Consider the following 106705-nt stretch of genomic DNA (forward strand, 5'->3'; position numbering starts at 1 on the left):
TATTATAGATTATTATACAGCACAGAACAGCACATGAGGCCTTTTGGAGGCATTTTCCAAGTAAGTAGTATTGCATTTCATCTGTACAAAACCTTTCAAGACATATTTTTCTCATATAAAATTATTCTGGCACAAAAATGCATACAAACAGCAAAGAGCCAATAATATTAATACCAAACATGCTAAACTGTATTTCAGTGAAAACCATGTGTATTTCTGCAGGGAATGTAAAATTGAATTTTAAGTACAGGAAGTGCTCTATTACTGCTCTGGCATTACAATGCAGAGTTGCTTTATTGTTTGCGCTAAAATAGTAAGCTAAGCCTGTCCAGCCAAGTAGAGCATCAGGAAGGAGTCTTCTGATCTGTGGCACCAAAATGTATCTTGCTGGTCTCTTGTCAGCTTTCCCAAACAAGCACTTTTTCTAATTATTCACACCAAACACATTACCAGTATTAAGACTCCCAGCAGAGTCTCAGATGCAATTTCTAACCTCCCCACAACCCTTGTCCTCCATCCAACTCTCCTCATGGATTTCTGCAAGAGTGCAAAAGCATGGATTAGCTTCACCCCACGAGCCTCAAAGCCCTACTTGCCAGCCCACTATAGCAATATGCAAAGCAGCAGGACACCATAAAACCTCACAGAGAGCCATCTACTACAGCCAATCATGGCAAACATCTTAAGATTAGATACTGAGGTCTGAGGAACCTTGGGTGTGGCACTATCCTAGTATTAGGAACTAAGAAAACGTAATAAGCACATTTCCCCACCCCCCCAAAAAAAAAACCAACCCACAACCAAAACAAAAAACCTCAAAACAAAACAAAAGAGGGAAAGAATTACAAGCCTGCTGTTACAAGATCCTCAAAGCCTCCTCATATTGGGAATAGCAGTTTCTCTCAAAGACCGCCTAATCAGCCGTTCTACCTACAGGCTATAGAAAACAAGCGCTAGCAGCTGACTTCTGATCCCTCCAGCTGTAAAGCTGCATGGCTTTCAGTCTCCTACCACTCAACAAAGTAGAACTAGGACTAGAAAGAAAAGGCCACAGCAAAGAGTTTTATGCACTGAGAACTTCACAGTATCTGCCTTCCATGGTTAGCACTAATTTGAAATCACTCGGTTTTGTACCACTCATCTCACTTCATTTCCTGTCTTTGTTTTCTATAGTAGTAAGTTGGTAGAAATATATATATTTTTATATATATTTCTATCTAAATAGCCTGCTTGTTCACACCTTTGTAAAGAGTGTCTAGAACTTTTACACACTTGAAATACTTAGGAAGTCTTAAGGTTAAAAAAGCTTAAGACATACATTGGGTAAAATAAGTCCTATTAAATGACAGCAGAGCTCCCAGCTTTGAGTTCTACTGTGAGGTAATCAACAATACAGTCACAAAATAACCCACAAAGTTCTACACAGCATCACTTGATAGTGAACATTCTATACAAGCATAGTTTCCAAGTTGTGTTTGTTTTTTTTTTAAATTGTAACATTAAAGCACAAGTAAAAATCCCATATCCTGAATACATATTCCACAAATTTAAACTACATAATAAATAACTCATGGTGCTTTCACAAAAATCAACTGTGAAAAGTTACACAAAGCTTAATGAAAACCACGCATGCACTGGAATTCAACACTCAGTCTGTCCTCCAAGTAGGAACACGAGCAGCCTTGCTTATGCTACCATCATTTAGTCTGTTTATAAATTGTGAAAGGCTCCACTCTTCATCTCCCAACTCTGCTTTATTGTCCCTTCCTGTTCTCACACAACTGGTTTGTCATTTGCATTCATATATTTGGGGAAATACTGCTCAGCAGCTCCTAGCCACATACAACACAGCCTCATCTCTCCCCCTGTTCCAAATGGAGCCTCTGGTATAAGCCTGATTAGATGGCACCTTAGCAGACAAAAGGAAATACTGGAATAAGAGTGAAGTAGCAACACCATTATTCTTCACAGTGCTGTCTATGGTGGCAAATCTTTTCCACCGATGCTAGAATCAAATTGTTCCCCTCACCTGCCTTTGTTTGTGGTGGCTAATGTTGGCTCACAGGTAAACCTTGCCAGGGTAGAGTAACAGTGTAGCTTTTTTCTACTTACAAATTGAGATGCCTAACATTAAAGGTGGGAAGAAAAGTAGAAATAGGAACACTGGTTCCATTGACTGTCTTAAGGAAGTGGGGAGCCCCTTAAAAACCTTATTGACCAGTGCCCAAACCTGCAAGCTTTTGGGAGGCCAATTGCAACAGTGATGAGAGCAAATGTGCTGTGATGAGTTTGTAATTAATGAGCTTTGCCCACATTTCCAGAAATGTCAGCTTGACTCTGTTGTGTAACCCTGAACTTCCATGTTGTTTAATCACAATGGTGAGCTTCCACAGCTAGAACATTAATCATAGGCATGGAATCTCTTCTACACCTGGAAGATAGTTAACACACACTAGCAAATGTGATGAAGTTGTGCTCTCCAGCATATGTAATATGTATAAGTCTTCTAATATCTGACCATCTACAAGTTCTATACAGCTGAACACTATGAAACAGGGCAGACTATGTTCTGTACAAAACACTGCCATCTGTATCGCCACTGAAATATTACTCGCTTCTGTATCCAATTGATTTTTCTGTTTCAGAAGTATAAAGCAGTTTCTGTGAAGGACTCTAACGCATTGTCTTTTTTGTTTTTCCTGGCTTTTATAATCAACAATACAATGTGATTAGCCAAAGTTCTTGGGCGCAACTGAAACATGGATAATAAAAATCAGAAACGCAAATTCTACTTAGATTCTTCCAAAGAGCCCCCAGAACCAGCGCTTTTGTCTGTACAGTACTAAATGCTTTCTTGAAAGCCAAGCCTTGTGGTAAGACTAAATGATTCAAACTCATGTCCCTAACCATTGCCTGTGAGATTCCTCCTTGCGCTACTGCAGACTATGAAACTCCAAGGCTGGGCAGCCTTTAGTTCTATTCTAGATTCACTCTCCATATATCCTCAGGTAACATTCATTAATCCTGATATTGAGTAGCCTTTTTTAAGGGAAGTTCTTAAAAAAAAATAATTAAAGTGCATATTTCCTAAAGTGTTAAAAAACAAAGAGAAAATGAAACTAGCTGGTATGTAATAGAAGTCTTTCTGGTAGCTTGCATGACACTTGGCTGAAGATGTTAGAGATTCAAAAGAGGGATCTGGGACTTGTATAGACCATTTCACAACATCAGAAACAGCCAAGATCTTTCCCAAAATTCCATATACAATTTCTAAGGCTGCAATTTTTTTTTAAACTATTATTATCAAGGACTTGTGACAGTCATGTTCCCTGACCTTTTCCACGCTTATTCTACAATAAGAAAAATGCCCTAGCATCTGGCAATTTATTCCTGCATTCTTTAGATTAGAACAGGAGACAGAGTGAAAGTTAAATCAATTTAGATCAATTTATCTTCTCTTAAGGCAATTATGAGCATAAATTTTTTAATTAAGCAAAAAATCAAAACCGGTGTCATGCTTCTGTCAACTTTGAAGGAGTTTAAGCGTTACTGTGTTGTCAGTAAGGTCAACAGTGCAGACTATGACCAATCCTAAGGCTGTATTAGTAACTAATTTAGTACAAGAAAATAAAATCAGTAGACACTGATGAGGATACCACGTATACAGTTCAGGAGTTTTAGCTAAAAGTCATTTTAGGCTGATCCCCCTGAACCAGCTCACACATAGTTCAAAGCTGGCCCAAGAACTAGCTATTGTTTTGTAACTTTTTAGATAGTGATGGGTATTTGGTGCTCAACTGTGACAAGCCTTCTGGCAGATTAAACCAAATCAACATGCAGTAAGTGGACAGCCTGGAAATTCACTTCAAAACTGCAGTAATGCTCCAAACCCAAATACTTACATAGATTAGACTGTATAAAAGACATCTTAATGTGCATCATACAAAACTGACAGACATGAGAGTAAAACTGTAAAAAGTGTGTATTTTCCCTATCTGGGAAAAAAAAAAAAAAAAAAACAACAAACATTTGCACCACCTAAAGAGTTCTGGCACAGTCTGTCACTGAGCTTGTAGCCTCCATTACATACTCACTTTCTGCTCTAATCTACTTCTAGTTGCAGAGCAGCAATACACAGCTCACTTCACAAAATACATGAATGATGTCTATTTTCAACATAGAATAAAGCCTGAAAGCCCTTGTACAGTATATTTGGCTTGTAAGTGTAAAGCCATTCTAAATATTTCATAAGGAATAATGCTGTGTTTGTGAGGTACCATATTTGTGAAAGGCTTTCATGATACCAATGAGCAAAGGTTGCAGTAGGCTTGTTTAGATTTTTACTTTAGACACATCTAAAATATAAAGAGCAGCAGCAGGGCTACTCCAGAGGAGTCAGGGGCAATAACACCACAAGGAGGGATACAGACCTTACCGACCAAGGTACAGTCCTGCAGCAGCCAAGCAGGGTGGAGCTGGCGATAGTAACAGGTACTGTCACCCAAAAAAAGCTTCAGACAAGGCAGAATAACAAGTAGAACCAGAAAGTCCATCAAGCACCTCAGAAGCAGCAAGAGACTAGACAGAGCACAAACCTATCCACAACTCAAAACCCAGGGGCTGATACCTGAGCAAGCTCAAATAGGGAACCTGGGCCAATGAGCTGGGGTGGGGGGGGGGGGGGGGGGGGGGGGAGGCTCAGGTGAGGCTAGAAAGGGTCATTAAGATACACCCAGGGCCCTGGCAATAGGGACAAATCAGCTGAAATCAATTTTATCTACTGTGAAATACATTTAACTCTAGAAGTTGTTTGACAGCTTCTAAATACAAAATTAGAATGTGTGCTACATATTCTCATGATGCTGGGTAAATAAAAAATAACACATCCTGAGAAAGTAATAATCTAGAACATCTTAGATTTTGTCATCATAATACTGCATTGGTCAAATGACGAATTTGGTTTCTGACTTCAAACAACAATTTTAGTCTGAAAAACATGTTAAAATATGTTTTAGTATGTTTTCTTCAGACTGCTTCAGTTAGGGTTATATATATGTTTGCTATATGCTAAACTAGATAGTTCTCTAATGTCAAAATTAGTTAATCATCAGAATTTGACAAAGTAAATGAGTTATATTGAATCATCATACTGTGCAATATCCAGAGACCTTTGGTCTGTATGGTGATCTTCAGATAAGATAACCTCCCAAAACTGAGTCAAATACTCAACTCTGGTGGAGAAATGGTGCCATGAATAAATCTTATCAAGAAAATGTACAGTTGCTGTGTGAACTTAGGATTCTTATTTTAATTTTTATTAAAAACGGCAAAGTAGTTTGACTTTCCTGGGACAGTATCATCCTGCTTCCACTAGATTTGGGATGGACCTGTGATTTTTCAGGGTCTGAATTCCCACATGCGGTAACTCTTACTGTCTCTTTGTCCTGGCAGTCTGTGGCAGCTTTTTCTTTGGTAGCTAAAAGCAAATTCTCTGTCTCAGTCCAATTCTTGCTGAAAGAAATAGCACCTTGTGAAGAAAACCATCCTATTTTGAACTTAAAATGTTTAAAAAAACCTCCACAAATAGTATGTGTGCTCAGGATTTATGTTCAAATTTAAAAGGAAAATAGCAAAACTTTAGTCAGAGCTATCTTCAGAGCCCTTGACTGTAACCCATTACACAATAATCAATCCTAATCTGATTATACTGATTACATGAAATTGCTGGTGAGACTGAAATACAGTATTATCTCATAGAGAAGTTCTACACTATTTACAGTGCTGTTTTACAGCAGCTGTAATCATGGAGTGAAATACTACTAATAAATGTCATAAATTCCTTTAAGACCACTAGATACCTTGCTGCATGCTACAAACTTTTACTGACTGTAGTAGTGTGGACACAGAAGTTGCTTCTGCTTGTGTAATACCAATGCTCGGACCAGGTCATGAGGCTTTTTTTTATTCGCAACAGATACAACACTTCGTGGCGTCAGCAATGATGTGCTCACAGCCTTCCTGGTTATGGCAGGACAGTGGAAGACACTTCTGAACTCCAGAACGGCAGGGAAACTCTTCCACGTGTAGTCTAATTAAGGGTCATGTCTTAATTTGTAATTAAGATTGAAGAGCCACAAGAGAACATTTCCCAGTTTTGTAAATGCCTGAGATCACTTACTGGCTGACAATGAGACCAAGTGTAGCCCTTTCAAGAAAGAGGTGCTGCTCATGAGAAGAATAAAACTCTTCAAAATGCTTAGAACTGTTACAACAGCAGTCACCTTCAACTCAATGTATTTCTGGAATTAAGATTTAGACTGTGCCATGACTACACACATTTTTAAACTTTTAGACTGGAATATGGCAATAGTATAAAGCAGTGAAAGCATTAACCCTGGAAATTTTGCCTGCTTTATAGAACAGTGAAGCGTCACAACTGCAGGGTGAACTACTCTTTTGTTCTGTTCTTTGCCTCTGGCTGTAATTTCACATGTGCCAGCTTTCACCCCTTTCTCCCTCCACTCTCATGGCTGCCAGCATCAGCCAGAAGAACTCTTTGACAATTCAGAGGAACCATTTCTTAATTTTCCATTGAAACACCTAGAAGATACTAATTTGTTTAATTGCTATCTTCAATTTAGATTAAACTTGAGCAAAGTTTTCTCTGCTTTAAGATGCAGTTTCTTATCAGGTTCTTCTCCTCTTATGGGAAATCCAATCTCAGTGGTAACAATCTATTCCAAAGCTGTAGGAAAATGGTTTTCCTGATTTAGTCCAGGGACTTTAAGCAGCTGCATCTCAGATCTTTTGTGTGACCTAACTGTGAGCTATTGACTATATTTGGCTGGGTGTTTCCTGCTGACCTATCTTATGTTGTATAAACAAGTATCAGCTGAAAGTGAGGACTGGACCCTTGTAACTGTGGTCTAAAGACTGCTGCTTTAAAGGTCTTTCAGTTCTTCTGAACATGTGAAATAAATAGTTTTACAGTGGTAGTCTAGAGCAATATTTTTAATTGTTATAATTATTAAATCTTCCACCACTGATGCATGTCAGAATTTTGTATATTTTGTGTATGTCAGCCTTTGTCACTTGCACAGTTTCCCAAAACAGTAGTGTGGCTGTTTTGCCTTCACAATATTGTCTATAGGGAGGAAGGGGGAATGGAGAGGGGAGAGGTAGCCAGAGAAATGGCTTATTTTGAGCTATAATTCTCTGAGTTGCTTTTTATTTGTATAGTTTCCTATTAAATAATTTCATGTATTCAGACGTTAAAGACTGCAATAACCGTAATAACAAAATTCATTAGTTATTTCAGAGGATTTCCATTTCTGTCATGCACAGGGAGCAACTGGGAGAATAAATAACATGCTTATGTTCTGCAGTGGCAAATTAATTTCAGCATTTCACTCAGGGTCTGTAACCATCTCATACTCTTATTGATGCTGTTTCATACTCCACAGTTAGGGCTTGCCATGCTACCTTTCCTGGTTCAATGAAGTTGTCTAATTCAGAGTGAAGGAGGCAGGGCTTTTTCTTGTTGGTTTTGGTTTTGGTTTTAGTGGGTTTTTCCAACTTGCTCATGGCTGCAGAACTCGGTGCCAGAAGAGATTAGAATAACAAAGCTCACAGGCTTCAAATCAAACCACAGAATTCACCTTGCCCTAATTTGTCTTCCTTCAATAACAATCAACTGAAATTGGACACAAAAAACTAAAGCATTACAAGGGGTTTTAGAATTCAAGATGTGCAGACACTACAGAAGAATTAATGGTAAAAGCACTAGAGCAATTACTAAAATACTTAATCAATGTGTGGAGAAAATTCCTATTAAAAGTATACATGTATATAAGTGAATAAATCTTGGTTTAGGTAAATGAAGAACAAAATTTGCTTAGGGAAAATACATGAAATCAAATGTAGGGACAGACTTTTGGATAAATGTGTGGGTAAAATGTGCATGGTTTACAGTTTGGGGCAAGTATCTAAATGAAAAAAACTAAAAGAGGGAAGAAATAAGTAATCTTGTACATTTTAGTACCTCTTATTTCCACAAATTATAAGGTGAAAGCATTAGATGTTGGACACTTTAGATGCTTTTAAGATTAGATAATTTAGCTAAGAAGCATTATTATCATTATCTGAAAAGTTAGGCAGTTAAAAACAGAATTGGGGGGGTTGGCGTCAGCAAGGTCAGGTACTTTCTTAGTAATAAATCAGTCTGCTAATTTTTAATAAAAATAGTTGTCTTTTTTCATGGAGAAGGCAGTTGAAAAATATGTCAGGATAAAAGAGAACAGGGACCGTGTTAAGAATATTTTTGTGTCTCTATTAAATCCTTCTTCTGGACTTATGCACAGATTTAGTAGGAAGTAAGTAAGGAGCCAAGTTGCTACTCCAAAGCCCATGCTAATGGTGGAAAACAGTTTTGGTTCCCCCTTCAGCTTCCCAGCAATGGGAAGGTGTGGATAAGGGAGCACCAAAGGAGAACTTGTTCCTGTAACAGGGCTCTCATGTTGGCTTGCTCTGCCCCAGGGCAAAAAGGGTTTGCTGGAGGGTCCCATTCTGCTTGGTACCCACCCTACTCTCGGAAGAGCAGAGCTAGGAATAGCATCTGATGCAGGATGAGTTCTAGTGAAACAGCCTTACATTTATGTACAATGTTCAAGGCACAAGAGAAAAAACAAGCTTTATAAAATGAAAGAAAATGACCTGAATAGGAAGATTTCTAAAAGTTCCTGCAGGAGTTCAATATCCCTAAGGGGAGGAAAATTAAGATAACTCTTGATTCCTTATTTGACTTTAAGCACTTCTTCAATGTGTTTGCATTCCTTAGAACCAATTTCACTTCTATTTTAGCTTTGACTAAAGTACAATGAAGTCACTGAGGTATACCATATTTGACAAAACCCCTCATCAATAAGTAACTGCAAATAAAACGAGACTGATTAGTATTTTAACTTTTGACCTTTTATGCAAAAGTCTCATTTAACTCTGCCTATTAGATGGAAGAATATTACTGGGGAAAAAATGAGAATGTTCATGTGTTAAATTAGGTGCCGGAGGCACATTGTGTTGTACAAACTTACTGATATTGGCAACCAGCTTAATTAAACATTTTATGTAAGGACTGCTGAGTACAAAGCACTTTCCTAAGTGTGTGTTAAATTGTGCACGTAAAACCCCCCACACTTGCTACAACATACTCAATTTTCTCCTGGTGAAAAATAAAGAAGCATAAAAATATGATCTTAGATTTTTAGTATATTTTTTCATGTGTTGGAAAAGAAAAAAGAGAATGAAAAATACATGCAAGGAATTGCCAGGGAGTATGTATGTTGACATTCATGTGAGACCTATGTATGATAAACAGGATACTGAGCTTTAGGTCTGTCCATAATGTTTGCCCTGTGAATCAAAACACATGTGAGAAGATAGTGTTTGGTAGATGTTTTTTCTGCTGTTTTATATAAATATAGATTCTTTTGGAAGAGCAGTCTTGCTGCCATAAAGCAGACTCTGATTATTTTTTTCTTCTCATAGTAAATATTTTGCAGCTGGGTAGTCAGGAAACAAATCTTGACTGAGTTCCCAGACAAAAAAATGTGCTACTCTCTAATTGCCTGGCTACTGACTTCAGGCTGCTTTTCTCTGGAGAGGTCAGATAGAAGATGCAGACAAAGTGCGCACACGTAAGTGCGTCAATCTGAGCAAGCAAGCTTGTAGTCCTAAGGCTTAACCTTGCAAACAAATACTCAAGGGAGCTACCCTCCTGACGATAGAAGCTCTGCCCATTTTCCCGTGACATATGAATAAACTTTCTGGCCTGCAATTTGCAGAACTGTTCGTGTTTTGCTGGAGTAAAAACAACAGCTTAAAAATTTATGAACCGCACAAATTTAGAGGCCTTAACAAGTTATAATTTGAGCTTGAAACCTATTTACATTTTTTTTAAAGTAACACAGGAGAACATGACAGTACTTTATACATTTTAAATACAGTGTATGATGTACCTTCCCCCCCATTGTTAAATATATAATTACACCGTGTTTCCATAGCCTTTCCATTAAATTTAATAACCCTGTATTTGTGGGTCTAGTAGGAAAAAGTGAATACAAGGATGGTTATAGAATCTCTTTTATTAGAAGTTTTGAAGAACAAGTTAGTTAAAAATATGTCAAGGACAGTCTAAGTATACCTTCACTACACAGAAAAAGTGGAGTGCACTAGAGCTTCTCAGGGTCCGCTCCCGCCCTGCAGACCCATAGTTTCCATGAAGAAAAGGCCTTTGCATTACAGCTTTCCAGAAAATAGCTTGAGATCAAGGTTCTCTTTGAGGTCAGATTTATAAAACAAGACTGAAATTTCCTTTCAGAGATATAATTATTCCCTAAAAACATCCCTCACAAACAAAAATTTATAGAAACAAATTAGAAAACTTATATCCAGTTTACTAAGGTGAAAATATTTATAGTTGTTACAGTTGTAAGGCTATTTAGTAGATATTACAAATTAGGTGGATGGAAGAATTAAAGCCTAAATAAAAGAGTAATTATAAGACTGTTTACTATAACTGTAAATCTAGGTATTGTACCTTCGCCAATATCCTCAAAATTGCTGAAACATCAGTATAATTATCCACATTGAAAAGACTAAAAGAAAGAAATTAAAGGTGATGTAAAAACTAGCTTTGCTTTGCCAACAGCTAAAAGCTCATCTGCTTCACTTTTTGCCTCTTTTTTATTTTAATTTTCAAATTCATTAGTTTTGACTATCTGCAATAAACTAAAAATTAGGGGCATGGATATACTTATAACTTTTTCAAATACCAAAACTAGAACAGATAACCCCCAGACTGCCTATCTTATAAATATCCTTAGGGCCTGAATATATACAGTAGTGAAACACATACTGTGAAATAATGCCTAATAAAAGAAGGGAGATTGATTTTTTTTTTTTTACCCAAAGATAAATAAATTTTAAAATGCAGTAACAGATCAAAAGTGGCATTCACCAATAAAAAGTCAGATATTCTCAAGATTTTGGAATTTCAGACTTCCTTATTATTGTGCTGTAGGTCTAAGTGCAGACAGAAAGACAGACAGCATTAGACACATCAAGATTCAATCAGAACAGATAACAGAACTGCATTCGTTTCCTTTGATCTTATGTGCTTTTTTAAAAGCCATTTTCTTCAGAGGAAAACATTCACAAGTTGTACTGTTACTCTAATTTTGTATTTTGATGCCAGAGAGGAGTTAGGCTAGCCCCTTAATGCAGGCTTCAGTTATACTGATGAGATGCAACCCAGTATTCATGGACAAGCTATGACATGACAAGCTATGTTCAGCTATAGGGCTATACTTGGACTGTAACTGTTCAATATTTCTGTTCTAAAGACACACACAAAATGAATTGTTTATAATTGTATACTGAATGCATTAGGATAAGAAATAACTTTTAGGAGGCATTAATGAAGTAATTATATACTAGCATATTTTCCCAGATACTTGCGGGAAAAGGGAGACTGAAGAAAAGATACTTTGGGCTTTGTGATTTGCTGCTTTATGCATACGAGCGGAACCCACTGGAGGTGAAGAGAATTGGGTACTGACATAAAGAATTCAGTGGTACGCAGACTGGAAAGGCTTGACAAAATTTGCTTGTCAGTATATATATAACGCAATGAACAAAGAGTATGTCAAAATGTCTGATATAGTAACCTGTAAAGAGAAGATGGAAAATTAAGCAATAATTGTTCTTTTGTGAGTCAGACAGCATTTCCTGCTCCAACATTTGTGTTATTAACAAAAAAAATACTAACTTAGATGTTCCCCCTGACATCTAAGAACAGAATATAGTAATATTGGGCAGTTTCATATGAGGTGACAAAATGCTTTTGATTATAGTGGACAGAATGCCCTCATATTCATTACTCTAGCAATTTTTCCTGTAACTATGATGAAATGCTTTAAATTTTATGCAACAAATAAAAAGTTAAAAATAAGATTACCCATGCTGAAAGAAGCAGCAGATTTTTCTCAGTGTCAGAGCTCTGTGTTAGAGATGCCTCAGCTGACCTCAGTAGAGACAAGCACATTGCTAGCAGAAGCAAGGAAAGACAGATGGCTTTGGCATGTCCTGTAATGCAGCTATGCACACTGATACGTTAAGTGTGTGAGGCAAAGAACAAAACTGGTTTTATGTTATGACCTCTTTATCACAATTAATCTCAGGATCAATAGTGATTAGAGAAATTATGAGACTCTTAAAATTTCAAATGAATTCTGCTAAGCGAGGTACACATTGTGAGCTCTCTGATATGATGTACAGAACACCCTGTCTCTTGAAATACACACTACCCTTTTTGAGAAGTATGTTAGATGCTCTTTAGTTTCCATGCACACGTTTCTGATACAGGTTTTTACCTACTTCACTCAAAAGAGGGGAAACATAAACCAGCAGGATTTTCTGGTCTGAGACCTGCCCGATTCCTTTCTCAGGCTTTCCAGTTTGATTTCACGTTGAGTGTTCATGGCCCTTGTCTTGCAAAGTTGTCATCAGGTGGGATGCCAACAAGGATTGCAGGGGTGTGGTGGCATTGAGGGGCTGCGCCCCCTCGTCCTCACGCTTACCTGACACTTCTGATGTCCCTGAGACCAGTGGGAAGGGACCCCTCCCTCGTGGGCATGGCGCGCGGTGGGATGCTGGGGAAGGAGAGATTACTGCGGTGCGGAGACTTACGGTGCAAAACTCTACTCACAAAGCAACTTATTTTCTAAAGCTGTTAATTGTGCAACATTATAAGAAGCGGGCTTTAGAGAATGCAGAACAGATTCTGAAAAAAAAAAAAAAAACCAAGATATAAGCATTGGTTTTTGCCAGTGGAAGTAGAGGCAGCATAACCTGACATAGCACAGTGACTGCTGGCAGCCACTGAGTGGGCTTGAAATGATGCCGCTGCTGTATCATAATTTACAGCTGATTGCGGATGCATGAGGTGACCATACTTTACAATCATGTGAGCCTGAATTAGTAATTACATTACACGAACTATCAAATCTGAGGTAGCTGTTCTACAGTAGACAATACCTTCATACTACTAATAGTCTCAGGGCACAAAACTGGCTGGAGAAATGGAAGCACTGATGTTGTAAAGGCAGTTAAAGTGACCTGCAAAAGGAAAAACCAAAGGTTTTCCAGTGCAGTATCTGATTAAAATTATGAAGTTAAGCACTGCCGATCAGTTATTTTTCTGCAGTGAAGAGACCATTGGTACCTTTGAGATGAAAATAAGTGAGTCTACACACTTGCGCACCGAGTCTTTATGCAGGTAAAATCTCATTAGTGTCTATGAGAGTTTTTCTTGAGCAAGAACAGGAGCAGAGCCTGAGGTGACTAACTGGAACAACCACTCTACCACTGTTCCGCAATTGCACGACAAGCCCTCTAACGAGGATAGAGTTGGAAGAGGATGAATAGTTAAGAGAGTTTTGTTTTGGTTTTCCTTTTAACTTACCAGTAACACACACAAGTAAGGCACGCATTTTTCCATCATCCGCCACATCTTCGCAATCACAACTGTGATTGACGGGACGGGACGGGACGGGACGGGACGAGGCGCGCGCGGGCGGCGCGGGGCCCACGTGAGGCGGCCGCCCGCCCCGTGACGCCGGTTGCTATAGCGACGGGCGGGCGCCCTAGCCGCCGCCGCCGCTGCCGCGTTCGCGCGCCGCTGGAACGTCCCTCCCGCGGCGGCCCCGGCGATGGCGGCAGAGGAGGAGGGCGACGTGGAGTGGGTGGTGGACACCATCGCCGGATTCCTGCGGGGGCCCGCCTGGTCCATCCCCATCCTGGAGTTCATGGAGCAGAAATGCGAGGGTGAGCGGCGGGGCCGGGCCGGGCCGGGCCGGGCCGACCTCCCCTGAGGCCTCAGCCCACCGCCGCCCGGCCCGGGGGACGGGACGGGGCTGCGGGCACACGTGAGGGGCCGAGAGGCTGTACGGCGCCGGGAGGCTCCCGGGGCGGGGGGACACGCCAGGCCCCGCCACGTCCGCGGCCCTGGCCCTGGCCCCGGCCCCGGTCCCGCACCGCGGGGGTTTTGTGCGGGCAGCGGGCGTTTGGCACATCAGGTCGGTGTTCGCGGCGGTCCCCGCAGGCGCCGTTCGAGGGTGGTCCACGCTGAAGGCTCGGCAGGGTTTTCATAGCCATAGTCTGCGCTCTCCCACCCCTTTTAGGGAGGGGGTGCCTGGCTCTCGGAAAGTCGGTCTTCCCTGAGCAAGCCATTTTTCACGATGTGGCACTTTGCCTTCATTAGCTCGTACAGGGGATTACGGCATGAGCTTACAGTATGACACCCAAGCGTGTTCTTCATTCTGCTGCGTGTAATACCCTGACGTGGCTAGAAAGCAGTTAGAGGCCTTTAATACTTTTTAACAGCTAGATGTTTTTCCTTAGGAAACTGGACGGTACAATTAAAATCGCTGTCTGGCCGGAGGAACAGAAGAGTAGAAGGCCCAAAGTTAAATTCCTGCAACTTTGTGAACATGGGCAGTTAGAAGATGAGAAACCATAAGTTATTACCTCTCAAAAAATGATAGCACTAAAATGTCAATGGTTATCAGTTATGTTTTGTAGGCGGCCCTGTGCATGAGTTTAGCTTGGAAGCAACTCTAGTTAAACTTCCTTTTCTTCCTCAAGAAAGAGCTGAGGGAATCATGGAATAATTTGGGGAACAGCCTGGATAAACTGGAAGTACAATCAGTGGGGGTGACATGACTGGGATAGACCTGTAGCTCTATGTAAAGGTGCTTGAGGAGACCCATATAGGTGTATGTATGTAGTGAGGAAAGAAGGAAATACACTTTCTGCAGTAGAGATCTGGTTAAATTAGTTTTGCTACTTACAAACAGAACAAACTTGCTGCTGCAAAAGAACACCTGGATACTTACGGTAGCAAAATAATTACAGTTTGGGCAAGTCTGAAAGCATTGCCTAAGTCCTTTAGAAAAACAAATTTTTTGTGATTATTGGGGAAAAAAGTGTGTTTGAGAACATGATGGCCTGTGATCCTACACAGCCTGCAGACATTCACGCGTGAGAAGTATTAAAGCATGTTGCCATAGATTATTTTAGGATAACTTTCTATGGCTACTGTGAATAAAATCTGTTGCTTTAGTATCACCTGGCAGGATGTAGGATGCGTTAATAATTATAACTTTAAAATAATGAAGTCATGGAACTAAGGCTTCCAAATACATTTTATTTCTAGGGACTTATTAATATCAAGCTCAGAGTAGAATGGTTTTTACTATTAAAGTATTCTACCTGCTTGTGCTTACTCCTTCCTCCTCTCCATCCTGCTGTGGGCTCCAGAACAGCTTCTGTAATGGTTGGCCTCAGAGGGGCCTGCTGTGTCTTTTGCTGTGCAATCATTCTTGTTAGGGTCCATTAAGAATTCTTATTCACATTCAATGAAATGGATGCACCTCTGATTCAGATCATAGCTTCTAAACAAGGTGCTTCTCACTTATCCTGAATCATTTCTACCCTTCCCAAGCTTTGCATGAGGCAAGATCACCGTGAGTCCGTGCGCATTTTCCTAGTATACTGGGAAATGAGAAAGGCAAAGCTGCTAGGCTCTTTACAGCTAGAAAGTAATAGAGAAATCTAGGCTAGAACTTTTCTCTTGAGAAGTCTGCCTAAACTCGAGGTCGGTCAAGCATTTTGATTATCATGCAAGGGGTCTAGGTTTAGGGATCGGGGGAACCGATTATCCCTCTCTGGAGCAATGATCTGTCTTTAGAAGGTTGAGGGGAATTTACTGGCAGTAAGAAGATTTATAGAACCGCTGTAAATTTCCATGTAGTGTGAGGCAGCCTTGTTTAATGGTTGGTTCCTGCTGATTTGTTTCTACATAAGAAATTGGAGGCACAAAGTAGAGAAATCACTTATGGTAAATGATATTCCAAGGCATCATTTGTGCTACAGAGTGCTGTTGGACAACTCTCAGAAGCTATTGAGAAAAAAGAAAAGGCTAAGGAAGTGTTACTGCAATGCTGGGGTTGCTAAGAAGCACAGTTAAAGAAATGTGAAGTTTTATTTGCAGATATCTGTGCTATTCACTTTTCCTTTCTATAAATGTACTGTGCTGATTCCACTGCTGTGTTTTTGATTATTTTTTTTTTTTAACTGAGATATTTTGTCAGGACAGAATTCTTTTTTGTTCCCAAAACATTTAGTCTTCGGGCTGAACAAGCAAATTAACAACACTTTGATTAACTGACAATAATTCGTGATACCTCAAAAGTAGAATTTGGGTTTTGGTAATTGGTTTGTAAGGAATTTATTTTGGAACTTACTTAGGCAAAGTCCTTGCACTTCAACTTATAAATGATCCTAATGATTTTCTATCTGTTGATAATTGTTTGCTTTCTCTCTCTCTCTCTCTCTCTCTCTGTTTTCTTGGGGACTTGATTAATTTCTCATGGCTTAGCTAATTTCCTTTTATGTGGCTGTGAAACTGAAGTTAAATCCGTGGGTATGTATTTAAAGCAAGAGGGCTTTTCAGTTTTATTCAAATGTTCCCAGGTATTAATTGAAACATAATTTGGACATGGATAAGCCTGATAATAGTTCTGAGCAGCAGAAGATAAAGACAAGGTACAAAAGAAGTAAACAGATATTGCTGCCTGTGACTCCCTTCCCTCCCAGTACAGAGCTGCCTCACCAGTCAGTGAGGACTGGGGAGGGAAAGAAGAATTCCCTCAGATTTGCTTCTGGCTCTTATCCACAAGGTGAAATGAGTCAGTGGCCCAGTCTAGCAGGGAAAACTCAAACTTGACTTAACTCTCATCCCGTTTGAGGCGTCCTAGTAAAGATTTTCAATTCTAACAGGAAAATGATGAGTTTGTCTCCCAGGATATCTGAGTCCCCTGGCTTATCTTGGTACGGTGGTTCTTCAGATCTTTGTTCCTGTCAGAAGACCAAAGACTCTGTGCCAAAATATTAAGGAAAATAACGACTACATTATTTAGGAGCCCTGACTCAAGAAAATCCAAGGTCTCCATTCAAAGTACTCCTTAATGCCACTTAACTGGGAGGAGATGCTGAGTTGCAGCTTGCTTTACTTGGCATTTAACTTCATCCCCTTTTCATTCAGAGCCTCAGAACAGATAGCAGCTTGTGCGGGCTTTGTGCACTCTGCTTTCACTGTCGTCCTGCAGCTGTGGAAGGAAGAGGAAGAGGACTTGGAAGCATCCCCTTTGTAGTGTGAGGCTAGCTGTTGGTATGGACACTGACTGAGGAGTGACATCCCTGTGTCACCCCCTCCTTCAGGTGCCCAGGGCAGGATGGAACAGTAGGAGGTAGAAGGGAACAGATAAGACTAAGTTTGGGGTCTGCAAGAGCTATAAGGGAGGTGGGAGATCCCCTAGGAGATGCAGAAGACAATAGAGGAAGTTAAATGTCTTCACACTCTTGGGTTTGGTAATATGGTGGTTGCCATAGGAGCTGAATTTTTTTAGAGTAAGATTTGTAGTACTTTTCCTACCATTTTAATTTATTCCTAGATATTTAAAAGCTTTTCTGTTGTTTGTTGTTTTTTTTTTTTTTTTAAATCCCTTTCTTAAAAAAAAATTCCCCTGTGCAAAAATGAAACAAAAGCAAATGTTGGTTTTCCAGATTGTCATTTAAAAGTTTCCCTTGCTGATTTAGGGGCCCTGAACGGTTTGATTAGATTTCTATCATTGCATTGCTGTAAATTGTTAGAAAGTGATGCTCGTACTTTGTTTTGCATCTTGCATCACACCTTATCAAGGTTCAGAGCGATGACATTGCCTTGGGGCTGTTACAGCTGGGAAATGATGCTTTCTAAAAGTCGCTCTAAGTTTGTGTGAAGGATATACAAATTCAATGTGCACCAGTACCATCTTCCACCAGAGATCTCATATATATATATATATATGAAGAATAAATCACACTCATTCATCAATTTAAGCAGAATTCCCATTCTTGAAGTGACTTCAAAGGATGTACATGGGAAGTGACTTGTCCAACATGGACTGGCTAAACTTGAAGGGGGTTAAGGAAGTCTTATTTCTAAGTCTCTGCGTTTATTGTTAGGTTTTACATTACCTGTGTTCATTGTTGACAAGATAAAAATGTAAATTAACAAAACCCGATCACCAGTTTTCAGTTTCTCTTTTTGTTTCTGCTTCTTCCATCTGTTCTGCAGTGTAGAGATCATTAGCTTGATATTTCCAGTCAGGAGTTCTTCATGTGAACTTATATGAATGTGATTAATGTGGCCTATACTATACAAATGCCCATTATTGTCTAAATCAGGATAGTTATAATTAAAAAATAACTTACCTACACCAGATTTCCTCTTTGGGTTTATCTGTTTTTATGCAGGCAAGGTCTCCTTTTCCTGCATCACCTTGGCTTCTTGCTAAATGAATGGAATTTTTAAAAATTTGATTTAAGTCATTAATACATCCTCCACGTAAAATCCAGGGAGAGAAATTTCCTGCTTTATGTATGTGATCTGCTGTCTTAGAACAACCTTACACAAGTTCATGTGGTAGTTCTTATATTAAATCTTACTTTTTAGCATACGTATCTGCCGAATCCTCAACTTGCTTAGAAATCTGTGTTATTATGAAGATATGTTTTCCCAGTATTTTGAAATTTAATTACATCAAATTACCAAAAGTACATGCTTAGCCTGAACGTGTGGAAAAATACTTTATTATTATTAATAATCATGGCCTATGTTTTCATGTGATTAAATATATTACCTTGTAAAGTTTAATCTTTCTCTTTAAGGCATAAGTTAATTTGTGGTATGTATTTAATGTCCTAGTCCTTAAACACTAACTCCAAAATGTGTGTGTGTTTTGGTTTGGTTTTTTACAGTTTTTGACGATGAAGAAGAAAGCAAGTTGTCTTATACAGAAATTTATCAGGAGTACCAAGCTCTGGTGAGCATTATTCACTATTTGTGGTAGATTTCTAAGAAATATAATGTAAATTGTTAAAGTAATATTTATAGGAACTTCTAATTGTGTTATCTTTGTTATTTAGAATTTTCTAATATTGTCAGTTTTGAATCATAGTTGTCATATGCATTTTCAGGCTTAAACAGCAGATACATAGAAAATAAACTTTAACACATAGTAATATCTCTTATGCTGTGTTACATACTCCTCATTAAAATTAATATATCTGCTAATAATTTTAATTTCATTAAAATTGATATATCTGTACTTATAAGATTGATAATATTCAAGTTAAAATGACAAACAGCACAATGTCTGAGAACGTGTATAACGTATTTTGTTCACTAATAAATGTGGTAAATTTTTTTAATTAACTTTCAATTATCAGAAAAAACTACAGATTTTTGGGGCATGCTTAAAATACCTATAAACCAATGTATGCAGATTTCTAAAATATTTTTTTTGTAACAAGGTTTGGTAATACTTAATGTTAAAAAGCATCAGTTGAATAAATAGACCAACATCCAGTTTTGCTCTGACCCTGAAGGGTTTCAGTCACACAGACTGGCAAAAAGCCTTTTACCTACAGGGCAAAAAATGATGAGGAATACTAGCCAGGAGTCTGGGGAAGAGGTAGATAAGTGAGATTCTTGGAAAATGCAGAAGGTAAGTTAAGTAGTAATCAGATTTAGCAATAAAAATGCTTATTTTGAACAGTTAATGAAAGTAAATAAAGCCTGACATATGATAAAAATCAGTTATGCTATTGCAATGATTTTCCTTTGAGTTTAAAAATTACAATGTCAGCAGAATTATGAAAAAAGATCATATAATTCTTAGGGATAAACCTCTTAGGCTTATACTTTCTTACAGGTTGAAAAATTATTAGAAGACTATCTTAAAGAAGTTGGAATTAATGAAGAGAAATTTCAAGAAGCTTTTTCATCTCCTCTTGCAAGGACACACACTTCACAGGTAAGTTTTCCTTTGTTTAGGGATATATAGATTTAATTTTTAGCGTTATATTTTCACCAATATAGCAGGGTGAAGATGAAACTTTGAAAAGTTTTCTTGTTAAAACTGTAATTGTCTAAAACATAATGTGTTTGTTTGTGTTATGAACATTGGCCGGAAAAATGTCCATCTTGAAAATACTGACAGGTGTTTGCGTGGTGTCAGACACCTTTTGAGATTCATTTTCTATGCTTTGTATTTTCTAAAACAAGCCACTAAGCCTGGGGTGTTTCTGCCACCTTTATTTGCATATCTGTCAGCTCTATGGTAGTCTTCAGTCCGTTTACACTAGCAGACAAACTTGAAGATTAAAACAATAGACATATTCCATAAAATATATTTTCCTCTGATTTTGTAATAAAAATCTGTAAGATCACTTGTCTTGAGAACAGAATGCATTGTTACCCAGCCCTTCACCAGCTCAAAGACATCTTTTAGAATTGACTCGGGTATATTGGGCAGAGGAGTGGGAGCTTCTGCTGCCAGTTTAAATTGGGCTTTGTTGACATATCTCCTACTAGATGTGTAACAAGCTTCTTCAGGGTGCACATTCCTCACGCAAGCTTACACATTTGTTCAGGAAGTCAAATGAATTGCAGTTGTAAACTTACACTGGGAAACCCTCCAGCTTTTGTGATAATATTATTGTAGACATGTTGATCTAAAGATGTAAACCATTGAATTCTTTTCTTGACTATTCGCTCAACTTGTATATCTGGAAAAATAGACAGATAGGAGAATTAAATATAATTATTAAAAACGTGCTCCACAGAATTTAAATCTTAATATAATTTCAAGCATACTGAGAGGGTTATGATTTCTCTAGGGTTTTTAATTTTGTGCGTATCTTCCCTCCCATAGGCCATTTTGCAAACAGTGTTGGCAGCAGAAGATTTTAGACTATTTAAAAACATGATGGTCCAGAAAAATATTGAAATGCAATTGCAAGCTATTAGAATCATTAAAGAAAGAAATGGTAAGAAGTGGTAAATATGGGGTTTCACTTCTCTTCATCTTTTTAGCGTTCTTTTGATGACTATGTATAGACTACTGGTTCAGTTCCAGTTCAAGTTAATGGAAAACATTCAGTTGATTTTACTGGGACCGGGATTTCAATACTTAGTTCTTGGCTTGTATTCTCAGTGACATCTGTCTATGTTCCTTTCTAGATTAACAGATTTTTCAGTGCTGTTTGTCTAATTTTTTCTGTGAAATTTGATTTAGTTTTTTGTTAGAAAATTTCAGTGGTAATTTTGAGTGTTAAGCAATTATATCAGTTCATCAACAGTGACAATATTGATAGTTTGAATTATGCTACTTGCATAGCAATGATGCTGTACTATCTGCCGTGCTTACTTTGCAATTCACACTGTAGAGCTGTGTATGAAAAACCCATATAGAAAGCAGCATGATGAAAGCTATGACTTCTAATACATGCATGCTTTTAAGGAAGAGAGAATAATTTACACCTAACTCTGCTGCTCTGTTGATATTTCTGAAAGGATTTTCATCTACCCACTCCTTTCTTCCATGTCTTTAGTCTTACCATTTTGGTTTCTCTTCTTAATGCATGCATGCTTTTTCGGAGAATAATTTTTAAATTTCAACTTTCATATAACAGCTAAATTTGCAAACGGTTCATTAGCCATGGCTGAATTGCAGTCTCTAGGAAATGCCATATAATGGTCAATTCAGAGTGTGGCTTATGCTTTACCCTTAGGTGTCAAAACTTTCATAGTTCGGGAACCTTTGCCTTTTTGCTACTAGCAGCTCGACACCCAGGATCTAGAATCTTTTTGGAAACAGTTACAGAGAGGAAGAATCAGATGGTTTGCACTTTCTTTTTTTCTCCTCTCTGCCTTGAAGAATGATGCCAAGTGGAGTAGAAAATAACTTTCTTTAGAGTAATGCATAAATTTTGCCATTTTTTTAATAGGTGTGTTGCCTGACTGTTTGACAGAGGGTTCAGATGTATTCAGTGAAATTGAACAAGAAGAAATGAAAATACTGAGAGAGGTTCTAAGGTAAAAAAATGAATCAGTCCTACTCTGTACATTATTTTAAAATAAAAAATAAAGGTATATAGGACCTAACTCTTTCAGCCTTTTCCAGGAAACCACCTTCATCTTGCAGATGACATGAATGTTCTTGTCAAAATCCTACCTAAGAGAAAATGAATGCTGCTAGACAGTGGGTATGATCAGGAATATTTAAAGACTGCAAGATAATGGCTCTGCCATGATGAACTGTTTTGGTGATGCATGGAATGATGTGCAACTTTAAGAGCCCCATCATTTCCATTCTCCCTGAATCTCCAGGTAGACCTAAACTCAGACTTGGGTTAGATGTCTCTGGACAATAGGAGCACACTAGCTGTAATCCATTTGGGGAACACCCTAAACGTTAAAGCCTTGGAAAGGCAAACTCTGCTTTTGCAGTAGGCTTTATTCCTTTCTACAACTTCCTTCTTAGTTGTGGTCAATGACTGTTGCTATGATCTAAGAAGATAAGTGAGGACTGATACAACTTCTATTAGATTCTCCTCCACTCCCAGTTCACATATATATAAACATAATCTTAAACAAATTGTAGCAGATTAATCCATACATGTTATGTTAAATTATGCTATTTTCCCTCTGTATTCCGGAAATACTTCCCTTCCTGTCTTTAAATGAGCAAATGAAACAAGGGATAGATAGGCTGTGGCAATTGAAAAGGCACGGGCTCCGATATGCAGGATTGAAATCAGCTTTATTAAGCAAGCGTGCTCTTTATATAGTTTTCTACCAAGGCCAGTAATTTTCTACTTTACTTGTTTACACCATCGCGTACTCTAAAAGATCACGTTCCCACTGAAAAGGGAATCTCTCTTCCCTGTGAGCATCACCCTCCTTATCTAAGGAGTAGCTTCACACAACTTCATCATCTGCCAAAACAGTGCTGCAGCTGCTTATTCCTCCCTATTAGTTCTACCACACTTTAACCCTTCTTTTGCCTCAGTCCCCACAATAGGCCCTGGAAATTCTTACGCAATAATTTTTGCACAGGGAAAGACAGACTGAGGGTGGTGGGTTCTCTGTGTTTATCATAATTATTTATTTCTATTAGGAGTGCATTTTCATTTAAGTCATGGAAGTATTTGGGGTACTAACAAATTCATATTATCTTGTAATTGTTTTGATAGTCCTCAAATATTTAAGCAGTGCTAAATTTGCCTAGAAGTCACTAATACTAAAGAAGTTTTGAGTATTTACTTGTATTTTGTGTTACAGAAAATCTAAGGAAGAATATGAAATAGAGCAAGAAAAAAAGAGGACTGAAGAAGTGAGTATCTTACCTTTCCAGATGAGTTGTGTTGGTGATTAAGAAATACTCTGATATTCCTATCCTGGGTGTCAATTTAAGGCAAAATTTACCATCCTAAGCAAACAAAAGGTCTGTCAGGAAGGTCTTAAGACAATTCTTTTTGAAACGTCTTTTCTGTTGTTTGTTTTTCTTGATGGTATGGTTGACACTAGTGCTATACATGATACCATTAACCATCAGTCATTTGGTGGAGGTCATATGATAAGCATATTCCCTCTTCAGTATCTGAATTCTAAAATCCTGGTAACGGATGTCAACCTTTCAGATCCAGAGAACGTTTGAATTACTAATATTGTCAAGATCAAAGAAACTTCAAAGTATAAGCTTCTTAGAGATTACAGCAGTCATCATCCTTCAGGAATTTTAAGGATCACTTCATAGACAGTATAGTTATTCATTAAGTCTGCACAATACTGCTAGAAGCTAATCACCAGGAACCAGAAATCCTCTCCAAGTTAGACCATCGCTTGGTCTCCATCAGAGTAAACGATGTAGGAAGGGAACTGAATGTAAACAGGGACTGGCTAAATTGCCATTCATTCAGCAACTGAGAAACAAATTAAAATTGAAATCAACTACAATGGAAGCATGGCATTAAACCTCCTCTTCACTGGGAAAACATTTAAAAAATGATGGAGTTGTAGTTTGTTTCAAACGGGAGCAGATTTGTTCTTCTATTCTTTTCTGTCATTTGAAAATTAAGCATACTGAATTTGAAAAAGCACTGTTTCTTCAACCTGAACTGACAAAGGAAACTGCCTGGAGACCAAATGTAGCTACTACAAGAGGCTGACACTATTTCCAGTCCTGCTCCCCAGTTCAAACCCATGATAGGTGCAGATGACAGCTATGCTGCCGAGTGCAAGTCTTGAACAGTTGGGATACTCTACCAAATTAAACCTCTCTCCCAGTGTCTGACACTGTAGAAAAGTGGTGACAAAACTTTTCTTTCCCATATTACAATGATAGATTCCAGGAAATTCTGGATTTCTACTGGATTTCTTACAAAACAACTGGGAAAATCAAGCTTTGGCTCATTTTAAGAATTCAAGTTGTATTAAGATGCAGGTTTATTCAAATTTTATAGACCAGCCAAGAATATCTATATTGTTGATAAACAAGCCAGATTGCAGAGGCCCCAGTCCAATTCATCTGGACAGAGATGATGGTTATTGTTCAATAATATGTTTTTGTTAGAGAATGTTTTAATACAAAAACATTTAATATTTTGAATGCTGGGGAGTTCTGACATGAATTAGATGGTTGATGAACAGTGTAGACGTTTTCTGGACAAATCCCAGCTGGCTTTACTGTTTTGAGAGGTGGCTTGCATTGTCAAGATTTCCCAGACAAGCGTAAAAATGAAACAGTACTGTCAGAGATTATCCAGACCTGTTGCTTCCATTCAACCGATTATTCCTCTATTTCTGGTATATGGTCCTGGTTCTCTTATCGTATTGTATTTCGCTGGTAGACAGAGGTCTGCTTGAAAGTCACAGGTGAAATATGGCAAAAAAAAAAAAAAAAAAACCAAACTCAAAACACAACAACCCTGCGTTATCTATTTGTAGCTGGGAAACAAAATACCAGTTTACCTAATATTCTAAATTCTGATTGTTGATTAGGTAACAGGTTTTGAACTAAAAAAAAAATGCTGACTTATGACTATAAGCCACTAAGAACCTTCCTATTAGTAAAACAGAACAAGTAGTTTGCTTTTGTTGACTTTTAACAGTGCAGTATGTAGTGTAAACAACATAATTTTAACTGAAAGTTCTTTTGGGAGCTCTCTTTGTGTTGACAGTTTAATGCCTGAAGTACAGTGCTAGGAAATGTAACGCTTGGTTTTGTTTGTTTGCTTTTCAATTTAAGGCACATGATAAACTTAAATCACCGGATGTTACCTGCAGTCTTCCAGGAGATTCAAAAGAAGCGGTAAAAGTTAAGAAATCCACTGAGGGAGCTGAAGATTCTGAAGAAATTCCAAAATTTCCATTAGGTAATTCTATGGGAAAGCGCAATGCGGAGTGTGCAATGTGATGCTATTTTCAAATTATTGAAGAGTCCACTCGTATGAAGATTTTAAGGACTTGGCTGGATAAGGCTGCAAATAAACCATCCTAGCTTTGAAGTTAGCCCTGCTTTGAGCAGAGTATTTGCCCTAGGCGGCCTGCAGAAGTGCCTTCCAACCTGAGTTCCTTTATTATTCAGTAGTGTTATAAGTCATCTCCAACTGGAGGAGAAATACAGGAGTCTAACAGCAGGTTTTATCTTTCAATTTACTGTGCCTGTGCTGCCATTACTGTTAAGAACAGTATGTTCCCTATAAGTAATTAGGAATTATTTACTTAAATTGTCATTTGTCTCCCTGTATGTGGCCATTATAGATTTAATTTACAATTGTACAACATTTCTTGACAGCAGTCAAATATTTCTGAAGGAACCAACCTGAAACTGTTAAGATTCATTCATGCTGAATTGTCAGACTACCAAACTGAATCTTTCTGCCTTTGGTTCAGATTTTTGTTACTTGTTTTAATCTTTCAATTTTATTTCTTTGTTTTTGAGTGGGATTTTGGCACTTACCAATGTACAATGCCACGGAGAGCTCTTTCAAGTAGTCTTGAACTTTACCTAAGTTTTGTAGTGAAAATGGTCTGAATTGTTTTGTAGGTGATTATTTACTGGGAATCAGTGGTTGTGATGGAGGTACTCTTGGTATGTTTGTGTTGCAGCTAAAGCACAAGGGTGCTGATCTGGTCAGGAAAGCAGGAAAATTCTTAGGTGAAAAGAAGCATATATATGTGTGTATACATGCACACACGTATATAGGTAGGTATGTATATACACACACATATCTATGTATATCTTCAAAACCAGCTTGCATCTTAGTGGGATTTGCTCTCTTAGAGTTTGTGAAAAATTTGCAACTTAATATTCTAAGGTCACTTCCAAGAATATAACTCTGACTTCGGGAAATAATAGTCTGTGCTGTCTTTAGTTACATTTTTCCTGTGTCTCGTACTTGACTTTGTATGCATTCACACTGGAATTTTCATATCACAAACACTTGAGCTGGATACTTTTAGCCTTGGTAGTACCTTTGGGGACTTACTTGCTCCTTGCTTTTTCATTTGATGGCCATTAACAGATGAGGTGGTTGTAGGACCCTCTGTTCTTTTAAACTCTTTCACATTAGGAAACTTAAAGAATTAATTGTGTCACTGACCTTTTAAATATCTTATTTAAATATTTAAAAGAAGAGGGGGGAAGATATCTTTTTTAAATATCCCCCCCTTATCCCTTCTGTCCTTCTGCTGAGGTTTTCTTACATTTATTTGAACTGTTCTTCTTTCCCTTCCACCCTCGGAAGTATGCAGAAGGCCTGTAGGTATACTCATATTCTTCTCTTCTCCCAGCCCGCTTTTACTCCTCTTTTTTTTTTTTTTTTTGCATAGTTGTGCCACCTTGCAATGGCACCACTAAACTATGTCTATGCTGCAGTGGTTGTTTTCCCGTGTCAGGAGGAAGGTGCATGCCTAGCAAGTGTTCTGTCTGCAGAACTTAATCCTGTGCTTGAGAGACAGGAGATCTTTGAGCTCAGGGGTCAAGACTTCTTAGCACTGAGTGCAGCCCTTCTTCTGTGATGTCCAAATGCCTGCTTAGCTGGTGCTGAGCATTCCCGTGCTCTTTAAATGCCAAAGAAGAGACATGCCTACAAAAGGTTTCAGCTCCTTGGAAACTGCCTTCATCCTTGTAGAACTGGAATCTTATGGCAGCATAGCTGTCCAAAGAGGCTACTGAGAAAGTTTGTGACAGCTTATCCTCCAGTATCACCTTTTGGAAGAGTGATTTTGGGTAGTGGTGGCAAAAATCAAGAAGAATCTGTACTGGGGAATCTTCTTCCAGACCCCTTTCTCACACAGAACCACGGACTGGCCTCCAGACCAGGCTGTTACTACCTGCTTCCAATACATGTGCTCCCAACTAAAGGTTTGTCTTGGAAAATGGGATCATATCCTCTGCTTGTTTCCTTTCAGTTCCAGCTACAACTCGGAATGGAAACAGCAAGAACCTTTCACTAACAGTTTGTGCCTCTGTAGGGTGGCAGAAGAGCTGCTCTCCTCTCACCTCAGTCAGTCCTTGACCCTCACAGCCCACCAGACCTTTGCTGGCATCCTGGCTCCATGTTCTCACTCACAGGGCCGCATTACCGAGGAAAAGGACAGCTGGTCTTTCTCGACGCAAGCACAGGGAGGAATCCCAAACCTAGGGAGTATCGGCTGCCTTGGCAACATGGCCCTTGCGTGAACCAGTTCTTGCAGTCAGGAAAAGGAAGAACTCTTTTCCTTTGTTTTTCATTCCCTCCAGTCTGCCCTACGTTTCTCTTCCTTCAGATACACAGTGGTTTTATTATCTTTTGCTACTTCCCTTTCACCTTGAGACCCAAGATTGCAGTTTGTGGGATCCTTCAAGTTTTCCACTGTATAATGAATTGTAATTTAATGGTGGTCGCCTTAATTTTCTTAATTTCACTTTGGTGAGGCCCTTACAAATAGTTTACAGATTAGAGCTTGCAAAACCATTCCTCCAGTACTTTGACCACTCAACTTGTTTTCCTACAGAGAGATCAGAAGGGTGAATTTCATAATAAAGGTCATGCTCAACACCTTGGAGTGCAAGTGACCTTCCATCATTCTTAGAGGACATTTTCCTTTCTGGGTATCTGCTGCTTCAAAAGTTGTACCCGTGTTTGCACTGAGCTGCATGTATCACACAGATAAAAAGGATGCAGCATCTGCTGGAGTGGTCCTGGGTGCTTGTACTTTGAGAAGATTCTGAAGTAATTGTCCACATGGAAAAGAGTGCTGCTTAGTCACCCACAGCGTGAATGTACATATAGACAAGTTCTCAAAGGAAAAAAACATGTTACATACCAGTAACTCCTTGAGATGTGCTGTCTATTTGTACATTCACTATCCACCCTCCTTTTCTTCTCTTCTCAGTACCTTTTCAGGTTCTCAGGTTAAGTGACATTGAGGGTCCTATGATCACATCCTACAGGTACTGCTAAGACACAAACATCTCCAGCTTGAGTGTTTGCGATACAGGCAGCAACAGTGTAAATTTACATATGCACAACACATTTGAAAGAACTGCTTTCTGGTAAGTAGCTTTCCTTAACCATGAAGTTGGTTATGGTGTAGGTATTTGGCATGCAGTATGTGGATTTTTGGGGCTTTTTTTCTTCTGCTTTTCAATCGGAGAGCTATAGTGGGAGGATTTTTTTCTAGCAATTGTAACTCTGACCTCTCACAGTGCCTCTAAGAACTTTTATCCATCACAAGACATTATTTGGAGCATTGAGACTTTCAGCAGACATATTTCAGTGAAATGCAAATTCTTCAACTTGATCTTTTTTACATTTCTGCCCCAGTTTGTTTTCTGTACTTTGAATAACAACTCGGATATTATGGATAGACTCAAACTGACTGAATGCAGTAAAACTGGTATTTCCCTACCTGTATTCTCGCATCTATATTGATATTTTCAGGCATATTTTAAAGCAGTCAAAAGCCTCTTAATTTTTAATAGAAGAATAGTAGGAGCAGCAACTTACCTCACTTATGAGTAGTTGTAGGTCAAGTCAAGAGAAGTCTCAGTAAAGTTCTGAAAACATACCCTGCTGTTATAGTTTGAGAAACCCACAATAATTTCTTGTCATTTAGACAATTATTCTACCACCCGATGACCCCTCCCCAATTAGAAAGGGGAATCGAGGAAAAGACAAGGAAACCTGAGGGTTGAAATATAAACAGACTTAGTAGAGTGAGACTAGATAATTAACATTAATAACACCAAAGAACCAATATTGATCCCAATACCAATATAAAATATACAAGGATTATACCCAGCCAATTCCATCAGTAGGAAGCTGTGCACTCCCAGCAGTGGACAACAAATGTTGGACACTTGAAGCGCTGTGGCTTCGGGAGGAGGGGAAGGCCTCAGGGATCCAGCACCAGGGAAAGAAGTTCTCAGGATGGCAGCCATCAAGGGAGAGAGAACTTTGCAGCAAACTTTCTAATTTATATTGAATGTGATGTTCATGGTATGAAATAATCCTGTTGGCCATCTTGGGTCAAGTGCCCGGGTCTTGTTCCTCCTCATCCCTGCACTTGGCTAGCTCAAAAACACTGAGACCTTGAAACCCACATACCATAGCTGGCTATAAAGTAAGTATTTTCACAAATTCAGACACTAGTTCAGTCTTCTAAAAGTGTGGTTTTCCCAAGCATTAGAAGAGAAATTACTCCTGTGTCACTCAAACCAGGGCACCTGCTCTATAGTCCAGTGACTGGAGAGGCTTTGACTCAGACGTCAGTAATCATGGTGCCATCTCAGACACCATGCAGTTCAGTGGGATGCAAGGCAAACCTGTCCTTGGTACCTGCAGAGATATGAAAGGCACAGCTGGAGTCAGTACAGGAGTACTTGTCTTTGTCGGCACAGGCAGCATTTGTCCAAGAAAAAATCAAGAGGTGAACAGGGTATTGTGCAGGACTGCTGTCTTGCACAAGGTGAGGGACTAGATGGGGAGTGGAAGACACCAGACGTTGCCCAAGCCTTGTTTGCACATGGCTGCCCAGAGCTCCCCTGGCACCCACCAGCCACCCTGTCTGGGGCTCCAAGCCCTGCCAGTGCTTCCACTACGTCCTCACGCTGGGGCAAGGTTAGTTCTGAAGTGGAGTAACTGAGCTGTGTCAGTGTAATGCTTTGTACCTCTTGAGCTTCACTTCCACCCTCTCCTGTACAAGTTCACTTAAATACATTCTTTTCTGATTCCTTTCTCTGAAGCTGAAAGGTGTGAACCAGTACACTTGTACTTAGCTAAAGGGAACCTTACAAGCCGCTGACTACTGGCTCAGCTTGCCAAGACAGAAATTGAAAGTACAATCTCAATATGAACTGACTTTTGGAATACTGAGTATGAAATTGCATTCCAAGCATTTGACAATAATTTAAAATACCTCTACTGCAATGAATTAATGATATAAAGTGCTATTTTAAGATCTAAAGCAGCCTGGAGAAGAGGAGGCTCTGGGGAGACCTTATAGCAACTTTGCAGTGTCTGAAGGGCACCTACAAGAAAGCTGGAGAGGGACTTTTTACAAGGGCATGTAGTGATAGGATGAGGAGTGATGGCTTCAAAGTGGAAGAGGGTAGATTTAAATTAGAGATCAGGAAGAAATTTTTCACTCTGAGGGTGGTAAGGCACTGGAACAGGTTGCCCAGAGAAATTGTGGATGCCCCATCCCTGGAGGTGTTCAAGGCCAGGCTGGATGGGGCTTTGGGCAACCTGGTCTAGTGGGAGGTGTCCCTGCCCATGGCAGGGGGTTGGAACTGGATGATCTTTAAGGTCCCTTCCAACCTAAACCATGCCATGCTTTTATGACTTAATTGCTCTCACAGTGCAAATACAATATCTATGTTTCTCGAAAGAACGTTTTATTGATAAGAAGTGGATAAATGTGATTTTTTTTTTGATGGTTCCTTTTTCATCAGAAGAAACATCTGTATATTGGAAGAAACATCAATTTATATTTTTATTTGAGATATTTTTATTCTTTCTAACTGTTTTCTGTGTAAAATTGCTGTTTAGAGGAATCTCGGAAATCTGCGAGGGAAGACTTAAAACCTGTACGCCCATTAAAAAAAGGAACAGAAAACTTACCTCAGCCGTCTTCTACCAAAGGGAAAGAAGACATTAAGAAAAAGTCAGCTGGAAAATGTTCAGAAAATGCAGCACAAAAAGCTGGGGTGAAAGGACCTGTAAGTTTAAAACAAAAAAGACCCCCCCAAACATAGAACTAGAATGCAAAAAGACAGAATTACATTTAGAATATATATTTAAGATAGTATTACATTTAAATATATTTTTTTCTTGGATTGTGATCAGGTGGTTTTGGTTTGGGTGGGGTTTTTTAAACCAGCATGCAAATACTGTTTTATGGTATTCACCAGTTTAATTTGCATAAAGTTCAGATCATCATTCTAGTTTTAGAACAGAATTCAGCTTTCAGCCTTTGTGCCATGATAATTTCTTAGTGGACAGCGCTGGCTTGAAACTTCAAACTTGGATTTTCTTCAGCTAGTAATTTTGGAGGCAAATATGATCTAAATGCTTTTATCTCACAAATACCTAACTAAAAATTAACTTCAAAATGTATTCTAAAAAAAATATTCCAGAATTTATCAGAACTTGAAGAACAGCAGCTGAAGCAACGGGAGGACTACCTAAAGAAAAAACGAGATATGCTGATGGCTACAAAGAAGGAGTCAAGAAATAACATACTGTTACCAACAAACACTGACCAGAAAAAGGAGGAATCACCTCCTAAAGAGGTGAAGGATTCGAACATTTTAGTCATCCTGACCACTTTATAAAAAGCACAGATGATTTCAGTGAAGAAGTAAATGTTGTTGATTAATAATGTAGCACGATAAAAAAAAAAAGTGGTGGAAGTAGGAAGTATTTTCAAGTTACTGTTTTTTGCGGACACCTATAGGCTAGAAGCTTTAGTGGTTAAGTTAGCATTATTTCTCTGCAGTATCATCAAATCCACATTATTAATTTAAGTTTATGCATGGCTAAAATGCTGGCTCTCTCCTAATCTGTGACTTACTGTTTGGGCTGCCTTAAATCCCTGGGATGGTGTTTGGTTTTGGTTTTTTTTTGTGCATCTGAAGCGGGAAAAACATTTTTCTTTTGCAAAGTCTTATTTTACAGGGGTAGCAAATCTGCTCTGTTCTTTTGCTCTCTTTTGAGAGTTTTGTGCCTATTTCAAATGAAGCAATCCTTAACTTCTATCCATCCGCTGCTGGAATAGAAGTGACATGATGAGGATACAGGTTAGCAAGAGAAGGCACTCTGAAGGGTGGATGCTGCTGTCTACCCAGTTGCCTCCAACAGAAAAAGCCAAGTCTGGGGGAGGGTTGGAGAATGGTGCACTGTTGGAAGAGGTACAGCTGGCACTGAGCCCATTCTTCAAGGTCTTTTTTTTATACAAAAGTGTTCTCTGTTCAGAGATATGTGTGAAGTTACATAGTGAATTAACTGATACGTTCCCCGACTTAAAGCAAGCGCTAAAATCACCAAAATCCTTGCACTATGGGGATGATAGAAAACCTAATTGGGGAAAAAAGTAGTAGTTTCTTTCCCTATTAGAGGAAAGTACAGCCATAAAAAAACAAACATAATCCTATGAAAGGATAAAAGACCTCTATATTGGTAGAGCTTATAAAAAAAAAAAAAAAAAGGCAGCCCAATTCTTTTTTGTTAATCATTGTTATGGTTAAATAACGCATTTGCCACAAATAGGTCTGATCTACATTTATATGAAAAGAAGTGCTTGAAAACACTCAACACAAATGTGGAAACTACTGTAAGACCTTAAAACCCCCACAAAACAATGTGGTAACAGTTATGTTTAAAAAAAAAAAAAATTAAAATAGGTGCTCTGTAAAGAAGAGTAGTGATTTTTTTTAAGAGCAGAGATCTTCTGTTGCCCCAGGAATTTTTCAGAGTTGCTGAGTGTTTTACTATGCTCAGAACATGCCGAAAATACTGTTGATTGGGCAACTTCCAGAGCAACTAAGCAGCACCAGTTGAATTTGAGGATAGTCCTCTCAAAAAGATCTGTACAGTGCAGTGGAAAAAAGGCAAATTGCTGTAAAGAGCCAGTCATCCACATTAAATAATTTTTTTCTTTACAGTCTGGAGAGCAAGTGAGTTTGAAGGACTGCTGCTGCAGCCGCAGGTTTGCAAGTGATGTCACTTGGCTGCTGCCGTTAGAGAAATGGTGTGAGCTACCTGATGTGGCTCACGTGTTCTGTTAGCGGTCGGAGTACCTACCAGGAAAGCCATGCAGTTTCTTGCAGTGTTTTTTCATTCTGTTTTTAGGAAATGTCAGAAGAGAAGCAAAGACTTCTACAGAAGAGGAAAATGCTTGCAGAAAAACTAAAAGAAGAAGTTATTAATAAGCGGTAATTTTAAGAAGCTCATTGCAGAACCCCAAAACATAAGTACGTTTTTAGAATAAATTATATAAATAATAACTGAATGGATTTGTTTTCCAACATGATACTTAGTTTTATAGACCTTTCAGACAAGCAACTCGGCACTTATATAAATATTTAACATTACACTGAAATACACTAAGAACACCTATTTTCCAGAATGCTCAACAGTGAGGCCATTTAACATCACTACAGCATACAGATTTTCTAAAGTACTGGCCTCAGCCACTTGCTATTATGTAGAACAAAAGCAGATATTGCGATCTGTCAAAATAATTCCTATGTGAATAGTTCTGAACAAGTTAAAATTTCTAACTTTTTTATTTCTAAAATTATAGAACTTTATTCCTTTTACTAGATTATAAACAAAGTACTATTTTTTCAGCTGTACAGTGTAATAAAGTCTTAATTTCACAAGGAAGTGCAACTATGACCATCTTATTTTTCAGAAAGGTAATGCAGCTCAGAGCAGAGATATTTACATACTAATTCTGGATTACATTGTTTTACATACTTTTGTGGCAGTTTCCCAGTCCTTAGGTCCAATTTTGCTCTTGCGTCCAACTTTAAGTAAAAATAATTGCTTTAGTTAAAAAGTAAAAGCTAGGGATGTCACCAGCAATTTCAAGTTTCAAAGTAGCAGTCTTTAAAATCTTGTTTACTGCTTTGGCTCTGGCAGACTTAAAGGAGGCAGGTAAGAGAGGCTGTCCTGTGCACAACATCATTCCATAGCTGCCTGCAACACTAACTCACATTAAAAGAAACAACCCAACCAAGTCCAGTTTCATGTAACTTTTTATTAAAATAGCATTTATAACTGATACATGTTGGCAGATGTTCTTTTCTTTTCCAAAAAGAGTGGTAGTGGAAGGACCCCAGACACGGGAACAGGCAGAACCCACCAGGTCAGACGGGCAAACGGGGCGACAGCCCCAGACAAAAGCCAGTTAAAAAGAATGCTGTGTGTCACCTTCTACAGGGATTTTATTTTATTTTTTTTTAAATGGGACATCTAATGCCACTTTACACAGTCTTTTTCTAGTAACTATAAAAATTCATTACATTCTTGGTTTTGCTGTAAAAAAAAAACCCTCACGTTGGTCTGAATGTATTTTTTAAAGCTCCTGACAGTACTTCAGGGACGAGTTGGGCTGGTGGGGAACGGAGTAAGGATTAACACGCTTCAGTCACAGACTCTCAGAGAACTTGTTTTGGGTAGCTGTTAAAAAGAATCAGGACAACTCAGGTCCACAGACCAGGCGACGCAATTTCTCAGCCTCAGGTTAGTAAAGGCACATACTGCGTAACTCTGCTGCTTGAGTAGCACGTATAGCGCTGGAGGAAGTTAATCATCATTACCGATGGAGAGAAAAGGCTCATCAAGAAGAAAACCAGATGATCATCAGCAGGAGAGCAAGCACACGGCGATGGCGCTGCAGCTACGCTTTACCAGCAAACAATTCCTCGGATCCTCTGTGTTCGGAGCTGACAGGGTGTTTCATCGCACAGGTGAGAAATCAGGAGTCCCATTCTTGGCTGCCTGGAGCCCGCAGAGGGCAAACACCATTGTCCCCAGGTCCACGCACAGGAACTGTCATCCATCAGAATGCTTGTGTCTAGCTCACCTGTCGGTAAGAACTCACACGTTCCCTTTGGGATTTCATCTAGTGGTATAGAGTTACTTTGAAAACTGCATGGATAACTAATCTTAAAAAATACTCTAAAACGGCCACATTTAAAATTCTGAGTTAACTTACCATGTACAACAAACCAAACAAAAGCAATAGTTATGGAATTACAGGGTCACATTTTAATTCCTGAATTTTACAGTTCAGCATTAATATCACCACATGTATACAAATGGTGTAAAACAAGTACAGTGGTATTTTTAATACAAAATAAACTTCTGTTTTATGGAAAAAAACTATACTTCATATCTACACAGACAGCCCATCTTTTTCCAAACAATAGCTAAAATTAAAATTAACTACAAAAATCTCCAAAACAGAGAAACTGCTTCAGTTTAAACTATTCCAGGAGAAATGGACCCATAACACATATTACAAGAGTGATCTATGTGGTGGATTGCAGCTGGTTTCATATTTTAATGTTTCTGACGCATTAATTGTTGTTGGGAAATTTCCTCTCGCTTTGTCATGATCTCAGATCACATACGGGCAAACTAACATTAAAATATTTACAGTTCACTTGCTGCTCTTGAAAATAAAACCTGGACTGTTTGCCTCTATCACCTCGCCATCAACTCACCTACTTTTGTCACAGTTTGCTTACCTACTACGTGGAATGTGCTTTTATTTTTTAAAAAAGCAGCTTTCATATTACACCCAGGTTCAGGTGCTGCTTGTTGATTCTGCCTCAAAGACCGGTGTTCTGTTTGTAACAATTCTGTCTTGGTCCAAAGTGACTTTGGTGTTAAAACGCTGCTGAAGTCCATCACTATGACAAACCTGTTAGTGTTTCTTATTACCACCTCAACTGAGCAATTTAAACTCGCCAAGAGGAAAAGGGCTTGCTGCTCTGAGAAGAGGCAGCTCATTTGACAACATGGAAAGTGATTCAAATTCGGTATCTTCCACGCCCTGAAGCCGACAGAAATTCTGGTGTGTGCTTTGTACAGCACTGCTTTGACACAAGCAGCTCCTGGAGATATTTTGGAAGCGATCATTCCTTGGCATAAGTATTACTGGATGTCTAATCGGAAAAAATAGGCAAAACCATCCATTTTGAATCCAGCTTCCATTTTCTCCTCTTGGAAAATACAAATTAAAACTCATTTTTAACTGTTTTAAACAACTCAACATGCACTATAACTGCAGTGTCCCTTCCTCCAACCATGAGAAATGCGATTTAATTGGTGATAAATGGTCCCAAAATCTGGATTGTTCTTATGCCAACAGTTAGTTTTCCCTTAAAATTTTTTTAAAAGAGGCATTGCTAAAAGAACACAACTGACAGCACCATTACAAAATTAAGATTACTGGGTTCAAAATTTAAGCTTGATTTTTTTCCTAGTTCTTTTAAACACTGGGGAAACCCTGCAATATTTTTAAAAAAAAGTGTTTACCATACTTTTCCCTCCCCCTACCCTCCCAACACCTGAGACTTTCCTTGCTGAGAAGCCATCATCCAGGTTCTGTGAATACTAGCCCACTTTTTTTTTTTTTTTTAATTTTTATTTTTTTGACAGCCTGAATGGCAGACTCCTTACTTACTAGAAAGATATTAAGTTCCTGGGAAGCTTTGTGTTTACAGAACTAACCCTTTCTAGCTGATACACTGAGTTTCTTTTGCTACTCCTTGTATTATCTTTATATACTCATGGGAGAAAGCTTTCTGAATCAGATTCTTTTTAGCTCTTAAAACGGTTGCAGCATTTGAAACCCCATAATACAAGTTCTTATTCCAACGTTTTGGTTTCATTTATGAACCCAGACGAGGTCTTTTCCTTGGAGATGTCTCCTCCTCTTCATCGTCATCTTCATCATCGGGATAATCCACTAGGCCAACTAGACTTCCCTGACAATTAAAAAGAAAAAAAGAAAATCTCACATTAAAAAAAAAAATACGCAGGAATGTGCAATTTTAGTATATAACCCCCAGCCAACCTGCCCAGGACACAGACAGCTGCAGAAGGTTTCTCAGAAATGCCTTTTTCATTCAAAGATCCACTTCTCTTAAGAATGGTTTTGAACCTCAAGGTTAAAAAAGTACTGGAACTTCCTTGCTTCTCTGGATCCGGCCTCAGAATTATTTAAAAATCACTTTTTAAGCTCCCAACTGGACAGTCACAAAATCTAATGTGTACACTGCACATCCATTTTGCTGGTAAGTCTTAGGTGTGTACAATAAAATTTTTGCCACCCTTTTCTGTAGCCTCTCGGCAGCTTGCAGGCTAAAGAATAAAATAATGCAGAACTGTGTAAGACATAACAGAGGTATCACTTACTGCATTTTGTCTGCTTAAAAACACTTAATTCCCCAACAGGGGGGGCCACTAACATAATTCAGAAAAAAAGCCCTGACTTGTACGTATATCCCCGCCTCCCCCCAGCAGCAGCTGGACAGTAAAAAAAGCTGAGGAGTGGCAACAGTTAAATTATGCAGAAGATGCGAGATCAGACTGTGCCCACCAGATTACCAACAGACTCCAGTCCCACCTAAAACTTTCTTAGTCCTTCCCCCAAACTAGTAAGGCCTTAACTGGACAGGGCATTGGATGAATTTATACGTAAGATCCCCTGCCTAGAGGCTAATGCTGACCTTACCACACTACAACTGGAAAAGTCTCATGATACCGTTCTGCTGTCCTGAGTGAGGACAGCAGCTTTTGTACAAACAAGTTCTCCCACCTTCGTGGCTGTCACCGCTGTGGTCAGGGTTGCGTTCTTTGAAGAGGAGCCATTGGAGCTTGCTGGTGACGTCTGAGCTGCCACGGATTTACTGTTTGCACCGTTTGCACCATTGGCTGCACTGGCTGAGTGGGAAAAAGTGAATTTGAATCCCCCAGCTGAAGTCCTTTTTGGAAGATTCTCTTTGTCTTCACTCTCCTTAGCTGAGGGACAAACATTTTCACATACTTAAATATCAGCTGCACAGCATGGAGCACAATCCACATCACAGCGTAATCATAGGGCAAAAGCCGCCTTACTTTTTTTTTTTAATTCAGTTTAAACCAATGGCTCACGTACTGACCTCATCCAAGCACGCGCCAGCATTCAAACTGAGAATGGTGCAGACACTGTGGACATGGGGACATTACTCACTCAGCGCACGCACATACATGTAAAGTTTTGCTTTTGAACTGCATTTAAACTAGATGCACGCTTGGAGCAATTTAACTCCTAAAGTAGCTTGCAAAGACACATTAGGAATTCATTACTTAATTACACGGCATACCCTTACTCCTGCTTACGATACAGAGCACAAGCAACTGGTTTGTTTACATGATTCTCCACGTATCTGCCACGGAGCACTGTCAGTGCTGACAAGATGAAATTGAGTAAATACCTTTCTTAGTTTCCATAAATTTTTCATAGCTATCTGGAAAATCATCCTCCTGTTTTGACTTCTCAACTGGAGGTACAACAGCTTCACCTTCTTCCTCTTCATCTTCATTGAACCACATTTCTTCATCCTCCTCTAAGGCTCTTGCATCTCTGCGAAATCTATTGCTACGCAATATAGATGGAACACTGTAAGAGACACATGACAAGTGATTCAAATTTTGCCTGCTGTTTCAGACTCAGTCAGAATCAGAAATGGCTTCTGACGCTTCAGAGTGAATTTGGTGCGTTTGAGAAGGCAGTCCAGCTCTGTCCCCGCTTCTACCGTCAACGTAAGCCTCACCAAAAGCCCAGCTGACAATAAGGGAGACTGAACCCACACTCTGAATGACAGAGGAAGATTCTGCTCTTCATAATCTGAGGGACTTCTGCATGTAACATTTAACATACTGACAAATATGAAATTGTACTACAGTAGGGCACAAAGAAAGCCAGGTGGGGCTTTACTCTAATTGAAGAAGATTTCATCAAGAATGAAAAAACAAACCCAGCCTTCTGCTTTTTCTGCCTTCTAGGAAAGAAAAAAAAAAAACAACCAGCAGTAAGAAGATACTACATAATGACATTCAATAAAAGTCTCAGAATACATAAGCTGGGTCGCACCTGTTCAGTTTCTGGTTTTGTCGATCTTTTTCTTGCTCGTATTTTGTCTTCAATCCCTTGAATGTCTGAACATATTCGATAGATTCAAGTGCATTATAAAAGTTTTCAACTATATGTGCAATAAGGGACTTAATATCTTCCTGCATAAGAACAAAATGAGTTTCAGTCTCAAATATAACATGCAGAAGTTCAGAAATCTTTGGAGAGTTTAGTTTTAAAAATAACTGATTCATTGTCCAAAGTAAAAACATTATTAAGAACAAATGTGAAGTCATGAGATTTTTCCTTAATAAAAAAGCTGAAATCTATAAATAATTATTATTACACTTCCCATATAAACAGACAACATACTCAGTACTGTCCCAATTCTATTTGTGGTAGTTTGATTAATCCACGATGCTCGCTGACTAGGATTAAACCTTCTCGAGAAAAAGAGGAGTTTAGCTGTGCCCTGCTCTCCCCCTAAGTTTTAGCTCTTTCTAGTTCTCCGTAACTCCAGCAGCACACATGGGATGAGGCACCTTTTGGTCCGTCACCCTCTAACGAGCCTCACCATATCAGGCAAATCTTAACTCTCATACCACACTGGCAAAAGCCACCTGGAGACACAATGCATTCTCTTCTTGCTGGAAAATTCAGCAGCTACGATATCCTACAAGTAAAAACTGCCCTTCGTTTTTGCAGACTACAAAGATTCTCTGAGAAGGCTCCCAAACATCAAGGCATTCGCAGCGTGTAGCTCAGGAGCTGTTGCAAGTCCTTGTTTTCTACTCCAGCAGTACTACAAACTGGGTGCTCCCGCTTGTCCCGTCTGTCCTGACCGCATACACGTCGTTCCCAAACGCTGCCAGTGAAAAAGCTACTGATTCAAAGCCGACACTGGCTAAGAAAGCACATGTGTAGGATTTTAAAGGACAACGATTGTTTAAATTTATAGCCAAATTACTCTCATTTAGACCCAATAATACCCAGATTTACTCACATATAGCCTATTTCACTTCATTCCTCACTTCAAAGCTTGGTCTAGTAACAACGCAGCCAAATACTTAGAAGAGTTTAATCTACAGGACGTTTACACAGACTTACATGTAAATAGGGCCAACACATACTCTGTGATGGGACAATCCAGTAAAACAAGCACCAAGCAGCTCACTGCCTCCTTTCTCTTTGGATATTTATCAATAGGATTTTTAGTTTATGATTTTAAGTAGTAATACACTACTTCAAGGGAAAGATTTGCATTTTGTATTTCTACCTGAGATGCCACATACGCGTAGGAGCCGAACCAGCTGCTTAACTTACCACTCTGATGAATTCAAACAGCTCAATCACAGCAGAGTTGAGCAGGTTGTACCTAGTTCCATTATCCAACAGAGCATTTATAACTGGTTCAAACAGGTTTCCCTTGGTGATATAACGGTTATAAAATTCATCTTTTAGGCCAATTATCCTCCTCATAAAGCGAAGAGCACCTATATGAAGAAAGAAATTCCAGAATTTAGTAACTACACGCCAGGGTTGCAATCTGCTTCTCTTGGAAACAACTGATGTTACTGAGAGGAAGATGCGCCCCCAAACCAAGAGCATTAAAAAGCACCTTCTGGAAGTTCAGAAGAAACATTTGCTGACAGGTAACCTTTCTTTCATTCTTTGACTTTCCTGGGTATTTGAATGCGATCAGAGTCCATTAAGATCTTTTTGAAATACAGCAGCAATAAACTTTAGCACATGAGAAGTTAAATTATGAGCTCATTCCTGTGCTTCTCTGTGTTCACCTCCCATAACCAGCCCCTATTCTTTCAATACCACGTTTTACAAAATTTCATTCACTCTCCACAAGGAGCACTAGATTTACGACATTATTTAAGCGGGAATACTGTCATTTCTTAATAAGACAGCTGATCACAAATCATCCTCACTGTCATAAAGACAGAAAAGGATCACTGTGGATTTCAAAAGATACAATTCCCCTTCCACCATAAACTGCATTGGTCTACATTAACAGACAACTGCTACCTGTTTTTCAAAAGTACTTAACAATTAGTCAGTAATAAATAGGAAATTAACACGAATTTTGAATTTAAGTATATACACTTTTACTCCTATACATTCCGCGCAGTACATACAAAGCCCAGAAGAATGAAATCACAACAGCTCCATACTCACACAAGGCCAGAAACGTGTGTTTTGAATTCATCAAGACCAGTACTCTTCTTAGCAAATCTTTGTTCATAATGTAATTCTTGATGTGATACGTGTGATGTTCCACACAAAAAGTCAGCAGCTCCAAAATTAAGGCAAGTAGTTGTGCCGTTTGATAATTATCTGCAAGAAAAATTAATGCCTTAAGTTATACTAAAAAAAAGTAGTCATGCACCAAATCACCACCAAGCTCGGTGGCTATTACAGTTCCTGACATGTTTTTAGTGGCACACTGGATTGCTTTAGGAAGCGGGATGTTGGGTCAGAACAAAGCAATGCACACAAATTTGGCTTTATTTCTTTTTTTTCAGTCAAAAAATTGCCCCAAATTGGTAGTGGGACTTCTTCCAGGATCAGCGAGTCACTGGTTACGGCGATCCAGACTAATGGTATGTAGTTAAAGCCAGTCAGATCTGTATTCGTGTGAACCTAATTAGCAATGTCTTTTCATAGTGCTCAAAAAAGAAGCCTGCACAGATAAAAATCCAAAATGTAAAAGTTTAGCTATGTCTCTTTAGTACATATTCTAATAACATTGATTGAAATGTTCAGTAGCAAGGTAGACTGGGGGAAAAAAAAGTGAAACCCAGTAACTAACAAGCAGATGAAAATGTTCCTTCAGCTTCCTGTCGTCTCAAATGAAGCAAAGCACCTACATCTATTTCAATAAAATGTATTTAAAAAAATAAAGTATGGACATACCTAACTTTTTTTTTTTTAAAATAAAAACACCACACAGAAGACAACTTTCAAAACTCAAGGTCAATTAAAACTCACCAGGACAAATTGTGTTACTCTTAGTGGACCCAACTACTGCATCTGATAAATAGAAAATAAAAACAAAAATCAGAAAAAGGTTTTCAAAGCACTGTAAATATTTAAACTATCAGGATAAACAATGGATAAACAATCAATTCTACCAGCTGTTCAAACTTTTTGCAAAATCAAAAGTTTCTGTAAGCTGTATGTAAATAAACATACAGCAAGAATGCATGCCAGATGAGATTTATATATTCAATTTACGTTACAAAAGTTTCAAATTCAACTAGGTGAAAACACATAATCTAATACTTAGGAATAGTATTCCTACCCAGACTAAAAGAAAGTGCCTACTCTAAATTTTTCAAATAATGTTATAAAACAAGAACCAAACAGATTTCGAATCCTTGTACTGTTACCAGGAAAAATAAAAGAAGAAACAAGATAAAGGAGTTCCAAGTTGTATTTCTTTGCATAGATTTCTTTCAGCATTTCTATACTACGGCCAAGTGAAAACTAGTTTCTGGAGTTAATCATCTGAGCACTCCCGACGCCTGGGTCACAGCATTTTTGTAAACTTTTAGAAAAAAGTACTTGTGAACTAAAGACACTCCCTGCTTTAAAATTATACTAGTGAAACATATACAACTAACAATACACATCAAGCAAATACATATTTTACAAAGCCCAGCATAAAGGTAGGTTATTATTCAAAGCTGGAATAAAGGGCTATTAAAACTTCTGCCTACAGAACCCTTATCCCTGGGGGAACAACAGTTTGCAGCAAGCGTATTCCCAGCCTGGACCACAGGCTTATCCCTGTTACCAGGACTGCAAGTCACTAGAAAACAGGGTAATATTCAAAGCAAGGTGGGGGGAAGTAACATTACCTTTTTCACATTTATCTTCTGATGTATTAGCCAGAAGTGGTGCAGTAAGAACATGCATACAATGGTTGTAGAAGAAATTGAGAAATTCACTTTTTTCCGTTTTCTGAAACAAATATAACTTTATTAAATACTCGCATTTGCATACTTCCTTTTAAATAAGAAAGAGTAACAACATGACACAATTATTTGTAAGCTGTCTTTTAACTCCCCCAGGTTTGCCTGTATCTTATGGGTTGGTTCTGCAACATTACCTTCACTCAAATAAGATACATTCTTAATTTTGGGAAAAGATCTGAGACACAGCAAACCAACCTAGCCATCACCAAAAGCACCCCGCCATGGATGCAAATGTGCTACTTCACTGAAGCACGGGACTGCTTAGTTTATTAAACACTTGCACAATACCACATACACATACCTTTTATCAAAAGTTAATGGGAATTTTAGCCTATTTTTTACCTTGTTTAAATTCAGTATCAGACCACACACAAGACTGTCAAAAAAGAATAAAAATCTCTTTTTTTTTTTATCTTCCACCACACTAAGAGCAATATCAGGCTTTTCATTTTGCTGAGACAGTAAAGGTCTTTACCCCTTTGTGTTTTCTTACATTAGCTGTGGCCAACATATTCTCTGGATCTATCAGAGTGCGCAAGAGCCCCATTAGCTGAACAGCTCCCCCAAGTTCAGGATCAGTATCGCAGATCATCTGCTCAATGACCACATTGATGAGGAGGATATCCTGAAAAAAAAAAAAAAAAAAAAAAAAAAAACCAAACCAAATAAACCACAAAATAATTAGACACAGTTTCAGGAGTGGAATGACTTCCCCAGTAAAACTTAAGTTAAACTGAAAGAGTTGCATTTAGACACCAGAGTTCTGTGAAGCACAACCCTCCTCACCTAAAATCACTGGTAGGCAGAGCTACGATTTTATTACTGTAATCACATGGAACACCAACATGCTCAGAAATTTTTATATCTTAAATCTACTTTTTCCTGTTTCTACTACCTACATTTTTGGGCTAACTGTACTCCAATTGCTGGAGAGGTTTGTTTTCCTTTTTTTTTTCTTTTTTTTTTTTTTTTTCCCGTTTGCTCTAAAACTAGTACGTTCAACAAACTCCAAAAGCTTTTACTTACATCATCACTCTGCTGGGCCTCTTGCATTACAAATTCTCGGACCATGGATGGACTAAATTCTACTAGATAAGAAAATATATCTGTAGCAGCAGATCTAACTTGCAGATCATCCATTCCCTAACAAAAAAAAAAAAAAAAAAAAAAAAATCAATCTATTAGTGTAAATCAAGTTTGGTATTTATTGTCAAGTGAAGTGGCAAAGAATAAGGAGTTAAAAGTTTTGAGAACATTTTATTACAAAAGTTTCTGAGAGACACAGTAATAGTTACAGGAAAAAAAAAAACACAAAAAAAAAAACCACAGCAAAACATTTTTCCCCACTATTTCCCTCATTTAGAAAGAATGCAAGGATTTCTGTGAATTTGACAACCCTAACTTAGGCAGGAAACATTTATATCGTGCTACTTGCTAGAATATCCAAGAGACTAATATTCTGTACCTGTTATCCACGGTTTATTTATTTTGTACAAAAGGAGTGACTACACAAATCAGTTTGTTCATAGACAACAAGAATTAATAATTTTCCTTAAGGTATGCAACTTTCTCTGATAACTGTACAATTCCTAAATCTAAAATATTAACGTATCAGGAAACATTTGGACTGTTCTAGCCCAGGAAAAGAATAAGATGATTATGGTTCATCCAATCACTGAACATCTATATGACCTTTATGTTTTCATAACAGTCAATGTCCTTTGGTAACTTCACAGGTTGTTACTCTAGAATATAAAAATCAAATTTATAGTTTTTGAGCAACAACAGCACCGACACGTGTATTGCAATGGTCAGGCAGCAATAGTTGCTTCAGCCAAAGGAGTGAAAAAAAAATTGTTTTCACATCGCTGATTAAGACAGATTAATCTGCTTTATACCTCTGAAAAGACAGGATTACATGATCTTTCGGATAGCAACAAGCTAACAGTTCAAGATTATCTAAAAATACTTCTTTGGCACTGTTCCAACAACAACAGAAAAAAAAAATAATCAAGCTGCCACATGAAAAAGTGTATCTTTCCATTTTCCCACTACATTGTCAAAAGGACTGTATTTACCACAGACTTCTCCACCATGCAAAGTAAAAACAGTAATAGCAATAAAGTTAGGCTACTTCAAAAGATGTCCACATCTTTTGGATTCTGAACATTACATTAAACTTAAACTTTCAGCAGAGCAAAGCTGTCCATCAAACCTACATAGAGGAACTCAGCAGATCTGAAAAACTGCTTAAATGGCTGTGGGGTTTTTTAATTTTATTAAAATCAGCTTTAAGTTTCACTTACCATTACAATTTCAAGAGCTGGAAGAATTCCCAATTTTGCCAATGTTTTGAAAAATGCATCTCTGTTCTGAGGTTGTAACGTCTGAGAAAATGCGCAGAATTCCTTGAAAAAATTAACCTATTGCATAGGAAAAAAATAAAGTGCATTTGATTCAGAAAACTTTCTGAATGTAGGAAACTGTTACAATTTGTATCAGAGTTTGTGTACTGGCTGGTATGTGCCTTCCTAGCAAATACTATTATTCCAGTCCTTTCTCCTCCAACCTTTAACAACATCAACAAATGGAAAGAAAAAGAAAGTAAAACCAAAGAAATTTAAGAGGTTGAAATTTACACAGAAAAATATACAGTCACTTTGTAGCTATTTTATCACACCTAGCAAGAATGATTTATACTTCTGTCTGGCCTGCCTTTTGTTTGAAAGAACAAAGATGCCTCCCCTGCTGAAAGCAAGATTTTAACAAGGCAATTTAAGCTGATAAACATACTCAAGGATAAATAATGTTTGTAATATATATATATATCTTAAGGGACTACTGGTAATCCTCAGTCATAGGGCTTAAAAGATCTTTTTGAATGAGTAAAGTACAGTGATTAAATGACAAATAGAAGCAATATGGTATATTGAAGAGTACTTGGAAGAAAGTATACCTTTAAGTCTAGGACGTCAGCTCAGTGCTAGCACTTTCTCAACAATAAAATCATTAATTAGAAGAAATAAATCAGAGTTTACCGCACAAGAAATATTTTTCTAGTGAGTCCCAGCCCATGGCAGGGGGGTGGGAAGTAGATGATCTTTAAGGTCCCTTCCAACCTAAACCATTCTATGATTTTATAAGTACATAAATGAAGATTAAGCTACATTAGAAATTATTCTGTGGTTACAGAAATGCCTCAGTGATCACAGAACTAGAACAGTTTCAATATTTCTACTTCTCTGTGGTTTAAAGCATTCAAAGAATTGCAAAGACTACTGACTTACCAATTCACATCGTTTGTCATCATCTGTAGCTTCATCTGTTAATTGTGCAAAAACTTCAGACAAAAATTTCTCATCTTCCTGTGTAACACAAGAAGAATATGACTTACATAATGCCTCTTCCAAGTTAAAACACTGATCTTTATCGGATCCCACACTGTAGAAAGTCAAACTTAATTTAAGCTTAACTACGATGCTTAGTTACAAACAAAAAAAAACATATTAGTAGATTTGGTAGGTAAGTTGGTTTTTTTTTTTTTTTCTTTGCTCCCCACACCTTCATTTTACCACAAAAAAGGGAAATGCAAGAGTACACATTTGGGAGGATCATTTCCAGTGCTTATTCTGTGCAGCAGAGGGAGTGCAGGTCCAGGAGACCAGAACCATAAATTAAGCTGAGCATAGGTGATGATTACTAGAACTGCCTTCTCAACAATTCGGCTCCAAAGAAAGTGTCATTTCCTTTCCTTCTCTGCCATGCCACCCCCTGGGGTTCACAGCTCTGCTCTACGCCACACACTCACTGTATGATTTGCCACACTTCCCCAGGCATCAAAATCACCGAAAATGAGAGTCTTTGTTCCAGGCTCCCTCCCTGCACCTTGCGTGTCACCTTCCAGGGAGGCAGCCTAGACACTTCTACACTTGAAACTGACACTCGAGATACAATTTTTACCATGTTGCATCTATGCAGTTCACACTACACCGTCAACCCACGTGTATCCGTTACCCTATTTCTGATCTGCAGCATTGCAAACATTTTTTCAGTCCACCTATGCAAGGGTGACTAGATCGACACATTACGAGTTTGCCGCAGCCGTGTCCCCATTAACTTTGTTCTCAAAATGAGCTCCCTGCTTGCAGGAAGTTCAGCTTTTCCAATCTGGAAAACTTTTTTGAGAATTACTTGCTTTTCACATTCAGATCCTCTACTACCAAGATATATTTATTTTCAAGTATATATAGGACAACATTTCACTTCTTGTAAAGTGTTTTCAGTTACACCATTGCTTAAAACTCAAGCAGTACAAGAAAACCAGGGTGAACATCAGCATCTCTCAACTGTTTGGGCACTTCCTGCCCTCTCTGTACATCGACAGCTCTGCACTTCTTCACGTGGAAAGTAGCATTGGCATTCTCTCAAATCAAATGTCTCCATTACCTTTTAAATACAATATAAATCTTAAAGCAAATAGTAACGTTATGCTACAGCATTGAAAATTATGCATCACTGTACTGATTCAACTCTATAAACTTTACTTATGCATTGAACAAACATGAACGGAACAGCAGGATTCCAATAAATATATATAAACATTACATTGCACAATGTAGAGGGTGCTCGCTTTTCTATTTTTCTGTGTGCTGTTGCTAAAATCTGTGTGCTTTATTAGGCTAACATAATACAGAATTTTGACAATTACAGGAATGCCAGCCAAAGGCTCACAATTTTTTGCCTGAAAATTTTAGGATGTGGGAAGAGAAGTACTTTACAAACAAATGATACCTGGAATCAACATCAGAGATAGTGCAACATACACAGACTTAGTAGCTTATTCTAAGCTTTGCTGCCTTTAACACCTTAATTAAGCCTGTTAAAGAAAAAAACCACACAAACGTACCACAATCAACAACAGATAGGCGAGAAAATCCCTACTACAGAACACTTGGCAACAGAAAGAACTCTTGCTTGTATAAGGCTGCCACACAGTGTAGTCCTGATGTCCTAAAGCACAGGATGGATCTAGGCTTGTTTTCCAAGCTCGCTCAGTTCCCCATGTGACCGCCCTTCACCACCAGCAGCACTGGGATCTACTGCTTCACGGCACGTAGAAAGGAGCTTTACTGCCGTAGCAAACACAATCTGTTACTCCTATAAACTGCATTCTCCTAGGGAGCTTTGCCGGTGTATTTAGGGTAACGAGACTTGTAATGTGTTCACCAAACCCAAAGGAGCTTTAGAGTTCTTGTGCCACAACAAAAAGCTGATTTACACCAGTGGACTGGTGCAAACACAGTCCTGAACCTGAAATCCATTCTACCATGTAATTTTCCTTAGGCGTGCTATCAATAACATCTTTTCCACAGGTGCTTTCTTCGTAGTTTGTAACTCTCAAGGCAGCTCAAGTGATGTATGACATCAACATTATTTGTAAGTCAACATGCATGTCTCAATTACAGTATTTAAAACAGATAGGCAAACCCATACATGCCACGTCCTCTCTCTACTGCAGCAAAGACGGCAGTGACTGAGAGTAGCAAAAGAGTACTAGAGGTAACAGCAAATCAGAAGTTTTCTGTTAAGGCACAATTAAACATTCAGTACAGTAAAACTTAAATGAAAAAATCAAGACGTTTACAAAATTAAAAACCTCTAAATGGAAGCAGGACTGTGGCCTCAGGAGAATGGTACTGAATTTATTTTAGTTTTAGAAAAGTAATATATGGAAAAGAATAAAAAAGGGAAAGATTTATTTAATGTAAAGCCATTAACTTTGCAAATGGGATTTACTTTTTAGTTTCTTCTTGCTATTTAATCAAACTAGAAAGAAGTCCAAAAGCTTATCCATGCAATTCTGTAGTTCTGATTTTTCCCACTTATCTATTGCACTCTTTAGAAGTCTTCCTTATGGCAATGTTATCTCCCCAGTGCCTCTCTCCTCCCACAATTTTACTCCTCTCCTCTTCAACTTGGCACATCTTCCTATTTCAGAGACTATCCATGCTCAAAACAAAAACAACAGGTTTCTGATGTTCTAGTCTACACAAACGTACCATTTTTCTAAGGACATAGATCAGAAACAGTGTAAAAACACTTTGGTATCCATTCATTTGCACAACAAGATATGAACTGAAAATACTCCAAACGTCATGAAGTTCACACACAGCTCTTCACCAAGGCTCCTTCCACAGTCCAGCTAGAGTGTCACACTCTACTTTTAAGCCTGCTTCTGACTACAAAGTATTCGCTAAGTTTTTTGACACAGTAACGTGTTGGTCAATTATTACTTTTGTGTATCAGTATGAAGAAAAAAAAAAGAATTACTTTATACTACAACATGAACATTTGAAATTAGTACCATAAAGTAACATTAGTATAACAGGAACTGTTCTGAACATGCTCTTTTGAACCATCGATTCAGAATTTACGAAGATGTCACAAATGTCCCTGATGTATAATACAAGAAGTTGCTTGTTCCCTAAATATCTATACAAAATCAGCTCAAAACATTTATGTTGCTTGTGAATCAAGAAGAACCTTTAACTGTTCACAACCCATTAAGAAAATACTAAAATACGCACCTGAAATCTATCATTTTAAAAATAAGAAACAAAAGGTATCAGAAACAAGGGGAAGCATTCAAAACATTATGTAAATGAAAGCACGTATGATTAACTTACATAGTCTTAAAGAGCTGGAATCAATTTCGAAACTACAGCTAGAGGTATCTATACATAGTCCATCTATGCCATATTAAAAACCACTTACCTGCAACATACTGACAATCTCAACTTTGTTGAAGAAAATAAAGGAAGTGAGGGTAGAAAGAAAATTCTCTTCAAAAACAGATGGTGTCGGCAAGATGATGTCCTGAATATACTGTACCCTGTAAGTCTGGTGGATTTTTTGCCTGAGTTCAGAGTCTGTTATAGGAATAACCTCCTTAAATTTTGCTGTTTTGGTCAAGAACTCCCTGTGCCGTTTTGGCTGAGCCAAAGAAGGATCATACTCAAGGCATCCAACAACATCCATAATACACTCATCAGAAAACATCACCTCAAACAGAGTTGCTTTGTTGAGGAACAAAATTCCTCTAATAATTTCATACAAATGATGTAAGCCTTCAGTGTTCTCCAAATTCTCACAGACTTGGAAAAGCTGTAGTAGTTTTTTAATATAGCCTTCATTCTCCAAGGCCAGCGCTAGCTTTTCTCTACGGATGGGTGAGGAGAGAACAGAGGTAACTAGGTCAGCAATCTCTTCAAGTTTGTTGAGTTCACAAGTAGGAAGGTCAATCAAAGGACTAGTTTCAGGCATTTCTTCTATGTGTTCCTCTTCCGACTCAATAAGGTCCTGTGTGACTTCCACTGAAGGATCCTTACCTTGAACCTAAGAACAGAGCACACACAATTACTGTCTCATGCCGAAACGCACACAAAAATAATCAAGTCAATAACTTAAATAACATGTGCGTAGTAAACACTTTTATACCTTCAGTTGCTTGGAAAATGTCCAGCCCTGCAGAGGCGTAAGTTTGCTGCCTCTAAATTCTACAGTCACTACCACTATCCTCCATAGTACATCTGCCAAAAAATCAAATCAAACAAGCCCTAAGAGCATCACAAAGGATCACGTTATGCAGGAAGAGTTCTGGAATCTGATGAAAGAGCCTAAGGCTAAAGGTTTATGTTGTCTGATGACATGAAGACCTCCCTCTCAGACTGGTCGTCAGCTCAGCCCCAATTTAGAACCAATCTAAAACCCGGGCTATTTATTAGATGCATATACTCGCAGTTACTAGGATTGGTTCCTTTCAACAACAGTACTTCAGAACTGGCTGAGAAGACATTATACCTCTAACGGTGTTAAGATTAGGAATGCATCTAAATTGCCTAGTTAGTTCAAAGAAAACTGCTAGGAAATCCGAGTTCTCTGTTTCTTTAGTTAACAGCTTTACGTTGCATCATTTCAAAATCCGAGAAGGTTGTGATAAATTCCAAATATGAAACGCCAGGTTTCTTTTTAAGTACACACAGGTGCAAGTCAATTGTCTTGTAACTTCCACAGTTGAAAGTATAAAATCTAAACTGGTTTGTAATAAAACAATGAGGATCAAAATAGCCTTAAGACACAGATATTAAAAAAGACTCAGGTCTTGATGACAAAAATATCACTGACATTTTGGAGCTCATATAGCAATGCCACCTCTTTCGTCTCTCACAGCAAAATATCTAGCTCCTTATGCATTACAACACATCTTCAGTCCCACCACACACCAACAAGCCAGCTTCCTAAGGCTGCCTGGGAGAAGGACAATTAAAACGTGGTACTCTGCTATTCCCCTTTTGAATACAAACAATCAATCCCCTAAAATGCCTAACACCCGAGTTTCATCATTACATTGATTTTCCAAAAGTGTGGAATTCAATTATGAAAACAACCAGTTTTCTAAATAGTGGCAATTAAGATCTTACATAGAAAAGCCACAGAAAATAATCACACATATGTATTTATTCTACAAGTAGGTTTAAAGATTACAGCACAAATACATGAAGTCACAGAAGACACTAAAACATATGGAAGAAAATTAGTTAACTGTACCTGGCATATTTTTTCCCAAATTTCATCACAGCCAGCTTTTTCTTGAAAACTCAGTGCTAAATCGTAGTTTTCTGCTTCTGACCAAACAATCAGGGTGTCCTGTTTAAGACAAAACCAAAACAACGTTGTTTCTGAAACAGGTCTACACCGCATAGTAATGTGTATTCCATTAAGTCACATGTCTAAAGAACAAATAATTTTAATTAAAGTTACACTTGTTGAAAAAGAACATGAGATACTAAAATATTAACTCACCTGTTCTGCCGTAAGGGACATCACCTTTCTTTTTTGCTATTTTATGACCACCACCTTACATATTATATATTTAAATATACTGTTTTTCATCTGCAAAACACTTATAACAGGATTTTTCTGCAACATACTTCTGAGCAAACAGTCTTGAAAAGGGAATGCATGCATTTTAGAAGATTAAGAAAACCTACAATATAAGTATTTTCATGTTTAATGAAATAGAAACAAAACAACCAAGATTACAGTGTTTCCTCCTCAGAAACGGCTTAATACAGCCTTAGCAATGTGAAAAATTATGCTTAACTAATGTTAAAATATTCCTTTCTGAATTAAAAGACATAACAGCCTGAATAATAGAAAACTCCTGAGTCCTTACTAAAGTTACAAACGTCTTGTCAACACATATTTTCATTTGAGCAGGTTTTTTTTTTCCTGTTACTATTGCCTCTATCAATTCAATTTGTGCACTTGCATGATGTATCTGGAAGATTCACTGGAATTCCCAAATAGACTAAAAAGGTGTTTTTATGAGGTTTTATTATGACACTTTCCTTACACTACAGCAGCAAGTAAGCCTGTGCCTCAACATTCAAATATATAGTTCAGCATACATTAACCTCATCTTTATGTAACATGTTCAAACTGAACAGCTCTCTCTTAACTTTGCAGTACCTTTGATGAGCTCCAGCAAGAGTTCAACATTCTGCCAAGCTCACTGACCTCCTGGAACTGTTACCTCACCTTGCCTTGCCTTGTTGTTTGGTTTTTTTTTTTTTTTTTTTTTTAAACACGACCAAGCCCTTGCTTAATGGTCAATAAGGTAATTTACTTCCTGCATTTACAAAGGTCAATAATCACTGCACAACTTATCAAGGCTTGTATGTCTTTACCTTATGCATCACTTTCATGGTTCACAAAACATTCCAAGTGGTATCTTTAAGCTTAGCAACTGAACTCAAACAAGTATCTGACTGCCTTACAGGTGCCCAACATACTTAACGAAACTTCAAGGCACCAAGAAACAGATGCTGCTATTGCCCCCTCACATCTTTACACCACAAGTACTTCTTGGTTCCCTTTGGGCACCGAGCAACAGGAAACGATGAAGCTGATTGATTACTATCTGTAAGGTGTTCACTATGCTAAAAAGCCAAGACATGACATGGTATCATACAACTATTCGGGCACCACCCTTCATATATCCGCCAAAGACAGAGGGACAAAACCGAGTGATCATCGCTACTCTTGAACCTACTGTAGGTCAGCACTCCTTGATCATTTTTGATCAAAATCAGGTTAGTTTAGATGATTTAAACAGACCTTTGTTAACACAAAGGGAGCACTCATAAGTATTTCCACTGGTAGATGTGAGGGGACTAGTGTTTGGGACAGGACTGCCGACAAGCAGCTGGCACGGGACAGTAGGTAAACTCTTCCATCAGCACAGCTGTCTGAAAAACACACGTCTGTCTGAACAAACACAACTTACCAGCTGCTACAATTATCACTCTGGCACATGAATGAAAATCAGCATCGCTGATATGGCATTAATTCTTCAGTTCATTTCTACAGTAATCTTAATCGTTCAATATTCATACGTAGTTGCATGTTTTAAGGGGTTTGCCTTTGCAATTTTTCTTTTTTTTAAAAAAAGCTTAGCTTAACATCTTTTTCTTGCAGCAACACTGTTGACAAATGCTGACCAATAGATCAGCTTCCTTCTCCCAAAACAGTCACAAGCCACACAAAAAAACAGCAGCACTCACACAAGCTCAATTTTTCTTTTCTTTCTCATTTTTACACGTTCCTTAAAGAAACAAAAGTTCTCCCATTCTGGAAAGAACTGAGCTCATTGCACTATGGTTTTAATGCTGTTTCTGAGAGTTGTTTGTTTATACTACAGTGCCCTATACTACACTTGCAGTATTGTCCCACTGTCACAAATATTAATAGGTAGTCTCCCTGCTTTTAGGCTCTGATTCACGTGCGCAAATGGTACAGCGTCATACAGTTGACAGGGTTTTTGCTTACAGCTGTCCACCCTCATCTCCAGCTCACAGACAGCTGAATCTCTGTTTACAGTGTACCATTTTAGAGTGAACAGTTGAACTGGGCTTCAAGAGAAAAATAATAAGTGCCAACTGCAGACACTGAAAAGTCTGATTGGCTCCCTGATCTGGTTCTCTTTTAAAAATTAATAAAAAAGTAAGAATTCTTAAGTACAATTTTATGGCTGTTACAGAACTCAAAATCTGAAATGTTTGTGTTGAGATGTTCTGTGAACTCACAGACGCCCTGACACTCAAAATCAACACACCTCCAGGTGAGCTGAGACTCAGAGGTGCCTCAATGAACAAAGAAGGATACATACATAAAGAAGTCCTATTCATAGTCCAGAATGATTCAAGCGAGAGATATAGTGCAGTAACATGAATGACCGCATGCATCCATAGAGACAGCACTCAAAAATTCTGTGAGAATTCTCAAGTTACTGAATGGTACTCGTTTCAATCTGTACTGCCCACACAAAGCAGAAGTTATATAAGCTTCTCCAAAAATACTTCTGAAAGACTAAAAGATAGCTTCACCAGAAAATAACTGTCCAATACCAATATCAAGTCTACTCATCTGGCGTACACTTCCTGCACAACCTAAGACAACCTGTGAAGGCCACAGAGAGACATCTTCCAGGCCTAGCTGCTGCACGAGACTACTGCTCTCACCCGCAACGCTGCTCCTTCGACGAGCAACGGCATTGATCCTTAATTCACTCAAACACAATATAAAGACAAACAAAAGAAGAGATTAATTCAGAACAACTAAGAGGATAGTTCAAACCCCTCTTCAGTGCCGGTACTGGTTTGTACAATGTCTGCTGCTCCACCTGCACTGGACCCTCAACCCCCATATGCCAGCAGAAGCGTGCTGTACAGCAAACCAGACAGGGGAACACATGCTGATAAAAATTAATCCAGCAAAAAGAGGTATTTCAACTGAATTGGTTCCTACATCTAACCTGTCACACAGTAACGTGAACACTCATGCTGGCATGAAAGAGGAGTGAAGAAGCCCCCTGGCAACTGCTCAGGTTGGCTTTAACATCACCCCGGAAACGTGTTAAATCCCAGCCTCAACTAACTCCGATTCTGCCTGAAGCAAATTGCTCTGTTGTCACACGAGTGATGGCAACTCTGCGCAAAAGACAGTATTTGCACACATTCTTCAGCTCAGATCTGAAAATGGATAGAGCACATCTAAAGCAGAGTTAACACCAGAAGGCAGTGTTCACAGTGAGGATTTCTGTAGCAGTTTGAGGTTGTACAGCCACCCAACTGAAAATCACCGCCCTTGTAACTGGGCTGAAGGAACAAATCCATCGGATTTCTCACTGAAGACATGCTCTTCTGCCAGTTTTCCTAGGGAACAGTAACCTCAAGCAGAGGGTGGAACAACAAATGGGTGCGGTAACAACTTTTTAAACTGCTCCTGCTAGAGCCTCCACAACACACCTGACCCTGCCCTTTGGCCAATATGAGGTGTCCAGTGGAGGTACGTAACTCTCAAGGCCTATGCCCCAAAATCCAGGGGGATCTAAAGCTCTTCAGGCTCTCATGTTCTTTTCATAGAAAGAATTAGAGATTCTTTTATGTTGTATGCTGAGCAGCCTGGCACCTATGTCCCATTTCTCTTGAGAAAGAGCTCATGATTATAGTATGCCTAACACCTTCACAGAATTCAGTTCTGCACGAAAGGTTGTGACCACAAACACGATTTGAGAAGGCAGACAGCAGGCCTGCCGTGTTTATGGTTAGTCAATAGTTATAGTACTACTTAGCACAAACAGTGTAATACTGGGTATCATAGACTGATGCACAGCAACTAAAAATCAGGATGGAATTTTTCTGCAGAATGATGGTATGCAAGCCACAATCTCACTGACTGCTATTCTGTAAGTCCGTTCAAGTAATTTCTATGAAGACAGACGTGTAGGCAGGGCATGCTTCCTTTCCATCAAGCTACACCACCTTGCGGCTTTCCCCAAACCCAAGGTGAGCAGCACCTTAATGAACACCTGCAACTGAACTCTGGCAAGTGGAAAAGAGCACTCTTCTCCACGCTGCCATCCACCTACCAGCATCTGCCCTGGGCAGATCAGCACAGCATCCGAGTCTTCAGGCTACCTACGTAATAGACTTCAACACTCGAGTAGGGACACTGAGGAAAGCCCACCTCTCTTCACCTCTGGTTAACCAAAAAATATTTTGCCTAAATCTTTCCACCATTTTTAAAAAGGATCTGCTCCTGAGACACCCAGGTTTGAATACTACAATCTTTTAGAGGTGAGACTGAAATCTCACAAATTGAAAAGCGTGGAAATGCTACATTAAGGTCTGCTTTTTGCTCTGCTACTCAGAAGGAAACACGTAAAACAACAAAAGGACAAAAGCTCTATCAACTAAAAGCTGTATACTTTCAGAGGTTAGACAAACCTAGAACGTGTCTCTGGTAATCAATCATTACTCTCCTAAAACAAACAAACAAACAAAAACAAACAAACAAAAAACACAAAACCAAAAAAACACAACACAAAAAAGAACCAAACCCAAACTTCTTTGAAAGAGTGAACAGTGAAGCAAACATTTTCAGCCACAAGGACACAAAAGCATTAGAATCAGTAATAAAAGCCAACCAAAATAAACCTCAGCCCAAGTTTTCAAAACTACAACAACCTACAAATACTTCCACAAGAAAAGTGACATCAAAAGCTACTTAAGTCACTTGAAATTTTGCTACCAATTAAAGGCGGCTTTTAAATAATCAGTTGTTTGAAGTTTCAGAAAACAGGCTGCAAAAGGAAGCAATTTAAAAATTTGCCACAATGTAATCTGCATTTGTATTTCATTATTAATTTCCTCTGCTAAACAGGAAGCAGTTCAAGGCTCTTTACTTTCAGAACCCTGCAGAGCTCCAGAAAGACCGTCCTCCTTCCTCAGTATGGCCCGCCCAAGGAAAGCCTACCATCATCCACCTGACTAAAACCACCCATACCTAATGAGCCTTCTGAAAAGCTGGGCCCAAGACTCTGCCTCACTCCTAAGCTAAAGTCAGCCAACCTGGGCTCAAAAGTGTCTTTCCTCAAATTCAACTTGCCACCTTTCCATTGGGGGGGGGGCATCAAAACAAACAAAACCCTTGAAGATTTGTCTCTTCATGATTTAGGAAGAACATAATTACTGAAACACTTCTTGATACCATAACGATGAAGAGCAGTATAAAACACTGAACAAAAGGAACCGAGAATCTACTGTAGAACAAAGGAACAGACATAAAAAACCCAGTAATAACCATTAGAACAATGTAGGCAGAGACACCAAAAATTAATGCAGAAAACGGAAAAAGCAATAAAAGCAAAAGAGACTTAGTAAGCTATTTTTTTTAGTAGATTAAACAAAAACGACCTATTAACACAGCTCCCAACTGTTTTACTTCTTTGTTTTGCAGAAGGCTTACCCCCAGGAAACGCAACCGTGCAAGTCTGTCTCACCACAGCTAGTCCCTTTACTTAGGGGAGCAGAAGCTTTCAAGGCTTAAAACAAAACAAAACAAAAAACTAAACAGCAACAATGAAAGAAGTCCCACAAAGACAAGTTTCTTTGTGTTATTTCCAGAGAAAGAACTCAAGAAGTAAATAAGCTGTAATAGAGCCGGACAAAGTTTTTCCTTCCTAATTCAGTAATTATTTCATACAGCCTAGGATGGGAGACAGAAGTTACACATATATATTTTTCTAACTATTTTTTCCTGTTATGAATCCAATATTTATCCAAATTGCATATATTCTCTTCGAAGCCTGAAGTTCAAAAGGGTTTTTTAGGAGACCCACGTTTTAATTTTTAGAATGTGAAGTACTATAGCACCTACAGGCTTCTAAGAAAGTTTTTTCCCCCCTCTGAAAAACACCATTGACAATTCCATGCCATGCTGCTTTGCTTCTTTTCTGAAAAATGCAATTAGTTTGAGCACAAAACAATTCCTCAGCATCAATAATCAGAAAAAAAAAAAGCGCCTAGCAATAGTACTTGCCTGCTGTTTTTGATATGCAGTATTTGGATTTATCTTCGATTCTAACAGTAGTGAACCTGAAAAAGGCAGGAAGACATATTTACTGAGTTTAACAAAACAAACATCTCCATCATCTCTTACAATCAACCACCCATGTGCCAGCCAACCTATCCTCAACTTAATTTGCATCTTACAGAAAGTCCAGAAGAACCATCTTCTTTAAACATAATTCCCTAAAATAAGCCAGTTAAGACGAAATTCAACATAAATATCCATATTAAAATATATTTTTCTCTTCCGATTTAGACCAAAATTCTCTGTAGCACCGTTTTTTCTCCTGAAACCTAGTGTGACAATTAGTTTGTTTAGAGGCCCTTTAGCAAACCTATATAAGTTTGCATCAGGTAACATGCTGCCCAGCATAAAAATGTTTTTGCCCACAGAAGCCACGTGGGCTGTGTGCTGTTATTTCCTTCAACTGTCCTTCAGAAGTGAATCATCTAGATACTACAAACCCAGGGACTTTATCTTGTGTATGCAAGTAGTGTATGTATCCTGGCAACAGCTCCAGAGTAATTTATACCAGTCTTAGGTGGTTTATTTAGCACATTAGCACCTGTCGGCTGACAAAGTGGTGAGCGCGTACCCTCCCCCTTCTGGGAGAGACCCTTAAGGTGACTTTAAAGTGCAATAAAACACGAGGAACACCACACAACTCGATCACTTCAGAATACGATCAGTGAAATTCTAGGGGGGAAAAAAAAAAACCAACAACCAAACACAACAAAACAACTTTTTACAGTAGCAAGAAGGCGAGGGAAAGAGCACTTCAAAAGCGAACAAAATCATTCTGAAAGCGAACAAGATGTCGTCACACGTTAACAACTTCATCTCCATTCAGTCAAAAGAGATGCAGCGGACCAGGCTGACTGGAAGGGGAAAAGTCTAGGGCCACGGCGGCCTCCTTATCGCAGGAAGGAAACTTTGAACGGAGCCACAAGCTAAGGGAAAAGGGGGGGAGGAGGAATCATAATAATCCTCTGGGGTCTTCCCTGATAAACCTGGGGGGGGGGGGGGGGAGGGGGAAGGCGGGGAGAGACACCAGCAGCCGGGCCCGGCGGCGGCGGGTGTCAGCGCTGGCGAGCGGCGCCGGTGCCGCGGGGAGCGAGGGGAGGAGGCCCGGGCCCGGGCGGCGGCGGGCGGCCTAGGCCTCCGCGCAGCCCCGGCCACGCTCTCACCGTCCGACTCGGCGCGCACCAGCAGCGACATCCCCTTCAGCCGCTCCACGTAGGTGGAGGAGACGTGCCCGGTGCCCCTGTCGTCCCATTGCCGATCCTCGTTGAGGGTGTAGACCTTCACCCGCCGACGGGTGTCCGACATGGTGCAGCCCCGGGCCTCGGGCCTCCGCGCCGGCCCCGGGCCCGCTCCGCCTCCGGGGGGCGATGGAGCGAGGGCGGCGGGAGGGGGAGAAGGAAGCGGGGCCGCCGGGCCGCTCAGGGGCACGGCGGGGCCTTTAACGCGCCGCTTTTCATGGCTCCCCGACGGCGAGAGAGCGACGCCGCGCCCCGGCTCGGGCCCTCGCTGGCGCCGCTCCGCCGCCTCAGCAGCTACCGCAGCGCCGCCGCCATCTTGTAACCCGACTCTCGCCGCCTTTCTCTTCCTCCCAGCCCGGCCACGGGCTCCCCTCGCAGGGGCTACGGCGGCCGGCAGCTGCCGCCGCGCCGCCGAGGGGACGGCGGCGGAGAGCGGGGCGGGCCGAAGCGAGGTGAGGCGGGCGAGGGGAGGGGAGGGGAGGAGAGGGCAGGGCCGGCCCGCACCCCCCCACTGCCCGCGGGGAGTGTTCCGGCGGGGGGGGGGGGGAAGAGGGAGCGCCTGCCTTCAGTCACATGAGTGCATTGGCGTTTCAGGAAAAAAAAAAAAAAAAAAAAAAGAAAAAAAGCCTAAAAAATGTATTTTAAGTCTATGTTAAAAGCTGGTACCGGCACAGACAAAGCATCCCCCTTCGCACGCGTGGAAAGGGCCACCGCCATGACACAAGGGGTGGGTGAGACCCACACCCACAGCGGGACCCGTTTTCAGAGCAGCCCGCGCCGTGGTAACACGGCTTGCAGCAACACGCAGGGCCTAGAATTGAAGTTTTGGCAGAAAAAGGGTTCCCTCGCATCACAAAATAGCAGCCAGGTTATTCTGTGGCATCTCTTTTAGCCGCGCAAACCCTTTACCACAGCAGTGCACACAGTAACACCTATACCATAACGTGCATTCTGTTGCACGTTCTCATGCTTTCCACAGCTGTACAGAAGGCTCGCAAGCTAAACTAAAGTCAAAGCTGTTTTGCGAAGCTTCTCAGTGCGAGAAACATGCTTAATTAGTCCTTACAAACACTGTACAATGTAAGACAGACCACTTGCCAGGCATTGTGGAGCCTGTAAATCTTCCTATTCCATACTAAATACCAGCTACACATTTCCTCTGTACGAAGAATAATAATAAAAAAAAAAAAAACAATTACATTTCAGTGCTTGCATGGGAATAGGGGAAAAGGACACAAAAGCGTGCAAGAAGTCAAGCTGTGTGAAGCAGCGGGGATTTTGGGGAGGAGGGGAAGCTTGAAAGTGTCTCAGAACCAAATCCTTCAGGCCCGGGAAGGGAAGGGAAGGGAGATGGGAGGGCAAGTGCTCCCCAGGCCAGGGTGTGTCTCATTCCCAGACAAAGCAAGACTTTTCTAAGCTCTTGCCTAATGGCAAAAGCAGTTACACCGGTATAGCTCTTACTTACAAGGCTGGCATTTCTTTGGTCTAAGTTCAATCTTGTTCCAGACGAAGGGAAAGAAAAAATTTACTAGGGAATACAGCACTATAAGTATGCGCAACTTTTCCATATGTTAGAAAAACATTCTCTAGGCAGATTTAGAAAATTTACATCTATGTAACGCTTAAGGCTCAGCTTTTGCTCTGACATTGATTGTAACAGGCCTCCTTAAGATTTACTGCCATTCAGCACACTGAGTATGTGACAGCCACTGATCATTACTTGGTGCAGCTTTCAGTCAGCTGCACTGGTGTAGCTGAAGAGCTGAAAAGTCTTTTACATTCTTTAAGAGGCAGCCTCATGCATCTGAGGACTGGCCAGTCTGCTTATTCAACATCTGCAAAACAACTCACCTCTAAGAAAGATTTGCAAAACCCCATTAAGGGTGCTTTGCTTAAACTAGGGTTCAACCCCAATCAAGCCCTTATTTTAAACAGGGGCCACTGAAGACGCACAATCACGAGTTTTCTTTGCAGAAGATGGCAACTGTAAGATACACCTCAGAGAGCTACCGTATACACTTATCTTTAGCTGTATACAATACAGGAACATACCTCAGGATATATGCATCATATCATTATGGATAAATAAGTCCGTATCTGTACAAAAGGCCCTGTTACATTAGTGGTTTCACCAACCATGGTTTGAGAGCCACATTAAGCAGTTTAGAGTTGGGTTCCACGTAAGCCTTCCCAGCTACGTGTTAGTGGCTTTTCTGCATTACATGGCCTGATCCCCTCAAGGTTTTATGCATCGGGCATATTTTTGCCTCGGAGAAAGCTCAGTAAAAAGAAAACGCACAAAGAGGTACACAAAACCCCAGATATTGCTGCTTCAGGACACCTGCCACTTACAAACTCTCCCCTCTGCAAGACTTATATGCATGCTCTTTAGCTCTTCAAACCAAGGGCTTAAAATGAAATATGACCTCTCCTACTCAAGATTAAATGGAGTACTTCTCCAGATATGCAGAACAGCAAGAAACCACAGCAGAATATTGTGGAACAAGTTCTTATCTATCATGCTGAACAGCTACAGAAGGTATAGGAGATACACAAGCCAGAACTGCCATGAAAAACTATTCTCTGCTTAAACTATGAAACAAATCTGTGACCTCTCCAGGCATAAAATCAATGACCTCGGTGGAAAAATGCCACTACAGAACACACTAGGATTGCGTTCCCTCAGATGCAGGGCTCCTTTTTGCACAGAACAGCATCCAGGATGGACTCCACAGCCTGGGGTGTTAGAAACAGCAGCATGATTTGTAATCTATACCAATAAAAAACAAGTCAATTTGGGGGGGCTTTGCCTGAAGAAGATATGCAAGACTTGCCCCAACAGCTCTTACATATCTGATTTAAAACAAGACCAGGAAAGCAACACATCTGAATCTCTGCATTGTAAGATTCAGAGAAAGCAAAACAGCACTTTTTCATTGTGGCATTGCACCTGCCAGTAGCTCATCTCTCCCCATTACCACAAAGTGACAAACTATAGCTGTTACAGTTCTCTGTTCTTCATCAAAACAAAGAATTTTGTTAGGGTAGGTTGCAGACAGAGCAAGTCATCAAGTGTCACAACATGGAGCAGCAGGAAGCTCTGATTTTTTGTTGGTTTCAGAACCAAAGACAGACAAGTCATTCCTAAATCACTTAAAATTTCTTGGAGTGAAATTAAGAGACTGTATCATTCCCTCTGGCATGTAGTCCCAGAAGTACAATTAAAAGATACCACAGCTCCTGATGCTTTGTACCTGTGTGAAAACGTCAGCTTTGTCAGATAAACACATTTCTGGCCCTCTTGACTTGGTGTAATGCTGCAACTGCCCAGCTTCACTTTCCAAATTCTTTTCAGTGGCTCCATTTAAGATGGGTCATCACAGAAGCTAATTATCTAGGGCAGTAGAGACAAAAATCACTATTTCAAACATGAAAAAACAGCTACTGCAATAGGGCCGAGCTCACTCTCTCAAGCACTATTAACCTACCTGCTCTCTGAGCATAGCTGATATCACCTGAGAGTCAAGTATCTCCTGCTATAGTCCGACCCACATATTGATGGCTCTCAGGTGAACCTGGAATGTCTGAAGCCAGCCTGCCTTCCCTCCAGGAAGGTTCAGACTAGCACATGCTTACTCAATTCTTGGCTCCCATCAAGCTTCTCTCCTCAGGTAAGAGCAGCTGGTTTGTGCTCCTCCCAGACAGTTCTCAAGCATATTTTTTTTTTTCCCCACCCCTTCCCATAGGGCCTAAAACTTGTTACCAGTGCAGAAAGTCAGGCTGACTGTACAGGTTGTGCCACAGGAACATAAAAGTCTTTTTCCCCACTTAAACATCTGACAAACTGAAAATCCCCCAGCACTCCAATACTTGATTTACTAAGACCACCACCTATGACACAAATCATTAATACTCCTGTTACTGCAGGCAAGAAAATACCTTTACAGGAAAGAATGGGATTCTTTTGGCTCCTAAATAATTGATTTTCACAGATTCAAATGCAAGCATCCTACTGGTAATGTGCTAGCAAAAAAAACAAAAAAGCTTCTAAAGCTAGTATTTTAGTAAGTAGAGCATCCATCTGTTCTACTACAAAAAGGAGCCTTACACAAACTGTTCTACAATAGAAAGCTAAACCTTGGAAAACCATTTAGATTGGGGAGGTCATTTTCTGAGAACATTTATGAGAAATGGAAACATCTGAGTTTCTCTTTAGGGACTTCAACACTTGCCTAAATAATTTCATTATATATGCAGGATATGTAATGAATGAGCTATCAGTTGACTAAGTTAAGTCATAGTAAGCAAGGACATCAGAATTCTTACTAAGAAATAACAGAATACAGTCCTCAAAGAAGAGGAAAACTTTTTCAATCTTACATGATCAAAGACAGAAAAGACGACTAGTCCGTTTCTTTGTAGTTATTTCTTTCTTCTTTAATATTTTAACTTAGAATAAAAAAAGAGCAAGCAACTTTTACTGTACATTCACATTTCTCCTCTTCCCAGTGCTTTGTTTTTTCTTACAGGAGGTTCAGAGCCCATTTGCCATCAGGCGAGAAGTTGATTTTCTTCAAGTCTACATACAAATTGGTGAACATCAGAATGGACACCACTTTGATTTTCCAAGTCTGTACCTCACAGCAGAAAAACAAGCAGGTCTTGTGAGTCCCTGGGAAATGTTTTAAAGTCTGAAAAGGACCAGTGAACCCACTTATGTAACATAATCAATAGAGGAATTCTGACATTCTTAATGAAGGTGTTTTAGGGGGAAGATTTATCACATCAATTGTTTATTCTAATACAACTATTTTAATCTGCATGTTTTCATTATCTGTTTCAGAATTCAGTGTTAACAAACCCAGATAATAAACAATGATGTTATCAGGTTGTTTTGTCCCCCTTCTGCTCAGATATTTTAGCAAGCTTGAACCCTATGACAGATATTGATATACTTATCTGAAACAGTGCCAATCATGTTAAAGGTGATACTTCTAAATCCTTATGTTTTGCTCAACATAAACCAGTGTGCCTCTCAACCAAGTATACAGGATAATTTGTTCTCCCAGGAAATAATTGTTAAATACTTGCTTCTCGATCTTATATTTTTATTTTGAGATGACAGTGAGAAGAATCTTAAGCACTGAAGTGTAATCTGTTCTTCACTCTATACAATTCCATGTTCTTAGATTCTCATCTCACCTTTGCTACACAAGGTAAGAGCACTGTTTATTTCTGGTTTTATTTAAAAAGACTTTTTAATCATTTTGAAGACTTCAATTTGAAGTTCTACATCACCTTTAAGCATAAATAGTATCTGTTTTAAAAATCTGGTTCACTAACATCCACCTGCAGATTCTTTCGAAGACATCTACAGATTCTAGCAAAGGTCACTTGTATTTCCACGAACTATCAAGCCTTTTTTCCTGAAAGAGATGGAAAAAAACTCTGTAACCAACTGATCATATCAAGGTATGAATTTCAAGAACATTTCTTAAAAAAAAAAAAAATTCATCAGTGAATCTTAATTTCTTCTAGTGCTGTGAATCATTCCTAGAAGATTGCCACCGATTGCATTACGTTATCATTGGTGCACTGTATTTCCATTTGCCAATCCCACTGTGTAACTGCTTTTGATTTTATGATCAGACACCTTCCTGTTCTAGTAGCTTCCTAAGAAAAAAACGTACACAACGGTTTTATGAAAAGTTTAGGCTTAAGTCTATTGACGGACAAGTACATGCTGAGAAACCAGTTCTAGAGAAGAGCTTTGAACATTCCATTGATTGACTGAGAACTCTCCACTAATTGTCTCCAAACTTTCAAGAGAGCAGCTTATTTTTTTTTTTCTTCCCTTCCCCTACCCTGCCTTTTTTTTCTTCCTTTCCCCCTTTAAAAAAAAATGGTGGCAAGGTAGAGAAGAGGGAACGCTCACATAGATGGTGTAGATTAAAAAATAAGTTTGTTTTGGAGAAAGTAGGTTGTCCAGGATGCCTGAAACTGTCAAAGCATTTGAACCAGTTTTACAATATTAAGCTCTTTACAACTACAGCACATGAAAGGGCAGTTGCTAACTCACAACACGCTGCAACATAACTGGCAAGCGGTATTTGTACACAACTGAAGGGTTAACCATACAATATAAAAACCCGATTTATACAATTCTTTACGACAGTTGTAAAGAAAGTGCTGTACTGAGTCATCTTAAGTTGTTCCTATGGCCTTACCTGTCACTGGGATGAAGTAGATGACTGTGGAACGGTACCTCCCACAACAATACTGTTTTTGTCCGTTAGGGTTTTAAGGACAGTTGTGGCTGGTGACTGTAGAATTTTACGTGAAAGCCTCATTCTACCATCAGTTGGATCACGTCCAAAGTATTTCACCTGTTAAAAACAAACCAAACCAAACCACTTTAAGACTGACCAACTTAAAGATCTGGAAATAGCATTTTCCTTAAAAGGTGTGTTTGTTTTTTTTCCAATTTGATGCTAGAAAGACCATAAACAATAGGCACTGTTTAGCCTATATTGTTCTGTCAAATTAATGTAGTGCCTAGATAGCAAGAATATGAAACTAAATAAATCTAATTTGAAACAATCAGACCTTTAACCAGCACAGAAAGGATATCTGATACGGCAAAATACTTTCTTCATAAACACAAAATAAGAAATTCACTCAAATTCTAAAATATGAACCGCAGTTTGTTAGCATTTTAAAGTTAAAAAAAATTACCTGAATTTCTTGTCCAACTTCTAATCCGAGGGCACTAGGATGTTTAATCTAGAATACAGTGTTCCAGAAAAATTTATTTCAGTGAGATTAATTTTGTAAGGTTAGTTATAAAAGTCCCTTCTTTTAGGGATTCTTCATGCTACACTTCAGACAATTGTAGTGGCTCAACACTACCTTAGGAACAACAGGTTTCTAAGTAGAAAAGGGTATTGCAGACCTAAGGACTTGGTGATGTGCATAAAAGTATAAACAGCAGGACTGTAGCAGTCAGATTGTTTGCAGCTTTAGGAACAGGGCAAGCAGAAGTTACACAAAGAGGTGTTGCTAATCTAACACAGCTTTTAACATGAAAATGGACTTTAGAACAACAGTATCTGTGTTACAGTTAATGCAGACTATGTTTAGTGAGAATCAATTAAAAGCAAATACAAGTGCCTAGTTCAAACTTGTTTAAGCATGTATTACCTTTCTTTGATCAAGTTGTGAATTATGAAGTAACACTGGTGTCATGTTTGGATACAATTTTACCATCACTCCAGCATCTCTGCAACAGAAAACGGCACAAATACATTGATAGAAGTCTGTATGTATTTTAGTCTGTGTATTGATCTCAAAGCAAGCATTGGTGAACTTTTCATAAGCAAGATTCTACTCCTCCCTTTTTAAAAATCTTATATCAACCATAGCATGTCCAGTCATTTTTCCTTAATTGAAAGTGGATGGCAATTACTCCATTCAGGATAGTGTCTTTCAGTAATAAATACATCCAAAAAGTCCATGCAATTTCAATCCAATATTTATCTGGCAAAAAAGTAAAAAGCAAATTCCTACCATCTTTCTCAGATACAAAGATGAAAAAAGGTCTTCAGTTTTATAATTTATAGATACATTCTAATAACTAAACAAGCAGCAAAAATCAGCAGCCTTATTAAGAAACAATATTTTCAACAGAAAATATCAGGAACAATGCAGGTGACAATGTCACCAGCGTAAGTTTAGCATCCTTTAAAAATGAATTCTTTTACATAATATTTAGGTATCAGGAATATAGCTATGTAACATTACTTTCTGCTTCAACTCCAGAGCACTTTTCATACCTTATTTCAGTTATCGTGGCTGTATAAACTGCACCAAATTCCAAATTAATTTCCTGCTGTAGAGGGGGAAAAAGAAAACAGTAAAACACAAATTCACAAAATGCAAATTGAAAAAGCTAACAACAAAAGTCTGTCCTTACATCATCTTTGCAGATTTCACTGATAAATTCTCTTGCTTCATGCATAGCACTAGGTGTGGGGGCAAACACCGAATACGTTTCTTCATCCAACTGACTTACAGTTACACCTGGGAAATAGAATTTAGTGAGACAATTTAGATGAACATTGCTACTGTTTCAGCAAGCAGAAAACTTACACTCAATAAAGACTTGCATAGAGCTAATTGATTTTGCACAGACTCATTAAGAACTCAGAGTCCTAATAATTTCTAGTATTCTTCAGATTAGGCACTCGACAGCTTTACATGCAACTGAATGGAAACCAAGTTACAGGTACGCTTCCCAAATACCTGGACAAACTCGTGTTCCATATAGGAACATGAAATTATTATTATAATCTTTTTATGACAGGAAAAAATTCTTGAAAGAATTTTATGAATGAATATCAGCTTCTATGAATTTCATAGATTTTCCAATAAAACTATAGCTATCATCAATAGCTGATGGAAATTGAAGTGTTTCAGAGACAGCACGTAGTAAAGATTGCATGGTAAAATTCTTTGCACCTCTAGGCTAGTTTTCTGGCCAACAGACTGCATAGGCTTGCAACCAAAGGGAAGTATGATTTCTTTCCTCCTTTTCTCCAGCCCAGTCCCCTGAGAAGCACTAATCAAGCTAGCCAGAACATTAAAAGAGTTTCAGGTCCAAAGCAGCTGAAGCAGAACATCTATTTGATACACTATAAACATTGGCTTTTTTTTTTTTTTTTTTAAATTTTAAGCTTTCTAAAAGTAGGGAACAACTGAAAAAGTTTTACTGTATTAAGCAATAAAGGAAAGAATTTGCATTTGCAAAGAAGTGCTCATAAAAGGAATCTGATTTATTTAACAATATCACAGCAGAGACTCACCTTTGCCACCATGGCTGACTACTGGTTGAACATTACCTTCATCATGTTGGAGAGATGGTAAGGGTGGGGCTATATCTAGTTTCACTGCTTTGAGTAATTTGAACAAATGCTTTTAATAGCAAAACCTCTCAGAAATACTTAACACTGCAAATTCCGTTCATTCATTTCCAAGGGCAACCACAATATCAAGCTATAAGCCTAATTCTAAGTGACCCGTCAGTCTACATTTTACCTCAACCAAAGCATCAATTGCCCTATTTAGGAAATGGCAGTGAAAAAGGCATCAACTTTGAATTTGGCATTTAAGGCCATGCAGGACAAACCACTGTGTAAACAAAATTAATTTATTCCAGAAAATATAACAATGTCAGGAAACTTTTGTCATACTACTCAGTACCAGTTTAAGCCCCAGTACAGGTCACTCCTACAATATGATAGTGAGTTGGATTTCTAACATATACCAGCATGTTAACAGTGTATACAAGCTCTTTGCAGAATCCTAGAAGAAAAGTCTATAGGCACTGTAGGAAAGAGCTCAATGTCCCCTCTTAACAGCAGCAAAAAAGCTTTTGCTTATAGGAAGAGAAGCTGCATAGATTTGATCAACGCTTCAGCATATTCATGATCAGACTTGCTTGACTTCACATCTTTCGTTCAACACTATCTGCAATACTGTACCTAGAGGAACCTTTAGTTGCCTCTTCTGTAAGCCCTGAAAAACACCATCACATGCACCAAGTTTCTGGTAATTCCTGCTGCAAGACAAACTGCAAGCACTTTTACAGAGATAACCTACACAACTAAGTGTAGCTGAAGTGAGCTTCACCTGGCTCCTCAAAACACATGCATCTCTTATAAAGATGTAGTACAGATTCAGTTTGTCCTGAGCATTGGAACATACAAGTCTGAAAACAAAGGCAAATACTGTTTTTCAGTCTGCAGCATAAAAAAAAGTATCCTATTCTCTTAATAGCTCTTTGTATATACTTACTAGGTTGTTGCTGCTGAAGCACAAATGCCAATTCTATGGAGGTGGTCTACAGAACAATTTAGGAAGTTTAAGTTTAGCTACTTAATCGTTTTTGAAAGGGCATAAAGATAGCATTAATATTCAGCAATAGCTGTGCTAGTAATACCTGTGCTACCAAGATCCACTAATAACACATTAGGATAATTTAATCACAGGAAGCAAGAATGTCTTACCAGTCTGTGCTTGAAGTTTTTTCAAATTATAGGCCCCAGGACCAATGAATCTTAACCTTTTTGATAATGGAACGTGGATAGTTTCTGAAAGAACATTTAAAAATACTTTGAAATACTAAATATAATAACCTTGAAAACTATCACAAAAATAAGTCACTTTCATTTAGGTTTTAATCTTCTATAGCTACTTGTATTATTTGCTAAACATTGATGTAATTACATTTAAGAATTGAAATAAATTAAAACAGAATATAAATACTTTGATGAGTGTAGATTACCTTAACCCATACCAATACTGACATCTACATCTGTTCTGATTTTGCGAGAGTTTCACCTAACTTCAGTATAATTCTGTTTTCTGGTGTACAGTGAAATAGTGCTGCCCTACATGGCAGTAAAACAACAAAAATTCACCTCAAAAACCCAAAGAAAAAATAACCCCAAGGGGCAGAAACATATAACAAACATTCATTAACAGAAGCTGGTTTAAGCAGTAGTTTGTTGTTAAACAAGTAATTTTAAAAGATGAATTCATATCAACAGACAACTAACATTACCTACAACTGGTCCACTTTCTTTTCTGTTAGGTCTGGGTTTTGCCAGTGTTTGGTTCATAATCTGTAAGATCTCCCTCTTTGCAGCTGTGGAGGTTGGAGGGGGAAGGAGGAAGAAGAAAAAAGTAAGAGAGTTTTGTATAGGATTAAAATAAATCTATGCAGTTGTTGTTATAAAGTAGATAAACATCCATTCATAAAATCTGCCTCCTGCCTAACTTGAGAATTTACCATGGTAACTTAACACACTTCAGGTAGTACATGTTTGTTGCGGTATAACATTCTACTCTGTGTATACAAAAGCTACGCCTTTGGCACATTTATTGATTTTATGCAGCCTAGAACATTGCATACAGTTCTGTTTCAGTGTATTATTTAAATAAATCAGAGTGCTGTTAAGAGCAACAGGCTGCAGCTTTGACTAGGTAAGTTATAATACTTTGGCCTGGAACTTCAGCTGAGCTGCTTGAAGTGATACACCACTGAATGGGAATTACTGGCTCTTACATTTTAATAAGAGTTTTCTTACTAAAATCTTGCTTTTACAATCAAGTTGAAAATCTTCTAACTAGTTAAATCCTTATTAAAGCTTGTAGCTTCAGTTTTTCATATGGCTTAAGAATATTTTAGCTGTACACGTCAGAATACAGACAGCAGTAAATTTCAGATAGTAAATGTAGTTGAAGTTTTATGGTGAGAAATAGTTCGCTGTTCTTTTTATAACATTACTCTGTTAGATTTAAAAAGAGTCGTTAGTAGGATGTTTGTGTGTTAGTCCAAATCCATTTTGGTGTTATGGTAATATTTTACATATTTAACTAGCAATAGATGCCTCTTCCCTCTCCCAACTTTCACCAATCAAAAGCAATCCCGAGTTTCAGTGCACAAAGCTGCGCTTCAGCCTTTACTACCTGTGTTCTTCACAGGGTATCAAGCTGCTTAGATCTTAACCATGAACTCCTTGAGATTATATGGACTTTTACGTAAGTTCTAAGAACTCACTGCTCAAGAGACATTTAAAAATCAGTCTGAAGTTAAAGTTAGCTTGGAGTTTATTTTTAACAACCCTTTTTACTGATTTGTTGCAGAGCAAAGAGGAAACCTCCCCCCCCCCCCAACTCACCATGTGTGGTTTGAATACTGTACGACAAAGGTTTTATAAACTGGCATGGCTTAGCAATATTGTACTTGTATCAGTCAGATCCAAAATACCATGTGTAAATATTTCATAATATATTCCTCTACCCTGATGTTGCTCTTTTGCGTAAGTTTCCGCTCCCCCCCCCCCCATTTGCTATGCCACTAACTTTATTGCATTTTTCAAAATAAGTTACCCATTGTACTAACTGGCAACCATTAGTATCACACCCTTTGCAGGGAATAATATTTTGTTCTCTTTTTATTAAAAGTAACTTCCAAGAGTAGCAGACAATTTCACCAACGCTACGTACAGTCACACGAAACTTAAGTGTGGTGGGAAGGGCCTGGCTTTCTGGAGACTGAATGCTCTCCTCTGACACAAAAAGCTATTTATTTTGTATGAAGTGCCTATATTGAAGCATAACAGACAACACCCAAACCAGACCAGTTTTTGAAGATAGCATCTTTTTTTCACAACGAGAACAAAAAAATTAATAATTTATTATTTGGTTTCATAAAACTTAGAATACAACTTCTAATTTAATATGATAAAGTGGGTGCAAATACAGATATGGACCTACCTGTAGCTTGCTGAATAGCTTCCATTACAATTTTCATTGGTATTCCTGGCAGTTTTAGGTCAACCTGATACGAAAAGAGTCCAAGTTACATCAATATGTAAGGAAAGCTTTTGTTGATATCTTCTCAGAGTTCCATTTTAGGTAAATATAGTGTTACCATACCTGCAAGGCAGTTATTCCTTTATTAGTACCCGCCATCTTGAAATCCATATCACCATAGTAATCTTCAATTCCCTACCAGCACAGACAGAAAGAGTAACAAATTGGAGTAACTTTATCCCAGCGTCAAGTCTCATTATATTAAAAGTACATTTTGTGTTTCAATACGCCACAAAGTAGTTCTGCAGACTTGGAATTACTTCTGAGACTCGCAAGTTTTTCCTTCAGCCTTATTTTGCTGTTCATGATTAACACTGTTCCTTTCTCTCCTTATAAATTAAGGGCTTTTGTGGACCATTTTGAACAACAGACCCACAAGTTGATTTTGCACTAGCAGTGGCTGCCACAGGAAGAGGCAGCAGCAGCACAACAATAAGCATTTTTCCCTCCTCACAGCAACTTTGCCAAGTGCTCATTCTCCATCCAATATATTGTGTTTTTCAGTAAATTAAAGCACTCTAGAATTATTCTTCTGTTTCTCCCAAAAGAAAAGACAAAATTCATTGGAAAGAGAGGGCTTATGAATGCTTAAAGGAAATAACCGAGTAACTACAAAAAACTAAGAAATATGACTGGACATTTCACAGAGATTTTCTGAAATAAGGGAGCAGTTTGGGAGACAAATCAAAGATAAAACTATCCAATATTTCCAGTAGCGTATGTACCAGAATTAATTAGGTAAATCATTACAAAAGAAGGCCATAGAGGGCATTTTAAAGAACTGAGCAGCAATAAAGACAACAGTGCTAGAAACACTCACTAGGATGTCTGTCAGCAAGCGATAGTCTTCAATATCTCCTTTTTCCAGGCTGCATTTGGTAATAAGACCCACCGCTACACCTGCCACTGCACTTGATACTGGAACTCCTAATAGTGGTAAATAAAAATATATTTTTATAACCTTTGGTCATTTCCAAATCCTGTAACACATTATCATATGTAGTTAATCCTTTTAAGTGCCGTATTTTGTACCTGCATCCATTAATGCCAAACTTCCACCACATGCAGAAGCCATTGAAGATGACCCTACAGAGTTAAAGTACAAGGGGAGAAAAAAATAAAAAAAAATAAACATTGGTCAGAAGTATCTGAAACAAAACTTGCCACTGATATTCTTCAATGCCAGTTTGACAGTTAACTTCCTCCTAGCTAGAAAATACTGTGCAGCAACACACATACTACAATAAGTAATTGCAATTAGAAATTTCATGTAGCAGAAGTATTTTTAACAAGAAATGTGTAATATGTTTTCGATCTTTCATGATACTAATACCGAAAAAGCTCAACCAAGATCACGATTAACATTAAATATTCTAAACACAGAATCTATGGGTTTCACAGCACGCTGTAAATGGGACTCCTTCCCTTTCTCCATTAACCCCTTCTCCCACCAACCTGACCTCACTACAGGAAATAGGTGAACCTCAGGGAGCTTTTTGCCACATAGGAGAATCTGCAGAAAGGTGAAATAGATCTCTCCCAAACTGGGGAGACAGGAAAGAACAAATACAGACAGGCAGGAGAAGTTACCTCTAAGCCAGTGAGGGTACCAGCTGTGATTAAACTCTGAAGAATGGGTCTCAATACGTGCTGATTTGTTTTCCTCACTCTGTAGCATGAAAATGCCCCCAAATACCATTTTATTAAACCTAGAATTTATGTTTACATCTCATACTGATACTGTGCTGTTATACAAATAGAAAGAAAGGTCCATTGTTCAAGACCATATACATCTTTTTCATTTTAAGTACTTCAGGTAATAGAGCTATCAAGATTAAGAAGGTTAAAAATTAAATCTATTACCTACAATGCCTACAACTCAAGTCTATGAAATTCAAGCTTTTTTTTGAAGAACCAAATTTAGTCTCTAAAAGAAAATAAGGAAATAAGTTAAAAATAAGAAAGTCATAATACCATTTGACTCTAAGACTTCAGAAGTAACTCTTATTGTGAATGGGAAATCCTGGGGAATAATTGGTTTCAAAGCTCTTTCTGCCAGTGCACCTGTTTAAAAATAACAAAACACCAAGCAATCCATAAATAAAAACAATCAGACAAAATATTAAAACCTACAGTGTGAGACTCCTCTAGTCCAAACTTACCATGTCCAAGTTCTCTTCTGTTCATACCAGTAACTTTGCCAATCTCATTAGTTGCATAAGGAGGAAACTACGAAGTAAAAAAAATGTATACAGAAAATTCACCAATATTTTTTCTCCATTTTAAAACATGCACTTAGAAAAAAAATTCTTTGAAGTTTTGGTGCATCTCAAGGTAAAAAAAAAACTTTTAAAAACATAAAAATCAAACCACCACATGACTTCTATCAGTCACTTAGCTTGCAAACCAGGACCAGTTTAGGTAGTGTTCAGTAAATGTTTTACTTCCACAGAACAAAAGAGAATAAAGCAGTTGCAAGGCAGTTGCAAACAACACAACAAGCTCACTCCAATTAAACTTGTCAAACAACATATCAGAAATCTGCCATACAGATAATGGAACAAGATATGCCTGTTGCTTGTACGAAATACTTTGGGCAAGTTCCAAAGGCTGAGTGAGATCCAAGATGTAACAGCATTTATTTACTATTGGTGTAGCATGTCAGCTGAACATATTAATAGAGTTTACTAAAAATAATAGAGCAGGTTACTCCTGCTTTCAGTAATAACCCATTCTTAAGGAGCTAACCTAATGTTAAGATATTAAAAAGGATGTATAAAGTGGCAGTTTACAACTTATCGAGTGGTTTTTAGGAAACCAGCACTTTTGTTCGTAAACTGCAGTATAAATTCATGAATTAGAATTTTTAGCAATTTATAGATAATTTATATCCTTGGAAGTGATCAATTTCACCTTTAAAAGCCAGACATGAAGCCCCCTGTGAATCATGCAGAAAGCTGTGACACAGTAAAACTCTCACCTCATAATGCAGCATGAAGTTTTTGTCTTTTATTCCACTATTAATCAAAAACAAGACCATGTCAAAAAAGAACAACCATACATGTCTTACACAGGATAAGATCATATTCAGTTACGCTTACAAATAGACCCAACAAAAACAAATCAATACATTTGCTGATCACCCACATTTTTTCTAAGGTTTTCTAGGTAGCAAACAAATTAAAAAGCATAGTCTACACAGCATATGTGTTAATCACAATTAAAACCGTTTCCCTAACTGTTTAGAATAGAATAGGCCCTGTCAGATCCTCATACTGGTTTTGGTGTGCCTGAAGGAAGAAAAAACAATAAATTCAAACTTCAGGAACATCAGCATCTTGCTATATATGTTGCAGTAAGGACTCAGAAATGTAAGCACTCAGAAGGAAAATTGAAGATCTCTGTAACCACAAAGTAGCTCTTGATTAAATAATAAAAAAAAAATTGCACTCAAAAGTTACTGAAGTACCACAAGACTTGACTCTTAGCAATAAATACAGAAAAGCTAATCTATAAAGATAGTTGCTTCAAGTCAAGACTTGCCTGTAGTTTCACAGAGACAATCACGCACTCGCAAAGCAACCTAATGACTGCTAATTAAAACCCATTATTTAACACAAACTGATTTCCAAGAACACCAAAATTACGGAATACGGACAAACACCTCCAGGCCAAAAAAAGGTAACCATAGCAAAGCTGACACACTTGTGTACAAGCTCTCACACTGGTGGGATGAGATCACTGAACTGCAGCTTTAAAGGGAAGAAGTTTCCTCTCCCCAACAGGTTAGCCCTCAGCAATAAAATGTTAACAGCGCAAGGACTTGCTTGCTACATCGTACGCTGAATTTTGTTTACTCCACTAAAAAAAGAGACAAGTGTTTTCAACCTCTGAACATTTTTGAAGCAAAATGAGGATATTTAGATAGGCTGATTCAGTTGGGGGAACGCACACACACCCCCACCCCCCAGTTACCTGCTTTCCCCACATCCCGCCCCCCATTTAAACCAAACGACAAACAGAACAGCACTTCATGGGCTACACACGTACACACATCCAACCTACTGAACAAAACTTCGAAACTTGTGAGAAATAGATTAACTGAGTAGAATACATATCAAGTTCCAAGTGTGATGATGAATACTTGGAACAAAGATAATCAACTTTCATCAGCTGTTTTAAGATTCATAAATGGACACAGTTTTACAGATACGAGAGTAATTTGCTGTTTTCTTTCTCTCAAAACCAGACTGGACGTTACTTGTAATACTCTCCAATTTCAAATGTATGTCTATGGAATTAATGTCATCTTAGAAAACAGCTGCCAAGATCCCTTGAAAATAGGCCACTTCGAAGTCCGATTTTACACATTTTTCAGCCTGAATGAATACGCATATATGTATGTCGAAATTCACAGAACTTTTATCAAATGTGCTTAAATGCTCACCCTCTTATTTCCACTGACAAAACACCGTACATACCTCACTGCTGTTGAGATAAGATCAGATTTTACACTTGATTCTATAGAGTCAAATGTAACTGTACAGAGAACCTAGAATAAAAGGACAAGGTGAATACACTGCTCTTAAACACTTTCACATTTCACAGCTTTTACTGGTTATGAAGAATCAAAAAGAATAATTTCTGCAACAAATATGATGCCATCACCTACCACTTCTGCAAACTTTTTTTGTTTTCCTTCACCGCACAAACTTACTCATAATCTGTAGGGTGTATACAATCTTACAAACAATCATATTTAAAAATACTAATTTAATGTTTCTTAACCTGGAAGGAGCCTAGAACAGTTTGTTCACTAAGAAACTGAACTACTTTTTTTAAGAGCCAGGGCCAGATGCAGCCACAATATTGTGCAGAAAAGCAAGTTTGTTTATCACATGGACTTGCAGCATGTGTTATTTTTAGTGGGATAAGAGGGGACAACACTGAGGAGCAAATCACTGTTTCCAACTACCTATGTACCCTGTAATAGGTCAGATCAATGGCTGACAGTCTTCTAGAAAAGTGAGCTATAAAAATATAGGAGACCAACTCTTGCATACAATCTTAATTCAATCAACCCAACATCTGATGCTTTTGGCAAAGATGAGGAAAACAAGATCTCATTAGTATAATTTTTTGGTACAATTTCCCTATTTAGCCCAGTTACATATGAAGTTCCTTTTAAAAGATTTCTCATGATATACACAATTTAGTACCGCCCTACATACCAACGACCCATTAACCGAGTCATCCATTTTTTCTAAAAATGAACAGGATTGTATTTTACATGAAAAGCTTTTGTTTCAACAAATATCTTTAACATAAAAGTCTACATAGAGGGGTGAAAAAGATATGACAATTTTACTTTAAGCTATCCTGAACTGGAAAGCTTTCTTCGCAAACCACCTCCCCACACGACAAAAGCCCAACCCACCAAAAAAGCCCCAAATCTGCCAATCTGAACTGAACAAGGAGAATCCTTACAGCATCTAACTTAGGTTACTAGACATTCTTCAGAAAGTCTAAAGACACAATAATGCTTACCAGACTCTTTCTGGGCACATATGCTTAGCATGCTATCCTAATACCCGTACTAGTCACGGAGCCAGGCTTTGTTTACTGTCTGAATGGACTCAGACATGTTTTAATTAAATCTAAACTGTGTTCTAGTTATTACTATTTGAATGTGAAGAAAAAAGAAACTTCGCATTTAAATGAACGATACAAATCTTTCAGCTTTTGATAAATTAATTTATCATTTCTGACGTTTAAAGATACTACCTGTGTTTGACCTCTCTGAAATAAGGCTGATCCATGAAGCATTTTAAACATGTTCACTTCACATTTAATATCTCTGAGGGAAGTCAAATCTCTCCCATCACACCTAAAGCACAAAGCAGAAATTATGAGATTAATGAAACTGTAGTCTGGATAAAATGTTGACAGAAATATTAGTCACTAGGAGTCTGATATACAGAATCACAGAATCATCAGAGTTGGAAGGGACCTCTAGAGATCATTTAGTCCAACTCCCCTGCTAAAGCAGGATTGCCTAGAGCACATACTTACCTTCTATATTCATTCAGAACCAGATTCCTAAAAATATCCTTTGAAACCACATTGAAAGATTCCATGATTTCATAAGGCTCAGCCTCTGGAAATTTTTCTGGGTATAAAAAAAAAAAAAAAAAGAAATTGCATCTAAAGTTGGAAAATTAATTTTATAGAACTTTTACTAAAATAGTTTGGCCCACAAAGAGCCCGCTGTAACTCTAAGTAGGACTAGTTTCATTGAAGCATTCTCTAAATAGTATCAAAGCAGAAAATAATACCTTTCAGCTGTTCTTCTGTTTCAAGCCTTATTTTGTTAATTGCTTCATCTCTGGAAATCTAGAACACAGGATTTGCAACCAGTTAACTCTACAGGACAGAATAACAAGAAAAGGTTTGGGTTGTTGGGTTTTCTCTTTGCTTTAAAATTCTGTAAAACTCACGGGATAAGGAATAGGATTGTCACACAAATTCAAAGATCAATAAAGTGTTGCAAGCAAATATAGAAAAGAATTTACAGAACAATTTATTATTGCTATTGCAAATATATGCAGAGGAGAAGAGTTTTTAATATTAGCGCAAAGAACTAAATCTTACTAAAGTTTCACTGTGGTATTAATTAAAAAAAGTTTTGTCATGTTTGAATTGATTACTTACTTTATCATGGCTCGAATCTGTGAACACCGCATAGATCTTGTTAAAAGCAAGTCTTCCAGAAGAAAAGAAAGAATTTTTGAAAACACAGCTTAAAAAACACTTACATGATTAGTTTATTCTGAGGACTAAATGTTTGTTTTCATTAGCAGTATGAAAGCACCAGACTCACATTTATAAACATTAACTAGCTCCAGCTGTCCTTCCTGCACACTCTCCTGCCACCTCTCTGAAATTAGTTATCACTTCCACAGCAAAGCTTATACAAGCCAACATGTCCTGACTCCTCTTGTCACCATTCCACAGGAGTGGCATATTAACTTACAATACTTTCACTGGGCCGTCAGGATATTTGTTTTGCCCTGTCCTTCTTACTAAGTATAAAGCAAGAAAGTTGAAGGCCACATTCCCAAGTTTCTATGGAAAATGCAGCAAATAATTTTGAATACTGTTTTCTTAAACAAAACCCCCAAACTATCTTAGCAGAGCTTATCAAATTAAATAATCATTACATAAACATCTTGAGTCACTTAACAGAATTTAGATCAAAATTATTTGTTCTGAACTTACTTCTTTGCACATTCCACAATCCCTTCAGGAGCAACAAATAACTTCTGAACAGATCTCTTGACAACACCTTGTTCTTTCACCAGTTGTTGAATTCCCTGAATTATTTGCTGGGTATGCTTCACCCCTACTTTGATGGCATGACACAAGTCTTGTTGCAATATATTCTCAGCAGTTGCTTCCAACATGACTATCAATGGAAAGTTAACAATAAAGTAAATTACTATTTTATTGTTCGATAGCAATCTAACTCAACTGAGGAAATACAGAGTAACATTAAACTGCATAAATATAATGGAATTTACCAAACCAGAATTTACCTAACCTATTACTGTTGTTTATTCCTACTACTGTGTAAAAATAAAAGCTTCAAAGATTAGGAAAATACCTGCAAAGAGGCATTGACTTGATTTTCAAACACGCAACAGATATTAATAATTAACCTACTTACCAACTTGATTTTGAGGCGCTCCAGCAACAACTAAATTTAAAGCACTAGAAGACATCTGTTTTCGAGTTGGATTGATAATAGTTTCTCCATCAACCAGTCCTACCCTTACAGCACCTAAAAAGAAACTCCAGAAAATTAATATTATTATTATAAGAAGTTCTTTAAGGCATTGCTTTACTTTGAAAATTACATATCTAAAAACAATAATTAAAGCTATGGATTTGTTTTAAAATATTAGCATGTTAGCTATATATTAAGAACAAATTGGTAAGGCAAAGTTATCTATTCTTGAATTTCTTTTGGGTAGTATTACTGGGTAGGGCATATAATGCCAAGTAGGATTATACACAAGGCTGTAAGCCCATTGTGGTTTGTTTTGGTTTTTTTTTTTTTTTTTTTTTTTCCAGTCATTTGAGCACTTTTTTTTTCTAGAAAAAAGGCAGGTGAAAGGAAAATACAGCCAAATATTTGTTCTTGGGTAGATCATTTCTCTTCCCACAAAATATTCACAATGAAGCAAAGCTCTTGTTGAGTTCCTGGAGAAAAAGTATTCTTTTCCATCTATTTGCTAAACAATGCTTTTCAAGACTACATTTCTCTAAACAAAAAATTAAGCTTTTGGTCTCTATACCATACTATTTCTGGATTATCGGTCCTTCCAGAAGTATATTTAGTCCAGGAAAAATAATGCTTTGAAGTGCAATAATCCTATCCGTTGTAAAATTATTTTCAATACTTGAAACCAAAGATAGTGGACTTTAAATTCAGATTCTTGTTAAAAAAGAAAACATGAACTGTAGTCTGTCCTCAATTACATTCAAATCGCCCATCGTTTCAATATATTTACTTACCAATAGGACCATTCCATGGGATATCAGATAATGCAAGTGCTGCAGAAGCTACAATGAAGAAATAAGTGTCTGTATTAGAAAAGCTGGATCATATTAAATCACACACAAGCAGTAATTGTTAATTAGTCCTCTTACCTCCATTAATTGCCAGAACATCAGGATCATTGATGCCATCTACTGCTAAAAGATTACAAAGGATCTGGCATAAGATAAAAGACAATGAATAATTTTGACTTATACCTTTTTATTAGCTGTCAATACAAAGCTAAGGACAATAAAACAAGACATCCCACATATTTATACAAGCCTATACTGCAAATGAAAATTTGTTCAGGTATTTAAACCAGAAAGCTCATAAAAAAAAAAATCACTAATGTATAACATTGTATCATATAACGAATGCTATTAGCCTTTCTTTCCTCTGTTGCACAGAGGATATTTAAATTTTGTTCCTGTATCTCCACAATAAAATTCATAAACTAGTATGGATTAAAAATAATTTAAGACAAGGACATGACAAACTAAAAAGTAGCATTACACTATTAGACTGTTTTTTAAAAGCATAAACCCTTCCTGGCTGCTAATGAAAACTGCTTTTCTTCAAACAGTGCCTATATCACATGAAATTTTCATTGGGTGTACCTAAGTTTTCCCTTGTGAAGGTAGCTATAGTTAAGGACAGTGAGCTTGACCTACCTGTGTATCATAGAAGTAGCCTACTGGAAAGAGTGGTCTGATCGACCGATCTGCAAAAGAAACATTCACAGTCTAAGAAACATTTGGTTTTTTAATAGTCAGTATTCAGTTTGTCTTGTAATAACCCCACAAGAAACTGACACAATGGTTTAAATGAAAGACCAAAACCAACAAAAAAGGCAGAGAACCCAGAAGGAAATTTAGCATGAAACAATCAAGTAAAATTTCAACAGGACTCTGAGTAAAATAAGAGGTATTTGGGTGAGCATACCCACCGTCAGGTAACATAAGGTAAAAGCATTGAAAAAAAGTCTTCTATGCTTTAGAATACATATACTATATTAAATAGAACTTCACTAGAAATATATTCAATGAAGGCACATAGTCTTCAGAGAAAGAAAAGCAACAAAAGCAGGTATGTTCAAAATATTGCATTATTTCCACGATGCATGGTTTTCCTGTTAATTTTATTTCAGTTTGAAGTGTACAGGACTGTGTAACAGCTTAGGCCTTATAGGATGTTCCCTCTCCTAATTCTTTCCATTGCTGTCTCAATATGCTGACATATTTGATGCTAGTTTTATATAAATGTTGAATTTCAAGGTATTATCTTGTTCATGAATGAAGATAGCCATGATGGAGATGACTTTTCAAGCAGGATCAAGAGGGAGAGAATGAGTATATATCAATCAGTAAGTTTGCCTCTTTGTGTTTCAGAGTTTAGCTTGGTTTTCTTGTCCACCTCTCCAGAGGTAAGTTAGGATAAGATCTTAGATACAACAATATCAACAAAGGTGACAAGATTTCACAAGATCCAAACTTATATATAAAGGAATATGCACACAGCCTCAGTTGAAACACTGTTTAAAAAAAAGTCAGTACTGATACACAAAGCACTACATTTTTTTCCCCCGACATTACTGCAGAAACAATCAACTCTGCAAACAGCAGTTATAAATTATTACCTTTCCAAACATTCATGAGAATATTACAAAATATTTAAAATCCATTGTAAATAAAATGATTCGGCCTACCTATTACTCTGCTGGTAAGAATTTCCTTATCAGTGGAACCAAGTTCTCTTCTTAGATAGTTTGTAGGGATTCTTCCTGCTGCAGCAGCTTTCTGACGATAGTCGACCTTTTAAAAACAAAACAAGGATTCCTAAAGACAACAGATTACTAGTTGCAGTGCCACTGAATCATTCAGGTGGGAAGGAACACTTCAGAAGGTCTACAGTCCAGTTTCCTGCTCAGAGCAAGGTCAACTCTGAATAAGGCTCTGGACGCCCAAATGGAAACTCCCATTCTCTATCACATACAGCCTGCCCAGCCAGTCAGTCCTTCAGCCTGAACTGCTGCAGGCCACTAGTACACCCCAAGTTCAGGACTTTGTTTGTCCTTACAGAATTTCATAAGGTTCCTGTCAGCCCATTCCTCCAGCCCCTGGTCCCTGCCCGACAGATGGCAGCCCTGCTTCTAAGCGCATCATCTACACACCCTCAGCTTGACATCATCTGCAAATTTGATAAGCAGGAATTCTGGGTCACCGATACAAGTATGAAATGGGCTGTCACGCAGGAGAGGCTCAATTATTCAGCCTTGAGGTAGGAACATGAATCATTAACTTCAAGCCTCATAATCCAACCAGTTTTCCACACATCTAAAGCATAATGTCTGAACGTGGATGTCACAGCGAAGTTCACAAGGCTTTTGTGGAAAGCCTTGCTAAAGTCAAGGTATACACCATCCAGTGCTCATTCCTCATCCATACGTCTAGTTATTTTATCACAGATCATTATTCTGAGGCCCAGGGTCTGTAATCTGCTACTTGCATTCCCCATTCCCCCAAGCATCTTGAACTATTTAACGATTACTCCTGCTAAGGCTACCATGATGATCACGGAACTAATTTTGTCGTTAGTACTTACCACTAGTGGCATAAACTGAGATGCAGAAGGCTTAGTTTTACTGACCGCTGTGACCATTACTGCTGTGTCACCTAGCTGGATTAAGGAAAAAAAAAAAAATAAATTGAAACTACCTGCAACCAAAATATTGTCTTAAGTCCTAAACTTATTCACAAACTAAAGCTCCAGAATATTCCTTGGAGAAAACAACCACATAAATCCATGCTTCATACCATTATTTTTGCTTTTCAAACAATTTTTTTTTCCTACAAAACAGACAGCTGTATATTCATTAGCGATTAAATCGCCACTTGAGGCTCTATAACCTCTTAATAGACCTTGCTGTCCTAACAATGACTGTTCAGAAACAGAAATGTTGAAGTTGCAGAAGCTTTAACCTTTTTCTTTTTTTTACCTGAACAACAGCAGATCCATCAGCAAACCTAGCAAGTTTTCCAGAAGACAGTTCCATCTTTCTGTTGGAAATAAATAATCTGTTACTCGTGGTGAATTCAAATAAATTTTCCAGCAGCTTCTGCATTTATCTACAGCACCAACGGTACAGAATGTAGGCTACACTTCACATTAGACGTAGTAGATACGGAAATTGAAAAAATCTTTGACCAAAAGTGACCAAATCCCCTTAACTTTAAAGTCCTTTTGCCTCAAATGCCCTGCTTCTTTCACCCTGAAGCGAAGGGTGAAAGAACCTTCACGCCTCCCTCGTCGCTCCCTCAGGGCGCCGAGAGCTCCTCACCTGTCCCCGACCTCCACCGTCACCGTCCGGCCGGGCCCAGCCGCCGCTGCGCCGCGGGCGGGCGCCAGCCGCAGCGCGCAGCCGTCCGGCGGCAGCAACAGCAGCCGTCGCCGCCGCCATCGCGCCGCTGCCCCACCGCCGACGGCCAAACTGCTGAGGGCGGCGCGGCGACAGCTCGTGGCGGCCATCGTGCCGTGAGGAGGAAAGGGGGGGGACTCCGACGGCAGCCGCCACCCCATTGGCTCCCTGAGGCGGTGGGGGGCGGGCTGAGGCGTAGTAAGCCGGAAGCGGATTGGCTCTCGTACCGGCGCCTTAGTTTCGATTCCTCAGCGCGAGCCCATCCCTGCGCCCTCTGGCGGAGCCCCGCCGGCTACGGCAGCCGGGGAGGGTCAGGCGGCGCAGAGCGCGCGAAGGCGGTAGCGTCGGGGCCCTCCTGAGGAACCTGAGGTAAAAAGTGGCAGAAAAAGCTCCGTGGCGGCCCCCGGATACGAGACGGCTTTGGAGCCCGCTCAGACTAAAATTTGGGAGCCACCAGCCCCAAGAGGGGCCCAGACTGGAGGAGAGGACACCAGCACCAGCGCTGCCACCTCCCTCCCGCCATTAGCGCCTCAGGAGATTTTGTGGCACCTTTCCACCCGCAGAGCTTTGTCGGCCTGCCCCGGGCTCGGCAGCCACCTCGCCTGCGGTCCCACCGCCTTCGGTGACCCTGGTGTGGGAAAATGACTACAATTGACAGTCTGTCAGAAATTCAGGGCCCTTCCTTCAGGACCATGGCTGAACGAGTGCGTGCCAGGTTAAACTCATACTTGAAAGGAAAAATACATATATTTGAAGTTCTTTTGCCCAAAGGACCTTGTTCTATGCCTCATTTCCAAAACTAAAATACCCCCCCCCCCAAAAAAAAAAAAAAAAAAAAAAAAAGGCCTTAAGTTTCGGGAAAAAAAAGAATTGTAACTAAGCCCCCTGAATCTTTTTAGTAATTAATCTTACAGCTATATTAACCATCTCTCCTGTAGCAGCGTCTGGCAATTGGAGCATGGCAACAGTGTCGAGAGTTTCGTGCCAAACTTGAAGGTCACACTCATCTTGAGTAACTGAAGGGGTCGCTTCGCACCATTCCTCGCTTTTCTCCTCGGTAAGGCAAGAACAGTGATCCTTAGCACTCTTAAGCCAGGAATGTCAAAATATTTTTCAAAGTGCAAGAGGAGAGTTACAACAGTTGTTACTGCTTATCCCAAAGGCTTGCCAGTTAAAATATTTGTTGTGCTGTTACATGCTCAGAGTGCAACAGAATGTTACACTTAGGGGACAGTGGTTTTGTTCATACATTAATTATTCCTCAGACAGATTATTGCTCAGTTGTATAATGCAAAGGACATTAGTTATTACTATATTATTTATGTCTGTGATCATGAATGAACAGTAATGTGATCATGGAGATCTGATGACCCCAACAGTTACCAAGTTAAATTTGGAAAATATTTAATAAAAAATTTATGCCAGTTATTACTAGTCTGGTTCTAATGCTATTTTGATATTGCTTGTTGTTTACCAAACTTTTCTGTTTACTTAACTGGATTTTTTTCTTTTAAAGCTGCATTTATAGAAAACAGATTCATTGGCTGGGAGAACAGCCCAAGTAATAATTTTTCTTCTGTGCCAGCATGTTTCTTATCTTTTTGGCAAGACACAGAAGAAAGAAATGAGATGAGTGATCCAGAAACGTAAAATTTGGCCTGGGCAAAAGGATCTTTAACTTCATCCAGATTCAGAATTCATTGGTGCAGCTTTATTTGGTACAAAAATGTATTAGGTGGCAAAGCAAGAATGTTCACCATCTTTGCCTGAATTCACATTTGTTTTGCTGCTGACAAACAGGATTGTTTGGAAAGATTTTTATGTCATTATTACTCATTAAAAATTGCTATTCTCTAGCTGATAGCAAATAACTGTTCAAAGCTTTATACTGTTATAAAAATGCATTTCCTTTTGTAAGAGTGATAAAGGAGTGGCTGGAAGCATTCATAGAATACAAGAGACATGAGCAACACAAATCTTGTCTTCTGTTAAGCACAGAAGGTGGTCACTTAGGGCTTTTAATGCTTAAATTCATGTGGTAAAGCCAACATACTTAAACCAGGGAATTACGTGATACAATTGACAAGCATAGAAGAGACAGCCAGGTACCATTTCATGGGGAATGAACAAAGAGATATATGTATGTTGAGGCTGAACGGACTGATGTTGCAGAATTCAGAAAGAAGCGTAACAAAGGCGTAGAGAAATATGTAACGATGACTTAGAAGTGATCTGGGAGTGAAGATCTTTCTAACAGGCATTGTCCGCTCACCACAAAGGACAAACCCCCACAGAATTAGTGTGAAAAGTGTTTTTCTTGAACACTTTTGCTGTCAACAGTAACCAGCATCCAAACAACACTTTGGCATTAGCTCCAAATATCTGTCACTGTCTTGATAATTTCTATGTAAAAGACACTGTGGCAGTCTGTTCTCCTAACTTCTGTCATCAGCAATAATACAGTCCTAACTTGTGTGCTGACACTGTTCTGAGATCTTGGAGAAATGCTATAACTTTAAAACTCTGAGAAGCAGCCATGCAAAATACATGCTTCAACTTTAAAAATGTCATTCATCCACATTACTTATACCAAAGAATGAATTCTATAGCTTGAGATTATGTATGCTTGTAGAAAAAGTCCAGAGTAGACATAAGAAATATTTTTCAGATGATGCTTTGAAAAATAACGATTAACCTTGTTATTTTTTCCATTTGAACGTGCATTAGAAGAGTTAAGCAGATCACAAACAGCAGCAAGCATTGAAAATTGATCTTTTGACTTAAACCAAAATTATTAGATAGCTTTTTCCACACTCACCAAAATGAGAAGTCTTAAGTGTACGCACTTGTCATGGGCTAACATGTTATGGCCATACCACTGTAACAGAAAAACGATAGAAGAATTCAGACATAATTCAAGATACTAGGCAGCAAACAAAATTCCTGTTTAACCTCATGAAAAAGCAAAAATATTATTCATTTATTCATCAGGATTTGCACTTTATCTGTCTCTTCATTAAATATTTCCTCTGGTATTTTTTCCTCCCAGATCCATATTCAGTTTAAGGATATATAATAATAATAAACACCATCCAAGAACACGTCACTTTAATTTCCTCATTCACATGTCCCCCATCTAGTTTGGAATTAGGGTAAGAGACATGTTTTTCTTCCAAATTTCTGCTTATGCACACCAGATGCCAGTAAACTGGGAATAAACCTGTTTTGCACTGGAACTTCAAAACTATGCCTTATGAACCTCCCACTGACATTTCAATAGGCAAAAAATACTGAAAAAGTGTTTTCCAGTCCTGTTTAACACAGGCACTTGATCTTTTCTTACTATACAACACTGCACTCCGTACATAGGACACCATGCTGACAAGATCGCTTTCTAAAATTAACCCCTGCAAATACTCTTATTCAGGTCTCTCCTAGGGATATCACACTTTACTGACTGCATTTCCCATTATTGTCTTCCTAAAACACGACTGAATATGGCAAATGGATGGTCCATGCTCTGAAGACCAGCACATTTGGACTCCTCATCAAGAGAAATAACAAGCTCCCGAGCCAAGGGACCTCTGCTGTGAACGCCCTACCCACAGATGTTCAGCAATCATAAATAACAACTAATCTCAGCTCTGGTGACAGCACATGCGGAGATAGATTTCTCCTTGCTATTTTATTGAAAATGTATCCATCCAAAGTCCTAACGGCACGCTGAAAATGCTAATTAAAGTTTGTGTGCATACTCCTTGGAACAATGTCTGGAACTAAAACCCCTCCTAAAATCTTTCTCCACCCAGAAATAAGAGATCACCCAAGTAGGCTTTTCTGTCCCGGTAGCCTTGAGGTTGGGTTAGCCAGGCTACCCTCATACAAAACCCCATAGAGAGGGAGCCTGGAGGTTAAAATCTCTTGCAGAGGGGTGGGTGGGTTGTTCCCACCATGCTGCAATATGAGGCATGTCCCCCCCAGAACAGCTGCCCCAACTGCCACCAGACCCTTTTCCTACGTTTCAGTCTGAGTCTCAACTGCTGCTGTTTACCCCATTTCTTGCCCTGTTCAGAAAGGCACCCACGGTACGTGTTTGGCACCCACTGTATGTGTTCTGCTTCCACGGGCTATAGCTTTGTGCTTACCTGGGAAAGTTATTCCATTTGAAAGCAAGACGAATAAGTTGGAAATTAAAAAACTAACAAACAACAACAAATCAAGACCAGTGTAGATACCTGCAGCTATTTAGCATAGACAGCTTGAACCTGCCAAGAATTTTGAAAGTCCATCCTCAGTACCTCTATTTTGTAAAACAGGATTTCAGAGTAAAGATTGCTTTGCTGTATTTGAAAATTTAACCTCCATAATAATGGACAAATGCAAGTTTCTTAGATTATTACATTGCTTCTTTAGAAAGCTCTGTTATAACCATTGCAAAGCCTCCAAGTTTCTCCTGGGAGACATTTACTCAGAGGGGCTGCGTTAAGAAAAATGCTAACTTCACCAGGTGCTTTCCGCTCTTTGAAACACCCAAACAGCTTTGATGTGTACGTATAAGCATCTGTGGAAAGCAGCGAGTAAATATATCTACTTGACTTCTATAGTTTTAATGTGCTTTGGATCATTAGTCAAGCTTACAGGAGACCAGCAGTAGTTTTTGAGCCTTTTCTAGCAGCTTCTGTCACATTGAAATAAAGACTTTAACATCTGTAATGACACTGCTCCATCCTCTCACACTGTATGAGTTTATTTATCCCATGGCAGTTATTAGAAGCAGGCATTTCTTTCAGCAGCAGCTTAAGCAACTCCCTTTTGGCCTGTGTATCTCTACCCCGTCCTCTTCAGCTTACTGGGTGTACTGGTGTGACTTATGGAACAGTAGTAGAAAACTCATCTAGCATTAAAATACCTCACGTTACGTGTGGGAATTAGTTATGATCTACTTAGTCTTAAGCTACTTATTTATTTTAGCCAGGATGCATCTGCAGTTGATCACCCAATTCTATCCATAGCTCACTCCCCATCCTGCAGCTAAATAAATATCTCATTTAAAGCACTGCCTCCCTAATAGAAAGAAAAACATTGTGTTTTTTTGTTGGTTTTTGTTGGTTTTTTTTTTTTTTTTCAAAAAATAAAGCCCACATACATGTGTAAAAGAGCGACACTGCATATTTTTGAGTTAATGGTAAGCATACAACCAACTTCTATGATAAGAGGCAGCTACCGTTTTGGATACAGTCTTCTACTGAATGGCTTCTTATAGCTGTATTTTCTCCTGGACTTAAATTTATATGCTACTTTATACTCCTTAAATAGTTTTAGCATGAAGTTATATGCACTTACTTTATTTTTTTCAACTTGTTTTTTAAGGGAAACCCATTGCACAAACCTGGCTACATGAAAGCAACTCATAAGGAATAACAAAGAGAGCACTTACCTTAAAATAGAGTACCCTGACAGTGATTTATTTTCCTCTCTTTTGTTACTATTGCAGAAAATGACAATGCTGGTAAGAAATTATGCCTGTTACTATTCCAGTAAAGTTTCCCAGTAGCACTCCAGCCATACCACCATGCGCAAGCAGGACATCTCAATCTGCTAATTTCATTACAAACTATGAAGAATAATTATGGAATGTGAGTGGGACCAGCGTTAAATAGCCCTAGCAGTCTGTTCATATGCCACACCTGAGCAAGTAACTTTTTTTGAACTGGTAAACTTGTTTTAGCAAGATATATAGCTCTCATCCTAACATTTTAAAGAAGCTTTAGGAGTGTACATTGAAATAAAGATTTTAAAGCAATATCCTTTCTCTTTTCCTTGGTCTTTTCCCCTTCTTCTCCTATTCTTCTCATGATTAGCTCTACTTTAATTCCCTGCTGCCTCTCTTGTGATAACTTTCAGATGCTGCTAGATTTCCTTAGTTTGCATTAGCTGTAATGATTACTTAGGTAAATATCCCTGTTTTCTCTAGAAGACTCATTTGGATGAACTTAGTAATCAAACCCTCTGTGGCAGCTGGATGTAATCTTTTATTTGAATGAGGGATTTTGGAGCAAAAGTAAGAAGGTAGACTGATTGCGTTAAACAAACTACCTGGCCACACCCATCTGACTCCTGGCTTGCATTATCTTTGTGGGGCACCTGTGTCTCATTCTATTTTAGGGCAGCACCAGGCCTGCTTTGTTCTTCTCCTGGGTACCTGTGGGCTACACACTGCTCTACTCTCTGAGCAGGAAGGAGGTAACATACAGCAGCACTGTGTGTTCCTTGTTTATGGCAACAGAGGACGGGCTCAAGCAGAGGATGTAGGTAGCTAAATTCAAGGTTGTGGTCATCCCAAGTGTTGCTGGCCTACTGGGTAAGTTGGAGAACTCTACAATTGTGTGTCTCTCTTAAGTGAGTGCTTGAACCCATAAGAAACAGTTGCTGTTGCAAATCCCCTTTTCCTAATCTAGTACTGTGATTTCTGAAGTAAGTTAGGTGGTTTGTGGTTTTTGTTTTTTTTTTTTTATTGAGTCCTGAGGACCCTATAATGTGTAAGCAAGGCAGAGGATTGAGTGACTGTAAGAGGAAATCTCTTTTTTTCTCTCCAGGAAAGATACTTGGATATGGCGGTAATCAAAGAGTGTGCGTGTATATATAGCCTATATGTTTACATATAGTACAGTCTATTGTACCCACAGCGTAGTGGACACATGCAGTCTATCATACTTTTTGGCTTTTGAGTAATAAGGTTCCAAGATGTGCAAGTTATGATTTTTATTGCTGTGAAATTTAAAATTAGTGAAAGACTTCAGGAAAACAGTTGCTATTTTTTTTCTACTTGTGGTAGAAAACAAAACAGACAAAACAACAAAGACAAAACAGGTTCCTCACTTGAACAAGCGGCATGGAGCTCCTTCAATTTTGCCTGGGCTCTCCTTTGCCCTGTATATTGTACTAAGTTGAGAATAAAACAATCTTATGTTCAGCAACTTGTTTTCAACCAAGGTGTCTTGCTGGCATATGGGATGTGATGTGTCTCCAACAAGACAACCTTAAGTTATGCTTTATGTGAAAAAGCATTGACCATTGGGTCTTTAGCAGTCTTCTGGGAGGTTAAAAACTGTCTCAGCAGATGCATGGGGTGGGAACAGTCGTTAAAACTGAGGGTCTGTAGTAAAAACTTGTATATTCAGATGCAGGGACTTTGTAGCTATGTGGAGGCTTTGGTTAAAACATGTTAATGTGAGCTCACAAGAGTGGTTCTGCAGGATGATGAGGGATGCCTGTCTGCCGCTAATAGAAGTTATTATATATGCTGATAGAAAACCCTCTGCATTACTTGAAAATAAATACATGGTTTGTAATTCTTTCCAGAAACTTTAACGTCCTTGGCCAGGTACTGAAGTAGAGCTGTAACAGTTTCTGGGAGTTGTGAATTTGGGTCCTTTGGCAGTTGAAGCCCCTTCAGTTCATTTAATCTGATGTTTTAAGTCCAGGTTCTTCTAAAATAATTATCTGCGCATGTTGCAAGATTTTATTAATGTGTCTTTCCATCCCCTGCTTAAATGAGAATTATTCCCTGTAACAAGATCTGTCCTCTCAAAAGAGTTACCTTCCTATTTTATGCCACTTTTTATTAATCTGTTTTCTCTTTCACCAGTTCCCCTGGAAATAGAAATATTTCAGGTCAGTGTCTGGGACATGTGGTTCCATATGGGGGTCCTGTTTGTATATGTGTGTATTTACTTATTACATGTATATTTAGTTACTAAATATATAGGCCTGTTTTGTGTAGCATTTGAGATTCTGCAAATATTTCTTTTAAGTATTTGTATAATGTCTTTGAAGTGAATGCCTTTTTTTGAAGAGGTAAATCTGCTTTGGAAGTGGAGATCAAGCTGGGGTTGAGGTGTGTACTGGGGAGCTGGGGGATGCTTATAGGGCTGGACAGAGGAAAGACATGAGTAAATGAACCTGAAACACTTGTTCCTTCTTTGTTGTGTTGACGTAAATGAGGGCACTTGGGTTGGAAAAAGGAGGAATGTTGTGAAGTGAGGGGAAATTCATAAATGTAATTTGTAAAAGCTGGGTGAGTACTACTAGGTGTAAGTCTGTGTGGAAGAGTGGTTCCCTTTAGCTGAGGCAGCAGCTGGTGAGGTTGGAGAAACAATATTGAGGGGAAGAGCCTATTCTTAAAGAAATCCCTGCAAGGAGCAGTAGAGTATCTAGCACAGCCGTGGCTGTGCAGGTCTCAGGCAGTGCTATTGTACATGCTTGGAAGTCACCTTGTTATCCCAAATCCTGGCTGAGAGAATGCCTTGCAGAGCTCAGTAAAAGGCTTTAAAAGTTACACCTTCTGACAACCAAGTTTCTCTTTCCTTAAGAGGTGTCACTTAATCATCTTTGGCTTCACCAGAAAATTGGAGGGATGAGCAACCACAGTGGGAGTTACTGTGTTTAAACAGTTCACTGGATAACAATGCATTTCCTTCAGAGCAGCGTGAAACGCTGTTTTCATCCTTGAGACTATCCCTTGTGCTACATGCCTTCACTGGAGTCTTTTTGGGAGACCCTTGGAGGGGTCTCATCATGCCCTTGACCTTTCTGTAGTGAAGAAATTGAGACTGTCCTGCCCATATTAGCAACAAGCTCCCTGGACGGAGGAAGACCCTAAAATGAGTTATTTCATGCATCTTTTTCTATTTAATCTTCGGCCATACGATGGCACTGGTTAGCTGACCAAGGGAGATGCTTCCCGTGTTGCACTCCAAGCTGGGTTCCTGCTGTTTTATGGTGATGCCCGCAGAGCGCAGCTTCTGCCCACACAAATCCTCCACAGCTTGCTTGGAAACTTTAGGAGATAGATTGAATATTTGTGGAATAATAGAAAACAACACTTTGTTTTTCATTACATATTACTTCATAGCTCTCTAATCCTTGAGATAAATCTCCAGCTTGACTCCTTGCTGCTATCAAACAAAATATTCATGGGCAATTTTTAACTTGCAGGGATACATGAGTGGCACAGAAAAGGGAAGAAAAATTACTTGGAGTGAAGGGAAAAATCTACACAAATGATGAATTTCACAAAATTTACAAGAAACAGTGCTTCCCCCTTTCTGTGTGTGCAATGGGAGTGAAGAGTGGCTGAAGAGCCACTAAGTTCATGGTTTAAAAAGAAGGACCTAGAGGTGTGACTTTAAGCTTTTTCCAGCATTTATTTCAACTCTGAGCATTCAATGCTGTATTCTTAGCAAAACAGACAGAGGTTAACAAAAATAAACGCAGAAGCACTCTGGCTGTATGGGATGATTTTGATACCTGTTTTCAAAACTGAATTAGCACCACTTCTAACACCACAAATTACTGTTGTGACCTGCATCTTCAGTTAGTTTAAAAAGAAATGTAAGCGAACACCATGTGTAATGCACAACACTTCCATATGTGTGTGCTTGTTTACTGTCATTTCAGCTTTTTGGTGCCCAAGTTAGTGATTTGTACTCTGGCAACCTCTCCCCAAAAATCCTGAGGGCTGAGCGCTGCTCAGGTCTTTTATCTGTACCAGCCTATGAGGCCATGCAGACCTTTGGCTGTGAAGAGTTCAAAGGTCTAATTTTAAATTATTATGATGGGAATTATGATAAACACTAAGAAATACAAATAGGTCTGAGTTGACCGGAGGCCCTGAATTACTTGCCCATGGCTGAAAACTGTGTGAATAGCAGTGGCAGACTGAGGGTGGGCATCCTTTGGGGAACAGGGTTTCTACAACAAAGGAAAGACCCTTGTTTGGACAAGTAGTTGTCTGATTCAGCATGCAATGCAGAAAAAAAAAAGCTTATAACAAGTATTTTTTAATGCATTTTAAAAACCAAAACCAGTTATTGTCTGGGCTGTTCCTGTGTGGTAGCCCATAAGCTAGTGGGACTACACTCACTGTTGCCTTAAATCTTTGCTAAATTTTAAAGGAATTATGACTTTAAGGCCTGATGTATTTCCTTTGCTGCTTTCCTATTTCTGTTGGGGAGAAACATGAGCTGACTCTTGCCATCATGTGAGGATGCATTTGCCTGATTAAAATCCCTTTGGCCACTGCTTTGCTTGGGAGTGTGGCTGTGAGTTCAGGGTCTGCCCCTGTCCTGTAGCATCTTGTGGGACTGTTGCCTGTTCTGGGGCAAGACAATGGTGAAAGGGTTTGTGTTAGGGATTAGTGCACCAAAACTATGAGTAAGAGAGGTGGTAAATAAACAAGATGATGAGGTGGAGGAAGGCAGCAATAAGGATTAATGACATGGCTCAAGTTGGCAAAGGAGCATGGGGTGAAGGTGAGTGATTTGAAGGCAGAGTGTAATTGATCTGTGTTGTGTCAGGTGATGGCATGAAAGCAATCAAGAAGGTAAATTTGGAACTTTTCAAATCCTTTGTTGAAAAGCTACGCGTGATTATTTAGCTGTGGATATGATGTTTTGAAATAGTTATTTAATGATTACTTAAGCTTTCATGTTGAATGTGCTTTCTTCTAACTTGGTGTTTTAATTTTAAAAAGCTTTTTCAAGTAAGAGAATAAAAATATGAGACAGTAATAGGGCTTCTCTAACCAAGAGTGTAGCTCTGGAAGCCTCAAAGTTGCTGGTGGTGCCATGCAGAAAGTCCCTGTCAGTCTCTGAGGAGGACAGGAGAATGCAATGGAGACATCGAGGGGAAAAAATGAAGGACAGGAGATGATCACTTGCCAATAATTAAAATATCTTAGCCATAGATCCTTTTTATTTTTGCTGTCTAAAACTCAAGGAAAAAGTATTCACATTTTTGTCAAAAGTTGGACATTGGCAAAATCTGAACTTGCAGCAGTGCTGCAAGTGTGGTGGATGTGACACTTGAAATAAAGCAGCAGCCTTAAAGCTCACAGTCCTATGGATTGTATCCATCCCCTTTCTTTCCCCCTTGGCATGATGATTTGCATTTTTCTCTTTAATTTCAAAGTAAAACTATAAATAGGAGTTGGGAACTGTGTGGATGTGGTGATTGATATGGGTTTGTTTGCTGTTCTTACTCACTCGCCTTATAAAGGAGGTCTAAGCTTAAATTAAGACCTAATGATCGAGCACTTTGTCAACCCGTGCCATGTCCTTCATCTGTTTCCAGTGTGTTGGCTCCATCCTCTTGCTGTGAGAGATGTCATAGATTTCGGTAGGGCTGGGTCAAGCCCTTTGTATGGAGCTTTCAAATTTTACCATGAACACAAATATGATAGAATCAAAATAAACTTATTTCTTAAAAATGATTCCTTGGAATCCCTAAACATTTACATTATTTTGGGAGGTTTTCTTTAGGAGAAAAGAACAAAAACTGTGTTCTTTTGGGGGCCGTAATAAGAGCTACACCTTGATATAGGTCCTCCTGATCAGAGGAGATAGCATGTATTCCTATAAAATGAAAGATGAGAAAAGCAATAAAAAGTTTCTAAGGCTAATAAAAATATGATTTATAGTCAGGACCCAGTTATAAATCCCATCAACACTTAACTGTAGTTATACTTGCACATTGTTGCGTTGTTGAAAGAAAGGTTAGCAAAGGAATTAGGTATGTGGCATTTAATTTCTACGGTTACTTATACAGGTTGCAACTAGCTTGAAAAATGCCAGCATTGTTAGTAAAAGTAGTAATCGAATAGTGATATGTGTTAATAGTCATAAGGGTATCTGCCATCTAAAACTAAGTATAGTCAACTGTGTTTTGGGACCTGAAATATGTAGAAGAATATATAAAATTTTTAATAGGGTAGTAGCAGCTGCAGAAGTCAAAGTGGCAGAGGAAGGGGAATACTTCAGCTCATGGTGGCAGGCATTGGCTCTTTAGCTGCGAACAGTTCAGTGATTCAACTTCAGCCCTTGATTTATCTCATTTAACTTTGTACTGTGTGTTTGGCTTTGAGCTTTTTTTCAGGCATTTCCCTGTCATAAGAACATCCCAAACCCCCAAATTTACCTTTATAAGTTATTTGCAACTCTTTGTGTAGTGGGTGTAAAGAGTACCTAAAGGAAAACCAGGACTTTCTGTGGTACACTCTCATTTTTAACTTTGTGTCGCTTGACTGTCTGTATCAACAGTTCTCAGCATATTATTACCAGGATAGGTGATAGTCTATCCCTCTGCCTTTGACTTCAGAGGTTCTACCCCAGTTCTGAAAAAAAACACCTATTAAATGATTTTTAATTGTTACTGCTATTATCAAGATACTAAAATGATTGTGGGTGTACAGGCATGTATAAACACACAAACTCCAGTGTATCACGTTGGCTATGTAGTCTTGTTTACTTAATCTTCTCTGAGTGACTTTTTTTTTTTTCCTTTAGGATTATGCCTATTTTTTCGAATTCCAAGCAGTTGTTGGGTAGTTCCTACTTGCAAAACCCTCCAACAGATGTAATTCTGCCCTGCCATGATCGATAAACAAGCTGTCATCTGGAAATCTCTCTTATATTTTTTTCCTGAACGTGCTTTGGTCTGATACTTTTGAAAGGAGTAGTTGTAAAAGTATGCTAATAAAAACTTTATCCTGCTTTATCAAAAGCTCATGCCATGTAGACCCATCTCCTGGTTGTGTCGTTTATAGCCTGGTTGTTGCCGTTACCCACTCACAGCACCTGTGCATGCATGTGAGCTTCCCTGCAGGAGTGACACTGGGAGCTTCAGGTTTTGTGGCCGAGTGTGCAAAAGGAAATGTAAAAAATCAAAGTTACCTCTGTAGTCATGCCTTTGTGTGTATGTGTTGTGTGATAGGCTTTAATTGCACAGCTGCAAAATGTTTCAGAAATGCACTATAATCAGCATTTGCTAAAACCTTAGTTGCATGAGTTTTAGCTCTTTTTTTGAGCTGTTTTACTTTTTGCAGACTGTGCTGAGGCTATGATGCCTGCCTGGCAGTGGTGTGTGGTCAGCTGTACTTGCACAGCAATTTCTACGTATAGCGCTGGTACAGTACAAGATGCTGATGTGCACCAGCAAACACACAGTCTTTAAGGAGGCTGTGCACATAAAAAGATGCAAAGAAAATCCTCTTCTCCCTTTGCTTTGTGCTCTAAAAAGGAGTTTGTCTTGCCATGCCACAAAATTTTGAGGCTAGAGCTGATTTTTTGACCCTGGGAAGGGTCCATGAGGTTGTGAGGCTCTCGCCTTGAGCGGCTGAGTTGGAATAAAACTGAATTTCTTGGCTGACTTTTGGCTTGGGGATTGTTGGCCTGTGCAGCAGGATTCCGGGCCAGGGCTGGCCCTGAACACCAGTGGCTCCTGTGCCTTGCTTACATGCAGGAGGGAATACGCTTTTGAGGATTACAGTAAAATACTGCTAAGGGTGCATTTGTGGCAATTTGGGGTCTCTGTTCAGCACCTGCCTTTTACTGGACTGGATGTCAGTTAATGCTTCCTGGAAGGGATTTCTCTTCTGTGACCAGGCAGCTGGTGATGGCACCTCCTAGCCTGACCCTTGTAGCTAAGGCAGGACACATGCTGCCATCCTGAAGTGCTTGAGGAAAGCTGGGGGCTGGTGGGAGTCCACCTGTGTGTCTCCTGACTTGTGTTGCTGATGGCAGAAGGATGGGATGGGGCACCCTTTGTGCTTGGCTGTGCTGGCTTTGGCTGGGATAGAGTTCGGTCTCAATGCTGAGCAAATGTCAGAGCAAAGGCTTGCACAGATTTATGCTTGTTCAGGGAACTATACAAATCTTGATTACAAAATTAGGAGCACAAATGTTTGAGAGAAGGAAGAAAAGTATAAGTGTGCATGCTTGCATCATAACTGTGCCTCTAAATTGAGTTAATTACAGATACACTTCCTCAGCCCTCCTATTTCTGTATTAAATGAAAACAAGCATCCTATTGTCTGAGTTAGGTGGAGTGAAACCTGCCCTAAATAACACTGTGGAGGAAAACTTCAGTTCTGATGAGCTTTGCCATATATCATCATTAGACTCAGTTATCACAATTAAGTTTGCCTTAGATTTTTTTTGTGTGCATTTATTGGATATTTTATTCAGTTGATTTACTGAAGTGGAGTTCTGATGTCCCTGGTTTTGCCAACCTTCTAAAATGGTTTCAGCAGGTGTCTTGGTTTCTGAGAGCTTCACAAATACAAGGAACAGCACTTTTTTTTAATTATTACATGATAAAACACTGGACATGTTAGTGAGTAAACTAATGATCTGTACAATTATAGTACAAGTTGACAGGCAAATGTTTTGCAAACTATTCCTCACCAGTTGCTGTTAAAGCTAGTGCTTTCTGCCTTGCTGGTCCAGAGACCTGAGCCTAGACTCTTTTCATGGAGGAATTGATTACAGTTGCAAAATTTTCCTGTAAATTTTTTTCCTTGTAAATATATTATTTCCACCAATCCAGTGCTGATTCAGTTAAATGCTTTTGCATTTAGAGGAAACTTTTTTTGTGTTACGGGCAGACAACAGCCTTTATCGCAGATCCCAGACCTGGTTTGATACAAACTGATTGTATAGGCAAAAATCTGTGTATAACTGTTGCCATCTCCATAATTTCTGGTCTCCAATCTTTGTTGTCTCTGGATCATGGCAAGCAGATGGTGTTCAAGTTTTATTTGAATATCTGACTACATTGGAAATGAGGCAAAATGAATTCAGCCATCACTAATAAGAGTAATGCCAAACCCTCAGAAGTTTCTTTCCTCCCCTGCTTTTCCATAGTCTTGTTTATAACTTACTATGTTACACAATAGTGTTTCATCTGAATGGTTTAACCAATGGCTTTGTAGATGCACCTGCAAAACTTTTGTTTTGTGAGCTGAATCACGATGATCATGGTTACTGTGCACACAACTGTCCCGTTAGATCTGTCCGTCATGTTGGTGCATACAGAAATGTATAGAAATTGGATTTAATGCAGAAAAACACATCTCTATAAAATAGAGTTACTGTTCTGGCTAGGTAAATGCAGCATTTTAATTGTATTTATAATTTGAGCCCAGCCAGTTGCGTACTAGTAACTGTTTTCCTCACAGCAGTAACCAGCAACAACCGCAGACATTGAGCTTTATATTTAATCTAATTTTTGGAAAAATTGTTTAGCAATTAATGCTAATAGCTGGCTGATATTTGCATAGCATCCAAGTTCAACTGTACATTTACCTTTCACAGAGCAGACTTGCAAACAAGATCTGGCACCTGAACAGGCCTGTGCTAGACTGAAATTATTCATGTGTAGTTGGATAAGTAAACAAATAAGGAGTTTGGAGCCTTTTTAGATTGACTTTTTTTTAAATTTTATTTGGTATCTGCCTTTTTAACTTGGAGCCACCTAGGATTGTCTTGAAACTAAAATTTTAGGCTTAAAAGCACATTTATTTCTAGGATATGTTATTGGTACTTGTAATAAACTAATGGGATTTAATAAACCCAGAACAGCCTCAAAAGGGGGAAACTGTTCTTTGGTGTGATGGACATATCTAAGCAAACAGGTTCTGTGCTCTTTGCTATCAGGTTGATGCCCCTGCAGAGTTCAGCTGTATGGCACTGATCACTCAGTTCTGCTCTTCAGTGAAATATTTCCTTGAATTATCCCTTTGATGTTTCAAAGTCCCAGAAAAGGTTTGTGAGTACTTAAATGGGAACAAATGCCTTTGCAAGGGTGACATGAGGTGAAAAGGGGAAGTGGCAGTACATGGGCTGTGCCGGCTCCTGAGCTGCAGAGCATAGAAAATGCTCAAAATATCAGATGTTTAAGTTGAAATTGCCTCAAGGCAGCTTAATCTTATATGGGAGGAATTGGCATAGTGCATAAACCAAGCAGAAACGGGCCTTGGCAGCAGTGGAGAAGCAGCAGCGTCTCTGGGACAAGTTGTTCTGAACAGTTTATCGCTCGTGTGAGCTCACGCTTGCTGCGATGCTGACCTGGGGAACGTGTCTCCCTGTTTGATCTCAGCCCGATATTGCCTTCGGCAGAGCAATCCTGTGCTTTATTCAAAACTGAGCTGGCCTTTCAGGGAAACCTCGATGGCTGCTTTCTGCCTGGGCTTTGCAGTGGTAGTGAGGGCTGTGGCACCACCTCCAGGGTGGTGGAGGCAGGCAGAAGTAGTGATAGAGCTGGAATGGTGAAGAGAACAGTTTAATAAAAATAATGCTTTCTCAAATATAAGTAATCTCTCTTTGTCTTTTTTTATTTTTCTCCCCAGTTGGGATGGGGCGAGCAGGTTTTGCAGAAGTCTGTGCATCCCTATGTTCAAATCAACTTGGGCAGTTTGGTGCTCAGGACTCATTTCTGCTTTGTGATTGCTTCATGCTGGGATATTGCAGTGGGCTTATTTGGGGGAGAATTAAAAGCTTTTTGTGTTGTTGTTCTGGATGGGTTTTGGCGCTGAGGAAACCTGTAGCTCTTGCAAAACGTTCAGCATCCCTGAACTTAAACACTATCGTAGCATCAGACCTCACTGGATTTTGGCTTGAGGATTGCATCCGGAAGTATTAAAACGCTTGTGTTAGACAGGAATGTTACCCTCGATATAAATTTCCATATAAAAACCTCTACTTGTAGTTTCTCCATATATTCCCCCTGTTTGTCTCACCCTTATTTCTTTTTATTGCTGTTTCTGCTTGGCAAACACCACCACAGTTCTAGCTGAGTGTCAGCCTTTAAGGGAGCTTCTGCAGGGCAATGAGGTTTTCAAAACAAAAAGAATAACTTTTTAGGCTTCCTACAGGCTCTGTGAGGCTCTTTTCCCCCCTTGCCTATGCCTGGTGAAGGAAATGTGTGTGCAGTGGGATAGGGCTCTCAGGGGGAGGTGACATCCGGGGGAACCCCATGGATGTCTCCCAGTGCCTGTGTGGCCACAGCTGTGCCTTTTTCCTCTGCAGTGGGGCACCCTGTCCCTGCCTGGTCTCCCCTGCATTTTCCTGGTCCTGCTGTGGCAGGCAGGATGGCATTTACACCTTTAAAACCTCCTCAGCTCTGCACTGGCGAAGGGCTGTGTGGTTGTTGGCTCCAGCCTCGGTGCTTCAGGGCATGATTTCAACCACGTCTATGGAGACCAATTTTCAACATCAAAACAAACCAGTGTAAGTGGAATTTATATTACCTTTTAAAAACACAAGTCAACAGAGCTGAGGACTCTGCTTCGAGGAAGCCTCTTGGGTTTGTTCAGGGAATTACTACAAATATTTTACATCCTTTTTGAGACTCCAGGCCACTTCAGGAAGTGTCTGCTGAGGACAGCTCGGCATAACCCAGGTTGCATAGCTGGTCAGGGGGTTTTGGGGGCCTGTGGTGTAAGAAAGCATACACCCCACCCCCACCCCCCGTCACCAAATATTCTACACTGCTTGAAAGCACTGTGTAATTTTCAGAGCCAGGCTGATCTTTCTAAACATCTAGATAGTATTTTTCACCTCTGAAGCACAGTGTTTTCAGCTTGGGTGATGGTGATCAAGAGCAATCGGAGCAAAAGCCTTGATCTTAAGTGTCTGAGTGTGAGTAAATTTGGTTAAGCCCAAATGCAAAGAAATACTCTTAACACCCAGAGGTGGAAAATATCCCTGCAGCAATGTCACAGCAGTGGAAGGATTGAATTCTGATAAGGCTGCGGTAGAGGATGTGCTGGGATGCTGCCCAAAGCTCATTGAAGAGGCAGGTTAAAGATGGGTGAGAGTGGGCTGGGGGTGTTCCATAGTCTGCAAAATGTACCTTGATCATTTAATGTGACGACAGAAGATCTTGGAAACTAAGTAATAGATGCTTAAAGCCAGACTCTGGAAGTTTTACATGTGTGTTGTTTTTCTTCCAAGCTGGTTAGAACTTATGCTGTCTCCCACAGTATGGGGAAGAGAAAGACATACCAAGCTACTACATACCAAGCTATTTGAAAATAGCCTGGTTTTAGGGATTCTGGCCTAAGTACAAGCATCAAATTATGTTAGGATGAATAGTGACTTAACTGCTAAATTTATGATAGGAGAAGGCTGTGCCAACAAGCTGCAAGCTTAGAGATGTGTTTTAATTATCTTGGTACCTTGCAGGCAGGTAGATTTGAGTGGGATGTTGGTACTGGCTGGATCCTTGTTTCTTTACATATCAGCACTGCATGTATGTGCGATACATATGCATAATCTTTCAGGAGAGTTTTATTTTCATCTTTGCCATGATGTGAATGTAGCTTTTCCTTACATTTGTATGCAAACAGCCTTTGTGCAAAGTGTAAGTTAAAGCTTCACAAGAATGTCACTGTGGCCTCTTAATTTCTACCAACCCTAGAAATGGGGGAAAAAAATTCTTAAACTGAGCAAGGAAACATATTCCTGAAAAACATTTACTTGTGATGGAACTGGGCAGCTTTCCACCTGGTATGATGGAAACTGTAATGGCCAGCAATGCCTCTACCGTAAAGAACGGTTGGATAGGGGGCAGCTTCCTGATAAAAGCAGGAAGTTGAACCCTAGCTATTTTGCTTAGAGATTTGGTGGGCTTTCAAAATGAGATGGTCTGCAAATGTTTCACTGTGGTTTCACTCTGGTGTTTCCCAGCACTACTGGGGAAAATCACGCACGAGTCTGGCTTGCAGTAAGACATAAGCATATATCAGCTTGATTTGCTCTGTTTGCAGAAAACAGAAGAAATTGTGGCCTTTTGTGATCTATTAGAAGAAACTACTGCTTGATTGTCCATGAAATTTTAGCACGTTATTGGAGATGTTCACTGTATAATTTAGGTCTTCCCTCTTTAGCATACCAGAGCAAAGGCAGAAATCTTCTGACCCCATTAAAGTTTCATGTTACTATTTTGATCCTCGTGATTTGGTTTTTAGTACAAAATCACCGGCCTCGCAGTGAGTGCTCGGCATGTTGCTTCATGCTTTCCACTGCCTTCCTACCTTTGCCAGTTTTTAAAGCTCTCGTGAAACAAAACAGCCCTACTAAATATTGGGGGGGTAGTCTTTAGACTGACCCTGGGTTTCAAAATTGTCCGGAACCTGGTTCATTGTGGGAAGAGAAGGCATCAAATGCAAACTTCAGCCTCGGGCTTTGAATCATTTCAAGGATCAATTCACATCTAACAAATGTGTTCAGAAATGGCTTTCATAGAAGTGCTGTTATTTGCAATGATCTGGTTCCTGCTACCTTCCCCCAGACAGTGCCTTTAAACTGGCCAGAACTTTTCTCCCTGGAAGCTGTGTTTTTGTTTTTGTTGTTTTTTTTTTTTTTTTTTTTTGCAAGCATTTGCTGCCCACAGAGTGTGCTTTAATGCCTTTGTCACCACTGCTGAGCTGGGTGTGATAGCTGGTCACCAAACCAGGGACTGGCAGTTTACCATGGACTAACTACAGCAACCACACAAAAAACCTTACTAATGCAAATGATGGACATAGCATCAAAATGCTTTGTGCAGGCTACCTCCTTCTTTCTTTTTGGTGTGCTTTCTGGAGCTGTGATTTCCTTCAAATGGTCTGTCATAACCTTGACACTATCCTTCTGAGAGGTGGCGGTCAGTTCAGAGGCCTTCGCTGTTCAAATAAAGCTGGGATAACTTTTCTCCCATGTGCGTCACTTTACATTTATCCCCCTTTTTTTCTCAATATTCAGAGCGCTGTAAAGGCCCCATTTTCCAGAGGATGCTAATCTTTACCCAAACAACTGGGTATCATTAGCAAAATTTGCTGTTCCCCCTCTTCTATACACTTCTTACTTTGAGGCAGGTCCTTTGATATGTTGCCTGTAAGAACAGCTCTTGCACAGTGGTATTGCCAAATTCCTCCTCCAGGAACATGATAGAAATTTCACTTCGTTTTTCTGCCATGGCATTATCTTTTTTTTTTTTTTTTTTCTCATTCCCCTGTGTGGGTCATGCCTTGGCTCCATCAGCCTCCAGGGAGGTTGCTTCTGCTGTGATTGGAAGAGGCTTGATTTGCTAGTCCAGACGTTTGCAAGTTGCTCCTTTGGCCTGCCTTGTTTGTTTTTACGTGTGACCTTCCAGATCTCAGGAACGTTTCTATTTTCCTCGTTCGTATACAACCTCGGCTTCTCAGAGGATGACTTATTGATTTTAATAATGCCTTTTACCCTGCTGTTTTGGTATGTTGGCTTCCCCTCTGCAGCCCTTACTCTGAGCTTCCAAAATCTGTTTGTTTTCCTAGTTTCCATGCCGCCTGCAAGAATTTCACTCTTTTGACTTCCCACTTGGGTGTTTGTTGTATATATGCTGTATAGGAAACATTCCTATATATTGCACATAGATACTCCAAAAACAGTCAAAGTGCAAGAAGAAAATGTGACCCTCAAGAGGAGGTGGTCACAGATTCAGATGTTTCTGGAGTGGCATCGGCAGGATTTAGACCTTGAGGTGTCTGTGTAACTTTCATGATCGTGGTTTCAGAGGTTAACAGCATAAATATGTTACTTTTGTCAACCCAGCTGGCAGGCTGCTAAATTTTGAAAGCCTTTCTGTATGCTTGTTCATGTGTATGGATGGGGATGGTGCATGCCTCTGGATAGGGAGTTTTTGTAGACCAGAACTGCAGGAACTTTAAGGGGTAACTTCTTAGGGGGAGGAAGAATGTTTTTATTAAAGCTATGCAGTAAAGTGCACCGGAGTGTGTATGCAGGGCAGGGGCTGCTGAAGTGCTTAGCTGAGGGCTGCACCTCTCACTTTCACAGGTCTGATCTGAGGCATGTTAGTGGGAATGTTTCCCTTGTTTGAATATACACATACTGTGTGGTTATGTAGAAATTACAGAAATATTATATCAAAATTAAAAAATGTTTGTTATCCAGATGTATTTCTAGGAGGGAGTAGAGATGTGGAGCGCTGCTGTCCCTTCGGGACTGTTGGGGTTCTGGATCAGAAAGTGAAATAATTTCTCTCTCAAGTCAGAGCAGAAACAGCATGTGACTGACACAGCATGACCATGTTTACAAACAAAACCTGGAGTTTACCTGAGTCCAGTGTTTTGATCTGCAGGAAGCATTGCTGTGTGTCTTGGCCACGCAGCCCCTAATCTGGTATCGTGGTGTTTTCTGAGATACCAGAAAATAAATCAGGGGAAGCCTTTAATACTACTTTGTTATATTGTTGTGACACAATGTTTGCAGCTTTTTCTGCTGAGCAAATATACACAATAAAGGGGAGGATTTAAAAAGAGTTAACTTTGAGATCGCTTACATAAGAAAAAATGCTTGTTAATGTACATAATCTATCTCAATATAAAATTGGACTGTATTTTTTCCCATGCAAAAATGACAAAAGCTGTTGTGCTGTCCTTCAAATTTGCTTTGGCAACTATAAACCAACTTCATTTTATTAAACAGCTCTCTTTCCTCCTAATATATACAGAAATGTTTGCAGTATAAACATCTTAACTAGACATCTGCTTTTCCCCAGATATAAAACACAGTTAACTTTTTGCCCTGTTTCTGTTCATTGGGGCTGATAACTTTTTCTGCTGGCCAGATGAAATAAAATTGGTTTTTGTACCAGATGCAGCACAGTTCAGTTTTGCATTATGCAGGTGTTCCCCCAGCTGGGAAGTGTGGAAACGTGCCATTTTGCTGAGATGATGGTGAGGTTTAGAAATGTGAGGGCGTTAAAAATAATTCTCCGTGTTAACAGTGGGCTTTGTCCCTGGTGGGCTCCATATGCCGAACAGCTGACTGGGGCAGCAGCTGTTCTATATTTTAATAGGAGAGTTATAAAGTTAGAAACATGGATGATCATTCAAAACATAAGCAACTCTTTGCAGTCATGGAAACAGGATTCAACAATAAACTTGTATTTGTGAGCCTTCCAAACAAAATAATCCCACTGCACTGTGTTCAGGTGGTCTTGGGGAAGTGAATGAACTTGCGTTTCTATTTCTTAAGTTCTGTTTACTCAAGGTCCTATTTTTTTTTTTTTTTTTTACTTTTTTCCCCTCCCTGTTTTCTATTTCTGAGAAGATATTAAACTTTGCATGTTTTCCTGATTTAGATTCTTCTCCAACAGTGACAGAGATTTATATGAGAATCTTTCCCGGAGCGTGTTATTGATAATGGTCATGCTGGTAGGATATAGTGAAGGCTGAGCAAACACTTTGCTCTCATGTAATTTCTTGGAATTTCAGCATCCCTTTAAACCAAGTAGCTAGTCAAATGCTTGTTTGTGGCAGCTCCATATCCTTTGCAACAACTATATGAGAAGCTGCTTTCTGGGAGGATCGGGTGAACCTGTGGGTTTCCCTCCTAGCAAGACGCAGGTTTTCTAGCACAGTGCAGCATACAAAAGCTCTCCTTGTTCAGGCTCTGAACCATCTTCTCATTTTGATTATGGACTTCTTTCAGACTCTCACGCTCGATCATGTACCGCACCCCTATCCAAAACAATACCGATCACCCCCTTCCAATTTCTGCACAGCCCTGCTGTAGTCCCTGGCTTGCTCTGCTTGCCTGCTTGTGTTTTGGTTTGGAGGGGCTGCTGTTATTTCAGCTCCCCACTTCCATAAAAGTGCTGTGATTAATGCTGTGTATGGAGAGTGGTGCCCACACCCAGCGACTGCGTTCAGGTCTCAACCAACCTGTAGCAATATAATGGCAAGCAGCTGGATATACTACTCCTGAGCTGTGTGATCACCTCTGACTTGGCTAGTTTGGGCTGTAAGTCTTATAGACCTGAATATTGCAAACAGACGGGGAGGGCAGGGTGGTTGGCAGGACAGTTTGTGCAAAAATAAAATGGGTTAAGCCAAGCCTATGAGCATGATGAGATGTGGAGGAACAAGAGGGCTGAATGTGGCTTGGGCACGTGTACGAGCTAAAACTGCCTCTGCTGTTCATGCCATTTGATAAGTATATAAATATTATTTTTGTCCACATATAATGATCAATTTTGGGTCATTGTCACATAAGCAGAGATTTAAAAGGAAGATTT

At 39.1% G+C, this 106705-nt stretch overlaps 3 protein-coding genes across 4 annotated transcripts; 1 reads left to right on the top strand and 2 right to left on the bottom strand.

The window, feature by feature from the left end:
• Positions 1-13697: 13697 nt before the first annotated feature.
• CFAP36 (cilia and flagella associated protein 36) lies at positions 13698-35131 on the top strand. The gene is made up of 10 exons (XM_082480874.1): positions 13698-13881; positions 18919-18983; positions 19875-19976; positions 20877-20991; positions 21952-22039; positions 23288-23339; positions 25254-25380; positions 31045-31214; positions 31632-31787; positions 33346-35131. Exons 1-10 carry the CDS (start codon positions 13767-13769, stop codon positions 33430-33432), a joined length of 1077 nt encoding a protein of 358 aa, XP_082337000.1. The 5' UTR covers positions 13698-13766; the 3' UTR covers positions 33433-35131.
• A 117-nt stretch (positions 35132-35248) lies between these two features.
• Positions 35249-59786, bottom strand: PPP4R3B (protein phosphatase 4 regulatory subunit 3B). 2 transcript variants are annotated; one of them, XM_082480873.1, is made up of 16 exons: positions 59277-59786; positions 58060-58115; positions 51724-51822; positions 49891-50511; positions 46404-46481; positions 45423-45539; positions 44143-44259; positions 43610-43741; positions 43000-43102; positions 42128-42169; positions 41315-41473; positions 40451-40620; positions 39149-39288; positions 38490-38674; positions 37832-37956; positions 35249-36998 (listed from the first exon to the last, which is right to left on the bottom strand). In XM_082480873.1, the coding sequence occupies exons 1-16, from the start codon at positions 59416-59418 to the stop codon at positions 36903-36905; spliced, it is 2382 nt and encodes a 793-aa protein (XP_082336999.1). In that variant the 5' UTR covers positions 59419-59786; the 3' UTR covers positions 35249-36902. The 2 variants fall into 2 exon arrangements, with proteins under 2 accessions (XP_082336999.1, XP_082336998.1); XM_082480872.1 differs by having other exon boundaries at positions 37832-38034.
• A 4037-nt stretch (positions 59787-63823) lies between these two features.
• PNPT1 (polyribonucleotide nucleotidyltransferase 1) lies at positions 63824-83512 on the bottom strand (the record flags this gene model as incomplete). Its single annotated transcript, XM_082480219.1, has 28 exons — positions 63824-64777; positions 65579-65737; positions 66087-66134; positions 66552-66630; positions 67184-67239; positions 67324-67430; positions 69416-69499; positions 69973-70056; positions 71691-71754; positions 71853-71924; positions 72610-72716; positions 72822-72875; positions 73764-73853; positions 73952-74018; positions 74770-74806; positions 76271-76341; positions 77574-77676; positions 77862-77958; positions 78125-78182; positions 78501-78552; positions 79068-79254; positions 79516-79629; positions 80367-80414; positions 80502-80565; positions 81063-81112; positions 82097-82202; positions 82993-83067; positions 83387-83512. The coding sequence occupies 27 exons, from the start codon at positions 83510-83512 to the stop codon at positions 65582-65584; spliced, it is 2256 nt and encodes a 751-aa protein (XP_082336345.1). The 3' UTR covers positions 63824-64777; positions 65579-65581.
• Positions 83513-106705: the final 23193 nt, after the last annotated feature.

This window comes from Vanellus vanellus (genome assembly GCF_965231255.1).
Source record: "Vanellus vanellus genome assembly, chromosome: 3".
Lineage (NCBI taxonomy): Eukaryota > Metazoa > Chordata > Aves > Charadriiformes > Charadriidae > Vanellus > Vanellus vanellus.

What these genes read in the sequence shown, in the direction of transcription:
- CFAP36 (XM_082480874.1), top strand. Translation starts at nt 13,767, where the DNA reads ATGGCGGCAGAGGAGGAGGGCGACGTGGAGTGGGTGGTGGACACCATC. An exon ending in CATGGAGCAGAAATGCGAGG is followed by an intron (nt 13,882 to 18,918) that starts GTGAGCGGCGGG and finishes GGTTTTTTACAG; the next exon opens with TTTTTGACGATGAAGAAGAA. An exon ending in AGGAATCACCTCCTAAAGAG is followed by an intron (nt 31,788 to 33,345) that starts GTGAAGGATTCG and finishes TTCTGTTTTTAG; the next exon opens with GAAATGTCAGAAGAGAAGCA.
- PPP4R3B (XM_082480872.1), bottom strand. Translation starts at nt 59,418, where the DNA reads ATGTCGGACACCCGTCGGCGGGTGAAGGTCTACACCCTCAACGAGGAT. An exon ending in ACACACGTTTCTGGCCTTGT is followed by an intron (nt 40,621 to 41,314) that starts GTGAGTATGGAG and finishes TTCTTCATATAG; the next exon opens with GTGCTCTTCGCTTTATGAGG. An exon ending in CAGCGGTGACAGCCACGAAG is followed by an intron (nt 36,999 to 37,831) that starts GTGGGAGAACTT and finishes TTTAATTGTCAG; the next exon opens with GGAAGTCTAGTTGGCCTAGT.